A 121,896-nucleotide genomic window follows, 5' to 3' on the forward strand; every position below is an offset into this window, starting at 1 on the left:
CGGAGGACAAGATGGCGAGGCTGGAAAGGCTGGTTGCCTTTCTCCTTCACCAGGAGGCAAAGTTGGCGGCAAAGTGTGAGGACTTGGATCAAGACGCAATCATATACGGATACATGGCATACCGGAAGGCTCTGAGAAAAACGACATCATAAAATTTGTAACTGATTTTATTCACTCATCACTACAAATCCCAGATGACACGGACATTCGCATTGAAAGAGCACACCGCTCGTTCATCACGGATGAAAGAGGAGGTAATGCAGCAAGCATGTGAGGGACAAACCATCTACTTCAATCAAGATTACATGACTGAGATACAGAGGAAGAGGAAAATGTGAAGGCACAGTCCCCATATCCTGCATAGCTCAAAGTGTTTCTGGACTCGGGGTCAAAGACGTACGCTACACTCATGGAGGAAGCTGCACCTTGCTGAAGGACATGGGGATCCACGTGGAGGAGGACGAGAGAGAGAGACTACAGAGGATGGTTATAGAAGACAACTGGACCACAGCCACAGGACAGAGGACGAAGAAGAGGCAGCTACTCATCACAGAGGCGGACTTACAAGCAATCATCCAGTGAACTCATTAATATGATAAGTATGATAAGGACCAAAGAATAGATAAATATAAACGCATAAATAAATACAAGTCTTAGAACATACTTAAATATATGCGTAATATAATGCACATTGAATATTTATGTAAATAGATTTAACTTGAACTTTAAATTAAGTGCTCTAACTTAATCATTTGACTAGCTCTAGGTATCACTACCTAGATAAATCAACATAAATATTGATTATAGAGAGCGAAATTATGGTCATTTAGAGTAAGCAGCAACTTTACATAACATCTTGGAAGTTGCAGGTGCACTTAGTGCTATTTTCCCAGAGAGAATACACCACATCTCTCTGGTGATGGGACAGTTGGAAGTCACACTTTTTTGTTATTGTATGATAGTTCTGAAGGAGATGCTTAATATTGATCTTTTTCGCTGTGTAATTTTGTGCACAGTCGTTTTGTTTTATGTGAGGTGCGGAGTTAATGGCTTTCGTCTTGAACTGAAACAGAAACTGATATGGATAGGCTAAAACTTGTGTCTTATAATGTCCATGGTTTAAATCATCCTATCAAGAGGAAGAAGATATTGAGCCAACTAAAAAACTTGCAGTGTTCGATTGCTCTACTACAGGAAACACATTTGGTGGATGATGAATATAAAAAACTAAAAAGAGAATGGGTAAATCAAGTATTTTATGCTTCATATGGCAAGAAAAGGGGTGTAGCCATATTAATTCATAAGTCCCTACCATTTTCAGTCGAGTCAGTGATAAAAGATAATATGGGAAGATATGTAATGGTTGTTGGCTCCATAGGAGATATGACTATATCAGTACTCAACGTTTCCCCCGAATGAGGAAAATGAAACCATCTTTAAGAATATAGCCAATGTTATTTCAAGCAACGCAAAGGGGATGATACTGATAGGGGGGACTTCAACATGGTACAGAATGGTAAATTAGACAGGCTACCACCAGAACAAGGGCTGACTTCAAGAAAATCTAGAGTATTGAATGATGTTATTAAAGAGTTAGGTAATCCATGGAGAAACAATAATCCTAAAGGGAAGGATTTTACATTTTATTCAAACCCACACGGTAGTTATTCTAAGATAGATTTTTTTTTGTGTGTATATCACGTCAACATATACACAAAGTTGTGGAATGTGGTATAGAGCCAATAACTATAAGTGACCACGCCCCCATTACTCTAACTGTAGCAATGGATAAACAATCTTTTTTTAAATATTGGAGATTAAATGTGTCAATCCTATCAGATGAGAAGGTAGTAAAGGAAATAAAAGAAAATCTAACGGAATATCTGGAAATAAATGATAATGGCGAAGTATCAGCAGCAACTCTCTGGGATGTGGGGAAAGCAGTGATAGGGGGAAAATTATAGAAATAACCTCTAGGCTAAGAAAGGATCCTCCAAAACAACAGAAGGCACTAGAGAGCAAAATCAGAGATCTAGAATTAGAACATAAAAGGACACCAAATAACTTCATACTCCAAGAACTGAAAGAAAATAGACACAGATAAGACAAATTATTAACAAAGCAGAAAGAGCTCTACGCAAGTAGTGTTTTTTTCGGCGGCCTGTTTTAATTTTAGTTTTAGTCTAGTCTTTGTGTCAAACTGTCATTTTAGTTTTTATTAGTTTTAGTCACGTTTATACTCTTTTTAGTCTAGTCAAGTTTCAGTTGACTAAAAGTCTGAGCATTTTAGTCTTATTTTAGTCAGAATTATCCATGACTATTTTTGTCTAGTTTTAGTCGACGAAAACTGATGACATTTTAGCCTAGTTTTAGTAAATACAAATTTTATTTTAGTCTCTTTTTAGTAGTGCAATTCTATTTAACCCAGTTAATATAGTACAAGTACCAACCAAAATTTTCTTTAAGTCACCCATGTCTCAAGTCAAACAAGGTTATCTTATTATTATATTATTGTTACCTTATAGACTCAAGAATACATTCAATTCCAGACACGTAAGACGCTCTGATTTGAATTTACAACATATTTATTTTACCTACCAAACATGTAAGAAGTACACACACATACATTTAGATAAAATAAATAAATAAAATAGCTTCAAATGACAATGCCAGAAAAAATTGACATTACATTCAAGTTTAACTTAAAGAGAAACAAGGTGCTTGATGGCTCGAGCTACAATGACATAATAAAAAAGTGTAAATAAAATGTGTGTGTCTGTGACTAACGTTAACCCACAGCAGCTGCATCTTCTAAATAATGCTGTGAGTGGAGATTGAGGAAGTGACGTAGCCGAGACTCAGGAAACAGAAATATTGCAAAATAATAATAATAATAGCGAGACGAAATAACGTTATAACATTTCGTCTTGTCTCGTTTTGGTCAACGAAAGAGTTTTTATTTCGCAAACCACATTTAGTCCCGTTTTTATTTGTCAACAATACTGCATTATGTATTTGATTATAGTTTTCATCACATGACCACCATTTATGTTGTGTCTCGTCTCGTTTCCGTCACATGATAAAGGTTAGTTGACAACGATATTTAGTCATAATTTTCGTTGACGAAAGCAACACTACTTACAAGTCAAAGATATTATGAGATGGGGAACAGAGCAAGTCGTCTTCTAGCAAAATTTCAAAAATAAAATATCCCATTTCCAAACAACTTATGGTAAAGCCAACAGAGATAGCGGAAGCTTTTGCAAAATATTATAAAAACGTATACAACGACTTTGAGCTAAACTCATATAGGACTCAGGCGTTTCTTAAAAAATTAAACCTACCATCACTATCAGCAGAAGAAGCATCTGAAATGGTACAGCCAATTACATTACAGGAAATATAAGATACTATAAAAAATCTTAAAAATAATAAATCCCCTGGTACAGATGGGTTTCCAGGGGAATTTTATAAAGTTTTTGCAGGGGAGATCACACCAGTGTTTTTTTTTTTTTATTATTACATTTTCTTCTTTTTAACACAGAAACACACAGAACTGCTAAGACATGACAGAAAATAACACAGCAGAATAAGGGCATGTGGGTACAGTAAATAGAAAACAATTATGAAAAAGAAAGAAGTAAATTAATCTCCTGCAACAAGACAAGCAGTATCCAGATGAGAATCAATACAGAGCATACAAACATAGCAAGGCTACAAGGTGCTCGTTAGACAGTGAGCATTTAAAACAAAGTCACAGAGACCGGCTAGGCTGATCTGGGAAATCCACGAAGCAAGGAGGATGACAGCGTGGGCCCAATATGCTGCAAGTAAGGGTCCCATACCTTATAGAAAGCATCTATTTTGGAGTGAAGCATGCACGTGATGTATTCACTAGGAACGCAGTCCATAACAATGTTGTGCCATGATTTTTTTGTCGGAGCAACATTCTTGATCCAGAAGAGTAGGATGTTCTTTCTAGCAGCAAAAGTCAGTATATTGAAAAGTCTCTTTTGTTTGCTGTCAGTGATCCGACCATCCGGGAGACCAAGTATCAGGCACATAGGGTCCATCCGTATTGGGACACCAAAGATAGCAGTCAGTTCATTCACTATACTAGACTAATACCTTTGTAACTCCACACTTGACCAGAGGCAGTGAATATAATTACCAGTCTCAGAATTGCATTTCCAGCAAAGCGGGGAAATATTAGCGTCCAATTTGTTCTTGACAACAGGTGTTATATGCGTTCGATGTACAATCCTGAACTGTATGGATTTGGCGCGGTTACACACTTTAAAGCCCTGGTCCTTACAGCCTGGCAGGAAGTCCGGGTTATCAAGAATGGGAGTGAGAGGAGATGATAACTGAGCCCGGCCTTCTATAGAGCGAATGGATCTCCAGGCTCTGATGGTACTGAGAGTAATAGGGTTAGAGCAATGTTTTTTAACAGAATCAGGATTATTCATAAACAATAAATTCAGCAAGGGACACTTCGACTGAGAGGATTTAATATCATGCCAAATCGAGGCTGGATCACAGTTGCGCCAGCTTGCAATCTCAAAATCTGAGATTTGGTACATCTAACCCTCCATCACAACCTGCCATTTGAGGTTTTGTCATCTTGCGACGGGGCTTCCTTTTACTCCAAATGAAGGAGCTTAGCCAGCCTTCAAGCACCTTAATAACCTTGCTGGATAATAAGATAGGGATCATTTGCTGTGGGTATAGCAGTCTAGGCAGGACGTTCATTTTTATGAGAGCAACCCTACCAGCCAGGAAAGCGGGAGAGGGGCCCAGTGGTCTAAGTCTGCCCTTATGGTATCCAAGAGGGGGGGGGGGAGTTGGACTTAAACATCTGACCAAAAGTGGGTGTAAAATGCACTCCTAAGTAAATGAAACCGGTGGGAGACCAGCGGAACGGGAAGGGCTCAGCCATATCTGGAACACGTGTTAACGACCCCAGGGGCAAAGCCTCAGATTTTGCAAAGTTAATTTTATATCCCGAAAAGACGCTGAATGACGAAATTACCTTAATCAGGCAGGGAACAGATGTTTGGGGTCGCGATAAATGTATCAAAATGTCATCCGCGTATAAAGTAATTTTGTGTTCCCTTTCACCAACGAAGATACCAGGAATTAAAGTGTTTTGCCTTACTGCCTGGGCCAGCGGCTCGATAGCAATATCAAAGAGCAGGGGGCTAAGGGGGTCGCCTTGCCTATTGGCCTGTATGAGGCGCAGCTATCTGGGCATTTTCCTTTTTTAAGAATGAGAGAGATGTTGGCCTCCCTAAGAGATTGAGGAAGGATACCATTTTCAAATGAGTGATTGAGCATAGACAGCAGAGGGTCTAAAAGAATACCGTTGAAACAACTGACCGCTGGCTCGCCTTCATTGACTCATTGGTCAATGAAACAACCGTTAAGTCTGTGTGTGAGCAGCGGCAGGAGTAGGCCTACATCTTGTTCTGCAAGAGACAGGTAAAAAGACAACAGCGTCCACATCCTGCACTGAGCTCCAGAAGAAGGCACATCGGTTAAAACACACCATCTCTGTATTTACTGTGAGTGTTTGGTCTATTATATTTTTGTATTGGAATTAAAATTTAAAAAAAAATAAACATTTACTGAGACCTTTGATTCTTGTTTATTTTAAATATTAATTTTTTTCCAAGTTACTTGGTTATACTACTTGTGATTTTATTCATCCACATTGTTTGCTGGTGCACAATGAATTATTTTAATAACAAATAACAATGCAGTAAATGTATAGCTATGTATTTATTTGTTACAATTTCTTTACAAAGTTAGGAAAGCAATATTAAAGTCAAGCCTTACACATTAAAGATCCCAGTCCCTCACAGTGAGGAATACAGCTCATTAATTAAACACTGGTATTGGATTGGTACTTGGTATCGACAGGTATCCAAATTCAATGATTTCAATCAGATTGCAACTGAAAACAGTGGATCGGTAAATGTATCTATATTCAGAATCTAGCCACACTGTGTCTTTGTAAAAATATTCAAATAATACTATAAATGTTTTTTTACACAACAAATGTATGTCTGCAGACCATCACCTTAATAAGCTTATATTCTTACACTTATATAAGGCTGCCTCCCTTTAATCTACTGAATAATACATTTAAAAAAAGATACTGCAAGTATTTCCACTCCATTAGAAATAGTTTATTTATTGATGCAGATCATTGATGCTACAGCTGCAGTTTGTGGCAAATCATGCAGAAGGTTGTATATATGCTCTACAGCACAGCTGAAAGTACTGGGTTTGAGAAAGGAGCTGTCGTGATGTCTACGTGTTGGTGAAGGTGCCAGTGACAACAAGATGAAATACCACCCATTATGTCATGACTATTGACACACCCACATGGGACAGGAGCAGAGGGAGAAAACCACACCGTCTCCTCTGATAGAAGGAGCATCAGGTATGATGGTGCCCACTGCAGGCTCCAGCTCTGCTCCTCCAACCATTCTGACTCCAGTTCTCCCTGAGAAGACTCAGAGACAGAGGAAGAAGAGGAAGGACAGAGAGGAATAGAGCAGCAGCAGTCTCTAGCAAAGAAACGCCTGAGAGACTTTTTACGCTCATGCTGGCAGGGGGCATACATACTTTTAGTCTTTAGGCCACTGGTAGCATCTGGCACCCTATGAAAGATATGGTTGTCTGAGGGGTAAATATTGTACATCTGTATATGATTTGTTCATAGATGCCACCTGAGGTATGGGCTCTTTGGAAAGCAAATTCAGGGAATCAGATGTCACGTTCTCGTATTTTCCTGCCCTTTGAAACAACCAGTGCCACATAAACATGTTGTTTTAGATGGAAATAAGGAGAGGTCAAATCCAATATTGTATTATTAGCCACATACTTTTTTTTTTTTTAAATCAGGTGTTTATTTACTGCAGTCTAGACACAGAGGGATCTGTCTGCAGACATAATGGCAGACATCAGCAAGAGCATGTGCAGGAGGCATCTCCGTTCTCTCGGGTCTCAGTAGCTAATGGTCCTATTAGCAGACTTGGAGCTCTCAGAGCACAGAGGGAGTGGTGGTGTTGCTAGAACGGGAGCTTTAGACCACTTGCACTGAATTTCGGTTGCCAACCCTAATACAGGCTGAACTCCTCTGTCCAGCAGTGACAATGTTTCTCTAACAGGAGGAGCCTCTCCCTCCTACAGAGAACACAGAGACACTGAGGAACCAGACCACCAACTGAGCCCAAACCCAGGATAAAGAGGTTCAGTGAATGTGGAGTTGACGGTATGGAGGTGGATCAGTGTGTCAGAGGAGACTCTGTAGAAGGACAGAGTGCCAGCAGGCCAGTCCACATACACTGCTACTCTGTTAGAGACAGTGGAGGAGGAGAGGGCTGTCACTCTGTTATTGTGCCTTACAATGTAACGGCCATCTTCATAGCAGCTCAGTCTCCAGGACTGCTCATTATATCCAAACAAACAGTCTTTAATAATTCCTTCCTTCCTTGTGATTCCTCTGTAACTCACCGATATATAAACTCCTCCTCTCCACTCAACCTCCCAGTAACAGCGACCAGTAAGACCATTCATACACAGCAGCTGAGGACAGCGGTCAAATCTGTCTGGATGATAAGGATATGACTGATCCATCGGCGAAAATGTCATCTTCCTGTTGTTGCCAGACAGTTCAATCTTTCCCTGTACTGTGTTTGTGTCAAGTGTGAGCTCACAGGAATCTGATGGAGAGAATGAAACACAGTGCAGCTCCAGTTATTGATCTATCATCTGTTCATTTACTGATAGATATTTGAGTGATGGCTGAATGTGTGCTGCTTTGAGTTCATGAATCAAATTAATAACTTACACTTCCTCAGACCTGGTCTCAACCATTGGGCTCCACCAGGATCCATCCTAGAAGAAGAAAGGGGGGTCAGACCAGCATATCCCAGTTTGGCATTCAACATAGACATTACATCATTCTCATGCACTTATACACAGTATATGCATCCAGCCTGCTAAACTACTCTCAGAGAATGTGCCATGTAGGTATGTGTGAAAGAGAGGGAAACCCTTAATCAGTCCCTCCAAGAAGTTGCGATGCCAACATCACAACACTCAACATTCAAATTTAACAAACCTATTAATTCAGCAAGACCTTTCAATTTTGACCAAAATCGGCTGTGGTGCAGAGCGGGTCGTCCCCTAATCGGGACCCCAAACTCCTGGTGCCACATGTCGAAGTATCCTTGAGCAAGATACTCAGCCCTGAATTGCTCACGATGCCCTGCATTGGTGTGTGAATGTGTATGAATGAGTTAGTTTCTGTTCGATGGGCTTTACCATCATTGAGTGAATGTGTGTGAAAGGGTGAATGTGCCATGTAAAAGCACTTTGAGTGGTTGGAAGACTAGACAGGCGCTTTACAAGTACAGGTCAATTTACCATTTACCATTTACCAATCAGTGTAGTTTCACCAATCATAGCAGCTGAATTTTACTGCTGTAGGTATTTAAGGTGGAACTTATTTTAGAGACACTCAACAACATGCACTGTTTTCCAACCAGCAGGCCTCTTATACCTCAGAGTGTCCAGTCTCCAGAGTGGATCCTCAAGTCCAGCAGACAACATTTTCACTCCTGATCCTCCAGGATGATTGTAGCTCAGATCTAGCTCTCTCAGATGGGAGGGGTTGGAGCTCAGAGCTGAGGCCAGAGAAGTACAGCCTTCCTCTGTGATCATACAGCCTGACAGTCTGCAAACACAAAAACAACACACATAGCACATCATCTGAGGGACAGAAACTGTCTTGAAGAAATAAATACTACTTATTTTAAAAAATCCAATCACAGAGACCATTTTCCATGCCTTCATCTCTTCACGCCTGGATTACTTTTACCTGCCTGAACCAAAAATCTACTGATTAACTCCAAACTGTACAGAACGTCCAGGCTCTTAAATAGAAACAAGAAATATTATCACATCACTCCTGTTTTAGCCTCTACCAGTATGTTTTAAAATTGATTTTTAAGATTTTACTGATTACTTTGAAGGCTCTAGAGTCTCTCAGTCTCTCCCTCTGCTATATCTCTGACCTATTAGTACCGTACCATGCTAGTAAGGTCTTTTGTCTGCTCCAGAAGTCTGGCTAAAAATGAAAAGGGGACAAAGCATTTGCAGTCAGGGCCCTTAATATATATCTTATTACTGAGATTTACTTACCTACTTAAATAGTCTACAACCATGCTAGTAGCTCTGTAGGAGTTTGAGCGAAATGCAAACATCTGCATGCTTACAATGAAAATGGTAGAATTTTAATGTTTAGCCTTTTATGTTTAGCATAAAAAGGGTCATCATTCCCAAACCAAAAAGTCTGGATAAATGGAGAAGTGAGGGCTTTGTGCAGGACCAAAAAAGCTGCCTTTTGATCAGAGCAAAAATAAAAACTGGCATCAAGGAGGCAAAGCATTTAGTTACATTTCAGTCCAGAACCATATTTGGAATAAAACTTTAAAATCATCTGTTGCATTTAGTAATTCAAGACACAAACACAAGAAGACAATGATCCTCATGCAAAGCAATCATCTGACAAGAACATGGACATGGATCCTGACCTGAGAGTTTCCAGTGTACAGTGTGGACTCTCCAATCCAGCAGACAGCAGTTTGACTCCTGAATCCTGCAGGTCGTTATTACTTAGGTCCAGCTCTCTCAGACTAGAGGACTGGGAGCTGAGAACTGAGGACAGAGCTTTACAGCTTCTCTCTGAGAGGTTGCAGCCACTCAACCTGAAGAGGGAATAATGAACAAGAAAGCAAATAACACTTGTCTTAAAATGGCCAGTCTGATCCAGACTGAATCACTGTGGTGTTGTATTAACAACAACAGTCACTTCCAGATAGACAACGGGCAGTGTATTTCAATTAGCGTCTAGCGTCTTTGATAAACCAACGCTGATCGAACTATCTGCTAGTTTTGGGTAAACTAAAACTGTCATTTTTCTTAGTCTGTGGCCCAACTCCAACCCAACATTAGTGAAATGACAGCGGCGGTTTAAACTAAATGGAGCATGAACTTCAGAGAAATAATTTCAATAATTTGAGACAAACTATGGCTTAATCTGACCTGAGTGTTTCCATTGCACACCATGTACTCTCCGGTTGAGCACACAGCAGATTCACTGCTGAATCCTGCAGGTTGTTGTTACTCAGGTCCAGCTCTCTCAGACAACAGGACTCTGAGCTGAGAACTGAGGACAGAGCTTCACAGCTTCTCTCTGAGAGGTTGCAGCCACTTAGTCTGGAGAGGGAATAATGAACAAGATGACAAATTGTGTTAAAATAGTTTATTCTTGACAGCAGCAGCCTTATGGTATGGTATATAACCATAACCTTTAATATATATTTAAAAAAGAAATGTTCTCTCTATGGCCACTCCGGGGCTCCACAGTGACCCATTTAAGATAAATGAACCAATTTAAACAATGCAGGAAAAACTGCATCTAACCTGAGCGTTTCCAGTGTACAGTGTGAACTCCCCAATCCAGCAGACATCAGTTTGACTCCTGAATCCTGCAGGTCGTTGTTACTCAGGTCGAGTTCCCTCAGACTAGAGGACTGGGAGCTGAGAACCGAGGACAGAGCTGTACAGCTATTCCCTGAGAGGTTGCAGCCACCCAGTCTAAATAGGAAATAATGAACAAGATGACAAATTGCATTAAAATAGTTGATTCTTGACATTTGCTGACACAAAATAGAATATATTTTGAGATCATGTTAAAATCCTTGCTGTTTTACTCTGAACATGTTGTAGAACATTGACTGAATTAGTAAAAAGAAGTTCTAAAATAAGGTTCTCGGCCTCAAAAAATATTTGAAAATTAAAACATTTTCTGTGCTGTGGAATTTGAAATCCTGACAGGAGAAATTCAGAAATCCTGACATTAGAGTGGCTGTTCAAATTGAATGGAGCTTGAAGTTTGGAGAAATAACTTAAATTATTTGAAACAAATTATGATCTAATCTGACCTGAGTGTTTCCATTGCACACCGTGGACTCTCCAGTTGAGCACACAGCAGCTTCATTGCTGAATCCTGCAGGTCGTTGTTACTCAGGTCTAGCACTCTCAGACAACAGGAGTCTGAGCTGAGAACTGAGGACAGAGCTTCACAGCTTCTCTCTGAGAGGTTGCAGCCACTTAGTCTGGAAAGGAAATAATAAGCAGTTAAATCAATAAAGGCACATTTAATGCATTCGGATGATGATCAAAATTTTCACACACTTACAGAGCTTTCTTGGAGGCTTTGACCACTGGCAGCAGCCTCAAAAGAACCAACTCTGAAGAAGAGTATTTCTTGAGGTCAAAAACATCCAGATGTTTTTCTGATGACAGTAAGATGAAGACCAGAGCTGACCACTGAGTACGAGAGAGATTATCTGTGGAGAGACTTCCTGAACTCAGGGACTTTTGGATCTCCTCCACAAGAGAACGATCATTCAGTTCATTAAGACAGTGGAACAGATTTATGTTTTTATCTGAAGAAGGAGTCTCTTCAATCCTCTTCTTGATGTACCAAACCGTTACTTGATTTGTTTTTGGGCTACTTCCTGTCTGTGTAAGCAGGCCTGGTAGGAGAGACTGATTGGTCTGCAATGAAAGTCCCAGGAGGAAGCGGAGGAACAAGTCCAACTGTCCATTTGGACTCTGTAAAGCCTTGTCCACAGCATTGTGGTAGAAGTGTGCGACTGCTGATTCATCTTTTCTTGTTTCAGACTGATGGGAGGTTGATTGTTCGTCTGCCAGCAGATTGATACCAGAGTTGATGAATGTCAGATGGACATGAAGAGCAGCCAGAAACTCCTGAACGCTCAGATGAATGAAGCAGAACACCTTGTCCTGGTACAGTCCACTCTCCTCTTTAAAGATCTGTGTGAACACTCCTGAGTACACTGAGGCTGCTCTGATATTGAGGCCACACTCTGTCAGGTCTGATTCATAGAAGATCAGGTTGCCTTTCTGCAGCTGCTCAAAAGCCAGTTTTCCCAGAGACAGGATCAGCATCCTGCTCTCTGGACTCCAGTGTGGATCTGTCTCAGCTCCTCCATCATACTTGACATTTTTCAGTTTGGACTGAACCACCAGGTAGTGGATGTACATCTCAGTCAGGGTCTTGGGTAGCTCTGCTTTGGTTTTCAGCACATTATCCAGAACTGTAGCAGTGATCCAGCAGAAGACTGGGATGTGGCACATGATATGGAGGCTTCGTGAGGACTTGATGTGGGAGAAGATTCTGCTGGTCAGCTCTTCATTTCTGAATCTCTTCCTGAAGTACTCCTCCTTCTGTGGGTCAGTGAACCCTCTGACCTCTGTCACCATGTCAACACAGTCAGGAGGGATCTGATTGGCTGCTGCAGGTCGTGAGGTTATCCAGAGGCGAGCAGAGGGAAGCAGTTTCCCCCTGATGAGGTTTGTCAGCAGCACATCCACTGAGGTGGACTCAGTAACATCAGTAAGGATCTCAGTGTTGTGGAAGTCCAGAGGAATTCGACACTCGTCCAGACCGTCAAAGATGAACACAACCTGGAACTCTTCAAACCTGCAGATTCCTGCTTCTTTGGTTTCAGTAAAGAAGTGATGAACAAGTTCCACCAAGCTGTACTTTTTCTCTTTCAGCACATTCAGCTCTCTGAAGGTGAATAGAAATGTGAACTCTATGTCCTGGTTGGCTTTGTCTTGAGCCCAGTCCAGAGTGAACTTCTGTGTTAAGAATGTTTTCCCAATGCCAGCCACTCCCTTTGTCATCACTGTTCTGACTGGTTCGTCTCTTCCAGGTGAGGGTTTAAAAATGTCTTCTTGTCTGATTGTAGTTTCTGGTCTGTCTGGTTTCCTGGGTGCTCTTTCAATCTGTCTGACCTCATGTTCATCATTGACCTCTCCAGTCCCTCCCTCTGTGATGTAGAGCTCTGTGTAGATCTTATTCAAAAGGGTTGGGTTACCTGCTTTAGCAATCCCTTCAAACACGCACTGCAACTTCTTCTTCAGGTTATATTTTAGTTTACGCTGACAAACTCCAGAATTACTTCCTGAACAAACACAAAACAGAGACACGTCTTCATCCTCAAAAACTTGTCTCCCATTCAGCCTGAACACACTTTTGCCAGTGCTACCTCTGATTTTATACTTGCTCAGGGTACCTTTTCACAGTCATAGAATAATATAATTAATTAATTTACATGGCCTTGCCAAGATGAATCACAGGCAAATGACGGATGGATTATCAGACACACAGGTCTCCATGGGTGAAACAGCTTTACTCAATTTTTGTCAAAGCCAAACTTAAGGACATATACAGGATTTGGGCCCTGAATTACTGTATATGTTACATCTAGAAGTCAAAGATCTTTTGTTTTACAGGTGAGAGCTGGTATTCTTCCTCTGGCCACTTATGTTGGTCGATCCATAAAGTGAGTCCCATTTTACTTTTGTACTGCATAAATAATGACGACTTAAGAGACTTAATGTTCCTTGAAATAATGCAACAAAACCTTAAATATCCTGGTGCCCTGATGAACATAAATTTCACTGCCTTTTTCATTTTTATTTGTTTAAGTTGGCTAACTGTCTCAAAAGCCTCTTTGCTAATTTGTGTATCTTTGTAACTAACAGTAGTGACAGTGTTTGCTACAGGTCTCATGAAAGGACTGAAAGGACTGAACAGCCTCCTGCAGAAAAATCCACTACACTACAATCCCACTTTAGTTTACGTGTAACGTCTTCCAAAAGCCACACAAAGAAATGTATAACCTATGTTACTGTCTATGGCAGCCAAGAAACACAACCTTTACAAATGAATTTAAGACCAAGGCCTCTTTATTCAATGCTTTTTAGGACTCTGATGCTTGACTACTATTGATTGCTTTTACTCAGTTATAATGGAGTCATAATGTCTCACAGAGAAAGTTAAACTTACTCACACTTAGTTGTTTTGTTTTTTTTACTTAAAAACTACAATGTCTTTCAGGGCTTCCATACATATCAGAGAATACACAGAAGGTTTACCTTCGCAGTGAGAGGAGGAAGGTCCTCTGTTCTCTGAAGTCTGTCCAACGTCACTGACATCCACTGACACTGAGAGAGAGAGAGAAAGAGAGAAATAGAGAGAAAGTGTATGTGTGTGTTATATTTTCAATTTGACATATTATTTATTATTCATCATTACGTTTGTTTAATTCCACCAATTAATCTTTATTTCTAGGTACAATTAATAATAATTATTAATATTAATAATTTTAATAAAAGGGAGTAAATTAAATCATTCAAAGTATAAAATAATAATATAGTATATCACATAGTATGTGATAAACTATAAACACAAGTGACTATATCATAGCATAGAAACATTTCAACTATTGATAAATTACTGAAACGTGAGCAACAGCAACAGCATTTGTTTTTTATATTACGTGTACTGTTACAATTAAATTTACTGACATGAAAACAGTCGTCACAGTCTGGACATTTTTTTTAATTTGAAGTCACCATGGAGTTAATAAAACTGTCCACAAACTGTCCTCAACTTACCTAAACACTTTTTTATAATATCGAGGTCGGACCTCCAATTTTAATCTGAAAATACAAAGAAAATAAAAAAATGTGACTGACCTTCTAGTTCTGCGCTGGCATCTGACAGACTCTCTACCAGATCATTCCTATTAATCTTCTCTAAAACCTTCTTGGCCACCTCCACAGCTTTGTGAACTTTATAAGTGTTCACTATCAGATCCACTGTGTCCCGCCTCTCTGCCTTCTCCAGCTTGGATGCTTTGATGGTTGTGTAACCTTGCAAGATGTCAGGCTGCTTCAGATACCATTTAAAGTCCTTGAATTCCTCGTCAGTTAAATCCTCAAGAGTGTTCAAAAGGTCCGCTACCTTCATTGTGGCTTCCTGCTAAAGTCAGGCAGTAATATCAACCTAAAGGAAAGTTGTAACACAAATGTATCAGAGTAGCAACAGAAATTCTGACTGACTGACACAGAAGTAAACTAGTTTGAGCCTCTACTGCTACTATATGAGCTGGACTCAATCTGATTTAAAGTGTTGCACTGCTTACGCTTCTTTTAATTAAAGAACTCCATCTTTGAGTAAAAGCACCTCTAAATTGAAACTGTAAATGTTAAAGCAGGATGGTAATGCACTGTCAAAATTCCTTCGTTCAGACCCATTTTCCATTAGCTTTTGTTCCACCAACTTTGAGTTCTTGAAATAAAGACTGTGCTGTAGTTTTCAGCCATGCTAGCAGGACTGCTGACTCCAAACAATACTGTACGAGTAAGATAAAATCATCATGAAATCACAACTTTGAGGCAAAAGTGGACCTATCGTAACGTCACGCTGAATTTTTATATAAATCACTTGTTTTCATTATATTAATGCTTAAACATATGCAGAATTAAGGGCATGCCTGATTTGAGTGTCTGTGGGTGCCATCACAGGTGGCTCCATCTACACTCCACCTCTGACGGATGCTGCTGTGTCTGTGTTCATCTGACCGAAAGCACATCCTCATACCTTCCAATATAAATCCAGAAACATCAGTATGTTTTAGGTCATAAATGTGTTGAATTTACTGTGTCAGTAATGGGAAAGAAAACATATTTGTTAAGTTCAATTCTGAAACTGTAACAGGAGGAAATGTGAAAAAATCAGGGGGGTTAAAACTTTGTAGTGTATGACATTGAGGAAACAGCCCATCACTGCAATACTAAATACACTATCTGACAGTTGATGGCACTTTGAGCTGCAGTGTTTTATCTGAGAAATTATTATTCACAAGTCTTAGTCTTTTGGATTGTTTAAAAGACTAGAGGAAAAAGAATTGCTCTTTAATATTAAAAATCCTACTGTTATTCCACCCAGTCAGGCCATGCGGTTGCAGCTAAATATGCCTAATAGATGACCAGCAATTGGGATCATGGGAAAAACAATGTCAGTGCGCCTTCCTGACCCAGAAGGCACAAGACCATCTGAAGCAGTGGTGTAAGGTAAAAGGGGCGCCCCAGTGCACACTACGGGTTGTAGTACTATTAGTGCAGTAGAAGTAAAAAGTAGCAGAAATACTAAATGAAAGTATTTCAAGTACAGTTCTTAAATAAATGTACTCAGTTACTTTCCACCACTGGAAGTCATAGAAGCAGATAGATCCTTCCAAAATTTAAAACTAACCATCTAAATAAAGATAGATCCTTCCAAAATTTAAAACTAACCATCTAAATAAAGCCCCCCCTTACAAAGAATATTAAAATATGGAAGAGGAGTGTTAAGAGCTCCACATTTACTGATGCAGTTATATATTTATTTAATTCAAAAACAGAACATTTAAGTTCCTCACTGCCCTCTAAATGCTGCTCCTTGCTGCGTCCATCAGCTACTTAAGGATCAACTCTATTTCTATACTTATTCCACCGTCCTCCCTCTCAAAACATTGTCTTAGCATATCAGATCAGATCAGATACTAAGTCAACAGAACAATCCTTTTTGGATTCCAAGGAAGCAAAGAAAAATACTCAGTTTGAGACATACAACCGCTGGCCAAAAATACTTCTCAGTCTGCAGTCTGTCTGCTGGAGACTACATCCATTTTTAATTATACAGTCTATCCTGTTGCAAAGCCAACCAGTTACAAGTCCAGCACTCAAGCTTTAGTTATGAGTTTAGAATCAAGCGGCAGATTTTTGGTGTTTCTACTGTAACTAAAGACAGCTTGTATTAAGAGGGACATTTTCAAACTTAGTACATTACCTTCAGCTGGAGGTTTAGAAGGCGAAAACAACCTGTGCCACAATGTTTAGAGGAAATGAAACTAAGCTTTAAACAGGAAACACCCAGAGGGCTGTGTGCGTCCGGTATAAAACGCCCAGTATACTCGACTAAGTGTTAAACATTAACCATATCTGTCAGTGAAATAGGTTGTAAAGTGGCTGTCTAAGGGAAGCATGTAAAGATAAATGTTGACTTTGAATAGCTTGAAGTTTAGGACATGTTCATTTATTTGGGTTCCAGAAAGCAGCTTTTAAAAACAAAGATCACTTTAACTGAGTGTTAGGTACAGTGGCAACTGAGTCAGTTAAACAAATATTAGTATTAAACAGAACTGAAAAAGTGAAACAATCTTAGTCAGTGTACCTATCTGTAATTCTAAAAAATACTCATTTTGAGACATACAACCGCTGGCCAAAAATACTCCACAGTCTTACGTCTAATAGAGAAGCCAGCGCCTCTCAGACAGACTCTCATGAGGCCTTTCTGAATACAAAGTACACCAAGACCACTCAAAGCACCTCACATTCACCAGAAACGGAACTCCTGAGCCACAGCTGTCTCCTTTTAACATGATCTTATTGATAACTAAAGTAAGTATTAAACAGAAATAGCTAAAATAAAGATAATCAAAGTACATTCCCTAGAAATAACCATGTTCCACAGTGTCTATTTCCAACCTGATGCTTACCTAACACTTATTATTCCAAAAAGAGACTTAAGACTGGATTTGTACTCAAGCTAAAAGATTTGAAAGCCCTAGAAGTATTTAAATGAGTTTTAAAGAATGCACTAAGAGAGATTGGAAAGCAATATATATATATATATATATTTTTAAAGAAAATGCAAATGTAGATATATTGGCAAAACAATCAATAAAACAACAGCAAATTGACATACAAGTACCACTAAGTAAAAAAGTTTTAAAAAAGTATTGTTACGACCCGGCTCGATTTGGAGAGCAGTAACATACAATTGGAACTGGAAAAGAGACGGAATGCGACAATTGACAGGTTCAAGTTAAAATCAGGTGTTTAATTAACTAAGGAGAGTGCGCTTGCACAATGAAATATAACAAAAGAGAGGCTATACAGGTGCTGACAAATAACTAGTACACACAATGAAGATGACTGAATGACACTAAAGAACAAAAGGAGATCAGCACCCATAAGCTTACAAACTAGTGAACAAAAAACAAACTAGCAGTTATTGAGCAACTTAAAAGGTCACAAACAAAAGAGTGTCCAACTCTTGGTACACTATACAAACTAAACAAGTCACAAAGATTACAAAAGCACTGGCTGAATCCACTCAGACAACAGCCAGGCAATACTAAGAAATACAAACACTCTAGACTAACACAATGGTACAATGGTGTGCAACCAACAGCGAGTTCACAGCCGCCCTGAACTGTGGACACACAAGCTATTTAAGTGCAGCTGGGGTTGATAGAAGACTCCTGATTGGTAGCTTCGGTGGAATCGCAGCCACACCAATCACAGATGCCAGGGGACACCAACCAGGAAGTAGGCGGTCTCTGCTCCAGAAGGACCAATCCTCAATAGGGAATCGCACATGAAACACCACAATGAATATACACTAAACGACAGCCAGCGGCGGCCTTAACAGTATCATATATACGTAAAACTTGGCAGAAATACTGGGACTTATGTGACACTGGAAGACCTCTTTACACTCTACATGCAGGCATTAGTGGATTACAGAGCAGGAGACCAAAGGGACAGATAGTCATCACCTGTCTGACAATAGGTCACACAGGATTGTCACACGGTCCAGATCATAGGTAAGCAACCTAGTGGACTATACACTCATTGTAATAAACCGGAAACTGCCAAACATGTATCAATAGACTGCAGCAAATATGATCAAGAGAGGAGGGAAATAATATCAGCATCTGATGAGAGACACAATATTACATTGGAGACTGTGTCCACTCTCTACTGTCCTCTACCTGGAAAGAAATCATGGAAAGTACATCATCTTTTAAATAATTATTATTGTTTTTGTTTTCTTTGTTTTTGTTTTCTTGCTAAGGTACCGCCCCACACTCCAGTCCAGCAGGTGGCGGTAATGCACCTCCAAGCTGGATTGCCAACCGATATTAAAACTTTAAGAAACTCATCCTAGAGTATTTAGTATTTTAGTATTTATTTCATCAAGACAAATGAATAGTATTTGAGAAATATTAGTATAAGTTATTTATTTTTTTCATTTGGTTTCTTTTTGTTTTTGACTATTGTGTTGATTGTTTTGCTGGTATTTATTTGTGTTGTAAACATATTACAGACCTTTAGTTCACACTCCACATCACTAGGTGGCGGTAATGCATCCAAAATATAACCAGAAGAAGAAGAACTGTACTTCCCATGACGAAAACATGCTAACTTTTCCCATGACATCATCATGTGTGTTACCGTACGGTGGAAGTGGAGCGAACCACCGGAAGCTGTTAGAATGGATACACTCATTAAAGTGGAGCAGTCTCATCTCCTGTTAGCCAGGGACGCTAAAGGAAGCGAGCTGTGCTAGCAGGAGTAGCTTTGATAGAGAAGCTAATACGTTAGCTTGCTAGCTGGAACAGACGGACGCGAATGTAATGTAAGTTAGCAACAGAGCTCAGATCAGCTTCAAACGGAGCGTCTGTAACAATGTCACAGCCACTGCTGGACGCTGTCTGCCGGCCTGGAGGTTAGTACACTGTTATTCTCCCCCCCCCCCAACAAACCTCTTCTTCCACAGGAAGTACTGCTTCTTAACGGGGTACATCACCATGGTAACTCCATGGTAACTGGTGCATATACAATAACTGATACCTGCTTCTCGTGGCCAGTAGCATACATTAATCTGTAATTTCACATTTCTACATTTCAACAATAAAGCTAAGATGATAATATAAGTCTTATTATCAATTATATATCCCATTAGAATTCACTGGTGCCTATGTGTCGTGCGTCCCCATCAGAGAGCCTTTACAGTGGATATAAATAGTGACCATTTATGTCTGCGCTCACAAGACTGATGAAACAAAATGTGTTCAGACCCATCAGCTGGCAGCCATGACAGTGTGGAACATTCTCCTGTAAACATGTTCCTGAATCTCCTGTAGAATAGAATCATATCTGACCTTTCTTTGTTTTGATATTGGCATTATCGGCCAGAAGAAGAAGCTTATTTTAACTCTGCACTAGTGGGTTTATATGTGGACATAACATGAGCAGCTGCCTTGCTCAAAGGAAAGAGTATTGTTAAACTGCTAGAGTACATTTTTGTGCATCCGTTATATATGAGGCTACTCAATTGGAATTACTGAGTGTGAGAAAATAATAACTCAAAATATAAAATCGCTCCCAGTTAGATTTTTCATGGATAGTTTGATGTTCCTTTTCTAGATTTATGTATGTTAATATATAAACATTTAAGCATTTATTACTTTAAAGCTAACCGTTCCAGTTTCTACTAAATTCAAAGAGTTGGAGGGATTTATTGGACCATTGTTTTTTTTCCTGCTCCAGACAGTCATTATTATATGAGCCTTTAAAAACCCACTTTTAACTTTAAACAAGAAAGGACATTTTCTGAAATGTGTATGTATTTCATTATTCTCCACAGACATCCAGCAGCTGTTGGTGAGTGAAGAAGGGGATCCCTGTGAGCAGCAGAAGTGGAGCCCCAGTCTGGACCAGGAGGACCCACCAGAGCTGCCACACATTAAAGAGGAACAGGAGGAACTCTGGACCAATCAGGAGGGAGAACAGCTTCAAGCGCTGGAGGAGGCTGATATCATGAAATTCACATTCTCTCCTGTCCCAGTGAAGAGTGAAGATGCTGATGATGATGAAGAGAAACCACAGCTTCATCAAAGCCAAACTGAAAAGAACAATCATGAAATGAAAAGCGAAGCTAATGGAGAGGACTGTGGAGGACCAGAACCTGCCAGGTACTCAGATCCAGATAGTCATTTACAACCATATACTGATGACAACACGTCACACTCCTCTGAACCTGAGACTGATGACAGTTGTGACTGGGGGGAGACCAGTGAGCCTCAGTCAGGTTTAAACCCTCTGCCAAACAATGAAGTACCTGTAAGTGATACAGAATGTGATTCTCAGCCAAATAGCCAAACAGGAGTGAAACCATTTACCTGTTCAGTTTGTGGTAAAAGATTTTCCCGGAAGCACTCCTTAAAGACTCACATGAAAATTCATTCAGAAGGAAAACTTTTCAGCTGCTCAGTTTGTAAAAAATCTTTCCAGCAGAGAGAACATGTTGCGAGACACATGAGAGTCCACACAGGAGAGAAACCCTTCTGTTGCTCTGTCTGTGGGATAAGGTTCGCGCAAAAGGATACTCTGAGACGACATTTGACGACCCACACAGGGGAGAAACCCTTCTGTTGTTCTGTCTGTGGAAAAGGATTTTCATTAAGCTATAGCTTGACATCACACTTAAGAGTTCATACAGGAGAAAAACCTTTCACCTGCTCAGTTTGTAAGACCAGTTTTAGTGACAGACAGAATTTGTCCCAACACATGAGAATCCACACAGGGGAGAAAAGATTTAGTTGTTCAGTTTGTGGTAAAAGATTTGCATTACATGGAAATCTGAGACAACACTTGACTGTCCACACAGGGGAGAAACCCTTTAGTTGTTCAGTTTGTGGGAAAGGATTTACACGAAAGGGAGATATGGGAGAACACTTGACTGTTCACACAGGGGAGAAACCCTTTAGTTGTTCAGTGTGCGGTAAAGGATTTGCACGAAAGAGATTTCTGAGAGAGCACTTGACGGTCCACTCGGAGGAGAAACCATTCAGCTGCAATGTTTGTGATAAAACTTTCACTCGGCTTCATGTTTTCAAGAAGCACAAGTGTGTTGGTGAGAGCACTGGAAGTAAATGAAGCTTGTTGAGCCGATTACTTCCAGAATGTTATGTGCTATGCTATGTGATTCAGGATTAGTGTGGGAATTATCATTTTTCCATCACAATTTTAATTTAGACTGAATACAAATGATTAAAATCATAATGATGTGACATTTGTTGGGGTCTTTACCAAACAAATATGTTTTCTAAAATCTGGACAATAAGATTTGTAGGTAGGTAACATGCACCTGTTTTTCCAAATCAAAAATACTAGTTCTAATTAAATAAAGAAATAATGGTAAAACAATAGAAAACTAAATGTGATGGTGGGGCACTCAGATAGCGCACCCAGGTACCAAGGCCGAGTCCTTGCTGCAGTGGCCCAGGGTTAGAGACCAACCTGTGGCCCTTTTCTGCGTATTAAACAAATATTTATTGAACACTCCGTAATTTATTTAAATCTGTAGCAATAGCTGTAAAGGATTCAACTGTAAATGTCATTATGCATGAAGTAAAGCAAAATACTTGCAAATGTACACTGAACCCAAAACAAGCCGTTTATGCTTGTTTCATGTGTTTCTGCTAATGAGAACAACTGTGGGTAGTCCAACATGATAATCACGATCATGAACTCATCTGTTGTTAGTTATAACAAACAAATTAAAAACCCATATAGGAAATGTTTGCGTGATTTTGCTAACATGCTAATGTTCAGTAACTCGTGTTAGTGGATTGTTTGGAGGTTTTGTGTATCTATTGTGAATTTTATGCGGAAGAATAAACAAAAGACAATACCTCTGTTTCTGATGCATCAATCCATTGGTCAACTGTCCGACATTGTTTTTGTAGTACTCTTTCAAGAAATAGACTGACTACATACCACAAAGTGTTTGATGACCAATTTATGGAAGCTTGCGTTGTTGTATTACTGTATATTGTATGTCTGGGAAATGTTTTTGGTTCTTTTGTTTTTGTCTGTACTCATGTTGTTTTTGTTTTTAATGTTTGTGCCCCTGACTGCAAATCAAGTTTCCCATCTGGGTTAATAAATTGCTTTTAAACTGATATTAAATTAATAATAATTAATATATATGTATATAATATATATACTGTATACACCTTTTTTTATTATTTATTTTATTTTATTTATTATATATTTACATAAAGATCTGATTGATGGAACATTGCAAAGAGATAATTGCACAGATTATTAAATACACACATGAAATAGGTTATATATGATATATAGTGCCAGATAATTGCACAGTGCAGGTATAATAGAATAAGATACATAGATAGATAGATAGATAGATAGATAGATAGAAAACCTTTGGTGAATATATGATAAATTGTGCAAAAACAAAAGGACTCTGTGATGTTGTGGTGGGTGATGTGACAGAAACAACAAACAGTGCTACATCCTGTCATGCTGTTGTTAAAGAGTTCTGACTGCAACTACTTGCAGTAAAAACAAAGCTCACAGAAGGAAGGAGCTATTTTTTTTTTTTTCTTTTTATTTAAAAAAAAAAAAAAATAAATTTTTAAAAAAATAAAAAAATTAAGGTTAAATTTGGGTGTTAGTTATTGGCATTATACATTTGAATCTGTTGGTGACGGAGTGTCTTGGGTGCTTGATCAGCGGCTGGTGTGTTTGCAGCTGCAGGACAGCAGAGCTCCAGAGAGGAGGCACTCTGCTGTCACTCTGGAAAACATACATGCTGAATGTCAGGGGGTGCGGTCTCATCCGGGCAGGTGTCCTACCAACATAACTTTATGTCCGTGGTCATAGCAAAGGTACGTCTGTTTGGAACTTTAACCTTTCTTGTAACAATCACAATTGTGGCCAAAGCAGCGCTGCATTTTAGCTCCTACCTTATCAGTGAAAGGCTTTTTCTAACTCATAGGGTGCCCAAACTTTTGCACATTCCATAGTCAAGTCTGAAATAGAACCCTTCTGAATGAAACCAAGTCATTGAGGGAAGAAAAAACTTTCAGTGACTAAGTAGTAATCAGTCAACAACAACTGGTTTATTTTATTTATTTATTTAGTATGTAACCCATCCATACACCATGTTAATTAAAGCCTAGTTTCCAAATATATTCCTGTGACTGTCCGGTTACAAAGGTTAAGGTTTCACGCAGACTTTGCTATTAGCACAGACATGTGTATTTGCACTTTCTGTAGATGGAGATAAACTGCATACTTCCATCCACAGTTATGCTCTAAAATGAAGGATGACGTCGTCGTGGGTTACGTTTAGCATTGCTGTAGTTACTAAAAAGGTAGCATGTACCTTAATCAATCGTTGATTTAATGCACCGCCCGGTGAGCACACCGAATGGCACACATCAAACACACCCAAGACACTCCGTCACCAACAGATTCAAATGTATAATGCCAATTACTGACAGCCGCAATTTCTACACTTGCTATATTTCTTATGTTGCTTATGAATTTCATTTTTGTCTGTCATTAAATTCAGAGAAGAAGGAGAAGAAGGATTTCATCTTTCCATGAAGTGTTTGAGGATTTTCTTACAGTTTCTGTCACACGTCAGCTCAAACACTCCATAGAGGCTGAGTGGACTGGTTACAGTGGGACACAGAGGCTGAGTGGCTGAGTGGACTGGTTACAGTGGGACACAGGCTGTGGACTGGTTACAGTGGGACACAGAGTCTGAGTGACTAGTGGACTGGTTACAGTGGGACACAGGCTGTGGACTGGTTACAGTGGGACAGAGTCTGAGTGACTGAGTGGACTGGTTACAGTGGGACACATGAGTGGACTGGTTACAGTGGGACACAGAGGCTGAGTAGCTGAGTGGACTGGTTACAGTGGGACACAGAGGCTGAGTGGCTGAGTGGACTGGTTACAGTGGGACACAGAGTCTGAGTGACTGAGTGGACTGGTTACAGTGGGACACAGAGTCTGAGTGGACTGGTTACAGTGGGACACAGAGGCTGAGTGGACTGGTTACAGTGGGGCCATTGACAGTATCTGAGTGGGACTACTATGAACTGAGAAACAAAGAAGTTGAACCATAGCGGACTGTTGAGCACCTCTGTTTCTGTCTCTGTCCTTCTGTTGTTACCTCTGTTCTCTCTCTCTCTCTCTCTCTCTCTCTCTCTCTCTCTCTCTCTCTCTCTCTCTCTCTCTCTAACCCTAACTGGTTGAGGTAGACGGCCACCCACCTAGAGCTGGGGTCTGTCCGAGGTTTCTGCCTAACAGGAGATCGCTTAATTTTCAATAGGACAATATATTCAACACGGTAGCAGGACAGCGTCAAGCAGCCTATAATATGTATGAAAGAAAAAGTAAATATATAAAAATAAAATAATTGAATAAATAAATTAGAAGAATACAGGAAGACAATAATCTAGTTGTTTAACAGAAGAAGTAGGCAATAATATATATTTCTGTAAAAATTGTGCTCTTTGGTTTAATATGTGTGTTTGTGGCTGCAGCCGCTGTGTGTTATATTGTTGATTACTTTGGGGATGTTTTATTCTGATGAATCATCAGAACACAGGTGTTCAGGAAGGGATTGATAGAATGTAGTTGGTGTTGTTTAATCTTTTTCATTTTATTTTTATAGATTAATGTAAACTTAACTAGAGCCTGCTCTACATACTCCGGTACGGTGTGAGCTTGCAATCCTCCAAAAAACGTGAAGAAGAACTTCCCCGTTACGTATGAGCTGTTTGAGAGGACGGTAGCGGAGTACGAGGAAGAACTCTGGCGACAACACAAACTACTGGACGCTGTTTTCAAGCCGGAGGCTCTGTCTGCGGGAAAGGATTCACACGCAGATCAAGTTTTGGGGGCACACTTAAGCGTCCATACAGGAGAAAAACCTTATACTTGCTCAGTTTGTAAAGCAGATTTCAGGCTCAGAAACTCTTTGTAACAACACATGAGAACGCATACAGGAGAGAAACCCTTTAGTTGTTCTGTCTGTAGTACAAGATTTGCTCAAAAAGAACACTTTAGACAACATGTGAAAGTCCACGCAGGGAGAGACCCTTCAGTTGCTCTGTCTGTGGAAAAAGATTTTCACAAAACTCCGCATGGACCTTACACTTAAGAGTTCATACAGGAGAGAAACCTTTCACATGCTCAATTTGTAAAGCAAGTTTCAGTGTCAAAAGCAATTTATCCCAACATATGAGAATTCATACTGGGGAGAACAAGGGGAAATCTGAGTGCACATTTGCCTGTCCACACATGGGTGAAACCCTTTATTTGCAACATTTGAATAAAAGATTTACTGAGCTCTCTTATATAAAACAAGTGTGTTTGTGAGAGAAGTGGAAGCAAATGAAGCTGCAGAGATGCTTGTTGAGCCGATTACTTCCAGAAGGATTTGAAGTACTGAGACTTGGCTCAACACTAATCAGTTCAAAACTGTGATACAGACTCAAATAAGTCATGCTTCCTCTTTTCAGCTAAGATGAAGCCACATGATCGTTTTATTCTGGTTTTATTGGTGTCTACGTTATTAAGTTGTTTTCCAGGAACTGTGCTTTTTGGTATCATTCATTGACATGACCTTTGAACTAGGAAGTTTTTCCTTGCTGCCATCGTTAAGTGCTTGCTCATGGTGGTACTGTTGGGTCTCTAAATAATTTTATAAGGAGTTCGGTCTAGAGCTGCTCTATTTTGAAAAATTGGCCTGAGATAACTTTTGTCATGAATTGGAGCTATACAAATAAAACTGAATTGAATTGAACTCAATAGCTCAGTTTTATTAAAAAATTAAGGACTGATGACAACGTTTAATGTCTTACATTTGAAGGCTGATGTTATATGATGAAACGGCTCAGTTTTAAGGTTGTGGGTTTGATCCTCAGCCGTTCTGTGAATTTTTGATGGTGGTGACTAAAAGTGTAATGTCCTACATGTCCCTTTAAACCAGGGGTTTCTAAAGTCTGTTTTGTCTATTTTATGTTTTTTTTGTCTTTGTTATAGGCAGCCACATAGGGCGCCTTCTGCTGGGTGGGGACCAAAGAGGAGAAAGAAATTGCTTTTAACATCTCTGTGAAATTTTTTCATTATCAATTCATGAGTTATGACCAAAAATGTGTTGTCAGTGTCATTTTCAGGACACTGTGACCTTTGGGTCAGTTGAAGTGTCACCAGATTATTGTCTGACCAACTGTGAAATCTGGTCACCAATTGTTTAACTACGGCCAAAAACATGTTTTGTGATGACAGTGAACTTTGACCACCAAATTCTAATCAGGAAGTGGGACATTTCAAGACTGAAGAAATTCCCTCGAGGCGTTGATGAGAATGGAACAGATGTACGGACAGCTGTTGCTGGCACAGAGGCATAAAAAAAACCAATTCTAAATGTAATCTAAAAGGTAAATCACAATAAACAATCAAACATGACATATGACATTTATTGAACAAGTAGAAATAGCAAGTGTGTATAAAAATACAAACTTTGAGAAAGGAACAGTGCATTTCTCTCTGCAAAATAACCATACAGACGGAGACGGACTACTAAAATATCTTCTCTAGATCTGTGCAGACCTTCATCACATGCTAATGAACTAAAGACAAATAAATGTACATCCACGTCACATCTCTACTGAAAATATCAGGAGTACAAGAATCTCTCTAAACTAGAACTGTTAAATACAATGTTTAAAGAACAAAAGTAGAGTTTTTAATACAATCATATGGCAGCACTGTACAGACATCCTGAATTGTGTGTATGCCCACAAAGAGAAATCCATTTCAGTGTAGTGAAAATAATATCTTAAGGATAAGTTAATAAATAGACATGCCACAAGTAAGCCATGACAGACACTTTCTTCCATTTTAAACATATCATTTCTAAAAAAAACAAAATGAGCTTCAGTACTGAGAGTAAAGCTCTGGTAGAATTACAAAAGCTGCTAAACTGAATGAAGTACATTGTTCAGCATGTGTACGGCTCCTCAACAACTGAACTACTGAGGGGCAGCACTGAACTTACAGCGTGATGCTTTAACAGTTAACAATGCAGTTACTGTCAGTGAGTCTGTTTACTGGCATACCTGAAACTCTGAGACCTCACCTTGTGGCAGGAAATATTACAACATTTCAGATACATGCACATACCTGGAAGCACTGTCTTGGCATCTTTAGAAACGAACAGCAACAAATTATGAAACAATACCCCAAGAGACCAACGTGTGTCCCAGAAATCTGATTGGCCCACCTGAAATTTTCACTTTGTAATTATTAATGAAAAGTCACAGAACATGGTTCAAACTGAGGACATCCAATCTGTACAGATGCTTGTTTTCATTCATTAGTTTATATACAAAAATATACAACACATTCAAGCTGTACAACATCATATCGAGGCACATTTAGCCCCCAAAATAACGAGTGGAAAGCAGTTCTGCAAACAGCCACAGAACATTAAACATTCCTCTGAAGGCCTCAAACTAAACATCTATTAATCATGAAAGGGCACATCCTCACAGCTTTATTGGTCTGTGGAAAAACAGGGCTTATTTTATGACATATCATTAGAATATAAATAGCGCCTGAGCCTCTTCCAACATGAAAAGCTGTTGAAAGGTGGCAACAACAGTGCAGGAAGTGTTTCATTCTGTGTTGCTGCCACAGTCTTCCTGAGGGTTTGTTTAGCTTATAATGGTTCACTGGACACTTTGATATAACAGCTGCATGTGCTGGATGCCTCCCTGAATATATCTGTTTGTGCTATTTCTGTATGTGCACCACCAATCTATCCCTTACAACAACAATGATTTAAAATATATATCATTTTAATTGTCTTTCATTATTTACAGACTTTAGATGGACATTTTCCGGTAAAGCTACACCCAACTATTACTCGTATTGGCCAGCATCAGCTTTACAAATGAATATATTTTTAATGCTGATGTTTAGCCCATTGAGTCCCACCCCTTTTGATGTGACTATAGCGGTACTGTGTGTTGCTTGTATCTCTCAAACATCTTCAAAATATGCTTCTTTTCAACAGAGAGTCTAGCACGTAGCATATCTAAGTACAGGAAAGTAGAAAGATGATCAAAGCTTGCTAGAGCTCAGTGAACGCCCGCTTCCTGAACAGCTCTGGAAGTGAATTTAATTTACTCCACTGACGTTACAGAAAGTTGTTTTATAGACTTTTACCTAACCCACTATGAGATGAACTGTGACCATAAAACATTTGATTCAGAGCAAAAAACAAAAAACCTTGCTAAAGTACAAGACTATGTACATAATTATTAAGTGAGTGAAGGAACTACTCATCCCAGAAACCATTGAGGATGTTCACAATAATAGTGTACTTCTCCTTGAATTGAACCATTGTGATTATATCATAATAGTGTTGGAATATATTGTAGTTTGTGTTGTGTGTGTGTATGTAGTGCAACAACATGATTAGTGCGACTCATGCAGTTCTATGTAGACTCGTGTTAGCTAATGTTAGCTACCTAACTAGCCAGCCTGTAAAGCTCACCACAACCCTGTATGTGTTGTCTTTAACAAATACTGACTTGTAGTGGTTCTCTAAAAAGATGCAGCTGGTCAGAAAGAGAAATCTTTGTTCTTTGGTAAACATAATGAAAACCATCGTTCAGTTCAGTGGCAGCAGTAACTCACTAGTAGCTAACCGGTTGAGTGTAAAAAAAGATTTTAGAAGAGTAACTCAGTAGCTTTACCAATCAGACACATCACTGTTGTTCTTCAGGATTGTGGGTACTGTAGTACTTCTCAATGCAATAACATGTTTCTTAAAACAAGGTTGATATCATATGGACTTCTACAGGAGCATATACCATTGTTTCACAGCCTCATAGCTCACGGTAACGCTAGCTTGGATGGTTACGACATTATGACTAATAATTGAAATCCTCTACACACACACAATGAATGGGATTTTTACTTCAGAACCTTACTGTTGAGCTCTACTGGAGCACAGAGCAAAACAAGGGTGGGACTTGTGGGACTGGCAGTTTGTGTTGTTTGAGGAGTGTGTCACATGACAAATTAGCAAGAAAAGTTTCTGTCTTAAAGAAATTAGATACTGTTGCATCAACATTTTAGAAATGTATACGCTCATTACAACACAATCATTAAATAGAGCAACATTTGAGAACAAGCTTGTTGAGTCAGGAAAGGAAAGACAGAGTGGAAGGCTGCTTTCCAATGTATGGCTCCTTCCTGAGAGTAAAGGGGGAATTCCAGAGGTCTTCAGGTTCCATGCAGCATTCATCGATCCAGCGTTTCAGACAGAGCAAAATAAAGTATTTACAAACAGACAGAATCTCATAGCAAGCCAAGACAGTGAAAATGGAACCAGTCCAAGGATCAGAGCTGGTATGAGAGCTACAGTCTGGAAGAGATGCAGCAGCTTGGAAAAGAAAAAATGACAGTGAGGCTTTCTTTGGGCCATTTGTGTTACTGTATGTTTAGTTGAGTGGCATCTGTCAGTGTCTCGTACTGTCTGTCTGTCCATCAAGAGACTGTACAAATTCTGTACTGCCATCACCCAGCTGCTCCTTCACCCAGCTGCTCCTTCACCTCCTCCTCTTGTTTGGGTATGGGGGGTGGTGACACACTCACTGCAATCTTTCCCATTACCTGCTCTTCCTCTTCTTCCTCCATCTCCCCACCCTCTTCCTCTTCCTGTTGCAGTTTTGGCTTCCTCTGACAGCAGGGCTTGTACAGGTGGGGATCGATGATGACTTCTCCGTAGCGTCCCTTGTACACAATCCCACAGCACACCTTCTGTCTGAAACAAACACACGTCTGTTAGTATGAGCGTGTATAGCTTCCATAAGTCTGGTGGTGTAATATAGTGTTCATTTCTATTGTCATTTTTCAGTGTGGGAAAAAGAATCCTCCATGTCACTGTTTATTGGGACATAAAAACAGCCTTATTTGGACAAGTTAGGATTCTAGTGAACACATAATATATAGTCACTGTCTGATGAAAACCACACATTGGCACAATTTTTTACACTTTTATCTACATATGGAATGGCATACTCTCCTTCGTCTACTGTCAGCATTTGGAAGGGAACTGACCAATGAAAAGATGTTTTTCTGCACCGCGCTGTCTGGTTTCCCCCATCGAGTACCGTAAGTTGACCAAGCTCTAGCTCATTGTTAGAGGAGCAGAGACTTTGAGGCCCTCGGTTACACTCTGAGAAGAAGTGTCAACATTAGACCCGATATTTGTGAAAGCAATATGAGAGGGATTCATTGTGCTACTTTGAGCTCCGACTATAGTATACTTCTTCCTGTTAACAGTGACAACAAAAAAGGAAGGTTCAACACAAGATGGCTGACAGGTTGTTGTCACTCTTTATATGAACTAATTGCACACTGTCATTGCTGTAACTATCACAGAAGCAGTGGGTCTTAATGCAACCACGTCAAGATATTTTCATAAGGAAACTTTGTTTTTCATAACTAGTCCAAGATTTGTTTAGTCTAGAGATAATGTGAGTAAGGGGACAATACCCTAAAATAATATCACAATATTTGTGGGCATTTCCACTATATATTCTTGACAAAATACTTCAATATTTTTGGTTTGGAACTCATGATAGCTGTTCAGCTCTTCTCGGGGGGTTTTTGGCTCTCCTCATTCTCAACTGGGTGCTTCTGCTTGAAGAGGATTTATTAAATATTATTGAATTGCTTATTTATAAGTAAGGTTAAGGAAACAAAACATGAATAAACTTTCTACAGAAAAAGACACTCCAAAAATAGAGAACCAGCTAACGAATATAAATAAAACACAAATAGCTAATTACATAAAATGTATTATATACATATTTAGAATGTATTTCTTATTATATTGAGAGTTAGTAAACATTAATAAAAGATGTACACAATATTGAATTATTTTGTAAAGACAAACCAACAGGACAAACAGTTGTTGAATGTGAACTAGGAATTTAAAATTCAATACGGGTGGGATGGAAAATGAAACCTGATATCAGTCGTGGTAAAAAAGGCTCAGAGACATCAGTTTCACTCCACGAAAATAAACACTGTTTATTGCAGAGAGGAGGATGCTGTCCAGGCTTCAGTCTATCTTGGACAATGTCTCACACCCTCTCAAAGACACACTGGCCCAGCAGAGGAGCACCTTCAGCAGAGGACTCCTCTCACCCAGATGCACCACAGAGCGCCACAGGAAATCATTCCTGCCTGTGGTCATCAAACTCTACAACGCCTCCCTCAGAGAGTCACACCCCCTCTCTGTAATCTGACTCAAACACGGACAACCATTTCTGCACTCTTCTTTCTTGCACATTTCCAAACTGTACATTTTACCCCCTGGGATTATTAAAGCAGTTCTGATTCTGGTTTATACCCTACCTCAGAAATAAAAAATAGAGATAAAGATTTATTTTTGCAAATGTTTGTCTGACAAAATCTTTTTCAGTCAATTTGTCTTCAATCTCAGTGTATCCATCCCTTGATGTAGCTGCTCTCTTTTAAATTATACGATTGCATTTATATTTATATTCTCGTTAGAAATATTGAGTCACATCAACGCCATCTGCAGCCTCCACCTGCTGTGGCTTTTGTATATTTTGTGCAACTTCCTATTTCTTCACTCGAGTGAAAAGGGGAGTAGAAGTCCCTTACCTTTTCCAGTAGGTGAGGTCCAGGAAGGAGAAGGCCCGGGAAGTGGCAGGGCCTGGTGAAAGCTCGGTGTCCGAGCCCTCGTCTGATTGGTTGCTATAGCTGGGTGACTGAGCGGGCGATGCACTGGAGGTGGTGCTGTGGGCGTCTGAGTCTGGAAGGACACAGAACCCTGATTACAACATATCCTACTGACAGTATGTTCACCCACAGAGGCCTTTTTATTTTCTCAGTGCATGGACTAGTTCAAGTCAACAGTGAAAATTGTGAAAAATTCAGTGTAGATAAGAACCAGTGTGTAGGATTTAGTGTCATCTAGTGGTGAAGCTGCAGATTGCAACCAACTAGCTACCACTCTTTCTATAAGAAACTATGGTGGTCGCAAAAGGCCATATATGGAGCCAGTGGTTTTTTTTTTTATCCGTTCTGAGTTAGTGTAGAAACATGGAGGTTCAACATGGTGCACTCTGAATAAAACGACTCATTCTAAGCTAACAAAAACACAACAATTCTTATTTTCAGAGCCCAGTATTTCCAAACCTTTCATCTAGATCAGAATGTAATCCCTTTTTTTGCTCTCTCTAAGGTTTTGTCCTGGATTTTCAAAGAATTTTCAGGTAGGATCATTCTGATCCAGATAGCTTAAGATCAGGATTACAGAATCTAGATTTGCCGTCTTTGGATAAACCTCTATCTGTTTGTCAAAGTGATACTACATTTTAATACCAGTTGTTAATCAGTTTGCATATTATTGATGTTCACTTATCTGCGTTATTGTTTAAACATGTTTAGTTTTTAGTAGTTTCAGTTTTTTTATAATAATATTTGTCAGTGGCAAGATTTCAAAAGTTTGGCATTGGTATTACAATACTAACAAAACCCTGTAAAGGCAAGTGTCTCAATAATGACAAATAATGATCCAATGATCGTTGTGTTGACAAATTTGACCAAATTGGCAAAGACTAAAACTAAAGACATTTTCTTTTTTGTTTCACACTTTTTTTAGGGTTAGTGAACTACAACAATATTTGGTCAGACAGCAGTCTGACTTTTAAGCCCCATATGGAATAACTGGCACAGAATCTGAAGATAAAAATGGGTTTCTCATTTGAGAATAAAGCAATTTTTTTTGGAGGACAGAAAAACCATTGTGCAATCAGCCCTAGTGTCGGTGCTCAACTGTGGAGATATCTTGTACTCTTATGCCTCTCATTCCAAACAACTGGATGAAACAGTTTACAGATGGGCCCTGTGTTTCATTACAGGAGATAAATATCACATTAATCACTGTGTACTATATGAAGAAGGCTGGTCCTCACTAGAAACAACGAGAGAACTACACACTATCATTTAAATTTAAACTGTCTCAGGATATCACTTCTTCTGAAATGTAAAACCTCTGTCCATAAGATCAGACCCCAGGACTGATACTGATCACATACTGAACTTCCACTACTTTGCAGCATGTCAATGTACAGTCCTACATATAACACCAGCACTGCAGTGTCAGCTTACTGTTTCTCTTCAGCTCGCTTTGCACCCGACCAATCCGGCTCGGTCTAAGCTTCTTCCTCATCTTCTTTGTCCTCAGTGTGGCCTTCACACTCGACCCAGCTTTGGCATCGACTACCTGAAAGCACACCGGAGGATATGGTTTTACATTAAGATCAGATCAATAATGTGTCAGGAAAGGTCTGCAGGTCTAATGATGCTCAGCATGTCCTTACATGATTCCAGTTCTTCTTGGATCCAGCTGGAAGCTTCTTCCATCTCTTGACCAGGAGGACACAGGCGTTACAGATGTCCCCATAGCGCACCTCACCCAACCTGCAGGGACAGGAAGTTACACCGGCTAAGCATCACACTAATAGACAATTTTAGTTATTATAGTTTGTTTGTTTGTTGTTGTAAAATATATTTTTTGCTCTCTTTTCTTGTTTATATTGATAATATTGGCGCATTATTGGTGATTATTGAGACTGGGGTGTCTACATGGTTGAGAGTCAATGTGTTTGTAATGTAATACCTATTATGAACTTCTGAAATCTTACCACTGACAATACAACAACTGAAACTACTAAAAACTAAACATGTTTAAACAATAACGCAGATAAGTGAACATCAATAATATGCAAACTGTTTAACTACTGTTAATAAAATGTAGTATCACTGTGACCAACAGATAGAGGTTTATCCAAAGGCTGCAAATCTAGATTCTGTAATCCCGATCTTAAACTATCTGGATCAGAAGGATTCCTATATGAAAATTCTTTGAAAAACCAGAACAAAACCTATATCAGTTTTATCTGGAAGAGCAAAAAAAAAAAAAAGGGATCAGCAAGTCTGGATAATTCTGCCGTAGATTAAAGGTTATGAAATACTGGGCCCTGATGACTAATGTGGTGCAGTCATTTGTTCAAATGAGACATTTAACCAAGATCAGGTCACTCCATTTTCCATTTGCTAAAAATTTCCCTGCTGGTTTTTGAAGCTACCTACATCTGTTCTGCTTCAAAAGATATTCAAAAATCATATAAGGGTGACTGGGCCCCAAATCTGTGGAACTCCCTGTCTGCCAATCTCACTGTATCCGCTCTTCTTAAAATCCTATGGCTTTTTCTTCACTGATGGTAATTGTTTTTATGTATTGTATTCTGTTTTTATCATCTAGGTTTTGTATTTTGTTTACTTTTTGTTCTTTGTTTTCACTGTAAAGTACTTTGTAACTGTTTTTGAAAGGTGCTGTATAAGTAAAGTTATTTTCATCTTTATCTTCCAGAGCTTCAGCAATACCTGGCTCCTAACACTAACTCACATCATAGTAACCATAGCGATGGAGCTTGGCCTGCTTGCAGCAAGTTGGCAGAAAGTTCCCTGTGTAATAGTCCTTATTCATTACTGATGCATTACAGGGGTTGACACTGAATGTAACTCAGGGGTTTTGTCACTCCTGACTCAACTTCTGTTTTTTAATCTTACGTCTGTTGGGGGATAATCATGCTTTAACTTTTGGAACTACAGTTCCCAGAATACTTTGTTGCCTTGGATTCAATGAATTCTACTGTGAACTACACCTTGTTTTTTTTAGCTCATATTTATTGATATTTTGGTGCTGACCGGATGCAGGGCAATACTGTACAACAACTATTAACATAGGAATAAAAAAATAAATAAAATAAAATTAAAACGTTTTATATACATTTTTACATTACATAGATGTGGCATTGTCTGTATTTTCAGAACCAATACTACTGTTTAAAAAAAAAAAGGCAACCCTGTCTCTTAGAAATTTTGAATATTTCAGAACTATGCTGTGGTGACATTGTAATACCTGCCAGGATTTGGTCGCATTACGTTTCTCTCTGAACATATTTACATAATTTCTAGGAGACAAGGCTGCATATAGATATGTGCCTCAGTGCAGGGCCCACTCAGGGTCAGCTGCGGGGGCCACGTGTTTGTGTTACGGTGCTGCCATGGATTTGAATATTTAACATCTGTGCTGAACTTGCTTGCTGCCACTATTGTGTCTTTTACTGTGATTTTATTTTTATTGTTAGACTCGTGTTTTGCATGTTTCAGTTAGTGCCTAACAATTCAACAATATTGCCTAATATTGTTGTCCATATTACTACCAACACAACTGTTTTTGTATGTGCTCTTGCATAATAAGCCTCTGTGCTACATGTGTTGCATGTTTTTAATAGTACTTGAAGGGTTACCACGAGAACTGAACTGAAATTCTGAAACCTTGACGGTACTCGTTCTTTTACAGTACCACAGGTACTGAAGGTACCAGGGATGCAGTTCTTTCGGATGTCACACTTTTTTTCTATCATGACCCATGTGTGTCACTTTCACCTCACACTGAATCTAGACCCATCGAAGACCTGAGTTAAACTGTGCCTCAGTGATCTGTCAGTCAGCCATCTGGAAATGTGGAAGGTGCTGCTGACTCACCCAAAGCAGCTCTTGAAGTCGATCTCGTAGCGTTTGCTGTCAGTGAAGCGGGAGCTGGACGACTTGGCCCTGCAGATGCAGCAGCCATCGATGCTCCGGTACATCTTCGGCTTGTGGAAGCCAAACATCTACAGCGACAGAGAAACACAATGGATAAGGATGCTGCAGCGCCTCAAATCAGAGCTACTTTATTCTTTTACTGACTCTGGACTTTCTCCTGGGAAAGAAAACCTGCTGTAAGAGTTACATATAACAGTTTCACCAAATACATATGAACTACAAAGGAAGATGGGCCACTTTCATTATAGAAGAATAGATCAAAATAGGGCTGCAGCTGACAATTATTGTCATAGCTGATTATCTTCTTGTTATTTTTTGCAATTAATCGATGTATCATTTGGAATATAAAATAGTGAAAACATCCATCACTACTTCTGTAAGCCCAAGGAGATAACTAACCCAAAGATATTCAGTTACTATCCAATGAGGAAATGAAACACAGAACAAAAAAAAAAACACCGTTTTTGCTTGAAAAATGCATATGTAGTTTTAGCATTTTGATAAGTCATTTCAGCTTTAGATCAAAATAAGACTAACTTTGAAATGCAACTAATTAATGTCAAAAAGGACTTCCATTAAGCAACATCAGATTTTGGATTTGGACATGGGGCCCGCAGGTTCTATGTCTGCGTATTACTGCGGAAAACCCCACTGAAGCATATTTACACTTTTATATCTACTTGATGAACCCTCATAAAGAGCGCTATTTAAAAATCATACAAGCTGAGTGTGTGCGTAATATGCGCATGTGCGTCATATGCCATTTAAGCCGACCCCCTCCTGCCGCTCCTGTGGTGTGGACATGGGGGGAGAGGAGGAGATGGGTGGGGGTGGGGGCGTGAGTGTGTGTGTGTGTGTGTGTGTGTGTTTGTGAACGAGCCAGGTTATCAGGCTGAGCATCACTGAGGAAGGAACAGCGCGGTCTAGCTGCCTCTTACGCAACAGTGGTGCTGATGCAACTGGGGGCTCGACATGTGGCCGCCGGGATGTTGGGTCGAGCGGATCGACAGCAGCCACCCATAAAAAGCACTATCTACAACTACACTTTACATATTTTACTGTGATTCAACCGGTAGAAGAAGAAACGGAAACACACGCGTTCTGCTACACAAACGTTCAAAAGATATCAGTGAGTCCCAGAGTGGTTCATTTCAATGTGAAAACCTATTTGGCAATAAAGCTGCTTTTGATTCTGGAGACAGATGAATTATGGGATCGGTTTTGGGCTGTGACAACATTTAAAATGTCACGTGCTGGCTGGTGCGGCGGTGATTGTGTAATCCTGTCCTGACTGAAGCACGGCACGTGGTGTGCTGCCGACCCATGCTCCGCCTGCAGCAGGCGGCGGCTCGGGGCTGCAGCAGGCGGCGGCCCGGGGCTGCAGCAGGCGGCGGCCCGGGGCTGCAGACCACCACAATGGAACTAGAAAAGTGGACAAAAGTCACAAACGCGATTGACTGGCGACGTTTCGTCTCGTTAGTCGGCACATGCGCTGTCCATCTCCTCACTGCCACTGCTGCCGTGGATAAGATCCGCTCGGAAAATAAACGACAACGTGACTGTTGTTAAAATGCTCAGCTGAGGTTCATTGTGTTTTTTTAGGCCCACTCTTTCTCAGATTGCAACGTGGAAACAGCTCTCCTCCGCGTGCGCCCATTATCGGACATCAACGTGCAACTGAATGACATTATACGTTTGATACATGTTCTTGCTTTTACAGCGGAAATGATGAGTGGGTTCGGGCCAGTCATTCAGCTAGCACAAACAGGTTTACTAGCAGCTCACTTCGTGTCCGACAATGGATGTAGGGGCAGAGCTGTCACTCATTCACCGCACTTTATTTGAAACGTTGTCGAACTACGGCGCGACAGAGCTGACATTTTTACAGTCGCGGTTTTAACAGAAGTTGCTTGGAGAAGTTGCAGATTTAACGACGCCATGCTGCGTTTGAGTCCGTGTCGTTAGAGCTGAAGGGGGCTGGGCACTGACGCAGGAAACACACCCACCACCCCGACAACAAAGTGTAGCTCAGCCTTCCACGCACCAGCTCTACTTACTGACTTTATTTAACGTGGAAAATAAATACAACTTTACGCTTTTTAAGCTGGCGGGAACATTGGGACTTTATGTCGTTTCCAGCAGCCCTTGGAGAAGGAAAGTGAGCGGTCGGTGGTCTTGTCCGCCTCGACAGTGTGTGTTTGAGCTAACTTAAGACATTAAAAACAGAATAAAGTTAGCTTCCAGCAAACTATTAGAGCTTTAGTACGTTAATGTTTCCCCAATTAACCGAGCAACTAGTTAGCTAACGCCACCCAGCTGAGCGTCGTCAGACGGACAGACATCATGGATGTACCGAGTCTTTCCCCAGTGTTATATAAAGTATTACCGACGCTTCAGCGGTGATTAATACTGAGCTTTTCGGTACTTCGGCGCTGTTTGCTGGACTGGCTTACACAGCTGCTTCGGGTCACGCTATTAGATGTGAAATCAGAAGCACCATCCTCCGACAACTTTACTGCACGCCGACAGACACCGAGCCCATAAAACACACTTTTCTCTGTACACAAAGTCAGAAAACACACTTACCTTGTTTCAAAGTGAGAAGCTGAGCGGCTCACACTTGTGTCATATGCGGTAAAGCGAGCTCTTTTCAGAAGTGTCTCTCATTTAACATTTAACAATGCCGTATCAGACCATCAGGTACAACGTTGCCCGCCGAAGCGTCGAGGTACAAGAGAATAACAAAAACAACGTCCGCTTGGTAGTTTCAAATTAAAACCGGCGTCAGGAGCAGGCATTTCGGTCGCGTTTTGAATAACGACAATACACTTATTTTGAAGGATAGGTCTACAACTTCCGATATCGCAATGGCTATGTGCGGCTAGCCTGACGCAGCCAGTGTGCTCGTAGTAGAAACGTACACGCAGGCGCACCACTCCTCCTCCGACTCCCGCGCCACCATTTTCTGACTTTCTTCAATCATCGTGATTTGCATACAGCTGTATGACGCCTGCCTGCGTAAACACATTGCGATACCCATATAAGGAGTGATATTTACGCGGGAAAAGAGGTTTAGCCAGTTGCTATAGAGAGGTTGCAGGGCCGAGAAGCTGCCAGCAGGTGGCTCTGGTAACACTTATTGTTTTGTTCTTTGTTTTGGAATAGTCTTCCCTCTACAATAAGGGAATGCCCCACATACTCGTTTTTTAAAGGACAACTAAAACAATGGCTCAAATCAAACCAAAAGTGCGACCACTAACTGGACTTGAGACTAATTGAACATTACTTTTTATTGCATTGTTATATCCTGTGTGGGTCTGGTGTCCTTCTGATTGTGTAATGTATTGTGCTATGTGTGTTGTCTCTTCTATTTGTATTTTATCTATTTGCTGTTTCTTGTATTTGTATTTTTTCTATTTATTTATTTGGGACTACGGATGCAAATGAACAGTTTTGCTATAATCTGGCATCAGAGATGTTCAAATATCGATGTTCATTAATGTGCACTGTCCCTATCCAAAAATAAAGCATTTATTTATTATTATTATTATTATTATTATTATATACTGTAGAGTATAAATACAATAATATGAATTATAACAAATATATTAAATATATGAATGTATTTTATTTCTGCAGTCTAGGTATAATCACAACTTTTCACACTATGCTACATATTAAACTTAAAAAATTAAAAAATGTTTGTTAAATTGTTAAAAATATGGGCGCCCGGTTAGCTCAGTGGGTAGAGCTGGTGACCCATGTACGAGGCTGAGTCCTTGCTGCAGCAGCCCAGGGTTTGAGTCCGACCTGCGGCCCTTTGCTCCATGTCATCCCCTCTCTCTGCCCCCCTTTCCTGTCTATCTTCAGCTATTTCTATCATAAAGGCAATAAAAGCCCCCAAAAATACTTTAATAAAAATAATATAATAAAAAAAATATTGCAGTGACCTCTGCTCTTCCGCTCCAGTATCTGTAGTAAGTCAGAAAAGTAACCAATATAAATATTAACATTTCATTCTAAAATACTGTATGCAGCGAGCTGTTTCTCTTCTTCAACTGGAAAAGTAGAAATTGTTTTGTTATCAGCAAAAACAGCTGCAAATAAACTGTAACTGTATGAGTAAATAAAATGAAGCAGGATGCTGCAACAAAACTCTAACATATCTGATCTGGGACTACTGATTTAACAAATCCTAATATGTCAGATTATATGTTAAAATTATTAAATGTAATCAGAAAAAAGGAAGAATTTGTAATATTGATCTCAGCTTAATCTCTCAAAACACGACAGTCCTTTGTGTATATTGTATCATTTACATTGCTATGTATTTAATGTTCAGACCAATACAAAAAAATACTTCCTCTCATATAGGGCAATGCTTCACGTTCTTTACTTTTCATCACACAAATCTTTCCTGTGTTTTTTGGGTTACAAGCTTTTTTTTTTTTGTAACCTAATTTATGTATACGTGAAAAACAGAATACAGTATGCTGCGATGGTGGTAAACACTGTACCATCTGGTAAATTTATGCCATTTAAATTTGATCCATCTGATGTAACCGCCTTTGCAAGAATAACGTCAGTACTGATGCTATAACATGTAGGTTATGTAAGGGACATAGATACTGCTGCTGTACACTCATGACTTCTACCCAAGACTGGCACAAGCCATTTTTAAAAAATATTACATAAGATTATAATGTCACTCCAGTTATTATTTTTCTAAATCTACATTAGAATCTGGACCCAAAATGAGGTCCCTGTGAGACTGTGTAGGAAACTAGTTTTAATATTGTGTATTTAGAAATGCATGTAAATATTTTTCTGCAACAGTCAAATATACACAAATATATTCTCTGACACAGATATCAGAGAATTTATTTATGTATGACAACTATTTCCAAAAACATTTATTTAAAACCCCTACAGGAGCTTTCATTTTGTGTAAATTCTGGCAGCCCCTGTGGACAAAAGCGGTAGTGTTTCCACCTCGTTTCATTGATTTCAAGGGGAATCCAACCTGGTGGCAGGCATTAAGAATGACTAAAGAAATAGCTAATAGTCTTCTCACTGATGGTCTTCTTTGTGTATGTAGGTCATATAGAGAGATCAGTATTAAATTGAGACTGTTTCATAGCCAGTTAAAAAGTCCTTGTAGTATGTTTAAATAAAAAATGAGATGTGACTTTATCACATGTAATGCACATTTTCCATGTTTATCAATAAATTATGGAACATTTTCCATTTAACACAAGTGAAATATTATTTCACTTCTGATAAACAAACAGGAACATGTAGTTTATGGACACACTCACAAACACCTTAATACAGTGGGTGCTTTTATTGAAATAGGCATAATAAATATCAGAACAGAGTAGTCAGTCCAACACAGACAAGACTCTATTTGTCCGGTGGCGATCTTGCCAGCAGCAGGAAATGCAGCCACCGCTGCCATGGCTGTCACATTTCCTGTTTCCTGTTTGAGCAGATCCACTCAGGGTTAATAATACCACTCGTCACACGACACGTTCATGTAACAAATCCACCCAGTAAGCAAAATGTGCAGTAGTCTACGGAGGACTTTCAATCGTCCCCAAAGCCTCCAAGAAGTCAGTCCAGCAAAGACTTTGTACACAAACAAATCCAGGACGAGACAGAGGAATCCGTTACTGTGCTTTGGAGCTGTGGGTAGTCCTGTAGGTGAGGGATCAGGGGGCACAGCAGCAGGAGCACAGAGGTTAAAACACGATAAAAACACATGAAGTGGAAATAGTGGTTTCCGTTTTAAAGACATGAATGTTTCCAGTTATTCCACAGGCTTCACCAACATTAAAATACCAGTGCTGCTGTCAGCCTGCCGCGGATTAATACTAAATTAATAAATACACGAAATCAAGACATTCAAAACAAACCATGACAGGCTGCGTCCTTCACAGACTCAATACAGGGAACAGTGAACATACTACGGGGAACTGGGGTTGCAAAGATGTCCACTTTTTGTCCTATCAAAACTCATCTAGCGTTAATTAGAGAGGGTCACAATAAATACAGCTCAGTCTAAATCTCAACATGCACTAATGAGAATATTTACACCACTCCTCAGAAAGGGTTTATTTAGACAGCGGTAAGTGGCAACAGTGGCAAAATCTCTCATGCAGCAAAAGTTTAATGGGGGAATAAAAATCCGTCTGAGAACAATAGTTATTAGAGTTTCCACACGGTTCTGTTGGCAGTTTGTGTGTTTGGAGGAGAAGGGGGTTCAATTTAATTCCTTAATATCATAGATGAAAACATAGAGCCTGTTCCTTGCTTTTATACCTGATAGAGGTTGTGTTGCTTTCATGTAATATGGGAATTAACAGTTAGAACAGCTAGCTTGTAGCGTCACACAGATCTTAAATGAATCCATTTTAAACTAAAACTTAATTCAAAGGAAAAGGCTAATATTCTGTAGTTTTTTTTATTGTCAACAAATCCCACAGAAATACCCCAAAAACAAACAACCCTAGGGCAGTAAATGCCCACTTGTGAACCAACTCTGGAATTATCCACTGAAAATAGTCCCCTAAAGATGCACTATTTCCTCCTGTTTGAGTGAAGTTTGTAAAAAACTACAGTGACCAGCTGCTTCACAAAATGACTGAGCCTTTTAAATTAAACTATATACTTGGGATGTGGTTTGAAAGACTTTTACAACCAGGGTAGGGAAGTAATAAAGTATTAAGAAACTTCATATGTGAAATGTTGACAACAAAGAATACAGGATAACTCCAACCTTATCCTTTAGAATGTCATTACTCCAGCTATTATACCTTTCCACAACCTGCACATTAAACACCTTCATCAGTTTGAACTCTGACACTTGCTCTATATTGTTAGTTTGCACCAGACAATTGTCATTGTACAGCTTTAACAAACTTATATATAGTTCAGTATGTTTTTTTGCTTTCTTTCCAAGAGTGAATTCAAAAGATGGATCATGTCTGTGCATTCCATACAGAGCTGGAGTCAGGATGTGGTTAGCCTAGCTTAGTGTAAAGACTGGAAGCAGGGGCAATATGCACAGGAACAACTTTAAAGATGTGTTAGATACATAACACATCTGGTTTTTAACCTGTGTATAAACAGAAATCTGAAAGTTTAAGGAGGACGAAAATACTGGAACAATTTCTTGGCAGACAACAGTCAGACAGGCACAGTGACTACTTCTTAAGCTAAGCTAACCACGTCCTGCCTCCAGCTCCTAACACTCCTAACACACACACACACGAGCTGGATGTCAATCTTCTTATCTCTCCTTCTAGAAGGAAGAGTTCATTTTCCATAATGTTGAACTATTCCTGATGAAAATCAATCTAGAAAGGGTCACACACATTGTTGCATACAACATGAATGCACTGATGTCACATTGTGAAGCAGGATTTAAGAAAGAACGTCCGAATGAATGTCTGGATTTAAAGGGACATTTCCTATTTTTCATCTAGCAGAAAGTAAAGAATTGAGATTTCTGACCTCCTGGTTGACAATCTGTATTTATGACCTGGAATTTTCTCAATTTCAAGGTTGGGAGCTTGTAGTTCCACATGCCATATGACATGAATGGTGCATTATATGTTCCGTTAGTAGACAGGAACATTTAGCTTGCTTGTGTAAAAGTTCAATCTTGATCTTGGGAATGGTAGTTTGACAAAAAAATCTGAGCCCAAGGTCCACTTTCTAGCCTTTGCCAGAGCTTTCAACCACAAACTTCCCTACTTACATCGTGTGACACAATGCGGTTGAGAGCACTGGAAAAAGCGGAGTGGACCTTCAGTTCGGATTATTTGGTTGAATTTTTTTATTTAGCTGTTCCTGAAGTGACGATATTGGCAAACTAATTAGAACATGAATCACACACTCTTACCAGGACACACACACACACACACACACACACACACAAGTATTACAGTACACTACAGAAACCAGTTGATCACTTTGAAAACTTTAAATTGGAAGATATAAAAATAAATTGAGGGCAAACACACCAGAGCACATACATCCTTGAAATGTGACACACACTCAAACACACACACACACACACACACACACACACACACACACACACACACACACATAGTCAGACACAGCATTTAGAACAGCCAGGTCCATGCCTGTAGTTTGGTAGGAATGTCCATGCAGCCACAGGTAAGGCTCCTGACTCTGAACTGCATCACTGAGACTCATCCACAGGATAAAAGCGGAGAAAATGCCCAACGCGAGTCCAGAGAATTAAAAGAAAGAGGGTCACATCGCCATCTTTGCCATAATCCTGGTTCCAGTGTGTCAGCGATCACTCAGTCTCTCTTCCTGAGGTCGTCTCTTCTTTCCACATCCCGCAGGCATGCTTGCTAACGCTAACTAGGGTGTGGGGGTAGTGGCGCTGTACTCACCAGTTACAAGCAAAGAGAGAGAGTTTATAACGCATCTAGTTGTACCTACCGAAGGAGGGCTAGGCTAGACAGCTAGCACACAGGCACATGTCTACTGCTGCTGCTACTAACATTTTAAAGAACCACACGGGTGGTTTTGCAGTCTTTCATCCTGTTTATCTTTATATCAGTGTGTGTTTGCAACTTTCAGCGCACTTTAAATTATCCAGATTAATTTCCTTCCTTCCAAGCACTGTGTCAGGGTATGGAATGGGATTTGATGATGATGAGAAAAAAATAAAAAATACTGTTACGGATTGCATTTCTCCAGCAAGCTTTATGTTGCTTCACGTTTAGTGTAATGAAAAGCAGTGTAACCATAGGCTGCATGAAAGGCAGGAAATCAACCTGAAAGCTAATGGCATGTTCTGGAAAACTGTAATGTGAAGTATTTGTAGTTAATGAATTAAAACGTGACTAAGCACTGGTTGTAATTTCATTAAAAAGGGTCTTTCAGAGCCACAGGTGGGGTAATAATACTGCATCCAAAGCCCTGATGTCTCTCACATGAAGCAGTGGAACTTTTTGCTTTGGTAACCAAACCCCTCGTCAGTTTTAATTTCTTGTCCCTCACGTCCTCTCTCCCTCTCCTCAATCCCAGAGGTAACTGGCTACAAGTGGAAGAGTGGGTGAAGTTGGTGGTAGTGAGGGGGATGTAGACATGTGGCAGCCTGTTGGTCCATCCTGGGGTTAAAGGTCGATGCCTTTGACCAGCGAGGCTTCCAGTGTAATGGGGAAGTCGTGGAGCGTCTCCAGGACTCCGATGAGGGCGTTGACAGTGGTGCGGTCTCTGAGCAGGGCCGTGTCCTCGTACATCCGCAGGATCACCGGGCACTCCACCAGCAGGGGGAGCCACTGGGGCAGCAGACGGTCTCTGCAGAACAGTGAGATAACATATGTAGATCTGTGGTAGGAGTGCTACATCAACAGATACTGACCCTCAGTAGAATGCACGTGTAATACATGACGCATGAGCCAGACCTCTAACCTCTAACCTCTTTATCTATTACTCAGCATTACTCACCATCTGATGACCTGAGAGCTCTGACTGGACTGTAGTCAGTGAGCAGGCCAGGTTTTCCACCATAGCAGTTGGTAATTGTTGGAACAGTGGAAGGACCAACAAAGACTGTTCTCCTTAATGTTAGCTTATGTTGCGACCATTGTAGCCTTTTTCTCATCTGAATTAAGGGTTTATTTTGACCGAACAAGAGTTGGTGATTGTTAGAAAGGCTAACAAAGTAGGCTAGTTTTATTTTGTTTCTGTCCCACTGTTTTGGTCTGAGATGCTGGTGCTCAAGTGTGACAAGTGAATTTGGTGTATATATATGTGTATAAATTTAAGATACTCATGTGACTATTGCTGTTTTTTCCTGTGCTGTTTTTTTTTAAATGGAGAAGTTCTTGCCAAAGTTCCTCTGAACAAACAGAGACCTGGCCAAAGATATATATAGATATATATTTCCAACCCATGTTCACTGTGAATACTATATACAATACAGAATTACAAAGCAGACATGTCCAAGTTAAGCAAATGTGTGTTCTCCTCAAACTGACCTGGCTCCGAGGCAGACCAGCAGCTGGAACTTCCCATCCTTGCCAATGTTCCTGGGGGTGGAGTTGATGGCGTTGACATAGTGACAGAGTGACTGACAGGTCATCCCCAGGGGCTCTGCCGTCTCCTGAAGGTCCCCCATCTGGTCAGCTGACTCCATGTAGGCAACAGCTTTCTCTGCAGGGGGAGGGGAGAACAGTTTCCTTTCACATCTTGACAGCCTTAGACTGTGGGGTACCAGCTGAACAAACCGTTAATTCTCTCCTTAAACACATATATTCCTTCACTGATGGAATACAATACTCTTCAGTGATGCAACCTCTTCCCTTTTTACATATGCCTTTTCTGAAAACTGAAGCAGGCATGTTCCAGTTGCATAAATCATGCAAGCATTCACAAAAAACTGTTCACTAAATAAAATCTGATACTACCTAAACCGGGCCAAATTAAATAGTTCATCTTATCAGCAGCAGATGGCGGTGGCGCTCCACACTCACCCACAAAGTCCCACACAAACACGGTCTTCTGGAAGAGCCGGGCAGACTTGAAGTCATGATGGAAGAACTGTTCCAGAGCTGCCACCAAGCTGTTCTCTCCACACAGCAGGACGGTCAGGCTGCCTCTCTGCATTAAGAAAACCAGGAGACAAACACATGAAACACACAGAGAACAGAAGTCAACATGAGGACAGACAATGTACAAGCTAGTCCCTAACTGTAGGTGGATTTACATCCTCCCCGTTTCTATGCGCATTATCAAAAAACATGGGTGGAAAAGATTTGACAAAAAGTCTAAAGATCACATAAAAGTTATTACGCTTGGCCGAGGTGGAAAAGTTGGTTGGATTGATAAAAAGAAATTAAAATTCAGTTTCAACTCAGAGGCACTCATCCGGAGGACTCTAGACTAGAATAGAAGAGCTCTGATTCAATCAGACTCCTTTCAAAAGACTTCTTGCCCATTTTGTCACGGCTGACAATCCCCGCTGCACTCACAACTCACAGGTTAGTGTATTACCACTTTGTATCAATGTATTTAGAATTTCTTGTTTTCTAGAGCACAACTATAATAGTACTCACAAATTCAATTTAATTCAAAACCATAAGATTCAGTTTCAATCTGTGAAATACACTTTCAAATATTCAATTTGAACATTTCAAATTCAAAACTACGGAATTCAGATTCAATCTGTGCTGGCACTGAAATAACTCCACAAATAACAAACATAAATACCATATTACCATACATGTTTGACTGGCGCTCTATTAATTACATGGTCTTCTTATAATGGCATTTGAGCATTAGTGCCGTCTACTGCTTATTTCAATGAACCAACTCCTAATGTTAGCTTAAAAGTAGTGGATGGAAACACATTCATTTGCCGAAGTTGCAACATTTTGAAGATTTTAAAATGTGACTACATTTTGTGAAGTGTCTGTCTGCTGTTTGGTGATGAACAGGTAGTGTACAGTGGATTTTTCTACCTGCTGCAGCTGAAAACGTCACTATGAGAGCGGTGAGAGTGAACCAAAACAATAAAATTGGGGCTTGGAGAGATACAGCAAACAAACAATGAGCTGAAACTCACTATAAAGCTCTGTAAAGTTTATGGGAGCTGCAGACTGAGCTGATAATTCTCTGTAGGTCCACCTACCAGAGCCCCCTTTAACATTGTCATTTAATACATTGTTATTAGAAAAATATCAATTATGGCAGCCTGAAGTAAAATAATGACTTGTCAGGCATATTGTATTTCCTATTAAACACCATCTGCATGTTTCTCTTTGTCCTTTAATGAGATAATTCTGTGGATCATTATTAACTCACCCACAAGCAAAAAACACTTATCGTCCATTGTGAATGTATTTTTCCAAAACACTGATGTGAGGTTCAGTGCCTGCAGCTGCCCACTACTGGGAGTACATTTATTGACTTTAAGAGAGTTTCTCCTCACTCAGCTAAGCATGACCTTGCAGTTTGAGCTGGTTAACAAAGAGTGCAGACAAAAACAGTTGAAGCCAAATTCTGACATAGTCGCGCAGGAGTCCTGGCTTCATTGTGACCGATTTTCATAGCTTTGAGGAGAGGATTTTATGCAGCCCTTTGAGGAGGAATAGCCTCGGATTAAATGGAACCAGAGTTGTCTGGTTCGTGGCCTCTTTTGGGGCTGCATTCATCACTCTCCACTCTTTATTCTCTCTCCATCACTCCTCAGACAGAGGGCTCTTAAAGAGTGCTGGATAATAGCGGCCTGAGCCATTTGTACAACATCTGTTTCCTCTGCTGTGGACAGTATAACACCACTTTACTGACTGAAACTTAATGAACAGTCTGTGGACATAGACAGAGAGAATTAAATCCACACAGTTTAGAGATGTGAAGGGTTCAGAGAAAGTATAGGCATAGGAAAGCGACTAACAAATACGTTTGTCAATTATTAAACAGAGGAATTCAGACACAGTGGAGATCAGTCCCTCACCTCTTTCTCTGGCTTGTGGAAATGTTTGATGATGTTGTTCACAGCCTCCCCGATGGCCTCTTGAATTTGGCCTGAAGTCAGTTCTGGAATCAAGAAAACAGTTTCATTAACAACCAAACATTATGAGCATCACCTATTGCTATATCAAACTATTAACAGTCGAACCCGATAGACATGGGATTTTAGAGCAGAACATTTCAAAGATTCACAATATGGCAGCCAATGTAGTGAATTTTTGAGCTGGAATGAAAATAGACCTTTTCTATGTGGGTTGTTTTCTTAAACAAATTACTTTATTAAAGAATATTTAAGTTAAATATTGAAAAATAATTTAACACACTGGTCCTCAAACTATACTATGTGTACTATGCCAACTCCCTCTAGTGGGACACGGAGGAATCTAATGAAATACATTAAAAAACAACAAATCTACTAGGAGAAAAATGCTAATGCTATACTGATTGCAAGTTTTGCTTTTTCTGTAATATTCATTTCAACGTAAACCTGCTATGTAGTCACATTCATTCAAATAGCGTGCACATACGTCCATGATTAGCTACGAGCTAAAATGTGATGGTAAGATAGTAAACAGGTGAAATGAATGGTTGGCCTACACTGCTGGATTTTAACATCAATTCTAATAAACATTGCTGAAAGCTGCTTCTTGCCACAGTATTGGAAATCACAGTGCACTCTGTGGTTATATATTGGACATTTTTCCTGCATTATATAGTTGAAATTGGCACATATCGGATAACATAAACAATACTGAAATGTCAATAATGATCAATAATATATCGACCGATATATCAGTCGGATAAATGGAATATCAAAAAGTCAAGTTTAAAATATTTTTTTATTGAAATTCTTTAACTTTTTAAAATAAGTTTTGCCAGTCCATTTTTGAATGCATTCATTCATTCAGCATTTAAAAAAAGAGAAGTCAATAAAAATATTATATGAATGTTTCTTATGATGATTTTACTTTTGTCCCTACCTTGGTTTATCAATGCATCATTTAAATGCTAATTTAACATTAAAATATCTTTTTTTGTGTACTTTGCAACAGCCTATAATTATTCTGGTGGCACACAGTGGACTCCATATTAAAACAGCTTTTATGTTGGGAAATAAAAAGGCAACGCTTTGTCTTACAGGGCTGAATAATTTACTGATTATTTCTCTGGACGTTTCCTGGAAGTAACTATGTCATTTGGTTCTGATTGTAGGAGAAATAGAGACACTTAGAAATTGGTTAGTTAAGTTTTTAAAACAGGAAATGTCTTACAATAACCACTCCTACAATAACTGCTTTCCTGTGTTTAAAGTCCCAGCTACAGCTCTGACTGTGAGTTGACAGTTGTATCCCTGTATTTCCCCTGATGCATGTGAGTGCAGGTACTGACTGTATCCTCGTCCTGATAGAGATGTGATGCTGATGCGTCTGGTCTGGGATGGCGAGCGTTGCAGCGGGGGAGTGCGGCAGCCTCTCCCAGAATCCTCCTCTCCGCTGGGCACCACCAGCTCACCGATCAAGACCCTCTCCAGGCTGCCGTCGTCCACGCCCTTACCGAGCCACCGGCCGCATGGAAACCTGGAGGAGACGGAGACAACCAGGGGCTGTCATCTCATTTGTTCTTTTCTTTATGCTGTGTCCTCATCGTATGTGTGTGTTTAAAAAGCCACAATACTTGACCCTTAATTGTCCAATACTGACAATACAATAACCGATAATTACCTCCTTCTCATGGCCAATATGGATGAGATAACCAATAATTTCACATTTTAGTGTTTAAAAAGAAGTTTATAACCTGTAGTTTTTACATACCTGAGGGTATGAAAATAATGACACCATTATTGTTAACACAACAGCAAACAAAAAACAGTTGTGACTCTATAAATATTCATTGTTTATTTTTTCTAGTAAGGTTAAAGCCCATCAAGCCTTTTGCATACAAATTAAAAATAAATTATTATTAGTATCAACTGATAATTTATCAGCTGTAATTCATAAAAATGCAAATTTTCCACTATTAGCAGGATTGATCCTCTGGGGAGCATGGATATCTATACTAACTTCTGTGCTGGTACATATTGTAATGCTGAGACATTTGACAGGATAGGTGAAATCTTTGGCCTACTGGTGTCACTAAGAGGAAGAGTCAAATGATCACGTTATCAGAATATTTTCCTCTGGAGAATATCTACTGTAAATTTCATGGCAACACATGTAGTAGATGGTATAAAAGGTATTTCACACTGAACTACAAATGTCAACCTCATGGTGGCGCTAGAGGAAAAGATTAACAATTTCAGCAGGACTCAACCTCTGGAAAAACGTTCATAGCAATCCATCCTATAGTATTGACTTTTCCACTGGTGCAGGCTAAAAGTACACCCCCCGCCCACTCACCTGTAGGTGTGTCCTGTGATCTCGTTGCGCACCATTACACAGTCCACCAGCCATTTAGCCAGGAGTCCAGCATTATCATGACCCAGCTGCACGGTGGTCAGCTTCCCCAGGTTCTGACACTAAAGTGTGAAGAGAAAGTATTTTGAATGAATATCATGCTGCAATATCACATTCTACTATATATATTATATATATTCAGTGTACAATCACCTGATCTACAGCACTGTTACTACTGCTGCAGTCTGCACATGAACATATTAGTGCTTACTTACACTGATTATGTTTGACTGTCCTCAATGAAGTTAAAGTTAATAGATTTTTAGTTGAATATAATTATTAAGATTTTTATCACACTCCATGGAAATTTGAATTAAATCCTTAATTCTTTCCCATCATACACTGGGTGTAGAGTTTCCACACTTGTGAAAATAACATTTAGCTCCTTTAAACATTTATCTTTAATCCAGCTCTTTTAGCAGTTTTAAGCAGTGCAAATAATTACAGTACATGCATGGAATATAACACAGAGCAGCATTCACTGTGTGACTGTGGCTGAATTAAACGTGGTGTTCTATTCTGAAAACACTCTCTAGCAGGACAACAGACCAACTATGACCCAATCCAGACTAAAATGAGGCTGACTGCAGGACAACCATGCCTACAGGTAAACAGGCAACAGGACAAACTGGAACAGAAGCATTTCATAGCGAGGGGGGATGATGGGAAAAGCAGGAGGGCTTTCTCTAACCTTGAACAAGGCGGAGATGTGCGTGTGAGGCCTGAAAGCAGACTGAGGGAGATGGAAACACTTGTTAAGACACAATGGATGGACAATAAAAATGGCGGGTTGGCGATCACAGAACCAGAACAAGAAGAATATCATCCATCATGCAAAGAACAAAAAAAAAACACATCACCAGCGCGGACATGCAGTGTGAGGAGGACAGCAGGAAGTCTGTAGGCCCATTCAGTAAGGAAAATGTCTCTAGAGGAGCTGCAGTGGTCAGTGATGTTTGTATCAGTCTATTTAATTATGCATTAGTTAAAAAGGAGAGCAGGATGATGAGTTAAACTACAGATTAGCACAGATTCCAGTCATTCCCCACCTCCCCTGTAATAATCCCGTCTGAATGGGGTTTTATTGTATTTCATTAAATAGGGGTGTGAGAAAATATCAAAACATATTGTATCGCAATATTTGATAGTTTTATCATACTGTATTCATTTTAGTGTTTACCCCCCCAACGCTAGATAGCTGTGAAAAATAAAAAGTTTTAAACAAAATTTTATACATATTTAGTCCTGCAGCTTTCTACCAATAAGACCATACATAATGTCCAAAGTAAACCAGGATAACTTTCCTCATGGCAGAGAAAACTACACCACGACTGATATGTTTCCTTCAGGTTCAAAAGCTTTGTGGGTAATGGCACGTTCCTGTGGTTTTCTTGGTGATCAGTCCTACTAACAGTTGAACGGGGCCCAAACCATTAGTTTCAATTAGGGCTGTCACAATATAACATTTTCACTACAGAATTGTGGCCAAGAGAATTCATGATAATGATGTTCCTGCAATGTCTTTAGAAAATACTAACAGTAGAATACTATCAGTACTTTTATTGTCTGTTTTGTCTCTCTTTTGCCATATGAATTAGCGCCCCATACTGTGTGAGCGAGAATGGAAAGAAACAGAAATGATTTAAGAGGCCCTGGACAAAATGTTATTATATGTGTTATCAGTATTTCACTTTTTAAAGGCTATCATCAATATCGGTATATAGCGACACCCCTTCAAAACAAGTTGACAAAAACTCACTACAAGATCCATTTAGTTGTATTTTTACAAACCACTCCTGAATGGAACTCAGGTGAGATTGTTTTCATTATTGATGAATCATCTGATCAATAGTTTGTTCTACAATACATCAAGAAAGAGTGAAAAATGTCCATGACAAGATCCCAAGCTGATGTCTTTAAACATACAGTATGTAAATGATATAAAACAGAGAAATGTATCCTGGCACTTTACAACCTGAAGCCAGGAAGAATTGATATTTTAGCTTGCTATGTAAGTGACTATGTAAGTAGATGAATATATGTATGCAGTAATGTGTTCATATGTGCTGACAACAATGCACATTTTGATGCTGTAATTCCTTTTAATGAACAATAAAACTACCTGTAGTTCCTTTAGTGTAAGTGCTGCTGGCATGCAGAGTGTGATGGTTCCACAGTGACAGGAGGTAAACAGAGGAAGTGTAACTGAACAAAATGCCTGACCCACAAAACCCCACATAACCCAAACTGCACCCAAACACAACAAATCACAGTGACTGACCGTGTGCCGAGAGGTCAAAGGTCACATTACTCACATCGAAGGTCATCTCCAGGACGTTCTTGGGAATCTGCATGATGCCCGAGTCTCCCAGCTCTCCTGACACACACACCCAGGGGTTGGAGGTGGTCATGGCGTTGCTCAGCTTCTTGATAGGGATGATGACGACTCGGTACGGGATCACTGCGGAGGGGAGGGGGAAGACAACCCGTCAGTGCCAGAACAGAGAAATAAACACTAACATGCTAATTAGACTCAATGTAGGTTATCTTACTGGGTCAATTTAATTATGAAATCACAGATTGAGGGCAAACACACTGCAGCAGAGAGGAAACAGAATAACAGATCAGATAGCACAGCAGCAGTACATGTCTGTTGTACAGTGTGGGTTCATTTATCTGAATGAGAGGCTGCTCTGTATGCAAACACTGAGATGAATAATACATTGCATTTGAAATCTTTGATTAAATTGTACATACAGCCTCATGATTTATTCACACTAATAGCTGAGATAGCCATTGATCCACATTCTGCTCCGTCCATCAGCAGCTGACGTTAACCAAATAACTCAGAGAAGAGGAGTTTCTGGAAATATGAAAGCCCTTCAATGTTTCGCAGGTGGGATGTGCTTTATAGATTTCTACAAGCTACATCTTCGTTTAATACTTCTGCCCTTGTTCTTTCAGAATACCGATAACACTTACTGTGCTTCATTGCATTGCAGAGTTATTTCCTAGTTCAACTTTGACCCGATAGCCTTGCTGTAGTTATGTGAACACAACAGTTTGTTTGTTTCTCTTTAGGTTTCTATAAAAATGGATATGGAAAGAAAATAATCTTATATACAGACAGCAATACTTAGTGCCTTGTGCAACCATGATGATGAAAACTGTCATGAAAACTATCTACTTTGCTCAAATAGCCTGAGAGTGAGCTGAGATGTGGGAAAGTTTCTGGGGAAAAGCTTGTATTGGCTGCTCTGTTTCCTCCCCAACCCTGACCAGCAGAAACTGTATAGATGGTGGGATGCATGTATGTATGCATGCATGGCTGGATCATTAAGCAGTATAGTGACAGGCCTGGAGACACCAGTGCACCATCGCTGTTTACTGCTGAATCCACTCACACGTCACATCACATCACACGTTAAAAACAAGTGTGACTTATGATTAGTCATCATCATCATAAACATTCGCCAGCTGTCAGGTGGAGTCTTTTGTGGCATTAGAGTCCCTCCCTAAACCCTGAGACTCTTTTATGGAAGAACAAACTGAAAAGTGATGGAAAACGTAATATATATATTAACTCTGTTGGAATATTTTATATGTATTTTCTCAACATCAGTTGGGTTTTATCTGCTATTTTATGACCAACAACTCGTCACAAACCATCATAAAAATATGTGGGTATCAGTTTATGAGTGGTCCTGATCACTAAGCTTTAAATGTTTTCACATTTTGCAAGTAATAAAACATGGATGCATCCAAAAGAAGTCCTTCATTTGTTCCTCTCGATTAAATCTGCGTGTCTGACCATTTGTCGGTCAAGATTGTTGCACGTCTATGAAATATAATCATCTCAACCGAAGAGATGTTTCCTTCTCGGATTGTTTGAATTGAATAGTTTGAGAGGCCTGAAAATGATCTTAGCAGAAATGTGTGTCTCTCCTCTCTAAGTTTGATGATTTCAGTCACTTAAATACATGCAGAGCTGCTCAGTTTGTGACCTGTGCTGTGATACAAGTTTGGTGTGAGGTTTGGATTGACAGTGAAGCTCTGCTGTGGTGAGGTGCAGCTGATGGAGGACTCACTGATGGTGGTGAAGACGCTGGTGAAGCAGAAGTAGTCGACTGCGTTGAGAGAGAGCAGGTGGAAGAGGAACTGCTCCTTCTCCTCCTCACAGCGCAGGAAGGCATAACGCTTGTACAGCTTCCTGTAGATACACCGCGACAACACAGCCGGGTCAGCTCATGCAATCTCAGGCAAGAACATGGGGATCAATCTCACCAATCAAAAGCACAAAGTGATGTGTGATATGTGTGTGTGTGAGTTTGGTTGCGTGCTCACTTAGTTAAGGCTTGTCGGGACAGCAGCTGTTTGAGGTGCTGAGAGAGGAGCTTCTTCTCCAGGGACAGGCGGATCCAGGCTCTCGCTCGTCCCACATCCGTCTTTATCTCTGACATACTCTGGATATGCCTGAGGAGACACATGATGGAGATACAGAAGATATATGAATGAGAGCTCATACGAACAGGCATGCTGGCATAAAGATCCACCCTCCTCACTCTGATGTTCAGTGAGTTGAGTGATGAACTACTGGAACTGTCCCCACTTCCATTAGCATTCCTTATCTGCTTTTACTTCAGTTAGTGCAGTCTGGCCTCTTTTCTAGGTCTCTGCTGCACAGAAGACGATTTCTGGTCCAGGTCCTTAACAGCTTTTACATCTGTTCTTGCACTATGTAAATTTTGGTTTCGAGTCACAACAAGTGCCAACCACTTCATGGCACTAGTCACACGAACACCTACTAATTCACAGATTTAGCTGAAACTGGATCATATTTCATGGAGAAAATGTTTTCTGTTTTTCCCTCTGATGTCCTCCAGCTGCATTGCCTCAGTTCTTGGTAATTTACAGAGTTTCCTGATGGACAGTAAAGTAACTGCTGCCAGATGTAGCTGCTGTTATCTAATGCTTGTTAGCTTAGCTGGGACTGGTTGGTTGCGGGAGGAGAAGTTTTCAGGCTTGGGACGGGGGAGGAATGCTGACCGAGAGGGGCGTTGGTGCGAGTTGTCAATGTAGCTGGGCGGGCTCAGCAGCTACTATGGTCATAGCTAATGGCAGGGACCTAAGAGGACAATGGAGGAAGCCTTGAAGCTAGAAGGAGAGAGAACCCGCCTGGGTAAGAGTAAATGTGGGATTGGCTTTCAATGGTTGGTGAGAGCTTGGTGAAATACAAAGCAGTAGACAGATGGCGAGCTGGCCTTCTTGTTGTTGGACTAGTCAGTAATATTAGCTGGCTTGCTATGTATTGTGTTTGCTGTGTAAGGCAAGTTGTCGTCTCATTAGTTTTGGATCATAAGTAATCTTATCATAACAAATGCATGTGTACAGCTGCTCATATTTACCACAGTGGTAGTGCCCAATTGCATCAAATACCAAATCTTGCTTTGATTTGAATACCAAATCTTGCTTTGGGAAGGTGTGAACACATCAATCGCAATCAGGTGCGGACCGAGACCTTGTTGAAGAGGTGGTCTCGGTCCGGTTCCAAACAAACTCTGGTATGGTTCATTTGTGGTGAGAACATGATCCAACCTCGATCCGACCCAACTGCAGGAAGCATTGCGCCTGTTTTGGACTAAACCACCTCCCGTAGCCAGCTCCACTGTGCATGCTGTGTTGAAGACCACGGGCGTAACGTTACCTGATGGATCTTCGGAAATATTTTCGGCTGATGAGCATGTCACAGTTCAGGAGGATTAATGCGCGCCTCCGCCTGAACTGTCTTGATATGCGTTGTCGGCGACTCCAGTGCATCCCGCGTAGTTGTCCCTCCATTGTAAAATTTAAAAGTGGCGCTCTAACATTGTAACAAGTTGGCCCTGATTCGGACCAGAGCAAACGAACTATAGGTGTGAAAACGCCCTCAAATTCATTTCTCTAACCAGCAGCGTGAGATCTGAGGAAGTTGTGATTTGATGAGACACCTTGCCATCAGTAGAGGACAGCAGCACGTACCTCATATCCTGTATGAGAGACACGCGAAGAGACGGCATCGCTATGGAACAATCGGACTTCCTCCTCTCAGGAACATGTGACACTGTTGAGGAGAAATACAGGATGTGATGGCTGTGTTACACTCAGAAATGTGTCAGACTGTGTGTGTGTGTGTGTGTGTGTGTGTGTGTTACCTGGTGACTCTGCCTGCTGCTCCAGCTTCTCCTCTCGGGCCTGGTAGTGCAGCAGATGGGACCACAGGGCCGACTTCCCCTGAGAGAGAAGTGTGTGTCAGAGAACCAAAATCACAACACACACTCACACACGTAAAGACAGCTAATGCATTCACCGATGAGGGAGGAGATTATACACACACACAAAGAGGATTTATCAGGCAATAACCTCTTAGCTTCAATATCCAATATGGTTATAAATACCTGATTAACCACCGTGTGTTTATACTGACTCATACTGTGTGTGTGTGTGTGTGTGTGTGTGTGTGTGTGTGTGTGTGTGTGTGTGTGTGTGCACGCCATCAGATCTGCTTTATTAGGAATCTGATTTGTAATAAATGTGCACCGGTTTGTGACAATATGAAGCTTCACTTTTGAGCCCCTGTGTGTGTATATATGTGTGTGTGTGTGTGTGTGTGTGTGTGTGTGTGTGACTGACTTGTTTGACCTGCAGCCCGTGGCTCCAGATCCTCTCGAGCAGGTCACACAGGCTGGCGATCAGAGTGTTCTCCTCCAGTCCGGTGATGTTGGCCTCACCGTGGCCCAGTTCCACTGCCTCCCGGCCCATCTTCTCCACCAGCATACGCTTGGTCTGAACACACACACATAGTTAGAACAATCAATGTGAATGTTTTGATAACTCTATATATGGTTTGAAGGGAAAGTCTTTTTATGTACTACTTTTAGGTATTGGGTTGGTGAGACTAATTAATCATTTCTAAGTGCAGGGCCACGATCGGCTGTATGTTTCACCTTCATGCGACACTCCTTCAGCAGCCCCTCCACAAACTTCCAGTTGGTCTGGGCGATGACGGCAGGAGACAGATCAGACAGTTTGGGCTGTCGAAGGTTCTTCCCCAGGCTACGGGCCTCCTGCATGTACTTCTGAAGACCAGAATAGAAGCGGTTAGTGAGCTCCGGAGAATACGCACTCTGATCAGGCCTCAACAACACAGTAATCAGGAGATATGCTTTATCTGTTGTCGATTTTTTAATGCACACACACCATGTGTCAAACACGCTCACTTCCATTAGCTTTATCTGATGTCTCACTTGCAGTCATTATACATTAGACAAATGATGTTGCATGATCAAACTGACAAAGAGGGACACATTTAAAAAAAACGTTTTTTAAGGGACTATACCATTTTTCATTAAAGTAGCTGTAAGCAATATTGTTTTTGTTCAAATAAGTGTTAAATAGCTCTACATTCTGACAGCCATCACTGATATAGAGAGTTCAGTCAGTAACAAGGGTCTTCCAGTTCCTCCTTTCCACAGTAAACAGAGAAAGTCCCATTCCCATTTAATCTAATCAGGAGAGAGAACTGTAGAGAGGCAGGCAGCAGAATTTCGGTGTGGTGACAGTGGTGAGGAGGGAGGGGAGTGCTAACAGACAGGATGGACATGAAATTATCTACAATTCTGATTTCACTAACAGCACCTTTAATGAAGACCATCTCATTTAGGAACAAACCTCACCCAACAATGTGTGTTTTCACTTGTTTCCACGACTATATGTTATGATTTCTTTAAAGTAAGAAGCTGTGAAAACACTTGAAAGGACTGGATACTGGATTTATGTGAATTAAAAGGAAAAGAGAGGAGAGACAGCCAGGGCACCTTTTAACAAGGGGTGTGTGTGTGGGGAGGTGAGCAGGGTTCCCACTGAAACCATAACTTGGGTCCAGACTACATCAAAACACAGTGCCCAAAATGAAGGATACCAAACACACGGTGTGCCACAGTGCTTGGGACTGCACACAAAATGAATGGGGGTTGTTCGGACAGGCCTGCCCCCACTGCTAAAAAAAATCCTAGAGGAAACACTGCTGCTGTTTGTCTGTTCAGCCATTCTGCATGTGAACTTAGGGTATGTGTTGTATTTGAGCCTGTATGGACGGTGGACACTATTTCAATAAAAACAGCATTATTCGGAAGTATTTTGAGGACATTGTTTTGGTTTTAAAACGCAGATATAAAACTGAAATGTAGCAGTAGTGGATGTAGCCTGAAGCTCCTCCTCCTTCCATAGCTCAAAGAGCTTCCCTGAAATAAAAACTTTCAGCTCTGCTGTTGTTTAATGTTTGGTTTTCAGCTCAGGGCCTGGTCACACCAATGTTTATAACAATAACATTTTAGCCTGAAATGAATTTATTTCAATGCAATTGCTGTCTTCAGTAGGTATTTTTATATTTTATTGTCTGCTGTGAAATTGAATGTTTAAATTTTAGTATTAGGAAATGTCTTATCTTATCTGTTGTGCCTGTGCACTTTGTGAAACTATCTGTGGGTGAGTGAGAAACGTCCTCTTGATTCCTTAAATTGACATTAATTAAAGCTGACTTTGACTTTGACTTTGTAAGTCTGTGGAAGTAAATGAGTGCAGTGCTTTTGGGAAGAATTCAACTTTGACTTGTTAATCTGCACTGTCTTGACAGTGCTGACCTTCGAGAGAATTGAGATACAAAGGGTCACACTATGCAATTATATACAACTCTGCTGTATTTGAGTTTAAACTGTAAAAGATACCACATTCATGTATATTTCTATATTTCATGTATAAGTTCTGAAAAGATGTGTCTGTTACTTGATTCCAGCTATGGTTTTTAATTAACTATGAACCAAATTAGCATACTTAAATCCAAACTCAGAAAACAAACATTTTCTAAAAGTTGTTTGCTTGTCGCCGTGCAGACAGACTTTACAAAGCATTAATTCCGACTTTTTACAATCCTGCATCACAATGTAGTTATTTTTGCATCATTTTGATCCATTTATTGTAAATCACAGCAGTTTAACACGAAGAACCAGTGGGAACCCTGTGTAAGAGTGTAAGGTGGGGGGTGGAGGGGTCTGTGACAGGGAGTCCACACACAGGCAGCTCCTCCACATACCAGACAGGATGCAGAGGCAGATTTTTTAGGAGGTTTGATAGGCGGAAGGGACGCATTGTCCCACTCCCAAAACGCCATGGAGTTCTGCAGGACCAGACAGCCCTCCACCTGCTGAGGAGGAGGAAGAGGAGGAACGACCCGACCCCCCCGACCAACCCAGCACAGGACACATGAGCGAGCAGACAGGAGAGGACAGGAACAAAAGAGAAGAATGGGAAAGAAAACAGAAGGCAGCATGCAAATAAAAAGGATGGAAAAAGAAAGCTCAAACAGAAACCAACAGGAATTCAGTTACACAACAAAAACAAACTCCATGAGACATACAGAGAAAATAAAGACATGCTGATACACAACATAGCGTTAGAGGGCGTTCAGAGGGCATGTTACAGGTTGGTTGTGAGTTTTTTTTTTACCTCTTTCAGGTCGTTGTCGAGGGTAAGGTGCTCTGTTTGCTGTCTGTGGCGGTCTTTCCTTCGCTGAGCTGTTGCTGTCCTATGAGACCACCTGCAGTTAAAACAACAAGTAAGTAGACAATTTTTTTAAAGATTTGAATGTCTTCCTGAGTCAAATATAAGAGGAGGTTATCAAATCATTGCTACCCCCATGACCCTTCTGTTTGATGCACCTTAAAGGAACAGTTCATCACTTGGAAAATAGTCAAATTTGCTTTCTTTCTGAGAATGAGACAAGAAGATTGTTACCAATCTTATGTCTGTGTCTTGAGGAGCTTGAATCAGGACATGGTTAGCCTAGCTTAGCATAAAGACTTTCGTAAGCATGACACATGAAAACATGAAGCAACCGTGTTAAAATCAGCGAGCCTATAAAATGCGGGTGGTAATAGAGGAATCAGCTGGTGGTCATGAGGTGGAGGTTGACTCACTTGTTGTTGGTCGGCCCCGTGTTGAGCACGTCGGCCTGCAGTTTGGGGAAGAATCCCTGCTCGTATTTGCCCTGACCGATCTTCATGTCCAACAGGTGCGGGTGGATGGCGGTGTGGTCGATCTTCATCAGTCGTTGCTCGATGGCCTGAGCTGTAAGAGGAGACAGAATCCCATCAGACAACACTCGGGCAGGAAGTGTTAAACAAATAAACATTTTCATTCAGTTTTGATGTAGTCAATGTAATCATAGAAAATCAATGCACTGAAAACTAGTTTTATCCATTGTTTATATCCATTATGATAGCAGTGTACTCACCAAAGTAATTGCTTATATCTGAGAACATAGCAACATCACTCAACATTTTATATGGTCAAACTGACCCTAGTCCCACCCCTTCAGGCTCTGTGCTCCAATAACAGTTGTCAACTTTCTCCTTTAATGTACATTAGATATGCTATGGGCTAGGCCCGTCTATTTTGAAAAGACAACAAGATTATGAAGATGGTTAAAATATAAAAGTGACATATACTGTATATACTGATACATCTTAAGTTAGCTAGCTAATGTTAGCAAAACACTAGATAACTAGCAAACTGATCTAAATCAGTAGTTAGCTGGCTAGCTTATCTACATTAAATGTTAAAATGCTAACTAGCTAGCTAATTTACATTATCCATTCATTAAATAGGACATCCCAAGATGGACAGGAAAGGAGAAGAGAGAGAGGGGATGACATGCAGCAAAGGGCCACAGGTTTGGCACCAGCTCTACCAGGTGAGCTACCAGGTGAGCTACCAGGTGAGCTACCAGGTGAGCTACCAGGGCACACAAGCTAATTTACTGATTCACTGTTAGTTATCTAATGTATTGCTCACATTAACTAAGGTAAGATGTTACTTATATGTCGCTTTTATCTTTCAACATCTTCAAAATTACGGTGCCTACATTTATCTTTCCAAATAAGTTGGTCTAACCTGATGGTTTTCTTACAACCTTTCTGTTGGCACATGTTTTCTGCCCCTCCACATCTGTTTTTAGTGACATCGTTAGGTTCACAGACCTTAGCAACTGGCAAGTACAAGGAATGATGTCCAAAATTACAAACACAAGACTGAAGTTGCATTAAATTGGAATTATCCTTTGATTTGACTAAGATATAAGCTAGTGTAATCAGGTGCATGAGGATGCAGTGACAAAGACGTGTAGCCATGGCCAATGATTAGATAAAAAACACACTTGTGCTAACACACAGGTGACCTGTGAAGGACAACAAATGTGATTTGGTGACATTTCAGCTGCAGTGTGTATGTAGCCAAATATACAGCCATGTAAACAAATGCAAAACAAGACTTAACAAACAATGACAAATCACACACACACACACACACACACACACACACACACACACACACACACACACACACACACACACACACACACACACACACACACACACACACACACAGCACGGTGAAGCAAGCATAATATGCTATAACAGCTGTGCATTTGCCAAGAAGAAAAAACCTGGCTGGTTTTCAAAAAAGGTTGTTTACATTATAAAACACAGATGGAGTATGGTGTCCTCTCATCTGTCTCTCTCCCTTCCTCTGACCCATTCATTACTCCCTCTCTTACCGCAGGGATCCCTCTGTCCTTCACTTGCTTTATCTTCTCCTAACACAGCAGCAACAGCAAACAGGCTGCATTCTTATCGGCTGTCTGTCAGTGCAACTGTTGGTTAAACTGTCTGGGTTATGTTGCCCTGCCATAGCACTGAACTTGTTATTGTGTCTGACTGAACTCCTCAGGCTGGAGCTGCAGTCAGTGTGAGCGAGCAACGAGCGGAGGTACCGAAGCGAGTCGCCACAGGGGAAGTCAGGCGGAGGGAAAGCCTGCCTATTGTGTGGGTAATTGGGTACCTGCATGCACCACCACCCCCGAATGAGCTCACCCTCGGCAATTAATGCTTTACATCGCTTGGCCCATTAGGATGAAACAGTGTGGGTCAGGAACAGATGACAAGCATACTGTACATAACAATACAAAGGAGGTAATACAGGAAACAACTGAGTGAAATGATAATCCTGATCATTCTCACAGACAGAGATAATGATCTGAGCTATGAAACATTGTAAAACTGCAACTATTGAGCCAAACTGAAAGTTGATACAATCCGTGTGTTCTGTCATATATAGCTGATATCTCTGTTGTTCTGAATCATTGTAATATCTCTAAAATATCAGTCCAAAACGGTTTTTAAAGCTATTTCAGAATGCATTCATAATATTCCATAACGTCATATTCTGCAATTATGCAGTCATTAAGACAATATTTTGTTTCAGTCAATACTGAAATATTTCAGATAGACAGCTATTAGTTGTGAGGCTCGTGGAGATGAACCCACAGGGAATCTACACCAACTTTACAGTTCAACAGTACAGTACAATTTTACCCTCCTTTAGCTCATTGCTTTAGTTTTACAGACACAAATTTACCATCTTACTGCTCTCACATGAGGAAAATCTGCGATGTGCAATAACCATATGATTCGCAATAAATAAACAAATATTCAAGGGCGCATATCAGTTCCTATATCTCTGCTTTTATAGCTACATTGCTAACATAGCCCCAGACTCTGAATAGCCTATGCCCACTAAATAAAGAAATTAAATGTTAAAAATTAAAAAAATAATAATTTCCTTTCTAACATTTTTTAATGAACAAACTGTCCCCATTGTCGTCACTCTTCTCTCCTTCCTCAGCCATCGTGCTAGCTAGCTAACCTCGCAGTTGCTACCAATCTGACACCAATTTACCCGAGGATAGCTGGAGCTAGTTAATAATCCCACTATTCCCTAGCTGCCAAACTCCAAACAAGGGGGTTATGTGTCGGCACAGAGCTTGACTAAGGAGAAGGTTAGCGTAGCTAGCATAAAGATTTGAAAAAGGAAAAAACAACTAGCCTATCTTTGTCCAAAGAGAAAAAAATATGCCCACCAACAGATTTTCAGCTGTCTAATTAACAGCTAGAACTGGCAGTTAGTGTGTGTAAAATACTCTACATACTATAATAATTAGTAACAAATGAACCGTTTTTTTCAACTGGCTCTTTTACAGTTTGATGAACATCAGTAAATCACAGACACATGCAGCCTCATAGATTCCCTGTTGGCCTCCAACAGCTGAGTCAGTCCTGAGTCTGACCTCCTGCCTCATGCTGCACATTCAGCACCAATTAAAGGCTTAACGAAGGGAAAGCCAAGCAGCACTAATTGAGAAAATAAGAAGAAAAAAGAACTGACTAAACATTGTTGCAGTAAGACATGTCACAGAGAGTGTGCTTGTGCTAATGTGTGTGAGAGAGAGAGAGTGATGGAGTGTTTGCTGTGTTGGGATGTAGAGAAATGAGAAGTGGGGTTTTCTGGTCACTGGGGAGAGTTGAGCTGCTTCCAGACGATAAATGAGACAAAAGTGGAAGGAGAAATGGAGAAGAAGGCAGAGAGATGGATGCAGAGTGTTTGTGTGTTTTTAAATTGCATGGCGCAGTGCAATCCTGTTTGACCTCGGCTAATGGACGATTGGTATGCTTGGAAGGACAGGCAGACATGTGCCAGCATGCTGATCAATGAGCTGCTTTCCTGTTGCCAATTAAAACCACAAACTTTCTGAAAAAGTTAAGCCTCTCCTACCATCTTTGTCCAATTTGAATCATGTTTTGTGTGAAGTAAACCACTCTCTAACACATCTGAGCACTCATGCCTCTCCATGCTGAGCTTACCAGACTCCTTGAGGATGGAGCACCTCTGGTAGCTGGAAGATCGGAGGCTGGGAGCACGGACGTTGTAGAGGCGGGCCTTGTCGATGCGAGCGTCAAAGACTCGGAGCAGTGGCTCCTTCTCCTCCCACTGGGACATGATCTTGTTGTCGATGAAGGTGGCGAACATCTGTGTCTCGATGAAGTGGGAGAGGAAGGGCAGGTAGGGCTCCGGCTGGTCAGACAGGAACGAGGCCTGGAGCAGGCAAGAGCACAGAGATACAGAAATATATGCTGTCAGTTTCCTAATATTAGCCAGAGGAGCAGTCTGTTCAGGCAGCACTGATCACTGTTGTGTTCTTTTAATGCCAAAACATTTTTTTATATGAATTTCCAATACGGGGGCTCAATAAAGGTACAGCTTTTTTTCAGCCACTCCTCCTCACCAATAAGTTTCATACTGTTCCTGACACTGAACTGTGTGCACATTGCCACAAATGAAAAAGAAGAAGATAAAGTTCTTAAAGAACAAAAGAAGAACAAAACGAGGGTGCTTTTTTTTTTTTTAAAGAAGAATGAGAATCAAGTCTATTTTAATGTTTATATCTCTCATTTTGACTATGGAAGGGTTTGTTTCTTTGGAATTTAAAATGAAAATCACTTTCTTTTTCAAAAATTAAAAAAGCTTTAAAAATAAATGAACTAATAAAGCTACATCTTATGATCTCTGCTGCTTCACTGTAAATGTAATTTAGGGGTTAGTACATTAACAATACAAAGCACAGCAAAGGTCAACATTTAGTTGGCCCACCATTTAGTTTATGTCCACAATAAAGCCAGTGGATAAATCTAAAAACACCAGCCTTGTGTTTTTGTGTGGATGGGGAAAATAGAACTTTGTAATAGTGAAGTTAAGAAGTGGACTGTCTGTTGCCTAGAATTTCTTGCGATCACTCATTTTAAATGCCAATATAGTTGATCACACAGCAGCATAGTTGTCTATGTTTACTCTGTCAGATGACTTTGCAATCATTAAATAGTGATTTGACAGACAGTGTAGACATTATTGTTTGCTTAGTTAACAGGGGGAGCTTCTTCAGTTGTGTGTCGACATAAGAAATAAATGTAAATGACTAAACTGTGACTTTGTCTGTATTAAAACACACTACAGATGATTGCAAGGCAGATCTTGACAAGTAACCCTGTTCCTGTTCTTACAGCATGTTTTAAATATCAAACATTACTAACATTTATAAAATATTCTGCTGCAAAAGGTCAACTTAGAAATAACGGCCTGTTCCAAATAAAATCAAGGTTTTTACTTAAGCTGAAATAAGTGTTTGAGAATATAGAGAACAAATTTCCATCTACTCACAACAGCAGACCTATTTTCAATACTGTGCAATAGATGGCATTTCCACAATTCACAAGGGAAATGTACTGCATGCTGTATGCAAACACTATCATTTACAGTCCCTACACTGCTCTGAATGCAGGTCATAATTCATCATACAGGCACAGAACATGTCGAACTGAATTTGTTTCCCAGTCTTATACACATACAATCCAATTTTACCCTCAGAATAATCTCTTTCCACTCTATACAGCATTGTACAGTGTGTCTTAGCAAGAAACCTCTCTGTTGAGAGAACTGAGAAAGACACACAGAAACAAAGATAGTCTCAAACTTTATGTCTGTGCTTGATTTAGTCACCTTGTCGAAGTTGTGCATCTGCTCCCTGTTAGTGAGCCAGGACTCCAGGTCTGGGGCGCTCTGGATGACAAAGGCTTCGTAGTCTGCAAACATGGTGGTGAAGCGGCTGGCGAACACCTCCCTCAGCTGGACGTTCAGCTTGGCGTTCTTCAGCTCCTCCTCTTCAGCCGCTGTCCTGCCCCCTTGCCCCTCAATGCTCTGAGCTTTGACTCCGGCTCTCAGGGCATCCACGCGGGCCACCGTCACCCCAGTGCGTTTGGTGAGCGCCTGCAGTCTCTCAAGGGTGGCGTTTCCCTGCAGCAGCTCCAGCACAGCCAGCTCCTCCCCAGCCAGGTTGCCGTTACGCCCATCGTCTTCCAGCTGCCGGAGAGCGACAGTCTTGCGCTCCCTGCCAGGGGTTGAAGGGGCGCTGCCGGGAGTACTGCCGGGACTGGAGCGGGTCCGTGGTGGAGCTCCTGTGTTGGTGGGTATGCCAAAACTAAGCAGCACCTCGCTGAGCTCCTGGATGAACTCGGTCTTGTTGGGGAAGTGGGGGAAGTCCTCTGGAAGCTCGATGTAATGGTTGTCAATGTCCACAAAACATAGGTTGGCCTGGGACAGGGAAAGACACTAATGTTACAATATTGCTCAGGAATAGACAACGATCCCTATAACTTATATTACTACGTACATTTTTGGCACCATAAAAACTAAATCAAATCTACGTCACAGACAGAAATGACAGTGGCCTTTGGTTGCTATTGGCAGCAGAAACAGACGTAGCGTAAGCTGGGACAGGTACTATCAGGAGGCATATTGAGGACAGATTGGTTTTAGGAGGTATGATGGGGGCCGGGGGATGTAGAGTGTGGAGAATGTAGGTCAGTGTGTGATTGATAATAGCACATTGTGGGAGATCAACCTAAATCTGACATAATGGAGTTAGCATAACTCCCTCATATGGGATTAAAGCAAAACCTCTGATAACACCGGAGCTCTAAACCACTCCAAACCACAGAGATGGGAATAAATTCAATATTCAGAACAGGATGATAGAGGATTGAAATCTGAAGGTCAGACCCCAGTGCGTGGTGTGTTCATGTGCGCTTGGAATCTCCAACATTCAAATATGGGCTGCCGAACACAACCTCAGTAAATACAGCTCAGTGTTTAGGGACTTGGCTTTGGAACCGGAGGGTCGCTGACAGACCACAAAATATGGAGTGTGGACTGGTAGCTGGAGAGGTGCCAGTTGACCTCCTGTGCACTGCCGAGGTGCCCTTGAGCAAGGCAACCTAACCCCAAAAACCTGCTCATGGGGCGCGGTTAACGTGGCAGCCCATCACTCCACCATCTCTCTCCCTGCTGCATGTCCACAAGTGCATGAAGTGTGCATTTTAGCCTGTATGTGTGTGTGTACGTGTGTGTGTGTGTGTGTGTTTAAAAAGAGTGAAAAGAACAATTTCCCCTAGGGGATCAATAAAGTATATCTCCTTCTTAAAAGCAGGCAGGTCTGTAAACTGTGATCGATGTTTACAGTAGCCGTGTTTCCATCTGAATGTATTGCAAATGTTAACCAAATTTAGAGTAATTCAGCAAAAGAAAATGTGAATGTTTCCATCCACCTTGTTTTGCAATTAGGAGTTGGTTCATGAGATAAGCAGTATGTGGTTCCAATTGTCCAGAGAAAGAAGGTGAAATTACGCAGAAAACGAAAGGATGTAAATCTGACAAATGGATAATTTGGGTAACAATCTTACAGTGTTATCTGGTATTTCAGTCGCACCTCAAGTCCAGCATGCAAAAATTTAAATAAATAAGACTACTATGTGTATTCAAAGTTCTTGAATGTAGGTTTGGTTAGGCTCACATCCTTTCTACCTTTGTATTGTTGTAGCGCACACACACACACACACACACACACACACACACACACACACACACACACACACACACACACACACACACACACACACACACACACACACACACACACACACACACACACTCCAATCCACTCAAACACCATGTAGTAATTGAAAAACTCAGTCTCACTCAGTTCTGGGTCTCCCTCTGCTGACCGCTTTTGGATGCAGGACTGAGACACTGTTTTTGTGTCGGCGATACAAATACATACTCATCTGCGTCTGGACAGATCAGCTTGTTTAGCCTCTTAAGGACAGGAGGATGTTCACTGATATGGGAGACGGTAAAAAAACTAAAAGAACTCGAACAAACTCTGCACATCACAATTGTTTTTATCTCCAGAAAGGTTGCCCTAGTTTGTATCTAAGCCCACTAGGAATACTAAATGCACAAGGAAAGAAATGAAATGTAGGAAAGGGACGATAACAATGCCCTTAATAATCTTGTCTGCAGTGCAAACATAACTGATGTTATCATGTACTCTAGGTAAAAGAAGAAGACCTGGATTGGAGTACAGGGTTCAAAAAGGCAAACCTTCTCTGGCGTTAATTTCCCAATTACATCCATATTTTCTTCTCTCTCATCATCTCCTCGCTGCTCTGCTTTAAGCCATTCTTTCATCATCAGCCCATTTCTAGGGCACCGCCACTTCAAAGGATCACTCAGCAACACAAGGAGATTCACCAGCCTCGGCAGGCGGGGGACCCCGCGTGGGGGAGGAGGAGGGGAGAAGAGGCAGAAGGGTTTTTTGGGTGCTCGGCAGCAGCATCCTGCGCTGGCTGGGATCATTAGCATCCATACGGAATGTGCCGGATTAACAAGCGCTGGGAGTCGAGGGATGTAAGTAAAGCCGGAAGCCGGCGAGCCTCAATGTTTCGCTTTGTTTGGGCCTTATCTCGCTTTAACACATGAATACACACACACACACACACACACACACACACACACACACACACACACACACACACACACACACACACACACACACACACACACACACACACACACACACACTGCAACCCTGCATTGGGCTATATACTGGATATACTGGTTGGAATCTGAAACACATTCACCTCCTCACTGACAAGTGTTGGGGCTGAAATAGAAGGGCTAGAAGAATGCAGTGACTAAAACCCACTCTGGCTCACTTTGCCTTGAGGTGAATTTGTAGACCAACAATAGGTAATTCCCTGTCCTACCTCACACACAGACACACACAGTGTGTCTGTGTGTGTGTGTGTGTGTGTGTGAGAGGTTGTTTGAACAGAAAGGTGTTTTTTGCAATTTCCTGTCTGTCTGAATAGGAGCCTGGTAGTCTGCCTATGTGTGTGTGTGTGTGTGTGTGTGTGTGTGTGTGTGTGTGTGTGTTGGCCTTGGACAATGTGCTGTCAGCAGTAATGAGCACTGGGCGCAGAGTGCTGCAGCTTGTGCATGCACACAATTATAGTAGTGTTTTACAATACTTGTGGGAGCCTTCCATTGTAGTTCATACACACACCAAGCCTCACACACACACACACACACACACACACACACACACACACACACACACACACACACACACACACACACACACACACACACACACACACACACACACACACACAGTACAGGGAATTACCTTTTGTTTGTCTACTTAATGCAATCATAACTCCAATCACAAGCATTACACCCCAACTTTAACTCCCAAATCTAGAGTACTAATGTAAAAACTCAGTTCATATCAAAGGCCTTTCACTCTAGCATTTCTTAGCCTTAGGCTAACCTTAACCCCAGTGACAGCTCAGGGCTAAACTCATTTCAAACCTTTATTAACCCAAGGCTTACAACCATAGGCGCCTGAGCTATGGAGCCAGCGGAGCAGCTGCACCCCCATTATTGCACCTGTGGGAACAAGATGTGCTGTTGCTTCCCCACATCTTGACCAGACAACTTTGCCAATTTAAAACATTTGAAAATAGTTCTATCTGGCCGTTTCCTATGTAGTATATTAACTAATAATTACATTGCCCATCCTTAGAATAAAAAAAAAGTGTTGCAAGGTAGCGAAAGCAGCAAACATTTACGTAACGGCTGACAAAACTCTTCCACACACTCATGATAGACTGCAAATTAACAGTGTAATATGTATGTGTTTAATTTGTTGCGTATCTGACCCACCAACTGCACTTATTTTAGTGAGAAATATACATTTTTTAAAGCATTCGCTTCCCATTCCCACAGTTTGTGAAATAGTGCAGCTAACCAAAGAGAGGCTTGTAGTGAGTTAAAAAAAGTTTGTAAGCAAATACTCTATCTTCATGGATTTATTGATGCTAAATAAGATTGTATGAGACTAAATATGACACCACTTATCTTTTGTTTCTAGTTTGTGATTTTTTACAGACATGTTAGGAAATTTGAATCATATTCATATCACTTTAAGTCATATTTCTTAAAAGGAGTTTGGCGTAATATATAGCATGGAGCTTTATTTTAATTGAACCTGCTACAAGGTATAGTTTTTAAAGCTTTGTCACCCCTACAGAAACACTAGGTAACTGCTACAGTATGATAAGGTTTTCTGACATTGACTGCTGATAATTATTGGATTGATTAATAGTTTAATCAGGCAAATTAAAAATGAATGAAAATTGAAAAACAGGACCAGGAGTTAACATCATTACAGCCGTCATAGTGTATATACAGACTGTGTGCAAAGACAACCTGAATCAATAAGTGCAGAAGCAACAAGGGCTGACTGAAAGGTTTGATGAGTGTAATGTTGCTCTGACCTTTACAGTCACCAATCGCTTTAATGTTTTGTAAGGTTATAGCTAAAAGGTTATTTAGAGAGAGCTTTTTCTTGGAGGAGATTAGCTACTCCTCATCTGACTCAAACTGTAAATTTGTTAGGATTTGTTAAGACTCCGTTGTAACTAGGTACTGTCTGTTGATTTATGTACCCCTATGACGATTATTTGCTATTCTGGAGAACTTTGAAGTTTGAAATTTTGGCAAATTCACCTATTTGTTTTCTTTCCGAGAGATAAGAAGCATAGGTCTGAAGGCAGGATGTGGTTAACCCAGCTTAGCATAAAGACAGGAGGCAGAAAAAGCTAGCCTGGCTCTCTCTAAAGAAAAAAATACACCTAAATACAGCTCTCAAGACTCACTTGTGGTTTCATGGGGAATTTTGGGCTGGAACTAATTCCTGCCAGGTTGGCGATACACAAACGTGACACAACTTGTTAATTAGTTAGTTTAAGAGGTGTCAGCTGGATTTTTCACCTTTGCACAGAGACGGGCTCACTGTTTCCTCCTGCTTCCAGTTGTTATGCTACTTATATACTGTATGTCTTTTCATCTGAAGAAAGCGAATAACCATATTTTACAAATGAAACTATTCCTTTAAGCCTGCTCAAGAACAAAGAGTAAGACGTCCTGGGGATATCTTTAAGACCAGAGCACTGAAAAGTGAAAGTTACTAATTATGAGTGAGATACTTTGCTATCCAAAATATCTCAACTATTCAATGGCTTATTATTTTAATTTTAGATACAACTGTTAACAATACAAAGGCTGGCTGTGTACCTCCTGGGGAAGCTCCAGTTTGGAGCGGTCGGTGCCCTCTTTGGACTGCAGGCCCATCAGGTAGGGAACAGGAGCATCCAGGAAGTGGAGGAGAGAGGCGGGCAGGATGGGAACGTAGACGTGCTGCCACTGGAAGGGGAACAGCAGGGTGGTGATGCCTTCGGCCACTGTCATCAACCGCTGGTAGTCTGAGGGAGGAAGAAAGAAACGTAATAATATGAGTGGATGGATCTAAAGTGACAGTCTACAAGCTGGAGGGAGGGACACAAATCTGACAAAACATGTACTTTCTCACTGTGCCACTGTGCACAGCGTGAAGAGCTCTTTAATTAAAAAGGTCATAATGTGGTGACAGTTCAAATTTAAAAGGTCATGACTGCTACATCGTCTGATTTTGACATGACAAGAAATCGGTTACTTGTACAAACCAAGTTCAGTTCAGTTCAGTTCAGCTTTTTTTTAACCTTTATTTGTTCAGGGAATGTTGACTGAGAAGAAACGCCCTGATCATATTCACACTGTTACACATTGCTACCTGGAAGCTGCCCAGTACAACCACAGTCTGATCTGCTGCCACTGAGCAGATCCACTGGAGTGGTTGGGGTTAAGGGCCTTGCTTAAGGGCACCTCAGTGGTGGTAATGAGGGAGGGGCAAGCCTTCACTTTCCCCACCCAGATCTATCCTGCCAGTCCGACTGAACCGACAACACGAGCTTGCTTCTCTAACCTATAGGCTTAGATTCCTTACGCTATTTTTTATGCTTAGATTATTATTTAAGATAGAATTTTTGACCTGAACACAAGCTATATTCTAACGAAATACTATACTACTTTCATATACTAACAAAACATTTCCTCCAGTCTGAAAATGCCTTAAGATACACAATACTTGTTAGTAGACACATTCTTTGTTGGTTTGGGTCTGCACATGGGATTTGTTGACTATAATAAAAATATAGAATTTCACTAGACCTATCTTTTAAAACCAGAGGTACTGTAATTTGTTTTACAATTACACTGGAATGACTTCAATTTGGCTTCTTGAATCAAACTGAGAGAAAGAGAACTAATGATCCATATTCAGATTATTACAGGATGCAAAGGTGTTTTCAGTGAACTCAAGGATGATTGTATTAAGCAGAGGGAGTGGGGGGAGAAAGAGTTAGAGGTTTATGAAATACATATATGTAAGAGTGTATGTGCAAGGTAGACTTTAATCAAGAGATTCAAATTGAATCTGCAAGTTAGGGTTAAGAACAAGAGGAATTACATTCTGATGGATTCTTTTCAATCACGTTTTCACGCACACACGCATGCACATGTGTGTGTGTGAGTGTGTCTGCATGTGTGTGAGTGTGTGTGTGAGAGAGAGAGTATTGCCTCTGCTGTTCCCTAAAACAGATTAAGGCCAGTGGTTGCAGGCTGGCTTTAGTATTGAGTTCAGCAGCAGTTTTATCAGATGTTATTATGATGGCCAGAGTGAAAAGCCTGCGCGATTTTGAAGGGAAAAAAAAATAAATAAAACATTCATAGTTATACCACTTTATCCAATCAGCTGTCCTCTACTTCTATGCCCCCTTCCCCCTTTGTCATTTCCTTTCATTCCATCTAGATCAGTCAGTGTCCTTCTGTCAGTGTGCACATATGGAATGTGTGCACTTTCATTGAAAATGCATTAAGCTCTCCAGAACCACTGATTTATATTCAACAAGACGAGAAGCAGCTGCTCCTTCACTTCTGAAGAGTGTGTGTGTGTTTAAGAGTGTGCATATCTTTTAAACACGCATTCATACAAAGTCCTCGGACACACACACAGCCCAATACATCAGTTCTGTCACTCTTTTCTTTTCCTTTCTCGTGCTGTCAGCGAGCAGAGCTTGACTTAAAGGTGTGTGTGTAAATTAATTGACACCATCATGCATATTTGTACATGCCCCTGCAGTGTGTGTATGGGTGTGTGTTAATGATTACCAGTGCTTGTAAAAGGCCAAAGAACAAACAAGTCATTACGTTCATGTGTGGCGAGATGAATGATATTAATTTATTCTATTTGTCATCTGGAGGCCGTTGGAGAAGAATCCGGCATGCTGTGACAGGAAAATAGAATGTGTGTGTGTGTGTGTGTGTGTGTGTGTGTGTGTTTGTATCTCTTTGTTCTTTATCATAACTGAATTCCAAGATACTTTCTCACAGTATTGACATTTACGCAACTTTCACTTTATGTGGTTTTGTAGCAACTTGTTTCGCTGGCTTATTCTTTTATGTTTAATCTCATCTTCAGAGCAGAACAATAGCGCCACATATGCTGCCTCCATATGCGTTTATTTTTATTCAGACATGATGTTTCGACCCTCCTTCTTTAAAATCAACAACAGTGACAAAATGTTCACTTGCTGTCTAATATATCCCACCTACTGACAGGTGCCATGATAATCCGATAACCAGTGTTATTCACTTCACCAGTCAGTGCTCATAATAGTATGGCTAATCGGTGTATATCTATGTGCAAATAACTAACTAATGAAATTGCTATCAGTCTTAGCTATACCCTGTTTGATGCTAACTGGCAAATATTAGCAGGCTAAAATGCTAAACTAAGATGATAACCCTAGTAAATGTACTGGATCTACAAAAGCATGCTAGCACGGTGACGCCGTATCCAAGAGCTTGTGACGTATTGTTAAGTATTTTGACCACAACTGCAAAAGATGGTGTTGTGCCCTGACGTGTTGAGTATTACAAACCCACAGGACTCTTTTTGTGACTGCAGCCTAGTTGTTTCAAGATGTTATCTTAGTCTGTTATTTTGCCTACTGTAGCTATGTTTCCATTTGACCCATAAAATCTTACATCCATAGCACACAAATCCCACGTCCTTCTTTGTGTGTGTTTCAAGTCTGTATTTGCTTTCTCTCAAGTCTGAACAGGTTCAAAGTTTCTCCCACACACACACCTCTGTGGGAAACACAGCGAGGGACTCTCACTGAAACACTCCTGTTTCTTTTTTCATGTTACAGCAAATCCTTTCCTACCTGTTCCCCTTCCCGCTCACATCGTGCCAGGATAAGTTTGGCCTCGGCGTCTCAGCTGGCTTCATTAACACTGGGCCGCTACAACCCGACGTGTCTCGAAAAGTGCTTCTCCTAAGCGATTTTCTTTCACACCTCATAAATTACACCCTGTTTCCTTTCCTCGCACTGAAACACATCAAAGCTTACCCAGCCAGACCTCGTGAGGAATAACGAGAAGATGATGAGAGAGGAATCTAACAGAGAGTGAATTTATTTTCTCCTCGCTGAAGTGAGTTGAACCAATTCAATTATTTTTATAGAAATAGCTATGGGGGCTCCTTTCAGAATGGCTGATTCATCCTTGACAAAATGTTCTGCAGTGCCAATAAAACTCCCTTTGAAATATGACAGGTACAAGTGCCTGTGATAGTTGAGCAAGCATGTAATCATTTAAAAAGCAACAAATCTGATATGGCAAAATGTAGCGTTGCAGAAAGCCCCAGCAGAGACAGGGCTCCTGGATACTGAAAAACAGGATGGGACATGTCATTGTGAAACTGTAACAGTGCATCAGGGACTGATAAACACAGCTAACTCAGTCTCACAAGGGAAGGAGCAAAGCTGTCTGTGGTGAACAGCTGACATCAGGTGATCCTTCAATGCAGTTCAGCTGCACCCTGATAATGTTGTGATATAATAAGAGAGGCACAAAGTGTCTAGAGGAGAGATTAGAAAAGAAATCAAAATGAAAGAAGCTTACAGAAGCATCTCATTCCATGACAAATCAGAGAAACAAGCCGGGAAATCACTAATTCAGTGTTAAAATCTTGGTCAACTACTGCTCAACTGACCTGGGAAGAACAGATACATAAACAAAAACAGAACTCCAAAATGGTGGAAAACTTGACACATTAAACGGCCGACAAAATCGATTAAATCAGACAGAGCCTTGACATTGAAACTGAAGTCATGGGGAAAGTGAGCATGTGACGGTTAGAGAAGGCAAGAGGCATTTAGACTGTGCCATAGTGTGACCGTCAACAAAGGTTAGTATGATTTGTAGAACTGCAATAATTAATCGATTTAAAATCCAATTAATCGGCGACTACTTTAATGATTCATTTAGAAAAGATTCCATGATTTCAGTTTCTCTAAACAGTAAAGTGAATATCTTTGGGTTGTGGGCAAAACAAGAAATTTGAGAACGTCACCTTGGGCTTTGGGAAACACTGACCAACATTTTTCACCCCAAACAATTAATCGAGAAAATAGAGTATAGTGTTAAAGGGTTGGTTCACCCAGTGCCAATGACCACCACCTCTACTAATGAATGTCCTGGGAGAAACCCTGCATATGCTCCTATAGCGGCCTCCACTCTTGTGGTTTCAGACTTTCCACCATATTATGGAACTTGGCTGCAGGGATGTTAAGTACTCATCATTGTCCACGTACCAAACGGCACCAAATTTCCTTGGGAAATGTCACTATTGCACAGCACATGTTTTCTTTTACGCATTTCCTCATCCCTTTGTACTTTAAAATACATTTGCTATGTTGTGTTTTTGAAGAAGACAAGACAGGAAGTGACTGCCACACCGCACATTTCTGGTGTCTGACTTTGTATCACACCACTGTAAGACGAAAGATAAAATACTCACTCTTGCTAAAACTGGGCTTCTTGGCTTATTTTTCACATCTTACTGGTATGTGAGACAACACTACCCCCTACCCTTAGCATTGTTTTAACACAGGGTTGATTTCAGTCCGAAGGCCTGGCTTGCATTATGTGTTCCAGTTCACCCCAAAAGTTTTGGATAAGGTTGAGGTCAGGGGTCTGTGCAGGCAAATTCCTCCACACCAACCTGGGAAAACCATTTTTTTATGTTAAGGACTATCCATAAACAGTTGCCACAAAATTTGAATTACACTGTTGTCTTAATGCTATAATTGTATGGTGTAGCATTAACATTTCCCTTCATTGGACCTGAGGGACCAACCACATAGTTTTGGCCAAATAGTGTACCAGAAGCAGTAAGTAAGAAAATAAGGACAAATCTGCATCTTATGAGGAACTACTGGCAACTACGACATGAGCTATGGGCTTGGTTCAACGACATGCCTGAAAACAACAATAGCGGCTGCTGAAGAGGTTAGTGTAGATGCATTGAAAGAAGAGCATAGAAGGGCACTGAAGGCTTTTCTTCATTGAAAAGATGTTTTCTCTGTTCTCCTGACTGTCTTCAGTAAGAGTTTGACTACGTCATATGCTTCGTTGCAGAGACAGCTGCCAGGAATGGAAATTAACAACACTGATTACCATATAATGACAATCCTGCATGCCCCACCCCCACCCCCCACTGTGGCTCATGATTGGAGGAGACATTGCCTGCCACTTTCTATCCCGGCCTGTCACAGCCAATAAGTGCTAGAGGAGGACAGGTCTGGGGGGGGTCTGATGATGCCTCTACCTGTCATGGTGTAATTGCCTGTTGATTGATCAGGAGGAGTGTGGGAACATATGGTGGTGCAACGTCTCATTAACATCCAGGGAAGGTTCTCCATCTTTCCCCTGAACTCAATCCTTCCATCACCTGCCTCCAGCCAAATGACGCTCTGTGCATGGTTTCCCTCCTCATTACAAAGAAACGTGGGCTCATTTGGGCAGACGTGTCACACAGTCAGAGCCCGGGCTGAATGCCAACAGTGATCCCCGAAGAAAAATGATGAACACTTGAACAAAACAGGGATGTTTTTCACTCGAGTGAGGTTTTAATTGTTTCCCTCCAGGAGCGATTGCCTTTGACACTGACAGTGATGAATAAAACACTGAGACCCATTTTTCATCAAAGGGTGATAGGGTGAGGGAGGAGCATGCGTGGAAGAGGAGGGGCTTGCTCTTTTTTTTCTTAGTTCACTAGGACTGCTGCATTTATAACGCTGCTTTGACTAAATCCCTAAATATAGCAGAGATACAGTCCTAATTCATGAGATGTCTGACCTGTTCATCGCGGTGTCTGTAGATACAAACATCTCATTCTAAGGTAACAGCTAACAAAAACACGATTCTTATAGTCAGGTGATTATACACTTATGAAAACAATTTCGAATGTGATCTCTGTAAAGGTACGATGGAAATCTGCAGGAAGCTGTGCACAGTCACTGTGTCCAGTAATTGTTCACCAAAACTCCCCATAAAACCACAAATTGTCATTTTACATTTTAATGTGTTAGTTAGTGAGCTTTAGAGGTGTTGGTACATGTATACTGAAATTCTGAGAGCCATGCTAGTTGTTTCCCCATGCTTCCGGTCTTTACGCTAAGCAAGGCTAACTGTACATAACACACAGTAATGAAACTGATATGAATCTTTCTCACTCTCGCAAAGAAAGCATCACAGTCTCTTTTGGTATTTACAGTAGCGTATTTCCCAACATGTTGAATTACTCCTTCTTGCAATCTAACTTTTGCTGCTGCTGAGAAACAATGTAAAAACATCAGTGCCTGTGTGCCAGAAGATTTATTGCAGAACAGACATATTTCTTTATGTGAAAATGTCCCAGATGATTTTTTCTTATACCCAGACTTTTCCCTTTCAGTGCAGTTATTAACAGCAGTGCCCCAGTGGTAGTCTATCCCACTAGTCAAGACACAGTGTGTCCTGAAGCTGCCTTCTAATCTCGCCATGTGGCCCACTGACACCCCAGAATCACTCCCTGTGAGCTGAGCCACTGCTGTAGTACAGTACAGAGAAATGCAGCCAGCCAATCAGATTACACGGTCTAATCTTTAACCTCTTCGGTGTCTTTACAAGCCATGGCTCAAGCGACACACCATCTCACAACCCGGTGGGAAGGCTGAAGATGGTGCTCGATTAGGATGGATGAGTGGGTCGACAGAGACCATGGATGAAGAGTTTCCTGAGCTCTTGGGGGAAAGAAGGATCTATCTTTAGTAGTTGCAATACAGAAATTGCTTGAGAGCTGCATCTGAATACCTAAAGATTCTGTACAAACATATGTTTTAGGCAATCAGTCCTGCATCACAATCCCATTTGGGTAAACATGATGAATGCACTCATTTAAAGGACACAGTTTGGGATGTTAAACAGCTGCACTTTATGATTGTGGCTGACTTTTATTTAGTTTACCCTTTTCAAAGAACAGCTGAGTATTTTCACTTCATCTCTTGTAATCAGTCTGCACCACAGGAACGGGTCCTCCTAAGTGCATGTTTCAGAACACTGTAAATACAGAGCTTTATTTAAAGGCTGTGGAATTGGTGTGCGTGCTAACCTTTTCTATTTACGTGACTCATCCAGCACAGAAGCTACAAACAAGCTGCATAGAAACGGTGACAGCGTGAGCTGCAGACACACAGAGTGAAACTAAGAAAGAGTAGGACAGAGGAATGTAGGACGAAAGGTGATCTCGGCCCACAGAGTAGTTCAAAGTAGCTGCAGTGTGTTTGAGGGTAATGTGCACCAACACACACACACACACACACACACACACACACACACACACACACACACACACACACACACACACACACACACACACACACACACACACACACACACACACACACACACACCCCTGTCTCAATACAGCTGTGAATAATGGATGTAGGGAAACCTAGAAGGAGGAAAATCTGATCACTGTGCATCTCAGTTAGGCTCATATGTAGCTGAAGCTGTGACACACTTCAGGGATTCTTCATGATCATTTGAGAAAACTTTTTTCAGTTTTCCTTTGCCTCTGAAGTTTTAACTGGACACTGTGTGAGAGGTTTTCCTGCCTCACAGTATAGAAGTATACAGACCAGAACCCCTGATGAGTTAGATATGCTTGACAGGCATACAAGTGTGCACAAAATGTCTGAAGTCTGAAACCTCACTTGTAAAATAAATATATGTTTTCTACAGAAGCTAATTGGTGTGTGGATTTTGAATACATAAAATACATCTTTGATCCAGCATCCATCCAAGGTCGATGTGTGTGTCTTTTTCATCATGTTAAAAAACGTTTGATAGTCCTAAGGAAAGGCCTGAGGAGCTATAAACCGGACTATATTTACATGCGTCCTTACCTTGTGAGTACAGCAGGATCTGCATCTCCAGCAGGGTGCAGGTGAACACCTGGACCAGGTTCTCCACTCCCAGCAGCGTAAAGGCTTCTGCGAGGGGGAAGTCAGCCAGCGGCAGCTCCCCCAGCCCAGGTCTCTGGCAGATGATGGGCTCGTACACACCGTGGAACTTGAGAGAGCGCCCCGGAGCGGGCAGCGGCACCTCGTACAGGATGTTGTGAACGTAGCTCTCTAGCGGCAGCGGGGGGGCAGTGGCCGAGGTAACAGCCTTGTGCAGCTGCGACAAGAAGCGGCGGCAGGCGTGCATGAAGGGCATGGGTGCAATCAGACACAAGGCCTTGGACACGTAGAGGGTGTCCCGGGATGAGTCATAGCCACCCGCCCTGCGGGATGAAGATGAAGAGGTGGGGGAGTCAGCCTCATCTAAACTGCTGGCCAGAGAGTCCATGCTGGAAGAGGAGGATGATGAGGAGGAGGAGGAGGAAGGGGGGTTGGCGGAGGCGTGCTCTGCATTGTGCATCTGGTAGAGGGTCTGCATGGCAGAGCAGATCTGTGGGCTGGTCACCTCTTCGTAGAAGGTGTGGACGAAGCCGTAGGTCCGCGAGCCATCCTCCTTCGTGATGATGAAGGAGTGGTATTGTGGGTCACGCTGGTCCGCCTGTGTCCTGAACGACAGGCCTTTAGGCATACACAGCTGCAGAGAGAGGGGGGAGGACAGGAGTCAATCACCACTTCAAAGCAGACTAACAATTTTAGTTGGAAATAGAGCTGCAACGATTAGTCAATTCATTGATAGTTATCGACTTTTAAATTAATCTGCAACTATTTTTCATAATCCATTAATAGTTTAATAGTTTAAGTTTAAGAAAACATGTCCAAATTCTGTGATTCCAGCTTGGTACTGTACAGCTAAAAATCAGTGACAGAAGACTTACCAATAAAGTTTCAAATTTTTTAAATCAATATTTACAAGATGAAATGATGCTACAGCTGATACTGATGGTGTGAGCTTGTGCGTGATGACGCTTTCACAGCCCGAACTCTCAACCAATTGCACATAAACTGTTGATATTAACACCCAGTCAGCAGCAGTCTGCAATAAATATGACTTATTAGTATCATTATGTTTATTTGGCCGCTGAGAGCTGAACAGGAACTGTCTGCAGACAAGAGCTTGCTCTGTGCCAATACATAAACATGCATCCAAGTGTGTTAGTGCTTACTGCTCTGCAGACACACATACATGTGTATGTGCTTTAGAGTTTGCAGACATGAACACACTCATACATTTACATTTATTTTAACAAAAACTGTACCCAATTTTACCATTTATTTATTTGTGTCTTTATAGAGACCAAATGAAACACGTGTGCACACAGGCCTGGTGACCTGATTGGATCATGTGTCTCACTGATTAGTACTGACAGATCATCTCTCCTGCACACCCAGCCTGTGTCTGACAGTCATCACCGTGACCACATTCTGTATTTGCTCTTGTTGTCTAGAAAACACTTACACTTCATGTGTTTCACCTCTCAGCCCTGCTACGCTGAGGAAGGTAATGAAATCAAACTGAGCACAGAGATATAAGCTCCAAATCTCGCAAGACGACGCAAAGAAGTTTTGCCAAGCGTTCTGTCAAATAAGTATCGACTCACTGCCTGCAGAACAAGCCGGGGCGCATTCAGAATCGCTGCAACATGAAGCAGCAACGTGACAGTCCAGGCGTAATGTAGGAACAAATACACACTTGACCTCCATTAAATGACTCCATTCTTCCTGTTTATGTTGTTCATGTTAAAAGGAATGAGGACAACAGGAGCAGAGGAGGTGCATATGGTTTATTGTTTATCTGCTGAGGCCTTCATTAAACAGTGAGAAGCTCTTGTCAGCTTTATCTGTTGCTGGAGCTTAACTGAAGCTCTAGTGTGGCCAGCGGGAAAGGGAAAAAAGATCATCCAGTGGAATGATCCTGTTTGTGGTGACTGTGTTGTAAACCCCAGATTTCAACAAGGGGAGGTGGGAAGAGTGTGTGTTTGTGGTGATTGTAGGTAAAGTTTCTAAAAACTTAAAATACACAAAATAAAGTCAGACAAACAAATGGTCTACCACTTTGATATTTCTGCAGAAATATTCTGTGAGTCAGGGAGCAGTGCCTTTAGTCTCCATTAATAATTCTTCAGGTGGAGACATGGCCCAGTTAGAGTGGCACAGGGCTGAATTAGCATTACACACACACACACACACACACACACACACACACACACACACACACACACACACACACACACACACACACCAATGATTCAATTATGCAAAATCAAAAATATGCAAAAGCCATATTGTTCCAGTAAATCATTTATAGCCAACATTCTGTTGCCTAAACCGAGTGTAAATAAAAGCAGATTTTCTTTGCTCACATATGACTGAGAATTGGATTGTTCTGATGATTTGAGCTAATTTGGGCCACTTTTATACATGTTCCAAATCAGATTCAGGTCTGATTTTTTCCAGTGCGACCTTAGTGTGAACAGTCATATCAGAGTCTTGTGAAGAGGCGCTGACAGATGTAGTTCTCACTGACAACAGCATCCTTCAACAAAATTTTCAACATCATAAAATTTCTGTCAAATCATTCACGTCACAATCCCAGCGCTCGAGCTCCACATTCAAACACACTATAATTAAAAATCTGGCTCTCTTTCTCCCCTTCCTTGTTGTCATCTGCTCTGGATTGTCTAGTTACTTTCATCATCTTTTAAATGACACCATACAAGCGGACTTCAGTGGCCTCCATGTTTACTTTACTAAGTGTGTGACGTCTTTGGACTATAGCTCTGCTTTTAACACCATCATCCCAACTCGCTGTGCCTCTAGCTGCTGACAAAAATCTGAAAAGCTATTTCAACCATTTTGTATGAACTCTGGAACTGAACTCTCTCATATATCTTCTCATTCAGGTTAAGCTTTAAAGGACGAACCATCTGAATATCAAACTATCTGCAGCACTCTATTAGATAGATACTGGTTTAGTGTGGATAAAATGGCAAAAAAAGGTAAAAATGTGTCATTAAATGTGTAAGTGTGAGGGTTTGAGTGTGTGTTTGGTTAGGGGTGTTGGGATTTGAAAACAATCATCACAGGGGCTTTACTGGCAGGCCTGCAGTCACAGGAAGTGTGATTACACTCCCCCTCCTCCTCATCTCTCACCCTGCCTCACAGCGGGAGGAGGAGGAGCTGGGATGAGGGCATTCCAGAAAGGAGGAGAGGATGATGGGATGAGCTGGCGATGGAGATCACAAGACATAGAAAGTGAGAGAGAAACGATGCCGCTCTACAGAACGTCTCTCAGCCGTCACTCTCGACAGCTCGCCTCGCAATCATCCGGGCGTCGGGTTACAGACGCTGCGCTGCTGCATAATGGCCCGTTTCCATGCCGACGTAAGGCGAGAACCTGCAGCTGAATTATTCAGCAGTGCTGACGCCAGGGCAGGTGGAAGAATAAACGGTGACCTTCGATCATGAGAAAGAGACACACAGCCTATACATCCGCATGGAGAACTCACTCCTGTTGTTCCTGTCAAGGTCACCGCACTGACCGTTTAGCACCTTCAGTAGAGCCTCATCAAACAATCACACTTTTCAATAACTCTCAAGGTCTGGTTTTGTGGAATAGAGGGACTGGAAATTTGCATACTGTCATAAAAAAGGTTGAGAAAAAATGGTGTAAGAATAAAGATCCAGACTCATGAATTTCGTTGCTATAATACAAAAGTGGTTACTTTCAATTTACAGCATTTTCATTTAATTCTATCAATTCCATTTTTTCTGTCTCTTGAAAATCTCTTTTTTGTGGTGACATAATCTTCAGCACGCTGCACACTTACTAAACAATATAAGTTTTTACGATTTTTTTGCTTTATGATGTCACAGAAACTGTGAAATGCTGACCCCAACTGGTCCAGGGAGACGACCACCCACCTAGAGCCGAAGGATCTGTCCTAGGTTTCTGCCTTTTAACAGGCAGTTTTTCCTTGCCCCCGTCGCCAAGTGCTTGCTCATGGTGGTACTGTTGGGTCTCTGTAAATGTTATAAAGAGTTCGGTCTAGACCTGCTCTATTTGAAAAGTGTCCTGAGATAACTTCTGTTAAGAATTGGCGCTATACAAATAAAATTGAATTGAATTGAATTGAATAGATCCCACTGTTCTGATTCCAGAAAAACAGACTTTATTCATTATGGTGGTGTGTTCTTTACACTAAGACGGTTTTCCTAAAATGTTATATTTAATTGCTTACAGTATTGCAATATGAATCCTAACCCCTATATCAGGACATGTATCGTATCTTGCCAATATATAGCCATATTACTGTCATTTATGTGCTTTATAAACCGTATGATTGAGTTTAGCTTTAAAAATATACAAAATGACAAAATATTTGAACCATGTACCTAAATTAAAACATGAAAGAAATAAATGAAATTTAAACCTCACCTCCAAAACCAGTGTAATTGTATTGTAGTGTAACTGTAAATAATCCAGATGGGAAGGTTTCAACAGTGGGAGAACAGAACAGGTCATTGAGCCACACTGCATGACTTTTCTTCAAATATTGAATAGGAAGAAGCCCAGATGAAAATGAAGTTGATTTAAAGAGTCTGTGACAAAACTGATAAAGCTACTAACAAAAACCTGAACAGCTCCCTTGGCTATTTTGCATATACTTTTAAGACAGCCTTAACTTCAGCTTGACATTTTCTCATTTACTGTCAAGTCTCCAGAGCTTTTCAAAACACCAGACGTTTTGAAAAGCTCTTTTATGGGGTTTTATGAGGCAAGTTCTTTTTTAATATGATTTTTAAGCAATTCATGTTCATCCTCGATGAACACTGGAAAACCTGCTTTCACTAATGAGAACAACGATCCTTGACATGAAACAGCCAAATTGGAACAACAAAACTAAAACAGGAAGATGTAGTAAATGCAGGCATCCATGAAAAGCTCTCTGGGTTATGCCAGACAAGATGGGAGAGGATTTATCATCGCTCTGTTACCCAGGATCCCCTGAGAAGGCACTGTGTTTTTTGATCCTCAATGCTCAAAATGTGTGGTTTCCTCCCTAAAAGGAAGTCTCTTCCACCAAAATGCTAGTTTAAATAATCCAGTGTTTCCTCTCAGTGGTCCCACTAGTCTTTTACTGCCCTACTGGAGGTATCGCTGTACTCAATTAGTTCAGTTTATCCTTACCCATCTACTCATTTCTCCCCATATGAATGGTTTAATCCACCTACCATGTTGACGGCATCCTGGTCGAAGGGGTTCCACTCCACATTCTCAGGGTAGCGTGCCAGAACTTTGGACTTGAAGGTCCTCTTCAGGGGGCTCTGCTCAAAGTTTTCACCTGGAAAGACACAGGGACACAGCAGGTTAGCACCATGACTACCAGCCGGACATGTCAACCCCAAACAATCTTTATTATATTCAAAGGAAGCTTTAAATATCCATTTGGCACTGGCTCAGTCTGTTCAGGGGCAGAGAAAGCAGCACTGAGGGGATGACCTCATGTACAGTATGTGACAGTGTGGATGGAGCTTTTCTCTGACAGCCACTCTGGCTGCATGCATGAGATTCCTCTTTGTCAGCAGCTGGACTGCTCTCCATTTCCCCTATCCCCATATCAACACACACACACACATATGAATGGGAAACGAGGACTGGTTCCAAATGATCCAATCCATCAGAACTATATGCCAAGCTTATTAATTCCTTTTATTGACAGCGGTATGTTTTTTGGCAGTTGTGCAGAGCAAGAAAATCCTGTCAAACTCATGTGTCTGCACTGCTGGAAACTTGCAATTCGAAGGAGTCATGGTCAACGGTCCAAAGCGTGGCGTTATTTCACAAAGAAAGATGACAAGAAGAAAGATGTTGTTGGCCTCATCGTTCCAGCTTTGAAAAATGTGTCATCTCTAAAGCTGGGACCAGATACAACATTTCTATCTTATCTCTATCTTTAATGGTTAGAGTGTTAATCTACACGTTGAACTGTGGCCAAACATAGCATACAGAGTTTCTTGACTTCAGGGTGTCAGTAAAGATCAAATTATATTCTCTGTGCCTGAGTGGCTGTAATGGACTTTACACCTATCTGCAAATGTGAGGCCACATCCGCATACAAACTGTAGTATGAACAGAACCACAGGAGCGTCTGTTTTGATGATATCAACAGCAATGGGCCACCAAAATCTCCTTTTGTTGAGATCTCATGAGGTGTCCTAGATTCCACTCTGACAAACATGAGCTAAAATGACACATTGTAGTGCCTGAAGCTCTTTGTTTCTGATGCCACATATCTGCTGACATCATTTGCAACGTAAACAATTATGGTCTTAAATCATAGTGCCACAATTAGGCCAATGCAAGGCTCTGTGAGGCTTGTGGCTGGATTTGGACACAAATGCTAATGTTAGCATGCTAAACATGCTCACAATAACAATATTAACATACTGATGTTCATGCTGCAAGATTTATAGGCCAGGAAATCGCTGCAGCACTACTGTAATACATTATAATGCTGTTTGTCACACATTTAACCAACAAATTGGGATTTGGATGTCGCACTTGGCCATATTGCAATTTCGATAATATTTCAATTGTGCAGCCCTAATGTGAGGCATCCATAACAGCCCTGTTTTTACCCATTTACTGAGATTTCAGTGTGTGTGTGTGTGTGTGTGTGTGTGTCGTGTGAGAGTGAAAGTGAGAGTGAGAGAGAGAGAGAGAGAGAGAGAGAGAGAGAGAGAGAGACAGTTGTCCAAGCAGCATAGCAGAGAGAAACTATGTCTAATGCAGGACAGCCCAACAGCTGCTCAGGACACAACAGCCGTCCAACCAGAGCTGGTTATATGATCTATTTTCCCACTACTTCCATTTCTTCCAGTACAACTGCGTCCACCACAGGACTTTCTCCACTGGTTTCTGTTTATGCACCACTGAACTACATTCACACCATTGCTCTGGATGATTGAGAAACAGAAGATTATTGTGCTGTGCGGGGCTTATTCTAAATTGCTGAGTCGCAGAGTCAGCAGTGCTCTATGTGTAAAATGGAAACACTCAGGAGAAATTGTTTGGAAGATTCAAATTGTCTTTCCCTCAGCTGTGTGGTAATTCATACAGGGGAGCCCTGGGAGAAGCACAAATGTTAAGGGTTTACGGTAGGTGTAAACAGTATTATGGTATCATGGATCTGTTCACTAAAACCACAAAAACATATATAATAACCTGTCAACAGATTTCATAGAGACTGTTTCTTCAGTAGAAAGTAGTTCCTCTTTCACAGTCAACTACAGTCTAGTGATATGTGAGGTGAAAGCCATTTAGAATCAATTCAGTACAATAACTGTTTAACCCCTGTGGGACAATTAAAAAGATCACAAAAGACAGGGGGATTTTCTGAATCAAAGGTTTAAACTTTTTGGCCGGTGAAATGCTGATGGTGCTTTGATACTGCAGCTCTGTAATGACTCTCTGTGGGTTATTAAATCTTACCACTCATCCACACACTATTTCATTTCCTTTCAGTGACCAGACCTCCAACAGTCCCGCTACACTGTGGAGACGAACCCGCATTGATTTCAGATAAGTGAATGGGCTCTGGAACTGGGAGTGCTGGCGGCAGTACAGAGTTTGGACCTTTCTATGATTAGAGCGAGGTCAGGAGGTTACTGAAGAGGAGCAAATAAAGGAGGAGGAGCAGGCTGATCGTTTTGAATGTTTAATGATTGATCATGCCGTGGTGGGCCCTGTCACCATTGGATCAATAAGGGTTTTGTGTGAGAATATGGCTAACACGAATGCAAATGAGAAAAAACTAACAACAAAAAAAATCTGTCCCCACATGAACAGGCTCTCTCCCACTGGGTCTGGGGGCCGTTCGGGATAGGTGACGGGGTGTGACCTCCAACAGTCAGCTTCCTCCCAAGGGCATAGGGGCAGCCAAGGAAAGGAAACCCCTGTGTCACTCAACATAGGTGTTAATATTAAAGGCTGGAAAAAAGAAGAAAGAAAGGATACATAAAGAAAATGTCAGAAAATGACAGATCACCTCTCCCAGGAAAACTCACACATCCCTCCAACAACCTAACTTTCTTTTTTATTTTCCTCTCTTTTTTAAAATATTCTAAAATATATTAATGTCATGGTTCTTCATAGCCTCAACCATTGTCATCTATTTATACAGCATGAAGGGGCTGAACTCTGATTTGTCGTACAACTTTGTGTTGTACAGTGATCCTCTACGCGCTCACACTTGAAATCCTGCACAGTCTGCCCTGCACCCTCTTTAATACACACAACACACAAAATAACCCAATGCATGTTTTGCCTTGACAACCTTGTGAAGTCACACAATGTAATATGTTCCATCTTGTCTCACCTGTTTTGTAAAGTTTCATCCTCAAAAAGTAGCCAGGATCGTTATATCAGCAGAGGCCTTTATTTGAAACAGGTGTATGTTATACATACCTCCCAATTTCCCCCCGTCATATTATACTAAGATTTAACACTCCCTCTATATTTAACTGTTGATAAATTCAGTGTAATGCACATTTCTACAGCACTTATTTCATTATTGTAAGTTTGTCTTAAACATACTACAGGGAGTTTTTAAACTGGTTATGAGACAGTCTCAGTTTAATACTGATGCCTCCGTAAGACCTATATAAACAAATGACCATCAGCAAGAAGATTGGCTATTTCTATATAGTTTTTGTCCATGTCGGATATGGTCAGATTCCTCTTGAAATCAATGAAACGAGGTGGTAGAAACAATACCACTTCTGTCCACAGGGACCGCCAGAATCAACACAAAATGAAAGTTCCTTGTAGTGGATTTAATAACAGAACTTTCACACAGTCTGTCCACTTTGTTTTCAATGAAACTCAACACTTCAAGCACAGATGTCTCAAATTAAAAAATTGGGCTGCAACTAATGATAATTGTTTTATTATTGATTTATATGTTTTATCAGTATTTGACAATCTGGATATGAGACTCAACAATCAACTCATCTTGCTCTGTTTTGATTGGTTGTTTTTGATCAGGATTTGTAAAAATGCTATTATTAGGAGCACTAGGAGCCAGAGGAACCAGATTTTTTTTTACAGATTACCTGTCTCATGTACTACTGTCAGGATATAATGAAAGTTTCAGCAAATATGACAAAAAGTTATTTTTATAAAAAATTACCTACTGCAGCTTTAAATAAAAGGACTGACAGCTTTGTCAGTTTAGGTTGCTGACCACGTTATATTTTGTGGTTTATATCATAATGCAGCCTATATATGAAGACAACATGTATGTATGAGCTAAACAGTGGTGGAAGGATATGTTTAGTAACATAATATTGCAATATTGCTAAATTTATAAAAAATACTACAGTTTTAAAGATATTCTGTGAAGTTTTTTTTTAAATAAATAAACAAAATGATGTTTCAATAGCATATTCAATGTTTCACTAGGAAAAGGACGAGATGTATAGGAAAGCATGGGACTTTGGGGGAGGGAGGGAGAGAGACAAGAGAGGGTGAAAGGTTGAGAGGCAACACCAGATGAATAATGAAAAGGCAGGCTGACATTCAAGGAGGCTCACAGGACAAAACAAAGCAAAACACTGTTTCACAGTCACGCCTGGGCTGTCTGCCGCAGGGTGATTCCTTCCAGTTTTTCCAGCATCTGGACCATGGACACATCCTTTTACTGTACATTAAATAATGAGATGACATTTTCGACACCTGATAAAGCAATGTCTGATTTGTGTAAGCATGTACAAATAGCAGCGCAATGGCATCAAGTTGTCGTCAACTAATTCAAGAGGACATACTGCACACGCACTGTACACTGGCTCTCTCTATTCGTCTATTTCTTTGTCTCTCTCTCTCACACAGATCCAAATATGCTCAACCATTTCACTACTTGGCTGTGTGCCCCAGGAGGTCCAGGGCTTTGTGTCCTCTCTGCAGGCATGAGGAAAATGACTGAACCCCCCTGAGGCCCTTAACAATGACAAACAGAAGGTGAAAGGAGAGGATGAAGGGAAGAAAATATGAAGGAAACAGAATAGGAGAAGCTTTTTTTGATTTAGCCCTCCGTCCTTTACTTTTATTAACTCTCAAAACTTTAGGCTGCAAGCAGGGACAGACATAAAAAACAAACAATAACCTGGAGGCAGGGAAACAGGAGAAGAGAATTTCTTTCATCAGGGTTGGGATGAGGAGAGGGACGAAGGTAAAAATAGTCAGCTACAACCAGGGAGGACGAGAGGGACTGATTTGGATAACAAGCCCAGAGAAAGTTGACCCAAATATTGTACAAAAGAGAAAAAGAGAGAGAGAGAAAGGCTAAGGAGATGAAATTGATTGAAGGGTGTAATCCATGTGGTGGTGGAGTGATACACAGGGATCTATCTACCATAGTGATGTCAGCCTCACACAAACATAGTCCGAAGTGATTCCCCTATGGGGAAAATAAATGTCTTTATTGAATTTCTTTCAAAATAAAAGCAAGGATGGCAGTTTTACAGTTCTATGAGTTTAATACTGTAAATAAGTGTAAGATAATACTGACAGTTAACACCAGCATTTCCACATGTGGTTTTCAGAATTATCTGTAATATATCTTAAGCTGCTTGCTTATTATTCTTACATACTATCAGCTGATTGCTCTGTGATGATGGCTTTTGTGTGATCTCAAGGCAGTCATCGTGGGATTGGGTTTGGATAAGTGGTTCCACTTTCTGGTTGGCAAAGTACCAGCATTCGCTAAGCTCAAAGATAATGAACCCCCTATCAGGTCTTTTATTTCCTTCCTGTCTTTTTTTTATTAGCATAGAGCAACTTCAATATAATTCAGGAATATCCTCTCATTCTTAGGTTAAAGTTGGTGTTCCACAGGGATCAGTACTTGAACCACTTTTGTTTCAAATCCAAACCCTAAACAGTTTTCCCTTAAGTAATTTCCCAGTAAACTTTACTGAAGTTACTTTCAGGTTTGATAAAGAGTGCAACTCTAATAACATTCACCTTCATATAACTAAACAGCATGAGTAGTAACCCAGGCCTTAGAAGTGGGGGCTGCCTACTGGGACAAAAACATTTAAGTGTGAAAAACATGTGATAAACAAAGTCTATGTCTAAGGTGATTATGTGAAAATCCCATTTATTTTCCCCAGTGAAATCTCTTTAGAGCTGTAAATCTATACCAGGGCAAGGCTGACATCATATTAGATCATGAAGTAGGATGTAAGGGAGCAAGGCGTGCATGCAGACACTGTGAGGTGTAGTGCTCTGTTATGAAGAAGGGGAACAGTTGATAGTGTTTTACCTGTGGCTGCAGCATCAGGATCCCTGCCTTGGCGGTCTGCTTCTAGCCATTGGTACAAAGCTACGGACGAGCCGCATGCAGAAAAACATGGAGCAAAAAACAAAGAAAAAGGGGGCAATGTCAAAACAAATGCACACAGAAAAGCAAATTAATCAATGTATGGGAATGAGTAAAGCATGAATGACACATCAGTATCACAACAGAGCATGGCATTTAAGACAGAACACAAATGAGAAGGGGGCATTCTGAAATGGCACTTTTTACTCTTCAGTGTTATTTATATTAGACACTGAGTCACCTACAAGTAGTGCAATTACAGAGCTCAAATGGCCTAATAAGCATATGTCACAATATGCAGACACCTGCGGTATCTTAGATAAAAATTATGGGTCATTGTCTGCAAATTGTGACATTCCTATCTGTCTCTTTATAAGAGTTTTTACTGAATATTTGGTCTTTCAGGGAGGAAAAAGCGCCATTACAGAGGTGCATGACTCAATGAAAATGTTTAGATGCATGTCAGCGTCTGCATTGAATGATGGAGCTGTGAGTGGAGTAGTAGCGGTTTAATGTTAGTGAGCGGCAAATTCTTTTGAGTTAAACCAAGCAGCAGCGTTTGCACAGTGACAAATATTTTCAGAAGCAACAATTCACTAACATCATATTTAGATCTCAGTCAAACTCCAACAAACATTCAGAGTAAGGTGGGTCATGACTTTGCCATTTTTTTCCAAAGATAGCAAACAGGAAACAGTTAATGGATGGGTGCACAGACCTGTGTAGTCGACAGCAATTTCTGATACTGGTATCGGTATTGGAACAAAAATAATTTGAAAGAATGATCCAACCATAAAGTTTTGAATTTTAATCTTTTAAGCAGTTTAAACAGTTCTTCAGTGAAGAGCATGAACATGCACATATACAAATACATATTATACTGTAAAAAAGGAATAAGATCTGGGGAAATGTAGTTGTCAGTGGATTAAAGTGGCCCTCTAGTGATTTAGCACAGCACTTCCATAACGTTGGGGGACTAACAAGAGAAACACAGAAGAATAGTCAAAATTGAACCAGCAGATGCTGAGATATTGTGACTTTTAATCCAACATTTCCCATTATGCAACTGTACTGCATATTTTTGTTATATCCTCCCTGCCTGGTGAAGAAAGCGCATTTCTTTCAAACTCAGAGTCCTCAGTTCATAATACAGGCTTTCTGTTATAAATCTGTGGTCACCGAGCCCAAGCCGAGATAGCCCTGATGACATCATTTTGCCATCACCAGGATTATTGTCTTAGATGTGACAAAGCTCCTCCAGAGAAAGACATTATACAACTGGATGATTAAAATGGATGGCCTTCCCATTTAAGATACCATAACCGTATTTAGTGTAAACAGGCTTACCTTGTCTACCCTAAATGTGTAGATTACACCGGCATAAAAACAAGCTAATCTATCTGTTGATGGAGGTGCTGTGTGAGCACACAGGCAGTAGGCTAATCCCTGTGAGAGAATCTCTGCTCTTGTGACTGGAATCAACAGACCCTAGATTAGAAGCCTTAATCAGCTCGCTCCTAAACACGAATCTCCCTAGAAAAAGCAGGGCGCATTACAGTCAGAACACTGCTTGTTAGTTATCTTCATCCAAAGTGCCTTGAACGCAGCGCAGGGGGGAAATGATTCTAGCAGCGTTGGCCATATATACACTTGAAATCTATACAGGACTACAACTGTTAGCCTCCAAAATGTTGAGCAAGGTTTTCTCTAATGGAGTTAAAAACATAAAATGAATTTATGATGCAATAATGTGCACACTTACAGAAACATGGATAGTGCACTATGTGTCTGTATCCACACACACACACACACACACACACACACACACACACACACACACACACACACACACACACACACACACACACACACACAGCAGGGGTTTGTGTTTCAAGGTCATTATGGTGACACAAATATTTTTATTCAGCTGGTACGTTCCTAAAATAGACTGAGAATTGCAGACTCTTTCCAGGTGTGTGTTGCTCTCTCTCTCTCTCTAACACACACACACACACACACACACACACACACACTCACACACTCACACTCACACACACAAATAAAACACAGGGGCAGCCTACTGCTGATCTTTATGACAGACACACACCTCCCTGTCAGTTTTATGTAACTGCTGAACATTCATTAAGTCCACTATCTCTGCAGTTTGCTCCTCGCTGTGTGTCTCTTACATCACTCTGCTCTTCCTGTCTGGGACATGCAGTCTTTCACAATCTGTACACATGTTCAAGTACTGCTGTTTATATCTCTACCTCTAATTGCAATACGTAGCACTGCACTATCGAACTTAAGGGTCAGTGGGTTTATTTTTTAGTATTTCGAACATGGCCCTGTCAGGTCCAGTTTGGCCTGTTTGTGAGCCAATGTTAACCTTGAGGACAAATCTACCCGTCAAAGTACGTCCACTAAAAGGGCTTGTTTTTGCCACTGACAGGTTCAAAATGTTATTTTAATTGTCTGACAACAACAAGGAAATAATCATGACAGAGATGGACCTTATGTTTCACCAGAAACAGCTGTAATATTGCTATCACTCACCACCAGATACCATAGACAAATGTAGTAGTTTTACCTCATATCATTGTAACATTGTAACTTAATTCAAAGTGGACAGAAAAAATTCAAACTGTCGTTAGCCTTTCCACTGTTCCAACAAATCCGGTTCCAAAATAAATCCTTAATTCCTCGATGTAAATGACAAAAACAGCAGATTCAGTCAGGACACCATGACCCCACTGTATGTTTACATAGCAAATAGTTGTTTGTTTTCATGTTTTAAATCTCGTTTATATATATATATATATATATATATATATACATATATACAACTTTTAAATGAAAAAGATGAGAATTGATTAAATCTTTTCTGTGATGGATTAATTTGTGTGTAAATGGACTACAACATGCTAATCCACTGTCATAGTCTTGTCTTAAAAACAAAGTAATACTGGGAACATCCAGTTAATGTATAGCTAATCCCACCCTGAGCTGTAGAAAGGTAAATGATGGGCCTGTTTACATGGAAAGGTTCTATCAGTTTCATCATTCTGCACAGGAGAGGTAATTTTTCTCTTGTGCGCCACAGTGCTGCAGCGGTCCCTGGGAATGGACTGAAAGTCTCAGTAGTCATTCTGTGAAATGAGGTGTCACTTGGTTCAAACGGTGGATAAGTTACAAGTGAGGGAAACATTCAGTTGTTGTGTGAGAGGAAAACCACACATACGGTGCTGCTGCCGTTATCTGCTTCTTACATTACTGCTCCTCTGTCTGTTTGTCTGCCAGCTCTGTTCACTCTTATCTGCCCACTCTTTATCACTTCAATAACTTTCACAGATAAAATCACACCCAGACGTACACTCTAAAAAGATGCAAAGATACATTTTGTACATGTTCTGGATCATGTAAAGAATCTTCACAATCTATCAGTACACCCACACCCACACCCACACAGATCCTTGCATGTAAGCGCTGCACACAGGACCAATGAAGCAGTTTTGAGTGATTGTAATGATCAGAATCTGCAAGAGATCAATGACTTGCAGTATTAAGCTGATTAGGTATTGGTCTGACTATACTGCTGCTCCAAGCACACCGTGCTTAAGTTGATGGATTCATTATTGATGCTGCTTAAATGCTACTGACATCTAAATGGCACTAATGTTGCTCTGATATTCTCCAAGCACAATCCCGGTAATCCATTGTACTGTGTGCACACAGGGATCTTGTTACAATACTGAAATTTAATAAGTCCCATGAATTCCATGTGCAGGTCAAACCAACAATGAATGTATCTACGAACAAGTATCCTTCTTCATCCTTCTTAGAGCTCCAACACATCACTAAGTTACACTGGGTGACATGAACCTTCACCATGAACACACATTGTAGTTTATTTTGACCCAGTCCCACACACACCATCCAGCTGCCAGAAATATGCACTAGATGTACCACCATATAAAATCTGAGCTAAAAAAGTTGGAACCAATGGGTTTGTAGCAGAGAAAGACGGACTAAAACAATATTGGTTTTAATGGAATTTGTGGATGGAGAATATTGCCCTGCCTTATTCTTTAACAGCAGTTTTATTTTAGGTTAAATTCACTGTTTGACCGCATGTACACTACAGCTTCCTGTATCAACTGAAGTCAGACTGACTTGACATTAGAGATGGGCATGAGTACTTGCTTAGACGTCAGTATTCGTATCGAGTACTCATTTAGATCTGTGCATGCAGAAAATGAAAAGCACAAACGCTGTATCAGAGCAGCTCACTATACAGCAACAAAAGCAATTATGTTGGTGAGACAGTGTTAATACCAAAACCCACGGCCCTCTAGGACTCTGTATTGATGAGCAGGATTGATTGTTTTCAGCTAGCTTCATATTTATAATAGTACACTCATTACCCCCCTCAATCCCTTAAACTGGACAGCCCCAATTACCTCTGAATAGTTCTACTTGTTAAATTGCAATGTGAGCGGCAGCCAACAGGATTGCATTATGTCGGCAGGATCATTTAAAAGGCAACCGTGACTATATGCATCCATTTAGCTTTCACACTGTTGTGTTGTTTGTTTGCATTGTTTTCATGTGGTTTCCAATTTCCATCCGCACAAACCCATAAATAAAAATCATGACAGTCTTAACTAAATCGCACACCACTAAACTAAACCAGACAGTCTTGATATCAATAATATAACACATAATCCAACCTGTTACTGTGAGCATTCATTGAATGTGTAATATACTGTGACACAAACACAAATAATAGCAAAAATTCATAGATGCTGCCAAAAACAGAATACAACAGCATTTGCAACTAGACTCTGCAGCTTATGTCCTTATGTGTAGGTTAACAGATTAATATAATCTAGATCGGTCCAGCCGACATCCTGCACAGAGCTGTGCACACGTCAGTTAAATAGCTTTTGGCTGGGGATAGGACGTTACTGTACGATGTTTGCTGGATAATCACACTTACTCAACCGAGAAACCACACACACACACACACACACACACACACACACACACACACACACACACACACACACACACACACACACACACACACACACACACACACACACACACACACACACACACACACACACACACACACCATACACTTAAAGTCTTGAGTCAGAAACAGCCTGTTTCTGTCTTCCTTAACTTTAATTTCAATCATCAAATGTGAGTGAGGAGAAGAAGCAATCTGTTCCCTCCTTCCTCAACTCCTCTCCTGTCATCAAGGTGTAAGTGTCTGGTTGCCATGGGATACCCCTGAACAGAGAACGCAGCCGGTGAGAACAGCTCCACCATTAACAGTGAATGAGAGTGTGTATGAGGGGTTATGGGGCCGCTGTGGACAGCCCTCGCTGCTGCCTCCAAAATTGAATTGCAAAGCAGCATCCGCACAACAGTTCAGCAACAACAGATCAATGAAACCTGAGTGTGTGTGTGTGTGTGTGTGTGCTGTCTCTACCTGCCACTTTCTCTGCTGCAGTATTTTCTCACACTGTCTCCTTATAAATCGTCACCACTTGATTACACTGTTTAGTTAGGCATTTATCAGAAGAGCTTCACACAGGGTCTGACATTAACACCCAATCTTTATGAAAAATAGTCTCAGGAAGGTGTGCCACTGGTGTGTGACTTCTGTACAACATAACAAGTTAGCTCTTGTTTCTAACAGTTAATAATAGTAATCAGTTACGACTGATGATTTTTATTTGTTCATCATCACTTAAACTTATTGTTAATCAACTGAGTGATGGCGGACTCTGCTATGTTGAACCACCACGTTTCTACAGTAGCCCAGAACAGACAAACCAAACACTGGTTCTAGATAGGGCATTTCATGTTTTTCAAGAGTTTTATGGCCAACGTAGTTTCTCCTTCACACTTCACAGCCCGTTCTCATTCCCAGATTGTCAAATATGGACCTGAGCGGTGTTCAGTTCAGCCCAATCTCACCTCTGAGATGGAATAGGGTTGCATGATTATTTCCATCATCCATTAATCTGTCCATCATTTTTTCGGTTAATTAATCAATGGTTAAGTGTAGTAAGTGCCAGAATGCCATGAAAAAATATCCATCACAACTTCCCAGAATGGCAGGGGTGGAATGCAACAAATTTACTACAGTACTTTATTACCGTATAATGCTGTTTGTGTGATGTGGATGTTGCACTTGGACATGTGAAGCCCTAATGCACATGAGGCTGTAGTAAAAGAGATACTCTGTACACAACAGAGTTTAAAGGGTTGTTTTCTGTTTTTTCCATTCCAAAAACAAAAGAATAAAATGTAATGAATGGATTAAACAGTATGTTTATCTGCTCTGCTCTAACATAAGTTTAACTTTAATGTTTGTTTGGTTTATTTTTGGCACAGGGTCTGTTTGCAGCAGCAGTTGGTACCATCCTCTCAGGCTGAAGCTGAACATTTTGCTGTGATTTTTTGCTTTCTTCACCCCCCTCCCCTCTGTATTTCTGGTGGCAATCATTAAAATAATGAGGTCATTTCCATCAACAGACACCCGCACAACCAGCTCAGCATTGTGGGAGGGGGTTTCCCCCCCTGAGTGTCAGGGGTGGGGTATAATATGACACCCACAGCATCATTAGAGAATCACAAATCACTTAATGCACCTCTAATTACATGCAATAGGCCCCAGGAGGACGCATAGACACTAGTATGTGAATGCAAAACACACACACACACACACACACACACACACACACACACACACACACACACACACACAGACCTTTTATATACACAATGAGGAGAGCGAGTGAAACAGCATCTCATTAGACACTATATGTTAAAGCTCCGCCCCTTACCAAGCACACACTGAGGGGAAAATGCCCAAATATCACACGCGCACACACACACACACACACACACACACACACACACACACACACATGCATGCAGACAAATACAAGAGTGACAGAGGAACTAATCACACGTTGGCTGCAGACACTGATGCATAATGTATGTGTGGAGCCTGTTGCCCTGCTAGAACCGGGTGATCAGATGCTCAGCTAGGAGTGTGAATGAGAATCAGTGTGTATGTGGACTCCACAATCAAGGAGCCCGACTGACTGACAGGCTTTGTTGCCTCACAGGCTTTGTTGCCTCACTTCAAGGCCCTGTAGAATCACATCTGTGTGTATGTGTGTGAGTCCTGTGTGAACGGCAGAGCAAGCAGACAGACAGACAGACAAGCAAACCGTAATCGCCACCTGAGTGAGAGGCGACACCGTCAGAGTTTCACCTGCGGCATAAAAGGTACAGACGGTGTGTATTCATGGCTTTGAGAGCAGCGCTGTGGCCGTCATCGTACGCAGTCCCCGGGGCTTGTATGTCTTGTGCTACTTCAAAAGCATCTGTCTGTGCATATAGTGAATATCTGCTGCGGAATACATTAAATCATCCCCCTCAACGCACAGAGTCAGTCATGTGTGAAAGCAACAATGCATTCTGGGCAAGAGCCTGTAGCGTACACACAATGACTACAAGAACTGACGTGGAAATTAGCTCAATCAAACAAACAACTGCTTCATGAAGCTCTCAGGTGTGTTGGAAACACTGGTCTTTGTAAAAAGGAAGGAAATCAGCAGATACAAACTGATCCATTTATCATTCCTGTTCCGTCCAGACAAATTTCTGTCCATCAGTTAACAGAGCACAAAAAACAAGCCTTTATACGTATGTACACTGCTCTCAAAATCAACCTAGATTTCACTACTAATGTCTTGAAAGTTTTAATGAGGTACTCCAGCAACTCTGTCAGAACTGTGATTCCATAAGACATGGGGACTTGCAAGAGACAAAGAAAAGGTTGAGATATCCTGAATCTTTGTACAGCCTTACCTTGAGGGGTAGATGGATTGCAAGAATCCATCTTGTCAGGCTTCAAGCTATGCGCTTGTGTCCAACCCCAGTGGGACCAGTGAGCATTCTTCAAGGAATGACTGGCAGTGTGATGCAGCGATAAAGTTGAGACTGTATACTCATAAACAACAATGGCGGCTGCTAAAGAGATTAGTGTAGATGCTGCTAGCATCAGTATTTCTACATTGAAAGAAGAGCAAAGAACGGCACTGAAGGCCTTTCTCCGTGGAAAAGATGGTTCATCCAATCACCTGCCAAGTATTTTTTTTGAAAGAGCCTGCCCTTTTCCAAACAGTTTCCGACTTCCCAGCCGAGGCATTATAGTTTGTATTCTTCATTAGTTTTTTTTTGTTTTCAATTCAATTTAGTTTCAGTTCGTTTCCACAGTGGTTGTGCTCATTTCAGTTACATATGCACATATATGCACCAATGATTTGACCAAACTGACAAAGAAGGAAGTTTTGTAACCACACAAAACTATTTTATTTTTAGTTAACTAAAATTATTTTTCACAGCAAGTTTTAGTTTAGTTTTATAGTAAAGAATCAATCTTTGAAACTAACATGCAGACCCTAACGCTGCGCCGATCAAGAAAAAAACTATTCCTCTTCATGGCCATGGCAGGAGTTGATCTACCGCTCCCATAACGCTCGTCTATTTGGCTTCACCAACACATTCCACCACCCAGTGCTCCACCAGCAGCACCTGCTGCAACTGGGCAACCAGCCTGGCCTCTCACACTCACACACACACACAAAAAGCATCCAGCTCGTATGTGCAGGGAACACACACTCAACCTTTTCGTTCTCTCTAAATGGAGCTAGCGCCCGCTGTGCCGAGCTGGGCTGCCAACGCCTGGCACTGGCTGGGTGGCTGGGTGGGAGCAGCACCCCATCTGTTTCCTTGGCAACAAGACAACTAAAGATGGGGTGGGGGGGTGTTGTTGTTAGGGTGTTGGGTGGTGGGGAAGCAGCGGTTACCACTTTCTGATCTCTTAATCATTATGAATTATACTTACATGATGGGGGTAAGAGCTGCAGGGGGGCAGGCTGAGTCAGAATGAGAACATGGGGCGAGTGTGTGTGAGTGAAAGTGTGTGTGTTACAATGATCCAGTGTTCCAGTGCCCAAGCTAAGCTGGCTCTATCAGCCCTATTCAGGGCTCTATTGGCCGGTCGCAGGACGCTACTGCGGTGATGTCATCATCCTGTCATGCTGTCAAACACTGCTTTGTCCTTTTATTCACCTTACGGTGGCGAGGAGAGAGAAGGAAGAAGAGGGAGAAGAGGGAGAAGAAAGGAGGAGGCTGGGGCAGGAGGTGTTGAGGGTGACAGGCTCATTTTCATTCAGGCACATGTTCTGGTTGCTCCCCTGGGTCCTTCAATCATGGGAGGCTTTTGTGTCCACGCTTCATGACTCACTGTCACCTGACTGTATTAGCAGATTAGCAGCTGCTGTTTATCTACACCTTGTTATGAGCTCTCTGAGAGCGGACTGATGAAAGGAGAGCAGATAACGCTCGCCGCACTGAGGGAATAAGTGGCGGACACCGTGGAGGCAGAGGTGGTTACATATGCAGGGTGATAACGCACTGTCACATCCGAGCACTCAGGGATTCGGAGGGGGAAATGTGTCCCCCATAGGTCCATTTATCCCTGTTAAGCTGTGGTTGCTACAGTGGCATGAGTCCAGCATTCTTTACTCATGACACAACCATGTCAACAGGCTGCCAGCAGGCAGGCTGCAAGTGAGAGAAGAGCTCTGCTGCTTCTTCCAGTTTAAGTCAAGAAAAACCCCTTTGACCTGTTGCATCCCTATAAATATATACTATGTATAATATAGAGATCTCCTACAGACATATATTGAGACATATACAGACAGTGCTATGTTATGTTATATGTTTGTTTTTACACAAAAAGCTTAGTTTCCACATTAAAATGCTTAAAAGTCACCTCCTCCTTCTTTCTCATTTATCTATGAATATGAATATTTCTTACTTTTCCTGCTAGACACAAGATCGGTGTGTGTGCCCTGGTGCCTTCAAGTTTCTACATCTCACAGTAGAAGTTGCATAACGGACTAGGATGCACCTTATGCTACATGTCATACTTTAATCTGACTGAAAAAGCATCAAAGACACCTTCAAACAGGAGACAAAGAATCTTAAACATCTTTTAACCAAATTTTCATCAAATCGTCAAAATAAAGTGAGTTTTTATCCACTGCTGTCATGTGAATATTAGGAGCTGGGCGTGCCAATGTGAAACTTTCATCATATCTTGAAAGTAGTACACGATAAAGATAATTTGTGAGAAAAAAAGAACCAAAATCAGGTTCCTCTGAAGCTTTAAGTCACTGTGTCACTAAAATGACAGCTACTAGTACATACTCTTTAAAAAGAGATATGAATTAACTCGTTTTGTAACTTGCTTATTGTCTCTTTTCTGTTCCATCTATAACCCTGTCTATTCTTATATTTTGTTCCTATTACTATTTTTAACTGTTAATAGGTTACTGTAGTAGAAGAGTGTTTATCTCAGCCAACATATCCTGTATAAATATTTAAAGTTAAACATTGTAGATTCAGCAGGGATGCTGGGAGGGACACATATTTATTTTATTATGAAGATTAAGTGTGTAGAACAGGCAGGTCGTGGCTTTCGGAGCTGTTGTGTGTCAGCAAATGGCAGCTGTTCTCACAGCAGCTGCGAGGTTATAACCACGTGGTGACGGCGATGTGCTTGATGGGAGTGAGTCACTCTTTGTCGAGAGATAGATAGAGATGTATAGAAGTTCATAATTAAGGCCCTATCAGGTCTCTCTGTTTTTGGCTTTTGAAAGTTCATTTAGGTTCATCCAGATGTCCGCAGAGGAAACGGAAGGTACTGGATGGTATTCACCTCAAACACAGAGAGGAGGAGATCTTTATTTAAAACAAGTCAATTGGTCTTTAGTTCTAAAGTGTCTGTTTAATAAGTAGATTTGATCATACTTCAGAGAGAAGCTACTTTGTGTTCTGATCTGTTCCCATTGTCTTTTTAACAAAAATGCTGTCCACTAACTCTTGCCAGTCTGTTCTCCTTTAATGTGTTTTGTTCTTTCCTGTAAAACTTCTACTGGAAGCTTTTGAAACAGATTAGTAAACAAGAACAGTAATTCTGTCTAAAAAAAGAAACTCAAAGCAGCAAATTGTTGCTGTTGATGTATCATTATTTGAATAATGGCTTTTATTTGTGGATTTACGCTAAAAGAATTTGAGGAATGCTGGAGTTTTTTTAGTTGCATATAAGTTGCATTATGGTGGAAAAAAACTGAATTCTTCGGTAATGAAAACATCTTGCTAACAGTGACGGAGGGAGAACATGATCTGTGCTGGCAGAGCTGACAAAAGCAGTGTGCTGTCTGAAGGCAGTGTCACAGATGTAGCAATCCACACAGCGAGGGATGACTAACGGAGACAGCAAGACCGATCCGAGGCTGCTGTATGCTGAGAAACATTGAGACGTGTGATGGCGAGGTGTGAGAGACGAACGTAGAGCAAAGGGCGCGAGAGGGATGAAGTCAATGCAGGGAATACAAACAAAACTGCCAGAGCGAGAGACGGTGGGTGGAAGAGAAAGCAAAGGAGAGCAGACAGCTACGGAGACGGCAGAGCCAACGTTTGATTACGTGGGACAGAAACAATGCTGCTCCTATAAAGCTGACATGACAACACAGTCTGGATGTCTGAACCTGGACTCACCAAACACGCACGCAGTATTGTGTTGTTTTCACCTTGTGTTTTTTTTTTTTAATATAGGAAATTAAAGACCTATCTTTTTAGACAGGTAATGTAGAAAAATACAGCTATAACACATTAGTTTTTAGATTTTAATCATTGTTTTTTACATTATTTGTCTCATTTTTTGTCTGTTTATTTTCATATCAACTTATTTTTATTGTGTGTTCATTTTTAGTCTTGAAAATGTTTAATTATTGTTGTTTGGTCTTGTTTTTATGTGCTGTTTCAGTTTGTTATGTGAAGCACTTTGGGCTGCATGTTTGTATGAAAGCTGCATAAATAAAGTTGAGTTGAGATGAAAAGTTTTGCTAATGGGGTCCAAAAACAGTATTGGAAATGCATAAATGTGTCGTATTCTTCACTTTTAGCAAAGACATTTTTCACTCCTTCACTTGCTCTTTAGAGCTTAAATACAGGTCCTGGTCCTGGTCTAAAAATCCCGGTGCCTACCTTCCCTTTACAGCCTGACAATTACACAACCTAAAACCAACCAAATCCTAAAATGCAAGAAAAAAGTAGAGATATTCACTGATGTACAAATCAGGCTCCACACACACACTTATCTTTTACAGGGAGACTTGAAGCAGCCCTGAAAGGCTGTTCAAACACTGCAGAGCACTGATCACTCCTACAGTACTGGGCTGGCTCCAAGAGGCCTGCAGCACACGTCTTTGATCTTTAGGGAACATCAGTTTACAGGGTAGTGTGAGGGGGAGTGGCTGTAAAACCAAGGATGACTTTCCATAATTAAGCTGGGGCGTTTTCACGACCAGAAAAGGTTTTCTTCCCAGTTCGTTAAAAGGCACTTCTATGAAAGCCCAGAGAGAGAGATAAATAATAATAAATAATTTCCTCCTGGGATTATTAAAGTATGTCTGATTCTGATTCTGAGGGTGGGGAAACACAATAAAGCTAAATGCTTTCAAGTCTGGCCATCTGACAGTCAACATAAATTACTGCATATAATCAGAGGGAGAAAGGATGCGAGTAAGTCAGTGGATGGTGGGGGGGTGGGGGCTGCAGAGATGTGGTCCGCTCTCTTTTGCTCATCAACCCCCTTCAGCGAAACAATTTGTCTTGCTTAAATGCTCTCGTCTCCATGGCGATCCCTGTGCATCCTGGAACACACAGACAAGGCTAAAGGGCCGCTGTTAATGGAGGTTACGTCATCCCATTTGAACCCAGGCGCATGCTAATTACATTGCCTCTGAGCAGGCCCCTCAGCTCATCACGCAGGGCTACCTGAGTGTAGGCTGGGTGACTGACAAGCAACAGGCAGCACTGTTTCATAATAGGTACGCGCTTTTGGCTCCCACAAAACCCAGAGGACAGTGAGAGGGCCCGAGGTTTAAGGAGGCTGCTTTGGAAAGGAGATGATAAGGGCTTGGAGCAGAGATAAAGCCATACAAAGAGTAAAAGACAGAGTGACAGACAGAGACATGTTTGTTCAAATGGCCCAGAGCATGAGCAGGACATTAAGGACAGTTGCATAAGCTACTTCAACTGCACGTCCCATACTTCAGCCTTCGAGCAGGAGGGCTGATATAATGTGAGCAGAGAGATGAAAAGAAAAAAAGATGACACTAGGAGCAGAGGATGTCCTTTCATTTCCGAAACTCACAGGGGTGAGTAAAGCTGAGGATGACAGAAAGTTCTGGAGAGATTAGAGCCAAAAGTTTCAGTGACTACAACCATAGGACCATCATGTTTCTACTTTATGTAGTTCAGCCTTGAAACAGACTGGCTGTGCAGTATGAGGAAGGTTTACACTATGAAAATGCTCAAAGTAAGGCTGGCACGGTACCAGAACTTTAAACTGATACATACTCAATACCTTGATACCATGGCAAAAAAGGAAAAACAAGTCTTACACACACAAAAATGGGGTTTCCTTTTCCCCACCCCACCCCACCCCACCCCAACAACCTCAACCTGTACATAGTGCTGGTACAGAAAAAGGCAGTAAAAACATATTGAGGACCAGTTGATTTTCTTCCCTGATAGCTTCAGTACTCACATAGTATCAAACATATAATGAATGTAGATCGTATCATGTTAAATACGTCATATCGAAGATAGAAGAAGTTACTTTTGATAACCTTAGCTCAAGGTCTGACAGACATCATTACATTACACAATATCTAACACTCAGCTGTTTGTCTGGTTGGAAGTGATGCAAAACATATGCAAAATATGCAAACACTTCCCTCTGTTCCTTTAATATTAGAGGTGATACAGATCGTACAACCTCACCATCATACTCCCTAAGGGACAGAGCAACCACAGCCGTGTGTGTACGTGTAATCATAAGGGTGTGTGTTCAGTGTACATCTGTATATAAGATTTTACATATCCCTGTGCTGCCTTTACGGTGACCACAGTGACACTGGAGCACAGGGACACAACTCACAGGTGCATTTCATGCAAATATCTAAAATGCTTGAATCTCGTTTGTCAAAAACACACATGATTGGAAATGATCTTTACACACTGCAGAAGACCAAAGCTCAGATAAAAACAGCTGTGAGCACTCGACCAGAGTATACGGAACAGTTTCATTCTATAATCAGAAGAGTGACTACTAGTCTTACAAAGTGTCACAGCTCAACACCTACTTAAGGACGAGACAGCTTCAATTTGTATGCAAGAATCCTTTTATCCAAACCTTTAAGGGGGACTTTTTTGTGCTGGTAACAGTGTAAAAAGTTTGAGAAACAGACCTAGAGAAATTAAAAATGTCAAACTTCCTTTGAGCTGATGGGCACATCATAACTGATCACTTCATCCCTCCATCCCTCACATCAGATCAGCTTCTCTTCTCAGATTTCTAATTTCTGCTGTCCTGTCACGTTTTAGCCCTCACTCCGCTGGCATAAACAATCCAGCCACTGGTTCAGAAATAGCTGCAGAGTCTCTGTCTAATCTGCCTCGACAAGTTCACCCATAGACCAATTACATAACCTAATGCTGTTGGGGTGTGTGTGTGTGTGTGTGTGTGTGTGTGTGTGTGTGTGTGTGTGTGTGTGTGTGTGTGTGTGTGTGTGTGTGTGTGTGTGTGTGTGTCCTCGTCTGGGCGGGTGAGTGAATGTGACCGGGCTCAATCACAAACACAAGTCAATTAATTGGTGATGATGTGGCGGTGGAGGAGATTTTGGCTGTTTGTTAAACAAATTCTGGGGGATTTACGTCAGGCAGCTGTGTGCTTTGACATAATCATGCCAGACCAATCCCTCGCTGTGCTGAGCCCCCACTAATAATGCTAATAATGCTAATAATGCTAATAATGCTAATTGATCTCATCTCTAACTCAATGCAATGTGTTGCAGGAAGGCTTTAAATGTGCAGTATGTCATTTCTGCTGCTAGGGGGTCGGTCTCTCACGTCAAACAAATGACGATGATGTCATGACGTACTGTGGGATCATGGGAGTTGCTGTCTTCACTGTTAAACAACCATCAACTATTGTTGATGAAAATCTGATGTGACCATGGAAGATATTGTTCACAGGCCAGGTAATGTATTAAAGTTTTATTCATGTCACATTCACAGACTTCCTTCCTTAAGTACACAACCCAACAATGTATATAACATAGGTCTAGTGTTTACAGACATTTTAATTTTGTAAAAGTAACATATTGTAGCTTTAAACATTTATTATTAAAATCATTTCAGCAACTCTTTACTGACAGTAGGTGATTTGGTCATTTTTAACAAGGGGGATGGCCCAATTGGAGCAGGCTAGCAATGAAAACACCAGTTATTTTAAGTAACCTAATATGTAATTATGCGATTTCCTTTAACTTTTCTCTAACTTCTCTTTTTAGAGACTCTCTCTATTTCTATGACTGTGATCTCACATCTCATCTCTCCCTTTGAAATGCTTATCAGAATGCACAGATTTGATAGGCTGAGTAGCATCACGTGAGATGATTTACAACTCATGCAATTGGTATGTAAGTTTCCTGGCCCACTAAACTAGTGCCATAAAGGCTACTAAAGCTGCACCGGTTCAAATAGTAATGCTCTGTTGAAATTGAATAATTCTCAGTAATTACTGGGTTATAGGTAGGGCTGCAGGATATGGTAAAAACAACATATTGCAATTATTTTGACAGATATTGCGGGAATGATCATCTTGCATCACAAATTAAATTTTCACTGAAAAAACGATTAAAATCATGATGATATGAAATCTGTTGGGTCTGTACCAAACAAACATGTTTTCTTACTTCTGGAGAACAAGATTTGTAAGCCAGGGCATCTCTCCAGCACTACAGTACTTCATTATAATGCTGTTATGTCACACATTTTACCTGTATCAAAACTGCAGCTTCCTGGAATCTGCATACTGCACTTCATATTGCACACAAATTATTTGTTTATTATTATTTAGATTATTTTAACAGTTTGGCACACGGTTGGCAAACTGTGAGGCACACTCACAACAAAGAGACTGTGTGAGGTGAAAGGGACAGGTACATGATGGTTCTCTATGTAGCTTTGGCCCCATTTTTGCCTCCTGATTATTTTTTTCTACAGGGATCATTCATTTCACTGAGACACTGCTGATTTTTGAATCTGTCAGACAAAACAAATGACAGAGGACACAGTCTGCTCATTCACAGACAAGCACACCAAGATTATCTCTCCTCCACATCAGTTACCCTTACAGCATTACACTTTGGACTGTTATAGCTGCTAGCAGTGACTCTCATGACTGCTGTGAGAGCCACCAGGGGGGCTGAGCTGAAGTCCTTCAGCTTCAGACATCTGAAGTCATTCTGGGGAACCTCCAACCTGGATATTTCTGCTGCAACAGGGGGAGGTCATGACTAGGTGGCTTCATTACACACACCACTGGTTTGATTCACTATATTCACTGTCCTGTGCAGTCGCACTGGGTGTTCAACTTAATGGCATGTACTGCTGGGGGGCAGGGGGTTGAAAGATGTAGCAGAAGAGGGAAAGAAAGGAGGTAGAGAGGATGAAAGAATGAGACACCAGAGACCAAGGCAACAAGGAGATCATTCAGTCCATTCAATCCATTCAATCCATTCAATCCAATCTCTGGTTCAGAACAAATAAACACAGTATGGAGAGCGGCAGTGAGGGAGAGTATGACATGAGGTAGCTTTTTTGACATCGGTCATGCTTTGTTTACACAGCCTTATCACACAGGCCAGAGGTCAGTGGATGAGTTGGAACTCAATCAGTGAAAGATCAAAGTCCAGTTAACAAGCCACCAAAAAACACACACACACACACACACACACACACACACACACACACACACACACACACACACACACACACACACACACTTCTCGTAGACATGATCAGCCAACTAAATGCCTTCATACAAACAGACATATTTGTTTCATGTGTTTTGTTCACCATTTGAAAAAGAAAAAAAAAAAGACATATAACATAACCCAGTGTTTCTTCTAGTATTTTTTTTAGCAGCAGCGGCAGGCACATTCCAAAATCAACATAGAGGAAATACTGATAACCTATAGGGAGGGTCAACAAGTAGAGGTTCTATTTCATACAGCAAAGCAAGGCATTATGTTTAGTGCGGTTATTGTTAAGGCCCAGCAGAATCCACAGGGGATTTTAATGTCACTATTATTTCATTTAGAAAAGTTAGCCCAATGAAAAAGTGTATAAGAACGATAAATCTGTTCATAGGTTTCACACTCTTCACTGTACATCTGACAGTCTACAGTATGGACAGTCACAGAATAACTCAATCTTATCAGACAGCGATCCCTGAGACTACAGCTCATCAAATACGGGTCTGATGTGTATCAATTTGGGGGACCTTGACACCAAAAAGGTTGAGAACCACGGACTCAGTATGAGGTGTTTAGATGAAGTATTCATATTCTGATTGGGTTCTTGGGATCATTCGTGATATTAAGGGCTCCATTTAACTGAGCCTCCAAACTCTAACAAAATGGATGTCACACATCTGTCTACAGGTAGATATATGTTGAGCTTACATAAAGCAAACAGATATGTGCATGAGAGGATGCAGCTCAGTTTGCATTATAACGCCCCAGCTATCTCTGCTGTTTATTATTAGCCTGAAAATCAATTATATAATAAATAAACGCTTTTCAGCTCTGAAATGTTCTGGCTGCGTTTCTGAAGTATAATCCAATGTCTGTGTCCAGCTTGTCTCACAGTGAGTGAGGTGATGGCCTGTCAGCGGGCAGTAGCAGGGCCCCTGTACCACAGCGGCTCTAATCTGTCATCAGGGGCCTTACTTACCGCTGTGCAGCCTATGACAGTTATGTAAGGAGATTTACAGCCCGCCTGACATAACACCACGCTCCACACTGTTACAATGATGAGGTTTGTGTGAGCTGATGTTGCACTGTGTGTCACCGGGGACTCAGAGTTATATTATGGCATTACATTCAACAATAAATCAGAATTAATGCAGGCTCATTAATCCCAGCTGTTTCAATTGTGGTTAGAATGTAGCCAGCTTGTTTTCTCCTGGTCACAGCCTCCCTGCACCTGCTTTATCTGCTTCTGAAGGTTTGTAAATTAGTATGGTTGTTTTTTTATAAAACCTTTTTTTGGTAAGCTCTCTGTAAACCCAAGCTCTCTCCAACACTCAAAAGATCAGGTATAGACTGACATAAACATACAGAGTACAGAGTGTGCCATCACAGTACATACTTATCAGCTATTGATTTCTCAGGAGTAAACACAGCTAATGAAACATGAGTCGATCTTTGCACTTTGCAGTCAGTAGGGGGCTTGGTTTGAAATAGGGAATAAGATTCATCAGCCAATTATTTTCTCGATTCTTGAATTAATCTCAGAAAATGGTGGCAAATGCCCTCACAATTTACTTAAGTCAAGAGTAGGCATTTCTTTTTTTGGCATACTGAATCAATAAACTCAGTCTTGATACCAATCCTTGGGATCTGATAGGGACATCTTTAGTCAAAGGCGGTGTCATCAAATTACTTGTCTTGTCCAGCCAACAGTCCAAAACCTAAAGATATTTAATTTCTTCTTCTTCTTTCATCACAAAATGAACAGAAAAGGAGCATATCTGTACATTTGAGAAGCTAGAACAAGGGAATGTCTGTGTTATCCTTGCACTCAGCCCTTCTGCATGCACTGAGAAGTATGTTTATTCTGAAAAGAAGTGAATAGAGCAGGCCCATTGCCCTTTGTTTACTGAGCCTGAACTCCTTTGTTAGAGGAGGAAGCAAGAGAGATAGGCCAGTGTCCTACAACTCTACAGGTAGCCGACCTTGGTACAAAGAATTCTTGATGAAAGACAACCATTATTGTTTCACAGATGGTTGCTATTCAGTACATCGCCAAGGTCACTGTGGGCACTCAAAGAGATGGATGACATGTATGACATGTTGGCCGAGGAGAGAGCAGAGCTGAAAATTATGGAACTGGCCAACATTCAATGAGAAAAGCCCAGCGTGGTCAAACTTTCAAAAGGAAAAATAATGGTGTTTCTTCTATAGTTTGGCCCGGTCTATTTTCATTGAGCATAAGCTGCCAGGGAAACACAGGAACCTTTATAATAGCGGATGTATTTTGAATTTTCAGGATACTGGGACCAAGCATTAAGGATACAATGGCAATAGAAATATGCTAGACTATTACGAGGCAGTTTAAACGTTGATGTTCCTGGTGTTGTAGGCAGCATTACTGTTAGACATTTCGGAGTTTTAGCTCATAAACAGTAAACAATATAGGCTGCAAGGGAAATGTCCGTGACATTTCCATATAAACCCTTGAGTGCCTGTGGGACATTATGTGACATTCTGAGATAGCACCACAGGGAAACAACAGGCTTGGTTTTCAAGACTAGGTTAATAACCTTCACATTTTACATCTTAGAACCCGGACAAACTTCAAAACACACAAGGACAGCAAATATGCATGTGGTTCTATCTATACATAATACACTGGATAATGTGAGAACATTGAGAAATGTTCTACACACGAACACAACCTCCCTTCAAAAGAGGCATGCAAACATCCATGTACCTCCAATTTGTCAGGACTAGCCACACACGTCACTATGCTAAAGGGCATGTCTTCACATATACTGCCCATGTGTGGACTCGAGAAAGTAATACAAACAGAACTACTATGTGGCTGTAGTGTCTGCAGCTGCCCCTTTACTCATCTGTTTACATTCAGTATATTCAGGCCTTTATACGTACGTACAGTCTGCAGAGATGTTTATGCATACATAGGCAACCGACAAAATGTACATTATGCGGATCAAGCAGACACTCAAGGACCAGTGCAGCTACTGATCCTCTTTTGTCATTAAAAACTGTTCAGAATCAGAGTCAGAATGAGATTTATTGCCAGGTAGCTTTTACACATACGAGGAATTTGTCTGTTAGATAGCTGACTACTGTCATAGCATAGATGTGTTAAATCAAGGAGTCACAATGCTTCAAATGAACAGTGTCAGAAACTTACTTCCTCTCTACACCTTCCTAAAGTCTAAATATGGGGACTCATTTGACTTTTTTTTTCATTCTTCTTCTGCCACTTTTTGTCTGAACACTATGAATGCCTTTGAAGAGAGACTGCCTGAAAGTGTGCACAGTTATCCCCATGAAGAGTAGCTGTAGTTGGAACAGCAGTGAACACTCTTGGCCTTTGGACATGGCTGGATGACATCTTGTACGAACTTGTTTGTTTGTAATAAAGAAGATCCCAAACCTCTTCTTGATACAAAACAGACAGTGAAGTTGAGCTTCCATGGTCATGTCTTGCTCCAACCGATTTGTGGGCCCCTCTGATGAACCAAAACAACCCCCATGCTCCCCCTTGTTCCTTTGTCTCCTTCTCTCCCATAGAGATAGAACATATGGAGCTCAGGGTCAGAGGTCACTCTGAGGGAGGGGTTGTGAAATGGCTCCTAACACCCCCCAAGATCAAGTGCTCATTTTGCTGTTGGAGCAAGGAGGCATTTGCAAAGGGATGTCAGCAACAGCTAGCAGCATCCTCTGAGGTCGTCGGGTCCCACTGACTCCCAGAGGCAGACGATCCATCATCACTCCCCCCCGTCTCACCCCATCCCTTGACCTTTGACTAGCAGCACATGGCAGCCTACCCTACGCTGTATGGGTCTGGGATGAGACTGCACATCCCTGACACTCAAAATCTTGTCAGGCAAATAGGTTCAGGGCTTTGTCAGGACCTTCAACTTAAACCTACAGTATGTACTTGAGGCAACTAAAGTCTGTTAGTCTAACCTTCCTGCCCGAAACTACAGACTGGTACCTGCTTCCAGCCAGTAGTCGCATTAGTTCATAAAGTTACCATATACATTTAAGGAGCAGGCATCAAATGCTGTGCAGTGTCTGTAGCAGTTATTTGTGCTCACTGCTCATCGGGCCTACAGCTAATGGTACAAACCAACATTATTTAAATGCTTCTTACAGTGAAAGGGGCTTAAGGCTTTGTGATATCTTTACAGCGTCAAAACCCCTTTCCTCCCACAACCTTCCAATGACAAAATCAGGAGTGGGCTGTGTCCAATTATTTTGTAACTTTAGGAAACAGACGATGCAACAATCGTGCCTGTTTTACACAACAATCGGACACAGAGTTGTCAAAGTAGGAGGGGTTTTAGCTTCTCTCTCAAGCTCCTTTTTGACATTCTTCACACAACCAGTTCCATCACTTTTTGTGTCTTTGAGGAGAAACTTTGTCCAACCAAGAGTCAAAGAACCAAAGATCTTGTTCAGTTGAGAACCATACAAAAACAAACAAAGCCACAAACTACGGTTGCAATTACATAATATATGGCATCGTCACTTGGTGATTGATTCAAACTAGAGTAAAGGGCTATAGATTAAATGACTATCAAATAGCAGAATTGTCGCCAATTCATTTTTTGCCCAACGACTTTTCAACTAGTTGATGAGTCATTTCAGCTCTCGTGGGTTTCGGTTCATCTTATTTTTGTTCATTTCATAATGTATACATAATGTTTTCAGTTTACATTTGAATGTATTTCCTTGTGAAACTTTGATAAATGGAAGTCATTTCTTTATCCTAAAATTGGTCACAAAATCATTACTTGTCCAGTGAGGCCAAAACATCAAGAGCCATTAAGACAGGAAAGACAGGAGGATGCCGCTGGTCAAACATTGCAGGAGGCAGAGAGTGGGGTCATGGTTGTGAGTATCAGTGGGTGTGTGTGTGTGTGTGTGTGTGTGTGTGTGTGTGTGTGGAGGAGACAGTGGTGAGGCCTGGCCGTGTGTTACATTACAGCGATGCATTCAGTGTAGCCTGGAGGAGCTGTCTGAATGGATTACTCTAACAGGCTTAACAGCAGCCCGGCCGGGCTAACAGAGCACGAGGCATCGAGCGGGGCACAAAACTCAGAGAGATGGACCAAATCACTACAAGGGGAAGAGAGGAGGACGGAACTGATGAGCCACGAAAGAAAGAATAAAAGTGAAAGACAATAGAATCTGTAGCAAAAGAAAACATGGCAAAAGTAAATTTGTCTTCTAGAAAAGCAACAACAAAACAAATGTGACAAAGGCAAAGGTCAATATGAATACAGAATGAGATTTAAAAAAGGAGATAATTCAATTAATTCAATTCCTCCTTTACAGTAAAACATGTGTACAGAGGTTTTCTGAGCTATTAGCATTGTACATGCCACATACTATTATCTGCCCATTACCCAGGCATACCATTGTTAGCATATGTCAACAGGGGTGTGCGTCAGTGTTGTTAGCCATTGCCATCATTAGCATACGTCAGTGGCCAGCGTTAGCATGCAGACGTTACGCTGACTGACTCCCCGGCCGGTCTGTGTGTGGACAGATGGTCCGGCCAGAGGGGAGGCTTTAGCGGCTCAAATCCCTTTGTGTCCTGCTGCAGGACGCTCCCACCTCAGCCCCGGCCTACACACCTCTGTGCTCCAGTCATATTCAAAGCCGCACTTCCCAGCTCCCAGAGGCAGCATGGGAACTCTTTGGGCTCAATATTAATTGTCAGAAACAGGGTTGGACTGGCCTTCTGTGGCTGTTGTCCCAGAGGACGATCAAACATCCAAGACTGGTTGCATTAAGATGGCTGGCCAGCTTTGTACATGTGCATTTTAGGGTTATACATTCATCAAATTCATTTAATGAAAGCAGTTTATTTGCATAGTCATTTTACCTTAATACAGCCCCTTTCAAACATGCACCTCATTACATGTAATAACAGTCAATGTCATTGCATGTCAGTCACTTGTCTAAAGAAGCTTAAAGTCAGGTCTAGTAATATTTCAATCATCAAGTCTGAAGTTAGATAAAAGGCGTAGTTCAAGTTTTTTGAAGCAGGGTTGTCTGCGGTACTTATCCACCGTCAGTGTATTTCCTACAGAACAGAACCAAAGAACTTCCATATTCCTACACATTAAGCCCAACTACACCTTGCACTGTACTACGCCACAGATCAGCTCTTTGGGATTAGGCCAAAATCAAATTCACATTTCTAAAGATTTCAAAGACAGTGCGTTTCTCCGAGCTGTAAAAAGCTGATCTGCGGTGCGGGGCTTATGCGTAGGAATACAGAAGTTCTATGGTATTGAGTGCCAACTTAATGTAATTTTATGCTTAGGGACTGCCGGACTGTGGGCTCATTCTCTAATAAAAAGGTGATCAGGAGACTCATTATCATAAGTGAAGGGAGCATACTATGTCCAAGAGACAGAAAGACATTAATTTAAATTACAGATAGAGTAGGTGAAGTCAGCAACGTTTGGTAAAGGGCTAATCCGTCTCAAAAAGGTTTCACAGGCCCACATTTGACAGGAAACAAAGACAACCTGCTCATTTGGCAAGGTGAAAAAAAGAGAAGAGTTTTTACATGAAGTCTTACTCTGAAGTGTAGCTGTTATAAAAACAGTCACCATGAAACAGACATGTTGAAACTCGTAGGAGGAGAGGAAACCTTCACTGCTCTGCAGGGAGTTATTGGCACCTGGCTAGGAACCGGAGGTGGTTGTAAGTACCTCCCTTAGGTGATATTAACTCATTTACATCTGGGTCATAGCCAGTGACTAACCTGGGATAAAATACTGACAACAGCCTGTCTCACTCAGTATGACCAAAGCAGATGATGGCTGCTGTGGGAGAGCGGTGGGTGACACTGGGGTGTGAGAGGTGGGAGGTGGAGGATGGACACAAAGAGGTGGACATGAAAGGAGAGTAGACGATGAAGAGGGGAAAGAGGAGGAGGTAAAAGTCTGGTGCTGACAAGCGCTAACATGTTGTACACCTGACAGACTGGATCATCTGAGAACTGAAACTGAGCATCTGTTGTTTTCAGAAGTGTGTGTGTGTGCGTTTATGTGTGAAGGTATATGTGTGTGAAGGTATATGCTGTACATCTGTGTGTGTTCATGCATGCAGTAACAGTAACAAAGCATGCAAACGAGCATGAACACTTTGCTGCTAGTCGTTACTAGAGATTTCAAAGACATTAGCAGTACTCCTTGTATTACATTACAGCTATATAGCAAATTAATTCAGTTCTAACCTGACTGTGCCAGGCACTTTCAAAAATTACTCGGCAGGTGATTGGATGAAACACCTGTCTATTACGGTCTGTCACCGGCAAACTCCAACCAATCAAATGAACAAACCATATAATGTAGTTATAACGTCTCTTACTGTAGCCAGTCGGGAGCTATCAGTGCCGTTCTTTGCTCTTCTTTCAATGTAGAAATACTCTCCAGTTGTGATAGAACTGATGCTAGCAGCCTCTACGCTAACCTCTTCAGCAGCTGCCATTGTGGTTTTCAAGAAATCTACTGGTAGCTACGGCTCATGTCAGCAGTTCCTCATAGGACGCTGATTGGTCTAATCCACTGTTTGGACACAAGCTCATAGATTGAAGCCTTATAACAACAAGATGGCTTCTTGCACGAGTCCATCTGTCTCACAACATTAATAACAGTCGAAAAAAATAAAAAATTAAATTGTACTAATGTACAGTATAATGCAGATTATACACCAGGAGGTTGCATCACTATATAACTAAAATCCCATGTGATATCTAGTAAGTGTCGTATTACAATACAACACATATCATCATTGGGATGAAAACCATGCACCTCCAAAATGTCAGCCTTTCGTGAGCCAAGACAACAGCTTAACTTTGTCACAATGCATTTTCCAGATAATCCACTGGGTTTTTTAAAGGGTTTTTTTTATCTTAAGAAGTAGGAGATTTGCCTAAAATATAATCCTTCTGTTAATCTCAAAAGTTCTAAATGACCAAATTTGGAAATGCAGGGTTTTCACTGGACAGCAACAATATGGACATATGATGCTCAAGTGTCAAACCTCCAGGTTCGTGGTTGGACTGCAGCCACCACGCTCGTCGGTATAATAATAAAGTCTGGTTGAGTCTGGTATGCAAACAGGTGCCCAATCATTCCTCCAGCAGCTCCACTAGGCTGACTGACAGTCCCCTCCCCAGCAGGGGTAGAAGATGGCAGACACATCTCACGCTGTAGCAGCATTGACCTCATATCTCCGTCTACAACTGGCACGCCAAACACTTCCCTCCCCAAATGAGCTCTTCGCTCCTCTCACCTTTCAACTCCACAATGCCGCCGACCCCAACTCCATCTGGTGTCAGAATGTAGGGACTATTTCCAGTTCTGTACGCCAGCCAAGGTGTATTTATACGACTAAAGCTCAATGGCATGGTGTGGGGTGGGCGTCTGGACTGCCAATGTTGCTATTTATGGGAGGAATTAAACCAGCTAATTGGCATTCCAGGCCGGGACCAAAGCACTCAGGATCTATAACGGAGCATGAGTTGAAAAAAGGAGTTGAATACTGTATGATCTTGTAGAGAGTAGACTCACACACACACAGGCAGAGAGAGAGAAGGCACTGTAAACCATGAAGGAGCCCGAGGCAGGTCTACAGGAAGTCTGGCCCTCTGACTAGAACAATGGGCTGAGGGAAATAAGGCCACACTGCCACACAAAGAGCAGGGAGGAGGGGAACTGCAGCCTAAAATAAGCAACGGCATAGAACCCTTCTCAATGTGGGTCACTGCAATTATGGCTGCCTCCAACTCAGGGTACAAGGATCTGTGGGGGCGCAGAGGTGTAGCCATGTGCTTGACAAAAAACGGAGAGGTTTATGGAGCACCAAAGGCAACATGTTGGTATCAATCATGGCAGCATTAGTGTTGTCTGGATGATGGCGCGTCGTGGGGGAGGACAGCAACAGGCCTGATCAGAATTGTAAATGATCTCCAATGAAGTGTAGGAGTGTGGAGGCAGACGGAGGCAGATGATAAAGAAATGGGGGTGGGCAGCTTCGGGCAAGAATGAGAGGGAGGGGTACATAATGCTCTGCTGATCCTTAATTTATGTTCACTTCAGACAAAAGCTGAAATGTAAGTTCTTTGGTCTTATTCTTCAGCTTACGATATATACTTTTGTCCTGTTTTCAGCAGTTGACAGTTGACAGTTCACAACAAGTGCAACACACTCTGGTGATGCTGCCTCGCTCCTGTTAACGTTCGTAGCTATTAATATTTGTTTGGTCAATGTTGATCAGTGTATCAAAAAAGCCATAAGTGACATCTTTAAATGTCTTGTTTTGTCCACATTTTCAGTTTACTGTCACTGAGGACTAAAGACGCCAGAATATATTCACACTTGAGAAGATGGAATCAGAAAAAAAAAACCCATAAAAACCCATAGGGGCGTGTGTGAATGAAAGTGCGCTTGGTTCATTCACAGATGTTAACCTGATTTTTTACATGTTTAGACTTTAAGGTATAGGTTTACATGCTTCAAAAGGAACTAGATCTAACCAATCAGCTTGCAATCAGGTCTGTTAGGTGGCCACATATTGCCAGCGCCGTATCCAGCTTTAAAACATCCATGGTCTCGCTCCTCTGTGAGCCTCTGTGACCCACGGATACCTGATATATTACCTACATTCTGCACAGGTCAATAAAGATGTTTAGATTAATTATTGCACAAGCATAATTCACTCACACTGATGTATGTGCCTGTGATGCTAATGAGTTGGATGAAAAAAAATATTTTGGTAACAGATTTTGTTTTCTTGTTTGTTTTATAGTAAACACACTTGGTTGTTAGCTTGTGTGTGTTTATGTCAAACCAGAACCTGGTCTAGGCAAATATATATATTTAAATTAAATTAAATAAAGAGAGAACTAGAGAATGTCTGGCAAGAAAAGGACTTAAACTGTTAATCAATTATAAAAATAGATGCCCATTGATTGTCAGTTGGTCGACAAGTCTGCTCTTGGTCAACAGCCAGCCTCAGAGACTCCGAGAAGCTCCTCATCGGGAACTTTAGAAGGGCAAATTTTACGGGCTCTAGTATGTTTTAAACTATGTGAGCAGCTAATCGTGTCTGGGGAGAACACACAGAAGATGTGTCACTTCACATGATCTCATCAACTACAACAATGACATCATTCACACACTGTATGTTTGTGGATAATTCAGATATCTCAGCTGTCTGTATGGGAATCCCAGATTTATTTATTTTAAAAAGTGAATAAGTTGATGTTTTGGGGTTTGGACTGATGGTCGGACACAAGAAGGCATCACCTTGGCCTCTGTGACAGGCACTTCACTATATTTTTGAGTTTATAGATGATTCATTGATAATCAAAAATAATTGCTGGCTGCAGCCTTAGTTTGACCCAATCACTGACTGTTAACTTGTCCCATAGATAAACCACACACACACACACACACACACACAGCAGATGCTCAATAAATTGGAGTGATTGGTGTTAGCAGAGCAGCAGACAGTGGGACATATGGACTCAGTATGGTGAGAGCTTATCAGTGTCACCTCAGTTACAGCCTGAGGGCAGCACACACACCGACACACCGACACACCAACAGAACACCCAGAGACATAAACAACGTCCCACACGCAGTGACCAACACTCAAAGACATTAAAGAACTCTGGAAGATCTGTCACTAAAATCAAACGTCTTATTATTTGGCCTTTAAGGCCACTTTATATCAGGCCGAATGATACCTGTCATCTACAAGTAATCACAGCTCACTTTCAACACACACACACACACACACACACAGACTTTGCTATTCTGAACTTTGGCCCAGAGCCTGAGTTACACAGACAGAAGATTTGGCTGTGATGCAATACCTCAGAAACACAGCACTCAGCCCTCTGCGCTGTCAGAACCACATCACCCTGCGATAATATGACCAGGCCCATATTGGATGGGAACATCATCATTTTGAAAAAGATCGCAGTGTTTGTTTATTCCATTCTGAAGAACACTGTATTAAGGTTTAAACTCAGATTTGATGCCTATGGTGATGTGGTCTTTATACTATGACCGTTTTCCTAAAATTAGATCCCACTATCAAATATACCGATATAAATCAAAAGTCCAAGCAGAAGCGCAGCAGGAACTCTTCATCCCCTGGACCTGGACCTGCCGGCCTACTGTGAACAAAAACATTGCTGTGGAGGCAGCATCACCACCTTTAACCACACTTGTGTCAGCCTTAAATGCAGCTCTGCTTTTACTTATTTCACCAGAAAAACTCACAGAATTACAGGGGAGACAAAATCTCATTTGCAGAGCGACGCAGCTGAGCACAGGAAGCTTAAATCAGATTATAACATTCAGAAAACATACTGGTGATCTTTCACTCTGTTAACCACACACAAGGAGCTCATCATCCACCTTAAATGAACAGGTTGCATTTAAGGTTGGCAGAGGCTGCTGAGACTCCAGAAATGTTAAGAATGTCAAACCATACCCTAATGCTGCTATAAACCTTAATCCTGCAGTTTTTATTTACATTCTGCGCTTATTTACTGTATATCTAACTCTGTAAAGGAAACCATGAGCCATTAATGAGGTATTGGGGCTTATATTGTGCATTTGCCACTCATGGTGATGAGTTTAAAGCTGCAGTAGGTTAACTTTTAGAAAAATAACTTTATCTCATATTTGCTGAAATCTCCACTGTGTCCTGACAGCAGTACAGATAATCTGTGAACAAATCAGGTTCCTCTGGCTCATTTTAGTGCTCCTAATGGGATTTGCAAGAATCTAACTGGCCTGAACGAAAACAACCAATCCGAGCTAAGAAAGATATAAAAACGCTTTGGGTTGATTGCCGAGTCGCATTCTCAAAATGTCTGTATTTGACGCTCTGGGAATGAGACAAAATATGACAACTAATTATTTCATAAAAATGACCTACTGGAGCTTTATAAAAGGACTGACAGCTTTGTCAGTTTAGGTTGCTGACCATGTTATATTTTGTGGTTTTATATCATAATGCAGCCTATATATGAATAGAACATGTATGTATTAATAAGAGTGGTGGAAGGATATGTTAAGTAGTCTGATATTCCAGTATAACTAAATCGCGTTGAGCTTGAGGACTGTTGTGTTATTGTTGTTATTGTTCTTAAACCACCTAAAGATTTTCAAAACCAACAAGACGCCACAGAGAAAGCTCATACCTGCTAATTCGTCCGGTTCCAGTCCAGTTTCTGTGTCTATCCCACAAATAACAAAGTAGTGGGCGAAGCGGCAGGGCGCCGTGCCGGACACCGCGGAGCTCCCACTCATCCCGGCTTCGGTGTGCAGCGCTGTCCGCTCCTAGTTCCACAAGCGACACATGTCCAGGAAAAAAAGGGGGGGAAATGGATAAAACGCTCGTGGAAAGGAAAACACTTCTGCCTCGGTTCCTGGGTGTAAAACGAAGCTGTGTGACACACCGAAGTTGCCTTTAAGTGTTCCCGTGATAGTTCGCTTTCGGAGAACCGTGTCAGCGGAGCTTCCAGACGCACTACTGACTGTGCAGGAGGGGAGAGCGGTGTGACTCTCCGCCTCGGCGGAGCTCGGAGGAGTCCGCTGGCAGGGCGGGATATTCAAATCTAGTCTTTAGTTCACTCCATTCAGTCCGTTCACACTGGGACAGAGGGCCGCGGTTGGTTGTTTTCTTTGTAATATTGTAAGAGAAAGTCGTCATTTGGCCATGACAGAGAGAGTAGCTCGAGCCTCATATCGCAATAAACTCACGTGCGGCCGCATTATACACATATTAATGCGCTGACCAACGTCATCACGCAGCTACAGTGCTGAAGGAGCGTAGCCATTCTGTATTATCTGACTGCTGTGCTATTAAATACAGTCCAACGTCAATGAAAGACAAACTCATTACCAGTTGCCAGTTACCTGCCAGTTCAAGATTATTACCGGTTGAATTACTAAACAAGAATGACATTATAGAACATCCAACTGAATCTTTACATGCAGAATACCAACATTATATTTATGTATTTTCTATT

General features: G+C 41.1%; 4 protein-coding genes across 12 annotated transcripts; 1 reads left to right on the plus strand and 3 right to left on the minus strand.

Moving 5' to 3' along the window:
* Nucleotides 1-2,567: 2,567 nt before the first annotated feature.
* Nucleotides 2,568-16,854, minus strand: LOC127358543 (NACHT, LRR and PYD domains-containing protein 3). 5 transcript variants are annotated; one of them, XM_051391678.1, is made up of 12 exons: nucleotides 16,793-16,841; nucleotides 15,456-15,562; nucleotides 14,656-14,965; nucleotides 14,053-14,121; nucleotides 11,279-13,076; nucleotides 11,022-11,195; nucleotides 10,501-10,674; nucleotides 10,120-10,293; nucleotides 9,609-9,782; nucleotides 8,576-8,749; nucleotides 7,862-7,908; nucleotides 2,568-7,733 (listed from the first exon to the last, which is right to left on the minus strand). In XM_051391678.1, exons 3-12 carry the CDS (start codon nucleotides 14,927-14,929, stop codon nucleotides 7,195-7,197), a joined length of 3,597 nt encoding a protein of 1,198 aa, XP_051247638.1. In that variant the 5' UTR covers nucleotides 14,930-14,965; nucleotides 15,456-15,562; nucleotides 16,793-16,841; the 3' UTR covers nucleotides 2,568-7,194. The 5 variants fall into 5 exon arrangements, with proteins under 5 accessions (XP_051247638.1, XP_051247639.1, XP_051247640.1 ...); XM_051391679.1 differs by lacking the exon at nucleotides 15,456-15,562 and having other exon boundaries at nucleotides 16,793-16,854; XM_051391680.1 differs by lacking the exon at nucleotides 16,793-16,841 and having other exon boundaries at nucleotides 15,456-16,208.
* A 2,157-nt stretch (nucleotides 16,855-19,011) lies between these two features.
* On the plus strand, nucleotides 19,012-22,760 carry LOC127358555 (gastrula zinc finger protein XlCGF57.1-like). Its single transcript, XM_051391709.1, has 2 exons — nucleotides 19,012-19,519; nucleotides 20,441-22,760. The coding sequence occupies exons 1-2, from the start codon at nucleotides 19,480-19,482 to the stop codon at nucleotides 21,730-21,732; spliced, it is 1,332 nt and encodes a 443-aa protein (XP_051247669.1). The 5' UTR covers nucleotides 19,012-19,479; the 3' UTR covers nucleotides 21,733-22,760.
* Nucleotides 22,761-27,082: 4,322 nt separating this feature from the next.
* LOC127358559 (SIN3-HDAC complex-associated factor-like) lies at nucleotides 27,083-39,158 on the minus strand. The gene is made up of 6 exons (XM_051391717.1): nucleotides 38,938-39,158; nucleotides 36,292-36,419; nucleotides 34,059-34,158; nucleotides 33,847-33,961; nucleotides 32,335-32,485; nucleotides 27,083-30,460 (listed from the first exon to the last, which is right to left on the minus strand). The coding sequence occupies exons 2-6, from the start codon at nucleotides 36,417-36,419 to the stop codon at nucleotides 30,214-30,216; spliced, it is 741 nt and encodes a 246-aa protein (XP_051247677.1). The 5' UTR covers nucleotides 38,938-39,158; the 3' UTR covers nucleotides 27,083-30,213.
* A 2,522-nt stretch (nucleotides 39,159-41,680) lies between these two features.
* On the minus strand, nucleotides 41,681-121,545 carry dennd5b (DENN/MADD domain containing 5B). 5 transcript variants are annotated; one of them, XM_051391677.1, is made up of 24 exons: nucleotides 121,066-121,545; nucleotides 91,765-91,824; nucleotides 85,673-85,782; nucleotides 80,384-81,074; nucleotides 72,285-72,472; nucleotides 66,807-67,397; nucleotides 65,117-65,348; nucleotides 61,337-61,487; nucleotides 60,867-60,957; nucleotides 60,454-60,564; nucleotides 58,310-58,441; nucleotides 57,996-58,148; nucleotides 57,518-57,596; nucleotides 57,345-57,426; nucleotides 55,671-55,799; nucleotides 55,415-55,536; nucleotides 53,642-53,787; nucleotides 52,018-52,059; nucleotides 51,270-51,388; nucleotides 50,263-50,450; nucleotides 48,857-48,939; nucleotides 46,875-47,001; nucleotides 46,380-46,554; nucleotides 41,681-45,696 (listed from the first exon to the last, which is right to left on the minus strand). In XM_051391677.1, exons 1-24 carry the CDS (start codon nucleotides 121,172-121,174, stop codon nucleotides 45,513-45,515), a joined length of 4,095 nt encoding a protein of 1,364 aa, XP_051247637.1. In that variant the 5' UTR covers nucleotides 121,175-121,545; the 3' UTR covers nucleotides 41,681-45,512. The 5 variants fall into 5 exon arrangements, with proteins under 5 accessions (XP_051247637.1, XP_051247632.1, XP_051247635.1 ...); XM_051391672.1 differs by lacking the exon at nucleotides 60,454-60,564 and having other exon boundaries at nucleotides 121,066-121,541; XM_051391675.1 differs by lacking the exons at nucleotides 60,454-60,564; nucleotides 91,765-91,824 and having other exon boundaries at nucleotides 121,066-121,541.
* Nucleotides 121,546-121,896: the final 351 nt, after the last annotated feature.

Source organism: Dicentrarchus labrax, unplaced genomic scaffold, assembly GCF_905237075.1.
Source record: "Dicentrarchus labrax unplaced genomic scaffold, dlabrax2021, whole genome shotgun sequence".
Classification (NCBI taxonomy): domain Eukaryota; kingdom Metazoa; phylum Chordata; class Actinopteri; family Moronidae; genus Dicentrarchus; species Dicentrarchus labrax.

What these genes read in the sequence shown, in the direction of transcription:
- LOC127358543 (XM_051391679.1), bottom strand. Translation starts at nt 14,929, where the DNA reads ATGAAGGTAGCGGACCTTTTGAACACTCTTGAGGATTTAACTGACGAG. An exon ending in TGTACACTGGAAACGCTCAG is followed by an intron (nt 10,294 to 10,500) that starts GTTAGATGCAGT and finishes TTCCCTCTCCAG; the next exon opens with ACTAAGTGGCTGCAACCTCT. An exon ending in TGGAGACTGGACACTCTGAG is followed by an intron (nt 7,909 to 8,575) that starts GTATAAGAGGCC and finishes TTCTTCTTCTAG; the next exon opens with GATGGATCCTGGTGGAGCCC.
- LOC127358555 (XM_051391709.1), top strand. Translation starts at nt 19,480, where the DNA reads ATGTCACAGCCACTGCTGGACGCTGTCTGCCGGCCTGGAG. An exon ending in CGCTGTCTGCCGGCCTGGAG is followed by an intron (nt 19,520 to 20,440) that starts GTTAGTACACTG and finishes TATTCTCCACAG; the next exon opens with ACATCCAGCAGCTGTTGGTG.
- LOC127358559 (XM_051391717.1), bottom strand. Translation starts at nt 36,419, where the DNA reads ATGTTTGGCTTCCACAAGCCGAAGATGTACCGGAGCATCGATGGCTGC. An exon ending in CCAAGAAGAACTGGAATCAT is followed by an intron (nt 33,962 to 34,058) that starts GTAAGGACATGC and finishes GTGTGCTTTCAG; the next exon opens with GTAGTCGATGCCAAAGCTGG. An exon ending in AAGCGAGCTGAAGAGAAACA is followed by an intron (nt 32,486 to 33,846) that starts GTAAGCTGACAC and finishes GTGTCCTTCCAG; the next exon opens with ACTCAGACGCCCACAGCACC.
- dennd5b (XM_051391677.1), bottom strand. Translation starts at nt 121,174, where the DNA reads ATGAGTGGGAGCTCCGCGGTGTCCGGCACGGCGCCCTGCCGCTTCGCC. An exon ending in ACCAGGATGCCGTCAACATG is followed by an intron (nt 81,075 to 85,672) that starts GTAGGTGGATTA and finishes CTCTCTCTGCAG; the next exon opens with CTGTGTATGCCTAAAGGCCT. An exon ending in GATCCTGCTGTACTCACAAG is followed by an intron (nt 72,473 to 80,383) that starts GTAAGGACGCAT and finishes TTCCTCCCTCAG; the next exon opens with ACTACCAGCGGTTGATGACA.